At 46.4% G+C, this 144179-nt stretch overlaps 1 protein-coding gene across 1 annotated transcript; it reads right to left on the reverse strand.

Moving 5' to 3' along the window:
- Positions 1-15439: 15439 nt before the first annotated feature.
- On the reverse strand, positions 15440-120059 carry MOGAT2 (monoacylglycerol O-acyltransferase 2). The gene is made up of 6 exons (XM_068266658.1): positions 119911-120059; positions 85722-85900; positions 39769-39973; positions 37800-37974; positions 34271-34470; positions 15440-15974 (listed from the first exon to the last, which is right to left on the reverse strand). The coding sequence occupies exons 1-6, from the start codon at positions 120002-120004 to the stop codon at positions 15820-15822; spliced, it is 1008 nt and encodes a 335-aa protein (XP_068122759.1). The 5' UTR covers positions 120005-120059; the 3' UTR covers positions 15440-15819.
- Positions 120060-144179: the final 24120 nt, after the last annotated feature.

The following is a 144179-nucleotide window of genomic DNA, read 5'->3' on the forward strand; positions in this document are numbered from 1 at the left end:
TTGAAAAAAGGCTGAAAATGTGTGAATGAGCCCTTCAAGTTTCCTGTAACTGTAAAATTCTCTGGACTATCGATAATCCAATTTTGATCGCAATAACGTTGAGAAATGATCATTCAGGCTTACTAGCAAAAGAAAAGCTGCTATCTAGATTGATCAGATTAATAGAATCAATCTGTAAGTGGGCCTGAATGACCGTTTCCAATCGATATTACGATCAAATTGGATGATCTCGATCGTCTAGAGAATTCTATCGTTAATGGCCACCTTCAGGGCGCGTTGACACAACTAGAGCTTTTCATGCGCTTTGTGATTTTAAAAGCTCTTGCTAATGTTATCCTATGTCTGTGTTCACACTGGAGCGTTGTGATTTTGAAAAAATCCCCCATAGCATTGCATTAGCAAGAGCTTTTAAAATCTCTAGTGCTTAAAAAGCTCTTGTAGTGTGAATCAGTCCTCACTACAGGACAGAGATCACTGCTGCTTGTATCTGCTGTTACTTGTTGTCAGATGAGCCCTTCACAGCATTTTTAATTATCATTTTTGCTGTTATTTATGCAGTATTCAGGAGAGTTATCTAGTAATGGTTTTATTACTTTCATACCTCCCAACTTTTTGAGATGAGAAAAAGGGACACTTAAAGGATACCACAGCCCACAGGCTGTGGTAAAATAAATGCAGCATGTGTAGGGGAAAAAAAAGAACATACTCACCGCTCCCCTCGCTCCTAGCCGTCGGGTCCCGCTCGTCTGCTACAGCTCCCGGTACCGGCCGACTCATCTAACCCCTGACCCGGACATACTGCACTGCGCATGCGCAGTATGTCCAATCATCTTCCCTTCTGCCGTCGCATCATGACGGCAGAAGATCGGACACTCCCCCGCCTCCTCCCTGCCCAGCGTGTGCGCTCCACTAATAAAGCTAGCGTGACATGCTAGCTGGAGTCACACTGGGAGCGGCGATTTGGAGAGAGAGTGGAGGGGGAGTGAGTTGGGATGGACGGGAAGCACTTTCATAATAAGTGCCCGCTTCCCATACATCCCAACTCACTCCCGCTCCACTCTCTCTCCAAATCGCCGCTCCCAGCGTGACTCCAGCTAGCATGTCACGCTAGCTTTATTAGTGGAGCGCACACGCTGGGCAGGGAGGAGGCGGGGGAGTGTCCGATCTTCTGCCGTCATGATGCGACGGCAGAAGGGAAGATGATTGGACATACTGTGCATGCGCAGAGCAGTATGTCCGGGTCAGGGGTCAGATGAGTCGGCCGGTACCGGGAGCTGTAGCAGACGAGCGGGACCCGACGGCTAGGAGCGAGGGGAGCGGTGAGTATGTTCTTTTTTTTCCCCTACACATGCTGCATTTATTTTACCACAGCCTGTGGGCTGTGGTATCCTTTAAGCCATGCCCCGGCCACATCCCTGACTACGCTCTCACGCCTCTAGTCACGCATACCATAAAGATTTCATAAGAAAAATATATTGTTTTATAATTCAAACCACACTGGTCCTTTCTATCCTGGTTCATTTTCCTTCATATTAACATTTTAAAATTAGTAATATATCAATTTAAAGGTTGGGAATAAAAAGTTTAGAGTCAATCAAACACATTTTTAGTATAGAAATATATATATTTACATAGAAAGAGGGACAAAGTCCTGAAAGAGGGACAAATGAGGGTGACAGAGGGACAGGGCTCCCAAAGAGGGACTGTCACTCCGAAAAAGGGACAGTTGGGAGCTGTATAATACTTTTGTTGTTAGTATGCATATTGTTATTGTTATCATGATTGTGACTAATAAAGTTGTGACATTTTATTGGCAGTGCAGCTGTGTACAGCGTTTTCTCTGTTGCTGAGGTAGGTTGAGGTAAAGGTTCAGATTCAGGTTACCAGTGGCAGTTAGGCATTGTTCCCATTACAGAATGCAAGCACAAATGCAAAGTGAAATCTGTTTTTCTACATTTTGCACCATATCATTTCTTGTGTGCGTGGTTTTTCTTTTTTTTCTTTTCTTCTTTTTATTTGTTTCTGCATATTATACTTTTTTTTTTTTATCAGTGTGTTTGCACATTTCTTTCATGACCGTACTCTGTGTCAGGGAAATTCATCTGATTGGTAAAAGTGGAGCTGAACTCTTGCACAGGACAGAAAGAAAACACAGAGAGATGCACCCTGTGTGTATTTAGAGAGTTTAGCCTCTCTAATTCCCCCTCATCTGTGACTAATCATAAGTTGTAATTTGACCTCCCAGCTAGGTCAGCTGGCTGCCAGGCAAAGCAACTAATTAGTAAACACAGGATGTTAACACTATGTCTGCTTCCATGAAAGCAGGAAGCAGACGTGCTGCAGATAGATTGCAGGATTTGCATCAGCTGTAACAAAGGAATGTTTTTCTGTAAAGGTTATCATGCTGTTGCTTATCTTTTAGAGCAGAGAGGACGTTCTGAGTTGAAGTCCGTTTTAATATAGTAACATTTCACCACGAAATCTCATTATGCAGCTTTTATATGCGCTGTTTTTTATGCGCTAGTGCTTCTGGAAAATGTTTGCCATCATTTTCGATTTCAAAAATATTTTCACGACAATTCATTGTATTCTCATGATATGGTCACTGAAAATGAACACACAAAAGTAACGCAAAACGCAAACTTTCCTTCTTGAAAAAATATTGTGGGGGCCGTATTCCAAGTGTGTTGGTAATCCACAAATAAACAGAAGTTATTTAAACATGTGCGCATATATATTCACAATAGTTCAGCTTTTGCAAAAAAATGTTTGCGGATTCCCAATTTATTTATTTTTTTAATGATTTTCAAAGACATTTTCGAGCAGACATGAAATTTTCATTATTTTCGCAGTAATTCATGCAAAAAGAATATTGCCACTTTTGCTCATCGCTGTTGTGCGCTTTCATGGATTTTACCAGAACCACAAACACGCGAAGGCTAACCTAGGACAACCGCAGAGGTCCTAAAGAGAGTCTAGGGGCCTTGCGGATGCTAACCCCAACCAAATCTTACTTAAAGGGGCACTATGGCGAAAAATTGTAAAATTAACCACTTCACCACTGAGGGGTTTTACCCTTTGAGCACCAGAGCAATTTTCACCTTTCAACGCTCCTTCCATTCATTCGTCTATAACATAATTATTACTTATTGCAATGAAATGAACTATATCTTGTTTTTTCCGCCACCAATTAGGCTTTCTTTAGGTGGGACATTATGCCAAGAATTATTTTATTCTAAAAAGTTCAGTCCCTAAGGTAACTATTTATGTATTTTTTTTAATTGTAAGTTTAATTTTTTTTAATTACAAAAAAAAAAAAAAAATGGGGAGTGTGGGAGGTAATTAATTTTTTGTGTAAGTAATGTATTTGTATGTGAAAAATGCTTTAGGGTGTAGTTTTACTATTTGGCCACAAGATGGCAACAGTAACTTTTTGTTTAATGCGCTTGGAGGAAGTACTAGGAGGCTGGGAAAGTGTTTTTTGTTCACAATGATCGCGCTGCTTTAGTGGAGGAGCAGCTGATCATTTCGGGGCTTAGATAAACGAACGTTCATTGATCTCCGGGCGAGCGGCCGGCGGCGTGTTTACGAGCGGGAGAGCGCGCTAGAGCGAGCGGGAGCGCGGAAAGTACGGATTTCTCCGTCCCTGGGGGTGAAAGGATGGAAAAAGGGACGGAGAAATTCGTACGGGCGGGGGTAAAGTGGTTAAAAATATGTGCAAACATATACAAATAAGAAGTACGATTTTTCCACAGTAAAATGAGCCATAAATTACTTTTCTCCTATATTGCTGCCACAGTAGGTAGTAGAAATCTGACAGAAGCGACAGGTTTTGGACTAGTCCATCTTTTCATGGGGAATTCTCAGGGATTTATTTATTTTCAAGAGCACTTAGTGAATGGCAGTTGCTCTGTCCAACTGCCAAAAAAACTGTGTAGCGAGCAGGGAAGCTGGCCAGCATCATTGTTTAAATCCTTTTTAGGGAATATCTTTTGTAAAGAATAAAAGCCTTACTGAGAATCCCCCATGAAGAGATGGACTAGTCCAAAACCTGTCACTTCTGTCAGATTTCTACTACCTACTGTAAGTGACAGCAAAGTAATTTATGGCTCATTTTACTCTGGAAAAAATGTTCTTATTTGTATGTGTTTGCACATATTTTAAATTTTACAATTTTTCGCCATAGTGCCCCTTTTAAAAAAAAAAAAGGCAGGTAATCATCAGTTGCCAAACTGTACGCGTTAGGAGGGGGAGTCAGACTGCAAACACCAGCTCCTCTTACTAGTGATGAGCACAAATTTCGCATAGACGTAATTTCACATCAAAATTCGCAGTTGCGATGCAAAATTGTAATGGAAAATTTCGGGTAAAAATTGTAATCAATTTCGTCTGTAATTGAAATCATTCGTAATTTCGTAATTCCATGCAATTTTCCAGTAATCTTGTTCTGACTTTAGTGGTGAATAGCAGAAACTCCGCATATGCCGTCATCACATAAACAGCTACTCAGGAGAATAGCGGGTAGAATGCAAAAAAGGGATTGAGGGCTCGTTTCCACTATTGCGGTGCGGAATCGCCTGGATTCCACCGCTGATGAAATCGCATGCGGATGCGATTCCGCATGCGTTTTTTGCCGCAAATTCGCATAGGTGAGGGTATATGCGATTTTAACCATGTCACTGCCTGTGTGAATTTACATTGATACCTATGCGAATTCGCATGCGAATTCGCGGCAAAAAACGCATGGGGAAATAGCATGCTATTTCCCTATTAAATACATTGCATGCGATTCGCATGCATTCCACTCGCAGGCGAATTCTGCGGCTCTTTTGTGCGTTTTTTTTACCGCTGAAAAAAACGCACCACAACAACGCTACAGTGGAAATAGGCCCATCCATTTGCATTACATGTGCGAATCCGCATGCGTTGGACGCATGCGGATTCGCGATAGTGGAAACGAGCCCTAAAGAATTTTTCAAAAAGACCTTGTAGTTTTTGAGAAAATCGATTTTAAATATGCAAAGAAAACATTTTTCTTTGCATTTCTAAAATCAATTTTACTCAAAAACGAGTCTATTTGTTAAACACTGACTTGTACCCTCTATGCTTCTTAAAGAGGAACTTCAGCCTAAACAAACATACTGTCATTAAGTTACATTAGTTATGTTAATTAAAATAGATAGGTAATATAATCTCTTACCCACCTTGTTTTAAAAGAACAGACAAATGTTTGTGATTTCATGAGGGCAGCCATCTTTTTGGTTGAAAGGAGGTGACAGGGAGCATGAGACACAGTTCCATCTGTCCTGTGTCCTGAGCACCTCTCCCAGTTGCTAGGCAACGTGAACAACAACATAGGAAATCCCATCATGCTCTGCACAGCATCAGGGAAAAAAAGCCCGGGCAGTTTTCTTTGATGGGTGGAGCTTGGCTAAAAATGCAGCTACAAATGATGATTTGGTAAGAAAAAAAGTTCTGATGCTGTGAAACTGTTAAACACCAAACCTTTTCAGTGCTGATGAGTAGATTTTGTGTCTGGAGGTTCACTTTAACATATGTAGCTATTTTGGTGACGACAGCATGTAAGAAGGCTTTGCTATTAACCACCAAAGTCGGCACAAAATTACGCAAAAAATAAGATTATTTTTTCATAACCGTAATTAGCTGTTTACAATCATCACTGGCTCTTACTCACTCAGTGAGTCAGTAATCTGAAGCCCCAATATAAGAAAATGTCTTTATTTCTTTTCACTAGTGTGGAAAGTAGTTACATTTTTTTTTTTTGAGGGGGAAAGAGAAGTAAAGAGGACGTTTATTGCCATCTGTACTTCTATTGGGGTCTTTTACCCCCACTTCCTGCGCTATCCTAAACTACGCCATGATTTCCCTGGAAGGGACAATATACGGACAACGCAATCCACACTGAGGCCCGATGCACACCGAGCGGTTTTAGCAGCGATCCGCCAACCGCATCCACCTGTGAAACCGCTTGGCTAATGTATCTCAATGGGCTGGTGCACACCGGCGGTTTGAGGTTTTTAGCAAACCGCAAACGTGCCTCCTGCTGCACGTTTGCTGTTTGCAGAAGCCTCAATGTAAAGTATAGGAAAAACGCAAACCGCTCTGAAAAACGCCAGTTCAGAGCGGTTTTCCAGGCGTTTCTGTTACAGAAGCTGTTCAGTAACAGCTTTACTGTAACAATATATGAAATCTGCTACACAAAAACGCTCCAAAAACGCTAGGCATGTTTAGAAAACGTCTCTAAACATGCCTAGAATCGCTCTGAAATCTGCTCCAAAAACCTCTAGCGTTTTGAGGACCTGCTAGCGGTTTTGGTGAGCACTGGGCCTGACTGCATCTGTAATCCTCTGGAGTTAGGGCCCATTTACACTTAATCAGTTGGTATGCGTTAGTGTGTGTTAGTACGCGTTGGTACGCGTTTTTCCATAGCAGTGCATTGTGAAAAAGATTTCAATTTTTAAGCGGCCTAAAAACGCACACCAACTGATTTAAGTGTAAATAGGCCCTGCCCGTTTCCATTAGTGCGGTGCGAATCACCGGGATTCCACCGCTGACGAAATCGCATGCGGATGCGATTCCGCGTGCGTTTTTTGCCGCGATTTCGCATGCGATTTCGCATAGGCAGGGTATATGCGAATTTAACCATGTCACTGCCTGGTTCAATTTGCATTAGTTTTCGTGCGAATTCGCACGCGAAATCGCGGCAAAAAACGCATGTGAGTTTTCCCTATTAAATACATAGCCTGCTAATCGCCTGCATTCCTCACGCAGGCGAATTCTGCAGGCCCTACCCTGCAGAAAAATCCTGCACAGAAAAACGCACCAAAAACTGACAAGTGGAAACAGTCTCATCCACTTGTATTGGTTATGCGAATCCGCATGCAGACAACGCATGCGGATTCGCTCTAGTGGAAACGGGCCCTCTCTCCAATAACATGGGGAGTATTCCTGACTGCAGATAGGCATTGTGACATCCAGAATCTTCACACTGCCCTTCAGACTCACAGGACAGAGGTCGGCAGTGTTTACACACAGGACCTGCTGCGGGGACAGATCCGCCACTTACCTTATGTAATACTATGTCAGCTTGTTAGTCTTTTCTGCCTGATGCCACTAACACACTGCACATTACAATACCAGCTACTAAACACACACACAACTCAATGTGCACAGATTTTATACAGCGGCGTAATGATAGGGGTAGCCAGCGCACCAGGGCCCCTGGACAAGATGGGCCCAGTAGCGGCCCTCCTTCAACTGCTTTCAATATCGAGCCTCAAAACCTACCAAGGACAGCTGCAGTGTCAGAGAGGAGTAATCAGAGAAAGGGCCAGTGCACACCAAAAAGTGCTAGCATAATCGCAAATGCTCAGCGCTTTTTGAAGTGATTTTTCTAGGCGATTCTAGGCATGTGCAGAGCGATTCTCTAAGCATGCCTAGCGATTTGTGGAGCGTTTTGGTGTAGAGTTTTTTATTTTTTGTTACAGTAGAGCTGTAACTGAGCAGCTTATGTAACAAAAACACTTGGAAGATTGCTCTGTTCTAGCACTTTTTAGAGCGATGTTCCACTTTCCTTTACTTTAACATTGAGGCAGAATCGCCTCAGAAATCAGCAGAAATTCTGCAGGACCCAAGTTTGCATTTGGGAGATAATCACCGCTATGGTGTCCTTTATCACATTCAAATACATTAGCCAAGCGCCTTTTGAGGCACAAGCGTTTTAAAAAGCACTCAGAAGCGCTCTTGGTGTGCACCAGCCCTAAGAAAACAGCCTGTTAAAGAGAACCCGAGGAAGATATTTTTGACCATTAGTGGTCCTAAACAATCATTTCCGATTATTCATAAATGACAAAAAAGTAGGCTACCTGATCTGGGGGGGCTGAGCGGATCAGGTAGCCACAAAAACTGCCGCTTTCACTTTGGTGACCTCTAGGTCACAACGCTGCACTGAGTCCTGTGTGTCTCTCATAGGGCTGGTGGTTCTGAAGCGTTTCTTAAAACGCTTGCAGGGGAAAAACCGCTTGGCTAATTAAAGTGAATGGGATGGTGCACACCAGAGAGGTTCGTTTTTTTCCACAAACGCAAACTTTAGGGGCTGCAGCATTTTTTAGATTTCTGAGGCGTTTCTGCCTCAATGTTAAAGTATAGGAAAGTGGAAAACCGCTCATAAAAATGCTAGATCAGAGCAGTTTTCCAGACGTTTTTGTTACAGAAGCTTTTCAGTAACAGCTTTACTGTAGCAATATTTGAAATGTGCTACATAAAAATGCTCCAAAAACATTGTTCTGCACCTGTTGTCCTCCGTGAACGCCAGGAAAGCATCCGGCCCTGACGGTGTGTCACCTGCATGTCTGAAGTCCTGCTCACGTCAGCTGGCCCCCGTCCTGACCTCTATCTTTACCAGGTCCCTTTTCGAAGGGAAAGTCCCTACCTGCTTCAAGGACGACATCATCATTCCTGTCCCGAAAAAGCTTGGCGCTTCTGACTTAAATAACTTCAGGCCTGTGGCCTTAACATCAGTGGTCATGAAGACCTTTGAAAGAGCGGTCCTGCCGCTGCTCAAGTACGCTACCCTGGACCGACTGGATCCTCTCCAGTTCGCGTATAGGGCAAACAGGTCCACTGACGATGCCATTAACATCGGCCTGGAGTTTATCACTGACCACCTCGACAGGCCGAACTCATACGCTAGAATTCTCCTCCTGGACTTCAGCTCAGCCTTTAATACTATCTGTCCCCGGATTCTGCACGACAACCTCACAGAGCTAAATGTCCATCCAACCCTTGGTCTCTGGATCATAGACTTCCTCTCGAACAGGTCCCAGGTTGTTAAGCTAGGTGACATATCCTCCAGACCCAGAGTGACCAACACTGGAGCCCCTCAAGGCTGTGTCTTGTCACCATTCCTGTTCTCTCTATACACGAATAACTGTATATCCACAGAGGACTCTGTCAAAATCGTCAAATTTGCGGACGACACCACAATTATTGGCCTCGTCAGTGAGAACGACGAGCAGGCTTACCGCAAGGAGGTGGACAGAATCTGCAATTGGTGCCGCGAGAACGGGCTGGTTCTCAACACGGCCAAAACAGTGGAGATGGTCATTGATTTCAGGAAGCATGCCAGCATCCCTCCCCCGATATACATTGAGGGCACTGAGGTCGCTAGGGTTCCCAGTGTCCGCCTCCTGGGAACAACCATCTCTGATGACCTGACCTGGAGGGCAAACACTACAGCAACCCAGAGGAAAGCGCAACAAAGACTCTTCTTCCTTCGCCAACTAAAGAAGTTCGGCATGGCCCATGAACTTCTGAGGTCCTTCTACTCAGCTACAATCGAGTCGGTCCTCTGCTCATCCATTCTGGTCTGGTTTGCTAGCTGCACCGCCAGCGACAGATATAAACTCCAGAGGGTCATCAGCTCAGCGGAGAGGATTATCGGAAAACCCCTCCCCCCTCTAGATCTCATCTATAACACCAGACTGCGTAATAGAGCACTGAAAATTGTGGGCGACCCCTCTCATCCTGGTCACAGGTCTTTCAGCCGACTCAAACTGGGCCGGAGGTTTCGGTCCATCCCTGCTAAGACCACCAGGCGCATAAACACTTTTTTTCCCACAGCCGTTAGACTCTTGAACTCTTCCCACCCCTCCAACCCCCCCACCCTGCTGCCATCTACGGCCTAAGACCTGACTTTGGCTGCGGCCGCTCTTGCTTGCTTACTGCTGGCCTAGTTGTACTAGTTTCACTACCCTCTGCTACACACTGTAATTTCTGATGGAACTGTAACTGCGCCACTGCAAATGTTGTATTACTCCTGTTCTGTTGTATCGCTCGTGTTCTGTTGTACTTCTCTGCATTATTTTGCTGTTGTTGTATTATTACTATCTCTGTGTTATTTCTAACTCTGCGCTACTACTATCTCTGCGCCAATCAATGTGCCAAACCCAATTCCGGGCACGGTCCAACCGTGCTTGGCGAAATAAATTCTGATTCTGATTAGGCATGTTTAGAAAACCTATCTAAGGCCCAGTGCACACCGAGCGGTTTTTGGAGCGATCCGCCGGCCGCATCCGCCTGGAAAAATGCTTGGCTAATGTATTGCAATGGGATGGTGCACACCAGCGGTTTGAGGTTTTTGCCAAGCCGCAAACGCGCCTCCTGCTGCGCGTTTGCGGTTTGCTAAAAAACCTCAAACCGCCGGTGTGCACCACACATTGAAATACAATAGCCAAGCGTTTTCACTGGCTGATGCGGCTGGTGGATCGCATACAAAATCCGCTTGGTGTGCACCCGGCCAAATATCTGCTCTCTGCTCCCAAAACCGCTAGCGTTTTGACGATCTGCTAGCGGTTTTGGTGTACACTGGGCCTAACATGCCTAGGATCGCTCTGAGGCCCAGTGCACACCAAAACCGCTGGCAGATCCTCAAAACGCTAGCAGTTTTTGGAGCAGATTATAGAGCGATTCTAGGCATGTTTAGAGACGTTTTCTAAACATGCCTAGCGTTTTTGGGAGCATTTTTGTGATTACAAATATTGTTACAGTAAAAGCTGTTACTGAACAGCTTCTGTAACAAAAACACCTGGAAAACCACTCTGTATGTAGCATTTTCCAGAGCGGTTTGCGTTTTTCCTATACTTTACATTGAGGCAGAAACGCTTCTGCAAACTGAAACGTGCAGCAGGAGGCACATGTGCGGTTTGCTAAAACCTCAAACCGCTGGTGTGCACCATCTCATTGAAATACATTAGCCAAGCGTTTTCACTGGCGGAAGCGGTTTGCAGATCGCTGCAAAAACCGCTCGGTGTGCACCAGGCCTGAAATCTGCTTCAAAAACCTCTAGCCTTTCGCAGATCTGCTAGAGGTTTTAGGTGTGCACTGGGCCATAGCGTGCAGGGGGGAGGGAGAGCGGCAGGGGGTGCGGCCAGGGAAGAGAGCTGCCCAATGGCAGCTCTGGAAACCATGTAGGAACGCCCCTGGCGGGTATTTTGAACAGAGAATTACTCTCCCCTGTGTTTTCCTTCGAGTTAGCGACAAATCTTGGGGGGGAGGCAGAGAGGCATGTCATCAGGCAGAGAACATGGCTCTGCATCCCATTTGCCCTCCGAAGATCCACCTTGGGTTCTCGTTAAGATTTCCACACACTCTGAATGATTAGCATCTCACGGACCATCCCTAAAAATATAATTGGACTGGATCTTGCCAGCAGCCTCTACATTAAGGCCCCATTCACACTTACACAACGCCAGCGATTTTTGCCGGCGTTTTGCAGGAGTGATTTTTCCACGATTTGACGCGGAAAAATCACTGAACACTGTGACTATTTTGTCGTGATCGCGTTTAGCGCTTCGATAGCACTGAAACGCGATCGCCGGGAAATCGCCTGAAAATGGTGCAGGCTACATGTTTGCGTTTGGTGTTTTTGGGCGATTTGTGGCAATTAGCGTTAATCGCCCAAGTAAGAACGGGCCCATAAGGTTTCATTACACTAGCACTTTTAAAAAGCGCTAGCATTTGAGCGTTTTGCCGAAATCGTGGCAAAATGCTCTCGTGTGACTTACTGCACCCGACTCACTGACCTGTGGTTGCTTGTGCTATTCCATCTGTATTCAGCACTGATGCAAGTCTTCCAATCCCAGGCATCCCCGGGATGTGACATCACAGTCACATGACAGCATGCAGAGTGCTGGAGGAAGTGACCATACAGCACACTCTGCTGGCGAGCTCTGCAAGTCTGCATACAACATGCTTCCCTGCCAAACTCTGCAGGGATGGGTCAGTGGGGTGGGCTGCAGAAGCAGACAGACTGGAGGGCACCCTAGAACTGGACAGCAGTCTGAAGACCCTTCCAGTTCCAGACTAGATTAGTGACAACAACCTAATTTTGCCTTTTAAAGCAGACATGAACTCAGAACGTGATGTATAAGGAAGGGAGGAGGTTCCCAGTCCAGCCCCCCTCACCAAACAAACAACATTTATATCGCGCTTTTCTCCTGGCAGACTCAAAGCGCCAGAGCTGCAGCCACTAAGACGTGCTCTATAGGCAGTAGCAGTGTTAGGGAGACTTGCCCAAGGTCTCCTACTGAATAGGTGCTTGCTTACTGAACAGGCAGAGCCGAGATTCAAACCCAGGCAGTGTTCTCTCCAGAAATTTTTTTCCAGCCGGGTGGCATGAAATAGTAGCCGGGTGGCATGACAAAGTAGCTGGGTGGGGCAATATGAGAGAATGCAGGACCGATGCTTCTGTGCGCAACTCTGCTTACAGCATAGGAAGTGGTTCGCTGATGACAGCCGGGTGCTCACCAAAACTAGCCGGGTGGAGTACCCGGCTAAAAGACCTGCTGAGAACACTGTCAGGTCTCCTGTGTCAGAGGCAGAGCCCTTAAAGCGGTCCCAAACCAAACATTTTTTTATTTAAAATATGTAGTTGCACCACTCTGACGCATACAAAGATAAATAAACCTTTCTTCCAGCCTATGAGCATTTCAGTGCATGCTTTTCACCCTTCACTTTGCATAACTAGGGTTATACTGGGGGCAGCCATTAGCAATTCCTCCATTGCTGGACACCATCTACTCCACCAGTTTGCCTGATTTTGTCCCGGCAATTTGAAAGGAAGGGAGGGGTTCCCCCAAGAAATGTAAAATATTTTATATTTGTCATCATGCAGCTGAAAAAAGGCTGCTATTTATTATTATAATTTAGAAAATAGATTTTATTTCTGAAATCTTGTATTTTTAATTTGGGTCCACTTTAACCTACACTATCCAGCCAGTGCACTGCATTGATTGAAGTTGAAGCTGGGTGTGTCACCTAAGGGGAGCCGCATGTATCTAAAAGAAAAGGTTTAAATTAATGTATTTCTCCTGGCAGCGGATTGGTCATTAAGTCTCTTTTCCACGGACTGTTGAGCTGTGTGCTCAGCAAGCAGTTACCAGACAGCAGTGAGCAGTTGTGAGAGTTTGAGAGGCATTTCACTGTCTATCCACAGTCCGTGGAAAAGAGGCCTAAGAATGCTACGCCTTCGTTCTGGACAGGCAGTGGACTGTGCAATATATTGTACAGCGATTAAGGCCTCTTTTCCATGGACTGTTGATAGGCAGTGAAATGCTTCTCAAACTCTCACTGCTGCCTGGTAACTGCTTGCTGAACACACAGATCAACTGTCCATGGAAAAGAGGCCTAAGTCATACACATTAAAAAGGAAAAAGTAAGGTCCCATTCACACTAGAAGCGCTTTTCTGAGTGTTTTGCGATTGATCAGCGATTTAAAATCGCTCCCTTTCACTTTCATTAAAATCGCGGAAAAATCGCACTGATTTCCGAGAATGCGATTGCTTCGCGATTTTAATGAAAATGAATGGGAGCGATTTTAAAAACGCGAATCAATCGCAAAACGCTCAAAACTTAAAAAGTAGATTTAAACAAATAAAAAACTGTGGAATATCTTAAGAAGTCATTTTTTAGGAGAAGGAAGATAGATACAATTGTTTATTTCATTAGTTTATTTTCGCCTCGGGTGTCTTGAGGACCACAGGCTTACTCTGCAGCTACAGTTAATTCCTCAGCCATTTAATTTAGCAGCCAAATGAATATTATCTACTTTTCTTCACACCAACAGAGATTTCTGTTGGTGGGATCTGATTGCTTCTGCAATGTTTGTTTTTTCATTCATTATTTAAAAAAAATAACCTATTTTTCTTTAATTCCCTCCCTCCCCCATGAGATCCACCATTACAATCACCTCTCAGTCAGCCCATGAGAGGGATCATATTGCATGCCACTCCTGGGGACAACTGAGTGACAGGGCTGTCCCCTGTACAGCGCTGCGCTAGATGGGAGCGCTGTACAAATCAAAATACCTTTTGTTTCTTTCTCCAACAGCCTGGCAGCTCCAATCGCAGCTGGCAGGCTGTTCGCTGATGGCCACTGATGTCACTGCAGGGAACATGCACGCATGCGCACACGCGTCCCCATTAGGCAGTCCTGGTGGCGCCACCCTCCCACTGCCCATCATTGTTAGGCGGTCGGGAGGGGGTTAAAACAGCCTTATGGCTGGATACATACACATCAAGTCCCAGTTCAATCTCCCATTTTATAACTGCCAATTAAAGAGGAACTTTAACCAAGGATTGAACTTCATCCTAATCTGTAGCCGATACCCCCTTTCCCACGAGAAATCTTTGGCCTCTTTTCCACGGATTGTTGAGCTGTGTACTCAGCGAGCAGTTACCAGGCAGCAGCGAGCAGTTACCAGGCAGCAGCGAGCAGTTACCGGGCAGCAACGAGCAGTAACGAGCAGTTACTGGGCAGTAGCGAGCAGTTACCGGGCAGTAGCGAGCAGTTACCGGGCAGTAGCGAGCAGTTACCGGGCAGTAACGAGCAGTTACCGGGCAGTAACGAGCAGTTACCGGGCAGTAACGAGCAGTTACCGGGCAGTAACGAGCAGTTACCGGGCAGTAACGAGCAGTTACCGGGCAGCAGTGAGCAGTTACCGGGCAGCAGTGAGCAGTTACCGGGCAGCAGTAAGCAGTTACCAGGCAGCAGTAAGCAGTTACCAGGCAGCAGTGAGCAGTTGTAAGAGTCAGAGAGGCATTTCACTGCCTATCAACAGTTTGTGGAGACAGAGCTGGGACCAGGTCCTCCAGCACCCAAGGCTGAGACCAGGAGCGTTGCTAGCCCCAAGGATCAGTGGCACATGCCCCGTATCTATTCTGAGATACCCCGGATATCTTGCGGGCAGAGGCGGGAAGCATTATTCAACTCCACCCAGCACACCCTCCATTGAAGCACCACAGCACCCAGCATACACCCCACTGATGCACCTCATCTCCCACCATGCCCCCATTGAGGCACCACAGCTCCCAGGATATCGCCATAGGGACACCACAGCTCTTAGACAGCTGTTAAGTTCATGTGAATGTTGCTCCACCCATGACCACACCTACTTTCTAATGCATGGACACACCCGTTTTTCGACTGCAGTGCCCAAAGTGCCCCGAATGTCTTAGGATCCTAGCAACGCCCCTGGCTGAGACACCAAAGTGCGCCCCCCCATCCCTCCCACCCCAGCCGTCACACACTGATTGCTATTAGACAAAGAGGCGCCCCAGGGCCCCCAAACCCAGCAACACCTTAATCTCTAGTTATCTGGCTTGCAGTCACTGCCATGTGTCCCCTTTTCTTAGTTCTCTCTGCTTCAAACAGAACAGGGGAATGATAGCTGATTGAGTTGTGTGCCCCCCTCCTACACTGCGCCCTGAGGCTGGAGCCTCTCTATCCTCTGCCTCGGCCCAGCCCTACGTGGAAAAGAGGCCTAAAGATGTCACCACCAGTGATATATTTCACAATGTAAATCAGGGAGAGGAAAGATTTTACAATGGGGCAAACACTGACTAAATAATCTATAAATAAATACTGTAAACAATAAGCAATTTTATTAATTATATTATTTTCACTACATAATACAAATTATAATGCAAAAACAGGTTAAACTGATTTTTATACTGAAAAAACAAAAACATTAATTTCTTCCTGTACAATTGTAAATGTATCACTTTTATTGCATTGAATTTTAATAAAATGCAATGATATAAATGTGAGCTGGCGCTGTAAAAGCATGACTTCTGGAGGCGGGCACGCCGGGGTCATTGGAAAGAAGACATTTGCTACATCTGGCTGTCTCATTTTATACAATAGTGACCCTCCTGCAGTGACCGGTTTTGGCCAGAAATTATGACCAACCAGACAGAGGCGGTTGTAAACAAGAGAGGGGACGGGGGCTTCCTGCAGCGGTTATAGAAAGGTCAGATGTCGGTCGGCCGGGACGTTGTATTGGGTTTTGTGCGCCTCAAATAATTTGCTCAGCTTCTCCATATAGAGCTGATGCAGCTTGTCCACCTCCTCGTTGGATGGCGTGGAATTTTTCGGTACTTTGATTGGTTTCCCAACTGTGAAAAAAACAAAAACATTTAGTTATAGGTTCCAAAACATTACACAATTAAAAGTCAATTGCAATTCTGCAGATGCTGTTCGGGAAAATCTGGTTTAAGCCTGCTACACACATTCAATTTTGATTGGTCAATCATTGGCCAATATTACCGCTTCTATGTAGTATAAGAGCTTACCTGCACAATCTATTCATAGAATACACAATTTGTTGACCCTCCGACTACATGGAGGTGGCAAAATTGGTCAGTGATCAGCCAATCAAAGTTGCATGTGTGTATGCACATAAAGCTTCGTACACACTTTAGACTATACTTGTTTGAAATGATCGCTCCTCAGGTAATCATGCACAAAACTTTCACAAACGATCATTAAAACTAGCGATGTACAACTAACATCGGTGGAAAATGCGGATCCATCATATAGTTAGATAACGATCGTTTGCGCATGCACAAAATCCAATACCCAATAAACTCCTCAGAGCACAAAGCGGAGATTGGTATGGAGAGGGTGAGGGAGAGGCGGGGAGCAGGCAGAGGAGAGCCAGTGAAGAGGCTCTTAGAGGCGGGGAAGGGGCGTGATGTAGGAGTTCCTCTCCTGCAAGGGACGCCCCTTTCCCACTACTCTGCCGAGAAGCTCCTTGTCGCCAGACGCAGGGGTTGCGGGTGGGCTAGCATAGCGGGAGGGGGGCTGTCAGTGGAGGGAACACAGTGGCAGGCATGTCCTTCAGATGGGAATATGCCTCTGTGTCCCTTTTTTTTTAATACTAAAAACCGCCTCTGGTACACTTTAAGGCAGGGAACACACTTCATGCAATTGTGCGCGTTTGCGTTTTTTTCGGCGTTTTCTAAACGCACAGTTTTCTGCCTTTTCCCGCATGTTGCATGGCAGTACGTGCCATGCAAGCGCATAAACGCGGAAAAACGTTCACGTTAGATGCAAACGCAAAACCCGGCGGAAACCTGGGAAACTAAGGGGAAAACGAAGTGTGTGTTTTCCTGCCTGAGACTTGTTTCACACTGCAAACTGGCGGTAGCCATCACACATCCAAAAACAGGCCTAAGGGAACACCGGGTATTTACATGGTATTCCCTGTTTGTCCGCCAGCCAAGCAGGAAGTGGCATACTCTTGCAGTCACTTCCTGCTTCGGGTATGCGGAAGGGTATTGTAAAAATACGCTTCCACACATGCGCGCTGCGGCGTTGCAACGCCAATGTTTTAAAAACCCTGAGTCGCCATAGAGTAGCATGACTTCCTGGCTGACCCAGATGGCCGCAGGTCGCCACGAGTCGCGCACGGTAATGTAGGTATGCGCAGCGTACCGCAACGTGGGAAGTGTGAACTTTCCCCATAGGGGTTCATTAGGCTGTGGTAATTTGCTGCACTGTGCCAGTGTGAAAGCGCACTAAGGCAATTGGGTCACATCCACTAAGGAAACACTAAGGGTGCCTTCACACCAGTCCCTGTGGTTTTTTTTATGTCTTGCATGCTTTTTGTTGTATTAGTGATTCTGCGTTTTGTGGGGGTTTTATTCCATCCGATTCTTCATTTATTTTAATTAAGCCAATTAACTTATCTGTGTGTGTTTTTGGGATGTGATAGGAAACCGGAGTTCCCAGAGGAAACCCACATAGAAACGGGGAGAACATACAACATTACTTAACCTATTCCCAGGGCCGGTTCTAGAGATGCCGCCGCCCCCCACCCCCCTGTAAAATAACCCCTCCCCCACAAAGATAGGTAGCCTGGAGGGAGTAGCAGGCAGGAAGGGGTTATTGGGCACAGTGGCGGGAGGGGGGCCGGACCCCCCCCCTCACCTTGGTCCCCCGATCTGCGCTTCTTTTTTGGCTATTAAGTGCAGCAGCGTTTATTGTCAGGCATTGGGCGGGGATGACTCACCTCTTCCGCGTTCCAGTGGAATGCGGAAGAGGTGAGTCATCCCCGCCCACTGCCTGATCATAGTACGCTGCTGCACTTAATAGCTGGAGGGGGAGTGCAGATCGGGGGACCCAGTGGCCTCCCTGCCACTGTGCCCAATACCCCCTTCCTGCCTGCTACCCCCTCCAGTTCGGCGTCCCCCCCCCACCCACGGCCAGGCGGGTGCCGCCCCCTCGACCTTGCCACCTGAGGAACCCACCTCACCCGCCTTATGGGCGGCCCAGCCCTGCCTATTTGGATGGTGGCACGGATAGTGTTTCCTCCTGGGTCCCCTCCACTAGACTAACACCATTATCTAGACAAGCATCAAAGCAAAGCCCCTTGACCTCTGCGCTGACTGCAGGTGACACCAGCAGAGTGGACATTAGTGCGATGAGCTTCTGCCCATTAATAGAGTGGATGGAAGAAGCCAACACGTGAAACGTTATCTGTGAGAACACCGAGTACAATGCGCTGTTTGCTGGTCACATTAGTGCAGGTCACACAAGGTATTATTTATCCATCTCCTGGACATGCTGTCATCACATCAGCTGTGATCAGGATCCAACGTGTTCCCGAGACCGACAGGAGCTGCTGCCTCTCCTGCCACACTGCAGACACACTTCTGTCTGTCTCCTCCAGCATAGCTCCCAACTTTCTGAGATGAGAAAAAGGAAAACTCAAGCCACGCCCCTGATCATGCCCCCGTCACACCCCTACTCACACATACCTAAAGATTTCATAAGAAAAATATGTTGTTTTATAATTCAAACCACACTGGTCCTTTCTATCCTGGTTCATTTTCCTCCATATTAACACTTTAAAATTAGTAATATATCAATTTAAAGGATAAGGATAAAGTTTAGAGTCAATTAAACATATTCTTAGTAGAGAAATATATTTACATAGAAAGAGCGACAAAGTCCTGAAAGAGGGACAAATGAGGAGGACAGAGGGACAGGACTCCTGTCTCTGCAGTGTAATCATTGTGTATTAAATAGCCTTTCAGAAGATGTATATTTAAACCCCCTCATGTATTAGCCAAGCTACTTCTCCCAGCCTTACTATTGTCTTTAAAGATTCTCTATTCGGCTTAGAACCCACGAGGAATCGCTGCAGTGCTTTAAAATCGCAGCAGCACTTCCGATTAGCGATTTGCTTGTTTTTGTTTTTTATTGACCAAACTTTATTATACTCACCAGGTGTTCTCATTTCCTGCTTTTGTCTGTAGCCCCGCCCCCAAAGGAAGGGTTCATAGGTGCTTCTCTAGGACCATTCAGAGAAGCGCCTGTGACCTCTTCCTTTAGGGGGGCGGGGCTACGGACGGAAGCAGGAAATCCAGACACCTGGTGAGCATAATAACGTTTATTTAAGTCGTAATCGCTCAACCCCCCAAAGCGCTGCAAAATTGCTTTTTTTTACTTAGCATTGAGTGCAAATGCTCTCAAAATGCTACATGTCCTGAGATTCCGACTAACCCTAATTGCAATCGCCCTAGAGGATTCCCCTCCACTCACTTCCATTGGCAAAGTGTTTTTTGGGAATTGCCGGCGATCACAAAACACTGCCAAAAGTGCGCTAGTGGGTCCTAGCCCTAATACTTACAGCTGTAAATCCACTAATGGGGCAGCATGGTGGGTAATAAGGGGCCCGGGTTTTAATCTCTCTAGGACCCATTCTACATGGAGTTTGTATGTTTTCCCCTGTTTCTCTCCCACCCTAAAAACTGATTGGTCAATTTACGTTCCCAAAAGGTGATAGGCTTATGGTGAGGACAGGAAACTTTGACAATCTGATTAGATTGTAAGCTCTTCTGAGGTGCAGACTGCAAAAATAAATTGTTTAATGACTACAGATGATCAGATGAGACATTAATTGTTCTGAGTTGCATACAATTTGCATGCAGCTTGAAAATCGACCAATGAAAATTAGCTACAGCTGCATTTGATTGGCCATACTGGTCAAACTTTTTTTTTTGGTAGGAATTAAAAGTACTGTATTTTTAGGCATATAAGACAATAAGAATCTGGAGCAGAATATAAGACGCACAAAGAGACACTGAAGCGAAAAAACAAATATGATATAATGAATTGGTTGTGTACTATGAATAATTACTAGAAGATTAGCAGCAAAGAAAATATTCTCATATTTTTATTTTCAGGTATATAGTGTTTTTTCTAACATTGCATCATTCTCTAATATGTGCAGATTACACAACACTCAGCATTCAAAATGAGTCTTTCAGAGCAGTCTGTGAAGTAATGACCTCTCCTCTGGCAGAGAAAAAGACATTTGTTTACTTACAGTTGAGATAATAAAAGTCAGAAGACAGCCCTCTCCACCACTTTGAAAGTCGTAGAGCTTAATGGCTTTTTTGCATAGAGATAACAACTGGAGTTTCTTAACTCTTCCTGTACTGGAAACAATTAGTCTGATGTATCTGATCTTAATGTTTTATTTCTTAGCTGTACTACACATAAAAATTAGAATATCATAATTTTTTTTTCGCTTCAGTGTCTCTTTAAGTTTAGAGAGCAAAACCCAGGAAAAATATATACTAAATCTGGTGCAACCATGATCCAGGAGCGTCTTATAGATATTCTCCCTCAATTATTGTGTCCCCGTTGTACCTCGTGTCCCCCATGTAGCCTCTTCTGTTGCCCATGTCTCCCCCTGAATAAATGAAAGCAGCAGTTGCACGTCTCACCTAATCTATCGGAGCCCATGGCAATCAGAAACCTCTCCTCTCCCTCACTACTCCCCTAGCGCCGGCTTCTGCTGATCATGTCATCAGCAGATGCCAGCACTAGAGGAGCCGTGAGGGAGGACCAGGTGTATTCAGAGATGAAGCAGGAGGAGGCAGACTATGCATTCCTTCCGCTGAAAGGTTAACTTTAACTCTTTGTATCCAGCACTGCAGCTACAGCTCATAATGATAGGAATCTGCCGAGCTGCAGTGTTGGCCACAAATACTTACAGGACACCAGAAGTGAGCGGGATATGGAGGCTGCCATATCGATTTACTTTTAAACAATGCACATTGCCTGGTGGCCCTGCTGATCCTCTGCCCTAATACTTTTAGCCATAGACCCTCAACAAGCATGCAGATCAAGTGTCTCTGACAAGATTAGCTGCATGCTTGTTTCAGGTGTGGGATTCAAACACTACTGCAGCCAAAGAGATCAGCAGGACAGCCAGGCAACTGGTATTCTTTAAAAGGAAATAAATATGACAGCCCCCTTATCCCCTTATCCCTGTCACTCCAGGTGTGCTTTAATATCTCACCAGCAGGCAGAGGTGTGTGTGCGTGTGTGTGTGTGCACAGTGTGAGGCGTACAGTGTGAGGTGTACAGTGTGTGTGTGTGTGTACAGTGTGAGGTGTACAGTGTGTGTGTGTGTGTGTACAGTGTAAGGTGTACAGTGTGTGTGTGTGTGTGTCTGTGTGTGTGTGTGTGTGTATGTATGTGTGTGTCTGTGTGTGTGTGTGTGTGTGTGTGTGTCTCTGTGTGTGTGTGTGTGTGTGTATGTATGTGTGTGTCTGTGTGTGTGTGTATGTATGTGTGTGTATGTGTGTATGTGCGTTTGTGCATGTGTCTGTGTGTGTGTGTCTGTGCGTGTGTGGTGTGTGTGCGTGCGTGTGTGTGTGTCTGTGCGTGTGTGGTGTGTGTCTGTGCGTGTGTGTCTGTGCGTGTGTGTATGTGTGCGTGTGTGTGTGTGGTGTGTGTCTGTGTGTGTGTATGTATGTATGTGTGTGTCTGTGTGTGTGTGTATGTGTGCGTGTGTGTGTGTGGTGTGTGTCTGTGTGTGTGTGTGTGTGTGTGTGTGTGGTGTGTGTCTGTGCGTGTGTGTGTGTATGTATGTGTGTGCGTGTATGTATGTGTGTGCGTGTATGTATGTGTGTGTGTGTGTGTGTGTGTGTGTACACACACACACACACACACACACACACACACATACATACACATGTGTGTGTGTGTGTATGTATGTGTGTGTCTGTGTGTATGTATGTGTGTGTATGTATGTGTGTGTGTGGTGTGTATGTGTATGTGCGTTTGTGCATGTGTCTGTGTGTGTGTGTCTGTGCGTGTGTGGTGTGTGTGCGTGCGTGTGTGTGTGTGTCTGTGCGTGTGTGGTGTGTGTCTGTGCGTGTGTGGTGTGTGTCTGTGCGTGTGTGTGGTGTGTGTGTGTGTGTATGTATGTGTGTCTCTGTGTGTGTGTATGTATGTGTGTGTCTGTGTGTGTGTATGTATGTATGTGTGTGTCTGTGTGTGTGTGTGTGTGTGTGGTGTGTGTGTGTGTGTATGTATGTGTGTGTCTGTGTGTGTGTATGTATGTGTGTGTCTGTGTGTGTGTGTGTGTGGTGTGTGTCTGTGTGTGTGTGTGTGTGTGGTGTGTGTCTGTGCGTGTGTGCGTGTATGTATGTGTGTGCGTGTATGTATGTGTGTGCGTGTGTGTGTGTGTGAGTGTGTGTGTGTACACACACACACACACACACACACACACACACACACACACACACACACACACAACTGAGATTTTCACTGCATAAGCTGTAATCCACCATTGTCTTGTACTATTTGTTGTATTGTTAAATATCCTGTCTGCTGTTGTACAGCGCCATTGAAGGTGCTCGCTCTATATAAATTATTAATAATGATAATAACGTAGCTTCTCCCAATTGTCTCTTTTTTTGCCTCTTTGGGAACCCAGTCCCTCTGTCCCTCTTTCAGGACTCATGTACAGATCTTTGTAAATATATGTATTTTTCTACTAAAAAAATGTGTTTAATTGACTCCAATCTTCATTCCCGTAATTTAAATTGATATATTTCTTATTTTAAAATGTTGATATGAAAGATAATGAACCAGGATTGCAACAGGATCTGGATAGGATGGCTATATGGGCACATGCATGGCAGATGAAATTCAATGTTGACAAATGTAAAGTCATGCATTTTGGTCGTACCAATGGTCTAACACCATACAAAATAAATGGGATACAGTTGGGGACATCAAACTTGGAGAAGGACTTAGGAGTACTCATCGACAACAAGTTAAATAATCGTACTCAATGCCAAGCCGCTGCAGCTAAAGCTAACAAAATTTTGGGATGCATTAAAAGGGAAATAAAAACTCGAGATGCTAGCATAATATTGCCCCTGTTTAACTCTCTAGTAAGGCCACATCTGGAATATGGAATTCAGTTCTGGGCACCACATTACAAAAAAGATATTGCAGTTTTAGAGCAGGTGCAGAGACGAGCAACAAAATTGATACGTGGGATGGAAGGTCTCACTTACCAAGAAAGGTTAGATAAACTGGGTTTATTTAGTCTAGAGAAAAGACGCCTTAGAGGAGATCTAATTAACATGTATAAATACATCAGAGGGCAATATAATAGCTTGGCGGATGAGCTTTTTGTCCCTAGGCCTTCTCAAAGGACTAGAGGACATGATCTGCGCATGGAGGAAAAACGTTTTAGCCATTTATTTAGGAAAGGGTTCTTTACAGTAAGAGTGATTAAGATGTGGAATGCATTGCCACAGGAAGTCGTTATGGCAAACTCTATACCTGCATTTAAAGGGGGCTTAGATGCTTTCCTTGCGTTGAATGACATCCATGGCTACAATTACTAGGTAATGCCAATGATGTTGATCCAGGGATTTTATCTGATTGCCATCTGGAGTCGGGAAGGAATTTTTACCTTGTAAGGGTTTTTTCGCCTTCCTCTGGATCAACAGGGATATGTGAGGGAGCGGGCTGGAGTTGTACTTTGTACTGGTTGAACTCGATGGACGTATGTCTTTTTTCAACCAAAGTAACTATGTAACTATGTAACTATGTAAGGATAGAAAGGACCAGTGTGGTTTCAATTATAAAACAAAAAAATTCCTTATGAAATGTTTATGCTATGCATGACTAGGGGTGTGCTGGGGGTGTGCCAGGGGCGTGGTTAGAGGTGTGGTGGGGGCATGACTAGGGGTGTGGCAGGGTTTGTTAGTAGAGGTGTGGTGGTGGTGTGGCAGGGGTGTGATTGGGGGTGTGGCTTAAGTGTCTCTCTTTCTTATCTCAAAAAGTTGGGAGGTATGCTAATAATAAAGTGCCAGAATATGGGTGACATATCTTATATGTGCTTCCATGATGCTAAGCTGTCCACAGCAACAGCAAGTTTCCATTGCCCTGGAGCTTTGGATAATGACCGGCGTATCTATTTTGGCTTGTTATTCCCCTGTGCTGGCAGATGGGTCATTGTACATCTTTCTGCTTCAGTGCCAGAGAACAGGTGCTCCTCTGCGTTCCCTCTGACTACAGACAAGTGCCCGTGACTCATTCATTATGCAGATATATTCCTAGAATGCAGAACTTTCCGCTAACGTGACATCTTCCGTGACAAGGCATCGGGTCTAATGTGATCACCGCTCACAAATAAGTGTGTCAGTCTGTCCACTGTTTACTCCTCCAGAGACGAACTCCAGTGCCCTGTGTGCAGCTAGCAGTCCTGGCAAGGTCATAGGCAGCGACGTAGCTAAGGAGCTATGGGCCCCGGTGTGAGTTGTACATTGGGCCCCCTCAAGCACTCTATACATATCAATTGATATACCTCCCAACTTCCTCAAATGAGAAAGAGGGAAACTTAAAGGACCACTGTTATGAAAATCTTAAAATTTAAAAAATATATATAAACACATACAAAAAAAAAAAAAAAGTAAAATGAGCCATAAATGACTTTTCTCCCATGTTGCTGTCAGTTACAGTAAGCAGTAGAAATCTGACAGAACCAACAGGTTTTGGACTAGTCCATCTCTTCATGGGTGATTCTCAGCATGGCCTTTATTCTTTATAAATATACTCCCTAAAAGAATTCATACAAAGATGCTGGGCAGCCTCCCTGCTCGCTGCACACTTTTTAGCAGTTGGACGGAGCAACTGCCATTCACTAAGTACTTTTGAAAATAAAGAGATTCCTGAGAATCCCCCATGAGGAGCAAAACCTGCTCTAGCCCATCTGTGGACTCGCTAACTTTTACTTTTTAGGGACAGCCACACAGCCACAGGTCACAAGTAGATCTGCCTACTTACTAGTGACCAGCTTCTCATCCAGGAGGAAGCAGGAGAAAGCCGACTCCTCCATGGGCGCTGCGCACTGACAGCCTGCAGTACCGCTCCAGGACATCAGGTGTCATCACACGGTGGCGACGTGATGATGACGTGACGTCTGACGCAGGCAGCCTAGGAGGAGTCAAGGAAGGCAATCGAGCTGGTAATCTTCTTCAATTTGACTGCACCGTGCATCACAAGCTCCCTAGTAGGGATGGCCCTGAATAGCAGAACTCATGGAGAAGCATGTCATCAGTTTGATCAGCTGATAGATTTGTAAGGTTCTGATTTGCTATGTTAAACCAGGAGAGCATCACAGCAAATCAGGACCTTACAAATCTGTCAGCTGATCAAACTGATCACATGTTTTTCAATGAGTTCTAATCAGGGCCACCACTACTCCATAGTGGTTATGTCCTTCTGCCTGCACCCCCCTTCTTCTACTTGCCGGTCTGCACCCAGGGCGGTCGCCCTGCCCGCACTGCCCAAGAAACGGCCCTGGGTGTAACTAGGAAGAGTAGCCCCTACAACTGCAAGGGGGCCCGGAGGTATGGGAGGGCCCCAACTACTAACCTACCCTTCTTCTGATACTCCAGATCAGGTGTTTTTGTGGTTAGACTTGTTATGGGTGTGAAGATCCTGATGGTAACATGAGCCTTGTAAGATGGGCCCTTAGGCTGTGAGGGTCACCAAGGGGAGGAAAGGAAAGGGTCAAGAACATTAAGGGGGCCTCATCAAAGTCTTTTTTGGGGGGCCCCATGAATTGTAGTTACGCCACTGAATGGACTGCCTGGTCCTGGAAAGCCACAAACTATACATTGAATTACATACATAGCGTGATCACCAATGTGGCGAGACACAGGTGATTATCCAGGTCCCTATCAGCCTATTGTGTCTCTTCTCACATGGACTGACAGTGGTTTATCATTCATGCAGATGCTGTAACATTCATAGTATCTGTATACGTCACTCTCTACAGCAGGACGGATGATGGTAGAATATTATGTGTATGAACTGCTGTGACCTGCTATTGGGTGGATTGGATTATTGCCCGGCCTCTGCATACAAGTTTCATACTCAGTCCACCAAACGAAGTTGCGATCACAATCCTGCCCTCCCAATAGGAGCCTAGGATTTCCCTGTAATAGAAGCAGGAATAGTGCAATATTGCCTTTTGAAAAGCACCACGTGAGTCACTGCAATGATCTGTGCAAATAAGCACCTCCACCAGAGGTATAGGGAAACAAGGGGGGTCTGAATACCCCCTCTGTGAGTCTCACTCACCAGATTCCTTCTTGGGTTTTATGCAAACAAGCCCTCCTTCCTAGGCACCAACAACAGCAATAACCACCTTCACACACCTTCAAACACAGAGCGGAACTTGCATAGTGTAAAAAAGCTTTTAAAATTTATTAGTAAAACACATAAAAGATCTGCGTACCAGATAGAAGATCATACAAGCGCTTTCTATGTGTGCCAGCACCGCCGCGGTCGGATCTCTGCTGCACGCCACAGTCCCCGCTCTGATTACTTCCCCCTTCCGTCCTGCGTGACTCCTAGCTCCGGCGGAGCTAGAAGGGGGAAGTAATCAGAGCGGGGACTGTGGCGTGCAGCAGAGATCCGACCGCGGCGGTGCTGGCACACATAGAAAGCGCTTGTATGATCTTCTATCTGGTACGCAGATCTTTTATGTGTTTTACTAATAAATTTTAAAAGCTTTTTTACACTATGCAAGTTCCGCTCTGTGTTTGAAGGTGTGTGAAGGTGGTTATTGCTGTTGTTGGTGCCTAGGAAGGAGGGCTTGTTTGCATAAAACCCAAGAAGGAATCTGGTGAGTGAGACTCACAGAGGGGGTATTCAGACCACCCTTGTTTCCCTATACCTCTGGTGGAGGTGCTTATTTGCACAGATCATTGCAGTGACTCACGTGGTGCTTTTCAAAAGGCAATATTGCACTATTCCTGCTTCTATTACAGGGAAATCCTAGGCTCCTATTGGGAGGGCAGGATTGTGATCGCAACTTCGTTTGGTGGACTGAATCTGTTGAAGAGTGTGTGTGCTCGGTTGAAGTCTGCGGATCCCCAATATATAACTGGTGACATTGGTGCTAAAAATTTTTTATTGATAATTATATTGCTGTGGAGCGCTGTCCTTTTTCCCCTCTCCTGGGAGTGATCCTTGTCTCATACAAGTTTCATAGTTGTGGTATAGCTGGTGCTTTTACATGGTATTGTACCTGCTATGCAGTTAGATTCTTCCTTTTGGGGACATTTCTGTGTGATTATATGCTGTATGTCGGGCATGGGCAATCAGGGCCGGCCTTAGGTTTACAGCGCCCTGAGCGAAACCTGATTTTTGTGCCCCCGCCCTTCATCCTCTCTGTGAATGCACACACCCACAAGCCCATATGCAATCCACCTTTTCTCCTGAGTTACCTCCTAGGACAGCGGTTTCCAACCTTTTTGAAGTTGTGACACATCACGCCAAATGCTCAGATCTCTGTTATACATCACATATGTATAATAGAAAAAATACTATTAATAACCACAAAACGGATGGAAAGAGTGCGTCATCCTGAATAAACTAAAAAAATGAAGGCTAGAGTCTTTCAGGAATATTAATAAAAACAATCAGTGGGACAGTTAGGCCCCCCCCAGGCTCGTCCTGAGCCGCAAAGTACCGATTTTTCCATCGGGGGGCCCCGGTCGCCCCGCCTCCGTGGGGCCCCAGTGCTGAAAAGGAGGGGGGCACAGCGCAGGTAGGGGGGAAAGTTGGCAAAGAGCGTGAGGGAGGGTGGGAAACCTCCCCCCCCTCCCTCACCTAGGGCCCCCCTTCCACGCTCCCCCCGTCCAGAATTGCAGTCAGCCAGCCAGCGGAACGGCTTACCGAGAGCGATAGCTCTGCGTGCCGCTGGTCTGGTCTTCTGCACTGACACTGTACAATCACGCTCTAACAGTACTTCCTGTGAGAACGTGATTGGACAATGCAGTGCAGGAGATCAGACCAGTGGCGGCACGCAGAGCTCTCTGATTCTCCCGGTAAGTGATTCCTGCTCGCTGCCGCTACTGGCTGCAATTTTGGAGGGGGAGCTCGGAAGGGGGGGCCCTAGGTGAGGGAGGGGGAAGGCTTCCCCCCCCTCCCCTCCGCTCGGTGCCCACTGCCCCCCCTTCCAGCATGGGGGCCCCCACTAACTGGTGACCTGCCTACCTAAACTGGGGACACCTAGATCTGGGTATATCTATACTGGGGACACCTATATACCTGCCTATCTAAACTGGGAAATTTCCCGGCTGCCGCCAATCTGATTGCATTTTGTGGGGATATCTGCAGCCAATATGGTTGCATTTTGTGGGGATATCTGCAGCCAATATGGTTGCATTTTGTGGGGATATCGTCTGCAAAATCTGATTGCATTTCGTGGGGAAATCTACCGCCAATCTGATTTGCATTTTGTGGTTAAATCTGCCGCCAATCTTATTGCATTTTGTGGGGAAATCTGCCGCCAATCTTATTGCATTTTGTAGGGATATCTGCCGTCAATCTGATTGCTTGTTGGAAAATCTGCTGCCATTTGAATACTTGATGAATTATCATGAGGCATGTAACTACTTGATTATTTTATCTAAAATGTATCTGGTCGGACCTAATCTCTGTTTTTTCTTTTTTTAAGTCTGCCCATGACTCATCATGACCACCCCCATGCTCCAGTGCGTGGTGACACTCATTTATTTGCTCAGAAGGGGGAGGAGGATCTAAGGGGATCGGGAGGGGGGGGGGTAAAGGCTGAAACTCTCTTGGTGGGCCCTTAGTGTCCCAGTCCGACCCTGCCCCCCCCCCCCAATTTGGAATGATAGCGGAGCATCGACAATTTTCACCACGCTTTATACCTGCTGTGTGCCCCCCCCCCCAAAAAAAAAATGCCCTCAGACTCAGTATAGGTAGGTAGCCAGGTATGGGTGACCCAGCATAGGATCTCATGTGTAGGTACCCTCAATATAGGTAGCCAAGCATAGGTGCCCCCAGTATAGGAAGTCAGTTGTAAGTCTCCCCCCTAAGTAGCCAGGAGTAGGTGCCCCCCTGGAAGTCGCTATGTGTGCAATATATTGTGTGATGGTTCACAGAAGTTCAGGGTTTGGGGAGGGGGCTCTTTTAGGTTTGGGTTCTTTAAGGGTTTTGTATGAACATAGAAGACATGCTGTTTGCCCATTTATTTGTTGCATGCATATAAGAAAGGTTCTGGTTAAAAATGGCTCCAGATATAAACAATATTAACCGGGCAACTGTGCAAAGTTTGAGAACCCTGCTATTAACAGTGTAAGAAGGGCTGCAGTTTACATTTTCCCAGGGACAGTTGTTTTTGGCTCCACCCACTTTTTGTAACCTTGACACACAGTCACTCAATGACCAAGTTTGTGAGCCTGAATGGAAGCAGTTTATCCAGCAAAGACATCTGATTGGTTGTTTGTGGCTCTGTCTCTTTAGTGAATTTGAACCCCGTCACTTAATGACCGACTGTAGCAGGTTTGAGGCCTTTGCAGTGTAAGAATAGCAGTAGTTTCAATATTCCCTTTGAAAATCAGTAGGTGAATTTTGATTGGCTGCTGTAGGCTCCACCCACATTTCTTAATATTAATCCCAGTCACCCAGTAGCCAAGTTTCAGAACCCTGGCATTAACAGTGTAAGAATGACTGCAGTTTATATTTTCCTATGTAAAAAAAATGTAGTTGTTGGCACCACCTACTTTTTCTAACCTTGACATACAGTCACTCAATTACCAGGTTTATGAGCTTTGGGGTGCTTGGTATCAATAATTTGTATATTCCCATTGAAATTAAACAAATTATTATTATTTAGAATTTATATAGCGCCGACATCTTCCGCAGCGCTGTCCAGAGTATATATTGTGTTGTCACTTAACTTTCCCTCAGACAGGGCTGGCCCGCTCATGAGGCGGGGTGAAACTTTTGCCTCAGGCGGCAAACTTCTAGAGGCGGCACCCGCCCGTCCGTGTGTGCGGGGGGGGGGGGGGGGGGGGGCGGCCGCCGAGCCGGAGGGGTAGCGGGCAGGACGGGGGTATTGGGCCTAGCGGTGGGGAGGTATTGGGCCTCGCCTGGGTCCCCCGATCTGCGCTCCCCTCCAGCTGTAAATAGTTAGGAATCAGCCGATAGTAAGAGGCACGGGCGGGGAGGACTCACCTTTTCCGCGTTCCAGCGTGCGCTCCACTGACGTCCCTTCCTGCAACGTTGCAAATTTTTTCTAAATTTGCCTCAGGCGGCAAAAAGTCTAGGGCCGGCCCTGCCCTCAGAGGGGCTCACAGTCTAATCCCTACCATAGTCATATGTCTATGTATGTATCGTGTAGCGTAGTGTATATATTGTAAAAAGCCTGACAGATGTTTCCCTCCTTTGCACTCTATTCTAGAATCTGGATAAGAGGAAGTTTTGGCTGGAGTTTTCAGTAAGTTTGACCGTACTACGGATTTATTTTTGCAGCAAAGATAGATAAAACTTATCGGGCGTAACAAAGTCTTCAACTGTAAAGATGGAGCAATGGATCTAAATTTGGAAAGGTGACAGTTTATCAGGGGAACTTTGATTAGTGGTTTAATCTGTGAGCAGTCAGCAGTGCTCTTTGGTCTCCGGGCGCTGTGCGATGCCAACATGAGCAGAGATCACTGCCAGTGCCACAGGTACTCTTTACAAAAGGACTCAAGCATCATTGCCCTGCGGAGTGCTTTCCATCCCACTTATTATAAAGCTGCCAGGGCCGATTCCTCTAGTAAAGTCAGGGGTGTAACTAGAGGAGAGCATCCCTACGATAGCAAGGAGGCCCAGAGCTGTGGGAGACCCAACTACTAACAAGGGTTGCATCATCAAATGTTGAATAAAACAATTATTGCTTAATTCGTGCTTTAATAGTATCTGCTATATTATTGTTATGCTATTCAGACCTTTTTTGTCATGCTAATCAAACTGTGCCCATTTAGGTGTAAGTGTAGATGTAAGTGTACCAAAGATGATTAAAAAAAATGTCATACATACCTGAGGCTTCCTCCAGGCCCCTCCAGCCTGATCACTCCCTCAGTGCTGTCATCCGCCTCCACGATCATTCGTAAGGCGTCCCGGTACCTTTGGCCAGTTGGGGCTAGTCGGCGCAAGCGCACTGCGGCTGCATGCTCGCTCCCAAGGTCAGGAGAGTTCTGCACCTGTGCGGTAGTACTGCGCAGCAAAGGCAGGGCGCACACGGCTAGGCCGCGCATGCGCAGTAAGCTTCAACTTACCAAGATACAGGGACCCCTTACGGAAGATCGAGGAGGCGGAGGACGGCACTGAGGGAGTGATCAGGTCGGAGGAAGCCCCAAGTATGTATACATTTTTTGTTTTTTTTAAATCATCTCTGGTTTCCTTTAATATTTACATTCAACACTGTAATGGCACCAGCAGCTACGTATAAGAGTTCCATAAAAAATAGCTCTCTGGCTCCCCCTCCTTGTTGGTGCCACCACAGACACTTGCCTGGTTTGCCTATGCCTAAAAACAGCCCTGGCTACAGCAGTGGGAAGCATGCCCCCAAACTGTTGCCCAAGAGATATTCGAACACTACTCCCTCCTCTTCTTCATATGCTCAACACTAAGCTCCTCCTAACACTACACAGTTGTATTTGTATAAATCACAGGTGTCAAAAACACAAGGTCCACGGGCAGGGCTGGATTTACCATAATACACTGTAGGCATGTGCCTACGGGCGCCTGATGATGGAAAGCCATCTCACTCCCCTCCCAGAGCGCCCCCTCATTTCCTATGCACAAATTCCATTTCTCCATTCAGTCAGGGACAGCTGTAGCTACTTAACCACTTTAGGATCCAGGCTTTACCCCCCCTTTAAGGACCAGCGCTGATTTTGCTGATCTGTGCTGGGTGGGCTCTACAGCCCCCAGCACAGATCAAACACCAGGCAGAGCGACCAGATCGCCCCCCTTTTTCCCCACTAGGGGGATGATGTGCTGGGGGGGTCTGATCGCTCCTGCCTGCGTGTGGCTGGCGGGGGGGCACCTGAAAGCCCCCTCCACCGCAGGATTCCCCCCCTCCCTCTCCTCCCTCCCTTCTCCGGAGATCCGAGGCTGCACAGGAACGGATCTGTCCTGTGCAGCCTCTAACAGGCTCTCCGCTGTCATGTGACAGCGATCCCCGGCCGCTGATTGGCCGGGGATCGCTGATCTAGTACAACGCTGCTACTGTTAGCAGCGTTGTACAAATGTAAACAAAGCGGATTATTTCCGCTTGTGTTTACATTTAGCCTGCGAGCCGCGATCGGCGGCCCGCAGGCTATTCACGGAGCCCCCGGCCGTGAATTGACAGGAAGCTCGCGCGAGCGGCTGTTTCCTGATTAATTAGCCTGCAGCCGGCGACGCAGATCTGCGTCGCTGGTCCTGCAGCTGCCACTTTGCCGACGCGCGTTATGAGTGCGCGGTCGGCAAGTGGTTAATACTGAGGTTCTTCTAGCTACCTAATACATGGGGGCACCTCTAGCTACTTAATATTGAGGGTTCTTTTCTAGCTACGTTATTCTAATGGGTACCTGTAGCTATCTATGATGGGCAGGGGAGGTAAGGGAGAAGTGACAGCAGGGACAGCCAGCACACTTGCGGTGCCATTCGGTGGGGATTTGTAGGTTCATGAAGGGTGAAATCTAAGATGCCACAACACCTGTGCCTATAGGCTCCCGTGAGGTAAAACCGGGCCTGCCTGCAAGCCAAATGTGGCCCTCCTTGCCATTTTATGTCGCCCTCCAGAGCTTCAAATGTCCATCTTTGTAAGCTAGTGGTTAGGTGTAGCTAGTGGTTAGGTCTCTTCCGAGAGGGCGCATCGTCGTGGTGGAAGAGTCTAGTGTTGGGCGATCTGTGCACAGGCTGTCCTTGAAGCCAGCGTCCTCCTTTGCTGCATCTGTTTTGGGTGCGGGGTGTGTGGTCTACCCGTGTGTGGGCTCAGCTGGTCAACTCGGTTGCAGCCTGTGTTAGGAGGCGCTGCCAATATCTCCTCCTGTTGTAGGCAGCAAAACACAGTGAACTGCCTTCCCATCCAGAGGCGCACACCGGTAACAGTGTTTCTGATTAAAATTATTGTCAGTTTGAGCCATGGTGCAATAACTCAGGGGACCCCCCTCCCCCAACAAGATTAGTATGGATCCAAACCCTGCCCAACCCCCTCCCCCCTTCTATTTAAAGAGAAACTCCGACCAAGAATTCAACTTTATCCCAATCAGTAGCTGATACCCCCTTTTACATGAGAAATCTATTCCTTTTCACAAACAGACCATCAGGGGGCGCTGTATGGCTGATATTGTGGTGAAACCCCTCCCACAAGAAACTCTGAGGACCGTGGTACTCCTGGCAGTTTCCTGTCTGGGAACCTTGCTGCATTGTGGGAAATAGACATACAGCTGTTTCCAACTGCCAAAAAACCATGCCGCAGCTACATCACCTGCCAGCAGTAAAAATGTCACCATGTAATAAATGTCAGAATGTAAATCAGAGATTTAAAAGATTTTACGATGGGCAAACACTGACTAAATCATTTATACATAATTATTGTAAAAATGAAGCACTTTTTTATTACATTATTTTTACTGGAGTTCCTCTTTAACTGGTAAGGCATACATACTTTGCCCTCACACTATCTCCCCACATAGCAGCGGAGCGCAGCAGAGCAGTGTAATATTTCCCTGCTCCAGCGATGCGCGGCCTCTTCTGTACTTCCCAGCAGCTGAACGCTCTGTGCTTCCATACCTCCAGCTCCTGATCATGTGATGTGATATGTGATATACTACAAGAGCCAGAGGAATGCAGCATAGAGCGTGTGGCTGTCAGGAAGACCAGTGGAGACCTAAAGAAGCCCTGGAGCAGGCAAATACAGACTTGCTCCACTGCGCTACTCTGCAGAAGGGGGAGGAGCAGGCCTCTTACGGTTGCTATAGTTACACAACTTAGTTTGAGGCTGTTCAATGAATGTTAAATCTTAATAAGCAATTTGGCTCGTGACTTAGACTAGGTTTTAGATTTTGGCCCCTTACGCAGGGCCAGTTCTCTCATGAAGCAAGGTGAAACATTTGCATCAGGCGCAGAGACAGCATTTTTGTAACCGCATGCAGTCAGATTATGAGGAGGAGGAGCGAGCGGAGAGCGAGGGGATGAGGTGAACAGTCCTGCCCTTATGTGACTGATTCAGACACCCCTGGTATAAACTGTACACTCATCACTTGGGACCCCCATATGGATAACTCACCAACAGTGTGAACGGGCCTCCTATAAGGGATGAGCCCGAAGCTGTACTGGAAAACACCTCGCGCGAAGAACAACGGCAGAGCCACGCCCATCGCCTTCTGCAGCTTATCCTGCACCTTCCTCAGCAGGGAGCCCTTGGGATTGTCCACCTGGTCAAAGAGGTCATTTTCTCCAAAGGAATACATCGGCACCAGAGAGACCCTGGAGATGAATCAATAACACAATGAAGATGGGAGGGACAAAGGCTGGTATACATATTACATAGATATTTACATTTGCACCGCTGGACCATCAACAAAGTAACATTAATACAAAAAGAGAAACACTGAGAGCCCAATATAGTGTAGTATGTATTGGATTTGATGGATAGTGTAAGTAAGTAAATTGATACTCACAAACTAGGGTTACCGATTAGGCAACCACTGTATAGGCAGGTGGGGAGATTAAGGCTCCTTTTCCACCAAGACGTTGCGTTTTAGGGGACGTTATGGTCGCATAACTTGCCCCTAACGCAACGCATGGTGGTGTTGAAGTTGGACGTCAGTTTGAGTTGCGTTATGCAGCTCTCAAAGCAGCCGCTCCAGGTTAGTGATAGGAAGTCCAGATCTTTTTAAGGATTCGGATCATTTGAATCGGATCATTGAAAAGATTTGAATCATTTTACTAGGGAAGCAGACTGGGTGAAATTATTAGCAGGACAGGACTTTCCCTGCACTGTACATTCTGTATGTTCTTGTTTCTTCCAGACAGACATCCACTGTGAACCAAATCTTTCATTGTGATGATCCGGATGATTCGACTCACAAAAAAGATCCGGATCAAATGAACGATTCGTTCATGATCTGGACAACACTACAGTCCCACCACCAGTCACCACAGTGCAGTGAATATTAATTAGCCATGTGGCTGGCCCCGGAGGAGGAGGGGAAACCTCCTCCTCCAACATTACTGAGCATGTGTAAACAGTCGAACGTGGCTTAGCCCAGTATAATGTACAGCATGCAGCACTTTATTTAAACGTGTTGCGTTACTATGTAGCGCAACGTGTGCACTGTGAACAGCACATTGATTTTACAGTGCTGTGAGTTAGGATGCGTTACTGGCTGCTGTAACGTGGGACTTTAACGTCCCGCTGTGAAACCAGCCTAAGGCCTGACCTCACTCAGGATTAAGAAGTCGCTCTCTGTAGATCGGAAAGAAGGGGGTACAGCACCCCTCCGCCAGGGGTGGACACAGGTATCGCAGGAATTGAACAGAGGCGCCAACAGGATAAAATATGCTAAAAACTTTAAAGTTGCTGAGGAGACAGTGGTGGACTTACCTCCTCGAAGCAGACCTGAAACTGTCAATTTTCGAAGGTTTAGATGTATTAATATACTCCAAAATAACAGTTGCAACGCGTTTCGCAGGTGTGGTCCCGCTTCATCAGGCAATAGGGGATGGAGCATACAGCAACAAGTGTCTATGTCTCACAGTACAATCGTTCCCTCAGATGTGATCATTCGATCTGATTGTTATGATTATATTGTACAGAAAACCCCACAGTAAGTGGGGAAAATCTGCATGCGCCCTTATCGACCCGTTTATGGGAACATTCGATAATTACCCTCCCAATATTGACAGTCACGCAAATCTTGATGAAATGATCACATCTGAAGAAAATATTGTACCATTAATGGGCACTTTTACAATCTAAACAGGATAAAGGGATGTCTTTTCACTTGTTTTCCAGAAACTGGAAAATCAACAGGTGAATTTTGATCGGCTGTTGTAGGCTCCACCCATTTCCCTGATTATTAATACCAGTGACCAACTGTGCAAAGTTTGGCAACCCTGCCATTAACAGTGTAATGGCTGCAGTTTTTATTTTCCTATTGAAATTTGTTTTTGGCTCCGTTCACTTTTTGTAACCTTGACACACAGTCACTCAGTGGCCAAGCGTGTGAGCTTTCAGGTTCCTGGCGTCAAAAATGTGTGAATGGAAGCAGTTTATCCACCAAGGAAATCTGATTGGCTGTTTTTCGCCCCGCCCCTTTAGTGGATTTGGACCCCAGTCACCCAAATGACCGACTGTAGCAAGTTTGAAGACTCAGCCATTAACAGTGTAAGAATGGCAGCAGTTTAAATATTCCCCTTAAAATACAATAGGTGAAGGCTCCACCCACTTTCCTGAATCTTAATCCCAGTCACCCAGTGACCAAGTGTGCCAAGTTTGAGAACCCTGCGATTTAGGGCCCTTTTCCACCAGCGCGTTTGCGCTGGCTGAATCGCAAAGACGCAAACCGCTAGCGATTTTACAATCGCTACGGTTTGCTTTTTAACATAGGAATCGCGGTAGGTAATTTCCACTACCGCGATTCGTTTTTGACGGGAACGTGAACGCGCGGCGGAGCGATATTTGCCGCGATTTTGCTATGCAGTGCATAGCATAGCAAAATCGCGGCCGCGAACGTCGGGGAATCGCCGGTAATTGCGATTCAGCAATCACTAGCGTTCAGCGTGAACGCTAGCGACTGCTAGTGGAAAAGGGCCTTAACAGTGTAAGAATGGCTGCAGTTTACATTTTCCCATTAAAAATGAATGATTGAAATTTGATTGGCTGTTTTATGCTCCGTCCACTTTTCCTGGATTTCAGTCACCAAGTGACCAATTGTGCCAATTGTAAGGACTCTGGCTTGAATACTGTGAGAATGGCAGCCTTTTATATTTTTTTCCATTGACATGAATGTGTGAAATCTGATTGGGTGTTTGTAGCTCCGCTCAGGTGTGCAGGGGGGCCGTGAGACCCCCAGAACATATCATCCCAGGTAGTAAGGGATATGTATACCAAGTTTCGCTCAAATCGGTCAAGCCGTTTTCGAGTGATCGCGGCACATAAATACACACACACATAGGCCTAGTGCACACCAGAGCGGTTCCGCTGCGTTTTGCGATCCGCTTCCGGCTGCGGATACGCTTGGGTAATGTATTTCAATGGGCTGGTGCACACCAGAGCGGGAGGCGTTTTGCAGAAACGCATACTCCTGGGCTGCTGCAGATTTTGTATTGCGGATACGTTTCTGCCTCAATGTTAAGTATAGGAAAAACGCAAACCGCTCTGAAAAACGGCACTTCAGAGCGGTTTGCCAGGCGTTTTTTGTTACAGTAGCTGTTCAGTAACAGCTTTACTGTAACAATACATGAAATCTACTACACCAAAAACGCTTCACAAAACCGCAAAATGCTAGCTGAAACGCTACAGAAAAAGAAGAAAAAGCGTTTCAAAATCTGCTAGCATTTTGCGGATCTGCTAGCGGTTTTTGGTGTGCACCAGGCCAAACATCCGATTTTATATACGGTATATAGATTCTATAGAAAGTCATTGCAGCAGGCTGACACACCTATGTAGCATATTCTATAGGCAGTCATGGCAGCAGGCTGACACACCTATGTAGCATATTCTATAGGAAGTCATGGCAGCAAACTGACACACCTCTGTAGCATATTCTATAGGAAGACACTGCAGTAGTTCCAACATCCAATAGCATTACCCATGCTCCATGGCCATCCTGATGAACCCTTTCCTGTTCTTTAGCAGGACGTTGAAGGTCCCCGGTTGTGCGTACAGTGATTCTGCAGCTCCGCCCACTGCAATCACAATGGCCTGTCCTCCCTTGTACTTCTTCAGGATATAGCCGGCGCTCTCTTTATCTGACGGGATCAGTCCTGTGACAGAATAACATTTACAGGGTTATATGTATATACAGAGCCTCATCTAGATACATTAATGGGCTCGATTCATCCACTAAGACAAATAGCATGCCTTATTCGAGTTAACACGCCTTATCAGAGTTAACACACCTTATCAACGTTAGCATGCCTTATCAGAGTAGCATAGCGAGCGCTACGAACTTATGCCTGCTAATTGGCAATGACGAGAGCTCCACACGTCCTGCCCTGAGCCCCTGCAGATTTGTAGCGCTCGCTATGCTACTCTGATAAGACGCGTTAACTTTGATAAGGCGTGTTAACTCTGATAAGGTGTCTTAACTCGGATACGGCATGCTATTTGTCTTAGTGAATAAAGCCCATAGTGTTTCAGTTTGTAATAAAGCATTTCTTATAAATATGAACAAGAACAACTGTGAATATACAAAGTGTTGGGTGACAGAGGCTGCCATCACATGGCGGTGATACTATTTCTTCAGGTAAGGAACACAAATCAAATCAAAGATAGCTTTATTGGCATGACCAAGATTCATTACAGGTATTGCCAAAGCAAGGAGAAATAGGGGACATGGGAGGGGGTGGGGTAGGGGGACAATGGCTAAGCAGTCTGTGGACATTTTTAGGTTTACAGTTCCATAATGCTCCTCTGTCTGTGGCATGCTGTGACATAGTGTGCAGCGATTGTCACTGTGGATTCCTCTTCTCCCAGTAGGATATATGTTTTTCTCTCATCACTCGGCAGAAATGCTAGCGTTGCAAGTCAATGGGCTGCATGAAAAACTGCATATGTTCTCGTTCCGCAATTTGCGTTTTTAAAAACGCTGGTTTTTTGTTGCATATTTTTCAAAAATGCACATAATGAAAGTCAATGGTGACGCACTAAAACGCGTTTTAGTGCATTTTGCCTGCGTTTTTATATGCGTTTGTCTTAAGAAAACAAGTTTGGCGATGTATTTCCGCTTCCTGTTGACTTCCTAGTGATTTGGTAAAACGGATAAAAAAATGCATACAAAACGCATATGCGTTTTGTATATGCGAACCGCAAATGCATTATAACACATGCAAAAAGCAAGAAAAATGCATGCGCAGGGAAAAAAAATGCAGACGCACAGAAAAGGCACTAAATACGCACAAACGCATATGCATCAAAACGCTAGCCTCAAGTAGATGTGAACTAGTGCACAGGATATAAGGAAAACAAATCAGTGAGTATTGGGGAGTGTGGGAGGTCAGGGGTTAATTTAAAATGTAAATATAAATAAGGTAAAAATAGGTCTTTTATTTAAAAAAAAAAAAAGTAGATGTAATTTTACTATTTGGCCACAAGATGTCATCGCAGGTGACTTCCGTAGGCATAGTATTACTACGCAAACAGGAAGCACTGCGTGGCTGTGGTCATTCACACTGGGACTTAGGGCACACAGTGCCCATTCATTGATCTAGCGGCTAACGATCGGTGGAGGTAACGAGCACAGGGGGGTGTGGGGGGTCGAGCGGGAACGTGCGGCGGGGAGGGACGTAGTAGCTACATCCCTGCACATAGTTATGGCATTTTGCAGTGACATAGTTACTCATCCCGGGGGAGGGGAAGTAGGGGAAGTGGTCAACATAAAATGGGGCTCTTGGCAAGGTAGTAAATTTGGCTCCCCCTGCTGGCCACCTGGATTTTTTGGTATGGAAAGATGAGAAATGGGAATATGGAAAGGTGGCAGCCAGGCCCTTAGAAACCCACCAGGCCCTAGACACCTGTCTTTGTTGCCTTGTGGATGATCCGGCTCTGCTGGAACTTACCACCACTCATGGCGTAGTCTCTAAAGAACGGCGCCCGGAACCACAACGGCAGCAACATCAGATACGGCGTAATTCCGGGGAACAGCTCGGGAAAGCCGGTGGCCTCAGTACAGAAATTGGTGAAGCCTCCGGCCACCAGAACCCCATGAGGATGAAAGCCCATCAAATAGTTCTGACGGGGGTCCAGATCCACTGTCTTCACCAGCTGCAAGACACAAACACCAGAGTTATAGACTTATTCCATGGAAATGTGTGTGTGTGGCGTTTCCCCCCTCATTATGTGTCATGTGATCACATCCCCCCTCATTATGTGTCATGTGATCACATCCCCCCTCATTATGTGTGATGTGATCACATCCTGCTCCACTTGCTGGGCTTCTTTACTGGGCTGGTTTACTGGCTCCGCCTACATATTCCCCAACCACTTCCAGAGCTGTATGTACAGTATATATTATGCATACATCGAAAAAAGGCACATGGACATTTGCGCGTCTAGTAATCCCGATAGCAAAATATTGGTTTTCAACACCAATATTTTACTATGGCTAAACCTAACCCTACTCTCACACAGAACCCTCCTCCCAACACCTAATTCCCCCCCCCCCCCCCCCGACTCAGACTTCCTACCTGACGCCTAACCGCCCCCTAACTTCCCACCGACGCCTAACCACTCCCCCCTGCACAAACTCCCTTCCTGACGCCTAACCCTAAACCCCCCCCCCTTACAAACTTCCTACCTGACAGTGATACCTAACCCTAACCCCCTCACAGACGTCCTACCTGACACCTAACCCTAACCCCCTCCCCCCACAAACTTCCTACCTGACAGTGACACCTAAATCCCCCACAAACGTCCTACCTGACATCTAACCCCCTCCCCCCACAAACTTCCTACCTGACAGTGACACCTAACCCCCCCACAAACGTCCTACCTGACACCTAACCCTAACCCCCTCCCCCCATGAACGTCCTACCTGACCCCTAACCCTCTCCCCCCACAAACGTCCTACCTGACACCTAACCCTAACCCCCTCCCCCCACAAACTTCCTACCTGACAGTGACACCTAACCCCCCCACGAACGTCCTACCTGACACCTAACCCTAACCCCCTCCCCCCACAAACTTCCTACCTGACAGTGACACCTAACCCCCCCACAAACGTCCTACCTGACACCTAACCCTAACCCGCTCCCCGCACAAACTTCCTACCTGACAGTGACAGCTAACCCCCCCACAAACGTCCTACCTGACACCTAACTCCCTCCCCCCACAAACGTCCTACCTGACACCTAACCTTAACCCCCTCCCCCCACAAACGTCCTACCTGACACCTAACCCTAACCCCCTCCCCCCACAAACTTCCTACCTGACAGTGACACCTAACCCCCCCACAAACGTCCTACCTGACACCTAACCCTAACCCGCTCCCTGGACAAACTTCCTACCTGACAGTGACAGCTAACCCCCCCACAAACGTCCTACCTGACACCTAACCCCCTCCCCCCACAAACGTCCTACCTGACACCTAACCTTAACCCCCTCCCCCCACAAACGTCCTACCTGACACCTAACCCTAACCCCCTCCCCCCACAAACGTCCTACCTGACACCTAACCCTAACCCCCTCCCCCCACAAACGTCCTACCTGACACCTAACCCTAACCCCCTCCCCCCACAAACGACCTACCTGACCCCTAACCCCCTCCCCCCACAAACATCCTACCTGACACCTAACCTTAACCCCCTCCCCCCACAAACGTCCTACCTGACACCTAACCCTAACCCCCTCCCCCACAAACGTCCTACCTGACATCTAACCCTAAACACCCCCCCCCCCTCACAAACTCCCTTCCTGATGCCTAACCCTAAACTTCCCCCTCCCTCACAAATGTCCTACCTGACGCCTAACCCTAAACATCCCCCACCAACTTCTTTTCTGACTCCTAACTAGTGATAATCGTAATCTGCTAACTACGATTACGCAAATTACGTGTACATTTTCGCAATTATGCATACACGTAATTACAAATTCGTAATTCAATTGACTTTGTATAATCATTCATAAACATTCTTATAAATTTACGCGTAATTTACGTGTAATTTCTTGCCGACTTTAGCAGTGAATAGCAAATCCCCCATACAGGCTGTTGCTACCAAAATTGCTACATATGTTACAGAGAATATTGGGCACAAGTCAAGAATTTTTTTTTCAAAAAGACCTTGTAGTTTTTGAGAAAATGGATTTTAAAAATGTAAAGAAAAATGGTTTTTAAACCTAGAAAAATGACAGTTTAAAAACCATTTTTTTTGTATATTTAAAACATATGTAGCAATTTTCATAGCAATGGCAAGTACAGGGGCTTTGCTATTAAACGTCAGTCTGCACAATGGTTAATTTGCATATATTCAGCAGTGTTGCTCTGGGAGACATCTCAAGCTCACTCCAACCTGAATTATCGCAAATTCTTTCTGTTTTAGGAAAGCAAACTTTTGTTTTTCTTAACATCTTAGTAAGGGGGCTTTTAGGACCATTGTAGTCCCTTACACACTCCAATTAGTTCTGGGTCACCATGAGCTTGCTGGTTAGTCTGTGCCTGCACAAAATTACGTGTAAATTACGCGTAAATTCATGCGTAATTACAAATGGGAACAATTAACTACGAAATTGCTTACATTGTTCCCCCTGAAATGATGTATTATGATTACGATGCGTAATTGCGCATTACGATGTGTAATTATGCATGGGCGTAATCTCTGCTCATTACTACGCCTAACCCTAAACTTCCCTCCCTCACAAACTTCCTACCTGGCGCTGAACAGCAGTTTAACCTCCTTAGCGGTATGCCCGACACTGTGTCGGGCATACCGCTCTGTGGCCCAAGGAGTCCCCACAATAACATTTTTTTTAACCAAATGACTGTAAAGCCTTTAGCTAGCACTAGGCTAGCTAGTAAAGTTTTCGGGCACCGGCCGCTCCTCTGCGATCCCCCCGTTTATATGTTACCCCCCTGGATCCAGCGATCGCGCAGCCTCCCTGCACAGCTTCGGTCTCTCTATGGGGAGGATCAGGTGCGCGCATGATGTCATGTACGATCCTCCCCATAGTGAAGGCCTGAGCTGTCCGGGGAGGCTGCGCCGATTGCTGGATCCAGGCTGAGTAATGTATAAACGGGGAGCGGCGGAGATCGGGGGGGGGGGGGGGGGGGGGGTGACGGGCATTTGTACTAGCTAGCCTAGTGCTAGCTAGAGGGTTTTCAGCCGCGGGATCTCTGGGGGGGACTGGCGGGCAAAATATTGCAAAACCTCCTGAGCGGCGTAACGCTCAGGTGGTTAATTCCCAAAATAGTAAGATACCAGCCAGCCTCCCTACTCACTTGCACACTATTTTGTCAGTTAGACTTTGCAACTGCTGTTCAGGCCCCGTTTACACTTAATCAGTTGGTACGCATTTTTTTTTTCTTCTCCATAGCAGTGCATTGTGAAAAAGATTTCAGTTAAAACGCGTTAAGTGTGAAAGGTGCCATAGGATAATATGGGAATTACTTTGAAAATCAGTTGACCTTTCAGTTATAACTGAGAGATTAGGGAACACACTTGTCTTTCAGTTTTCTGCGCACGTTTTCCTGCATACTTTTTCTGCACACCAAGTGTGTTTCCATGCAGGAAAACGCGTGTGCGTTTTTTTCACAGCAGCTAATGTAATTGATAGAGGAAACTGACAAAATGTGCAGAATCAGGATGCAGAATGTCAGTTTTTTTTTCTGCGCGCGAACAACATATTAAGTGTGTACTAGCCCATTGATTAACACGAGTTCTCAGTTTTTCTGTGCAGAAAACGCGCACGAAAACAGTCAAGTGTGTTCCCTGCCTTAGTGTAAACGAGGTCTAAGAATCCCCCATGAAGAGATGGACTGGCCCAAAACCTGTCCGTTCTGTCAGATTTCAACTGCCTAGTTTTGTTTCGCAATAGTAGTCCTTTAAAGCAGTAGGATCAGCCATACTATGCCAGGGGAAAAAAACATATATATAAGTAGATAAATACTTGATCTACTTACAGAACACATGTATTATACTGTCCACGTTTTGATTTCAGTGAATGTTAGTAAGTAAATGACGAGAATTCTGTTCCTGGTGGAGACCATGTCTTTTGCCCACAGTTAAAGCGACTCTGTAACAAAATTTTCAGCCTTAGTTCTTCTATCCTATAAGTTTCTTTGCCTGTTCTAATGTGGTCTGGCTTACTGCAGCCTTTCCTAGTTGCACAGTAGCTGTGTTATCTCTGTTATATGATCTAATCTGTTTTCTTCTGTCGGCACAGTCCGGCTAAGGCTGGAATGTGTGGAATGTGCAGGGCTGCTTGTGATTGGATAGAAGCGATACACACCCTCTGCAGGCCCCCTTCAGGCTCTGTATGACACACACTCTGCTTATGTGAGCCTATCACAAGCTGGTTACTTTGTTTGTAAACACTGCCTAAAACTGTTAATTACAAGCCAGGATTGCAGCAGGGAGTGGCAGAAACAGCACAGAGGGGCCCAGGAGAACATAATGAATAGAATGGTATGCTTTTTGCTGTAAAAATTGTAGAGTACAGATTCTCTTTAAGACTAACTCATGATGTCATTTCTGCCCTTTTACTTTTTTTCTTGTCTCCTCCAATCGCTGAGTCGCCTCAGCCTTGCTTGTAAACACAAGTGATTAGGGGATTAGGTTTCAGATAAGCAGCTGGCAGGGAAATAAAGGGAAGAGGAGGAATAGATTATAGATAAGAACCCCCAGCATGCAATTCTTTGGCAACAACGACTAAAGGGCCAGTGCTCCTTAAGTATGTGATAACTCCAAATCATAACTCAGACCAGTTGCTGTTGAAATTTGATTTTTATGGTGACGATACCGCTTTAAGCAGTAGAGTTTATTAAGCCAATACCAGCAAGAATTGGTCCCGCCAGTATTGAAGTCATAAGCTAATTTGTATCTCGACCGTTACTAACAGAAAGGTTCTTACCATGTAATCTCTGTGCATTTTGGTTTGTCTTAGCCTGTACCTTGTTGTAGGACATTCGACCATGAGCTCCTCTGGGCAGAGGTGTAAGTACTGAGGTAACAGCCACTGCGCATACGCTGACCCAGCGGCGTGGATACCTGATTGCGCACCTGAGGCTGGGAGCATTCTGCACACATGCAGTTCATTAAGACTCGTAACCGTGTAACCGAATGCCTCTGGACATGGCAGCATGGTTAAGAAGGCACTCCACTGGGTCAGACATGCGCAATAGTGCGCAACTCAGCAGGGTCGCTGACTTTACCGAGGCTGAGAGCGGATCAACAACGACATCGATTGACCTACAAGACTAAGTAAAAGCTAACTTTTTCATTCTGCCTTGGATACCCTTTAAAGAAGTGAAAATAATGTAATAAAAAAGTGCTTTATTTTTACAGTAATTATGTATAAATGATTTAGTCAGTGTTTCCCATTGTAAAATCTTTCCTCTCCCTGATTTACATTCTGACACTAACCACATGGGGACATTTTTACTGCTGGCAGGTGATGTCAGTAGTCGAGATGCTGCTTGCTTTTTTTTGCAGTTGAACCCATCTGTAAACAGCTGTTATTTCCCACAATGCAATGAGGTTCACAGACAGGAAACTGTCACCACAATATCAGCCTAAATATTTCTCATGGGAAAGGAGGTATCAGCTACTGATTGGGATGAAGTTCAATTCTTGGTTGCGGTTTCTCTTTAAAGAGGAACTAACTTCAAAAAAAAAAAAAAAAAGCTTTGTACAAAATGCACACATATCATCATAAATACAACAACACTACCCAACAAAGCCACACCCACTGTTGTAACTCCTGAAATCTCTCAGAAATCGGCCTGCAGTGTATGGGCAGGTAATAGAGCTCTCTCTGATCATACAAGAATCTGTTTCATGGTCGTTTTGCCCATACACAGCTAGATGTAGGGGCATCTTCAAGTTTGACTGCATTCGCCATATGTTTTTTTCAGGTTTGTGATTCAGACACTACTGATGCCTGACAGATCTGCAGGACAGCCAGGGAACTGGCATTGTTTAAAAGGAAATCAATATGACGGCCTCCATATCCCTCTCAGGTCAGTTTTCCTGTTATTTGTATTCGGTGCCCCATCCAATGCCTCTTGGCGGAGTGCTTCCTCAAACTGTCCTCAGCGACTTGTGAACTTGGCCTCTCCTAAATCCCCGGCCAGTCCTCTGAACTCTCCCAAACAAGTTAAAATTAAACTAGGAACACTAACAGATGTTGGCTCGTATCTCTCAATAGGTGACATATACAAAACAAAGAGCGAGATTTCCTGATGAATAATCATTAATCTCATCCTTCTGTGCAGATTATCTCTCCTGACATCTACTAACAGCACAAACATAGGCCTAGTGCACACCAGAGCGTCTCGGCTGCAGTTTGCGATCCGCTTGCGGGAGCGGATCCGCTTGGGTAATGTATCTCAATGGGCTGGTGCACACCAGAGCAGGAGGCGTTTTGCAGAAACGCATACTCCCAGGCTGCTGCAGATTTTGGATTGCGGATGCGTTTCTGCCTCAATGTTAAGTATAGGAAAACCGCAAACCGCTCTGAAAAACGGAACTTCAGAGCGGTTTGCCAGGCGTTTTTTGTTACAGTAGCTGTTCAGTAACAGCTTTACTGTAACAATACATGAAATCTACTACACCAAAACCGCTACACAAAACCGCAAAACGCTAGCTGAAACGCTACAGAAAAAGAAGAAAAAGCGTTTCAAAATCTGCTAGCATTTTGCGGATCTGCTAGCGGTTTTTGGTGTGCACCAGGCCATAGTTCATATTCAATGCTGGGCAAAGGCAGAGCTATGTGAAAAGCCTGAATTGTAGCCAGTGGGTGGTGAACGTGTACATTTGAAATGGGAATATGTAATTAGGGCACCGGCTATTGGTTGTAAATGTTAAATTGAAAAGAAATATAGAAAAAAATTGTATGGTGTGTGGCCACCTTACAATCTTTTAAATATCTGTTCAATTTAGGCATTACAATCAATTTTTCTGACTGATTGTAACATTTCAAAAATATAACCAATGTACCGATCAGATTTTTCAGTCGAATGAAAAAAAAGCTTTCGATTTTTCCGGGAAATCCGATCATATTTATCGAATTGCCATAAAATTGGATCATTTTTTATTGTATCGTGTGTGGCCACCTTAACAGAGATCACAAAACATAATCACTGCCACTGAGTGGGGAAAAATGCCCTCTTACACTTAAAGAGAAACCATAGCTGAGAACTGAACTTCAACCCAATCAGTAGCTGATACCCCCTTTCCCATGAGAAATCTTTTCCTTTTCACAAACTGATCATCGGGGGGCTCTGTGTGGATGAAATTGTGGTGAAATCCCTCCCACAGTGTGATGTCAGGACCACCATGGTTCTGACATCACACTGTGGGTGCCTTGTTGCATTGTGGGAAATAACAGCTGTTTACAGCTGTTTCCAACTGTCAAAAAAAAAAAAAACAAGCAGCACCTCCTTCCACTGACATCACCTGCCAGTAGTAAAAATGTCACCATGTGATGAATTTCAGAATGTAAATCAGGGAGAGTAAAGATTTTACAATGAGCAAACACTGACATTTATACATAATTATTGTAAAAATGAACCACTTTTTTATTACATTATTTTCACTGGAGTTCCTCTTTAATGCGTTGCTCTCAGTTATAACTGAAAGAAAACTAATTTTCAAAGTAATGCCCATGTTTTCCTATGGCACAGTTTCCACTATACGCGTTTTAACTGAAAGCTTTTTTCACAATGCACTGCTATGGAAAAAACGCACACTAACACGTACTAACGCATAACAATGCTTTAAAGGAAACCAGAGACGAGTAAAGTTATACGTTTTATACATACCTGGGGCTTCCTCCAGCCCCATCCCCACGCATCGCTCCTACGCCGCTGTCCTCAGCCTTCTCCAGCTCCAGTACCGGGTCCCGTAAGTTCAACCAGCCGCGGCTAGTCTGAGCATGTGCAGTGTGCTCTCTCCGTCTGTCTCCGGTGAAGAATAGTACTCAGACTGGCCGCGACTGACCGAAGTTACGGGATGCGGTACTAGAGCTGGAGGAAGCGGAGGACGGCGGTGTGAGAGCGATCCCTGTGCGTGGGGCTGGAGTAAGCCCCAGGTATGTATAAAACTTTTAACTTTGAATGTCTCTGGTACACTTTAAGTGTAAAAGGACCCTAAGGATTCGTTTCTACTACAAACCTGCAAATTTGCATGCTTTTTTTCAACTTGCAAAACTGCATGCAAATTCACAAGCGTGGGCGTCCATTTTTTGCATGCGAATTTGCCTGCGTAAGCGCTAAATGTTTTTCTGAAATTTTTACATGTTTTACCTCTATTGACATACACGAAAACGCACGCAAAACTGAAAATGCCAAAAACACTCAAAAACAGGAATGGGAAAACGCCATGCGGCAATTAAAATGTTGTCTCATTGCTGTCCAGATTTTTTTTGCATGCAAATTCTGGATACAGTGGAAACAGGCCCATTGAAATTCAGTTATGAGAATCTGTGTGCAGAAAACGCAGACAAATTCGCATTTAGTGAAAAACGGGCCCTACAAGCAGTAAATTGGAGGAAAACAGATGAAAGAGTGGGGCAGTTTCTCAGAGTGACCAATCGGAATCCTTGATCTAAAGGCTCATACACACATCAGACTATAGTCTTTGGAAAATGAAAGATCACAGACCAATGTTACCACCTTCATGTAGTATGAGAGCCATACTCTACACAGTCTTTTCTATGGAGCTGAACTCCACATCAGAAAGAAATCTTTGCAAGATGCTGCACACACAGATGCTGTACAGACACAAAAGATCAGTATCTGCAAAAGATCTGTTCCTGCCAAAAATCCATTCCTGCAAATTGCAATGATAGTCTATGAGATCTGCAGATCATCACACACACACACGATTTAACTGACATTCATCTGCAGATCAAGCAATCATCTGCAGATCTGAAAATCCATCCTGGTGGATCTGATCTGCAGATGAATGTCAGTTAAATCATGTGTGTATGATGATCTGCAGATCCTATAGACTATCATTGCAATTTGCAGGAATGGATCTTTGGCAGGAACAGATCTTTTGCAGATACTGATCTTTTGTGTCTGTACAGCATCTGTGTGTGCAGCATCTTGCAAAGATTTTGTTTCTGATGTGGAGTTCAGCTCCATAGAAAAGACTGGGAAGGTGTGGCTCTCATACTACATGAAGGGTGGTAAGATTGGTCTGTGATCTTTCATTTTCCAAAGACTATAGTCTGATGTGTGTATGCACCTTAAACGTCTGCTACATTTATTTTTTTTTAACCCTGGGTTGGATACATTTATTACAGAGCTTCCAAAGGACTGGAGAGATGTCAGGAGGTGGAAATTAACGCCGATCTGAGTTTTTGCACAGGACAGAAGGAAAACAGATAAATTCTCCCTGTATGTATTTAGAGAGTTTAGCCTGTCCAATTCCCCCTCACCTGTGACTAATCACAAGAGTAATTTGATCTCTCAGCCGTGTTAGCTGGATGCCTCGGCAGAGCAGCTAATTTGTAACCACAGGATGTTAACCCCATGCCTGCTTCCATGAAAGCAGGAAGTGGACACACTGCAGATTTATTGCAGGATTTCTATCAGTTGTAACAAAGAAATGCTTTTCTTTAAAGGTTATTATGCTGTTGCTTATCTGTTAGCGCAGAGAGGAAGTTCTGAGTTCAGGTCCACTTTAAAGACAGAGGGCTCGTTCACATTGCGTTCTGGTCGCATTAGCTTTGGTGGGGTTTTTTTTATTTTTTTTTTTTATTCCCGACGCTTGGGTGGCCGTTCCGTTTTTGTGAAAAACGCTTTTCCAATCGCTTTTCCCTGAGCGTTTTTTTAATTCACTCCCTGACGCAATCCACGCTGATATGAACCTTCTCATGGATTATTCATTGCACAAGCGTTTTGTGGCGATTTAAAAAATCCTGCCTACCTAAAGGTGTCCATACATACTAAAAACACAGAAAGTTGTTGTCAGGTTACAACTTCTTAGGATAGATTTCTTGGAATTCTGTCTGGAGGATGGGACTGCGGCAGACAAGAGAGGTGCTGGGTAATCAGAGATCATTGTTCGTCTGGCAAACATCACACCATCAGGACCGCTAAGATAAGTGACAAAGGCAGACAAGGCGCTAATACCATCTATCGGCTTAGCTGGGTGCTTAAAGCATGGGGATCAGGATAATGCTCTAACGCCAGCAGTGCAGCCCAGCCAGCATCTTCTCAGGCATCCAGCACTTTTTCAAATTTTTAGATACACAAGAGATCAACTTTAAGTGAGCCTAAAACAAAAAATGACTTTGTTAAATGAGTCTACAGATGCAGTGACAAGAGGGACTTCCTGTCAGTAGCCATTACTGTGACTATGGTTTCTATTCATTCTAAGCATACCTGAAGTGAGAGTGCTGCAGTATACTGTATGTAGCCAGGTACATGTGGTGGCCTCAGTATAGGTAGCGAGCCATAGGTGCTGCAGTATAGGTAGCCAAGTACAGGTGGTGCCCCAATATAGGTAGCGAGCTATAGATGCTGCAGACAGTATAGGTAGTGAGCTATAGGTGCAGCAGTATATAGGTAACCAGGTACAGGTGGTGCCTCAGTATAGGTAGTGAGCTATAGGTGCTGCAGTATATAGGTAACCAGGTACAGGTGGTGCCTCAGTATAGGTAGTGAGCTATAGGTGCTGCAGTATATAGGTAACCAGGTACAGGTGGTGCCTCAGTATAGGTAGTGAGCCATAGGTGCAGCAGTATAAAGGTAACCAGGTACATGTGGTGCCTCAGTATAGGTAGTGAGCCATAGGTGCAGCAGTATATAGGGAGCCAAGTAAAGGTGGTGCCTCAGTATAGGTAGTGAGCTATAGGTGCTGCAGTATATAGGTAACCAGGTACAGGTGGTGCCTCAGTATAGGTAGTGAGCTATAGGTGCTGCAGTATAAAGGTAACCAGGTACAGGTGGTGCCTCAGTATAGGTAGTGAGCTATAGGTGCAGCAGTATATAGGTAACCAGGTACAGGTGGTGCCTCAGTATAGGTAGTGAGCTATAGGTGCTGCAGTATATAGGTAACCAGGTACAGGTGGTGCCTCAGTATAGGTAGTAAGCTATAGGTGCTGCAGTATATAGGTAACCAGTTACAGGTGGTGCCTCAGTATAGGTAGTGAGCCATAGGTGCAGCAGTATAAAGGTAACCAGGTACAGGTGGTGCCTCAGTATAGGTAGTGAGCTATAGGTGCTGCAGTATATAGGGAGCCAGGTACAGGTGGTGCCTCAGTATAGGTAGTGAGCTATAGGTGCTGCAGTATATAGGTAACCAGGTACAGGTGGTGCCTCAGTATAGGTAGTGAGCTATAGGTGCTGCAGTATATAGGTAACCAGGTACAGGTGGTGCCTCAGTATAGGTAGTGAGCTATAGGTGCTGCAGTATATAGGTAACCAGGTACAGGTGGTGCCTCAGTATAGGTAGTGAGCTATAGGTGCTGCAGTATATAGGTAACCAGGTACAGGTGGTGCCTCAGTATAGGTAGGGAGCTATAGGTGCTGCAGTATATAGGTAACCAGGTACAGGTGGTGCCTCAGTATAGGTAGTGAGCTATAGGTGCAGCAGTATAAAGGTAACCAGTTACAGGTGGTGCCTCAGTATAGGTAGTGAGCTATAGGTGCTGCAGTATATAGGTAACCAGGTACAGGTGGTGCCTCAGTATAGGTAGTGAGCCATAGGTGCAGCAGTATAAAGGTAACCAGGTAAAGGTGGTGCCTCAGTATAGGTAGTGAGCTATAGGTGCAGCAGTATAAAGGTAACCAGGTACAGGTGGTGCCTCAGTATAGGTAGTGAGCCATAGGTGCAGCAGTATAAAGGTAACCAGTTACAGGTGGTGCCTCAGTATAGGTAGTGAGCTATAGGTGCAGCAGTATATAGGTAACCAGGTACAGGTGGTGCCTCAGTATAGGTAGTGAGCTATAGGTGCAGCAGTATAAAGGTAACCAGGTACAGGTGGTGCCTCAGTATAGGTAGTGAGCCATAGGTGCAGCAGTATAAAGGTAACCAGGTAAAGGTGGTGCCTCAGTATAGGTAGTGAGCTATAGGTGCTGCAGTATATAGGTAACCAGGTAAAGGTGGTGCCTCAGTATAGGTAGTGAGCTATAGGTGCTGCAGTATATAGGTAACCAGGTACAGGTGGTGCCTCAGTATAGGTAGTGAGCTATAGGTGCAGCAGTATAAAGGTAACCAGGTACAGGTGGTGCCTCAGTATAGGTAGTGAGCCATAGGTGCAGCAGTATAAAGGTAACCAGGTAAAGGTGGTGCCTCAGTATAGGTAGTGAGCTATAGGTGCTGCAGTATATAGGTAACCAGTTACAGGTGGTGCCTCAGTATAGGTAGTGAGCCATAGGTGCAGCAGTATAAAGGTAACCAGTTACAGGTGGTGCCTCAGTATAGGTAGTGAGCTATAGGTGCAGCAGTATAAAGGTAACCAGGTACAGGTGGTGCCTCAGTATAGGTAGTGAGCTATAGGTGCTGCAGTATATAGGGAGCCAGGTACAGGTGGTGCCTCAGTATAGGTAGTGAGCTATAGGTGCTGCAGTATATAGGTAACCAGGTACAGGTGGTGCCTCAGTATAGGTAGTGAGCTATAGGTGCAGCAGTATATAGGTAACCAGGTACAGGTGGTGCCTCAGTATAGGTAGTGAGCTATAGGTGCTGCAGTATATAGGGATCCAGGTACAGGTGGTGCCTCAGTATAGGTAGTGAGCCATAGGTGCAGCAGTATAAAGGTAACCAGGTACAGGTGGTGCCTCAGTATAGGTAGTGAGCTATAGGTGCAGCAGTATATAGGTAACCAGGTACAGGTGGTGCCTCAGTATAGGTAGTGAGCTATAGGTGCAGCAGTATATAGGTAACCAGGTACAGGTGGTGCCTCAGTATAGGTAGTGAGCTATAGGTGCTGCAGTATATAGGTAACCAGGTACAGGTGGTGCCTCAGTATAGGTAGTGAGCCATAGGTGCAGCAGTATAAAGGTAACCAGGTACATGTGGTGCCTCAGTATAGGTAGTGAGCTATAGGTGCTGCAGTATATAGGTAACCAGGTACAGGTGGTGCCTCAGTATAGGTAGTGAGCCATAGGTGCAGCAGTATAAAGGTAACCAGGTAAAGGTGGTGCCTCAGTATAGGTAGTGAGCTATAGGTGCTGCAGTATATAGGTAACCAGGTAAAGGTGGTGCCTCAGTATAGGTAGTGAGCTATAGGTGCTGCAGTATATAGGTAACCAGGTACAGGTGGTGCCTCAGTATAGGTAGTGAGCTATAGGTGCAGCAGTATATAGGTAACCAGGTACAGGTGGTGCCTCAGTATAGGTAGTGAGCTATAGGTGCTGCAGTATATAGGGAGCCAGGTACAGGTGGTGCCTCAGTATAGGTAGTGAGCTATAGGTGCTGCAGTATATAGGGAGCCAAGTACAGGTGGTGCCTCAGTATAGGTAGTGAGCTATAGGTGCTGCAGTATATAGGTAACCAGGTACAGGTGGTGCCTCAGTATAGGTAGTGAGCTATAGGTGCAGCAGTATATAGGTAACCAGGTACAGGTGGTGCCTCAGTATAGGTAGTGAGCTATAGGTGCTGCAGTATATAGGGAGCCAGGTACAGGTGGTGCCTCAGTATAGGTAGTGAGCTATAGGTGCTGAAGTATATAGGGAGCCAAGTACAGGTGGTGCCTCAGCATAGGTAGTGAGCTATAGGTGCTGCAGTATATAGGTAACCAGGTACAGGTGGTGCCTCAGTATAGGTAGTGAGCTATAGGTGCTGCAGTATATAGGTAACCAGGTACAGGTGGTGCCTCAGTATAGGTAGGGAGCTATAGGTGCTGCAGTATATAGGTAACCAGGTACAGGTGGTGCCTCAGTATAGGTAGGGAGCTATAGGTGCTGCAGTATATAGGTAACCAGGTACAGGTGGTGCCTCAGTATAGGTAGGGAGCTATAGGTGCTGCAGTATATAGGGAGCCAGGTAAAGGTGGTGCCTCAGTATAGGTAGTGAGCTATAGGTGCTGCAGTATATAGGTAACCAGGTAAAGGTGGTGCCTCAGTATAGGTAGTGAGCTATAGGTGCTGCAGTATATAGGTAGCCAAGTACAGGTGGTGGCCTCAGTATAGGTAGCGAGCTATAGATGCTGCAGACAGTATAGGTAGTGAGCTATAGGTGCAGCAGTATATAGGTATCCAGGTACAGATGGGGCGTTTAGCAGCAGTAATTGTGCATGTGTATGTGGCTATAAATCCTAAGCAGAAATGAACTTCTGTGCATAACCTTGACTAGTCTTGATCTGGGCTTGTGCGTGTTCAGTGGGGTCTTGTTCGAAACTTTGTTTTCCTAAAGCAAGGCGTGATTTAAGCAGTGACCTTGCTTGAGCTCACGATCAGTGCCGATAACTGTGTGACTTTTATATAAGCACATATTTCATACAAAGACTTCTTTTGAAGGGCATGAAAATAATGTCCCGATTCGTAATTCAGGTTTTTGGCGTCGGAAGAGTCTGTGTGATGCGTGGCGGAGTCAATTTCACAGCCACGACTTTGATGCCAGGAACTTTGGTGGGCGCACCGGCAACGCATTATACACGTTATGCAACAACCAGCTGAGCTAATGATCACTTAAAGCGCACCCGAACTCAGAACTTCCTCTCAGCTCTAAAAGATCAGCAACAGCATAATCACCTTTAAAGAAAAACATTTCTTTTGTTACAGCTGATACAAATCCTGCAATAAATCTGCATTGTGTCTACTTCCTGCTTACATGGAAGCAGACATAGGGTTAACATCTTGTGTTTACAAATTAGCTGCTCTGCAGTGGCAGAGTAGATTCCTGGGCTGACACAGCTGAGAGATCAAATTACAACTTGTGATAAGTCACAGAGGAGGGGGAATTAGACAGGATAAACTCTCTAAATACATACAGGGTGAATTTCTATATGTTTTCCTCCTGTCCCGTGCAAGTGTTCATGTCCACTTTAAAGCACCCCTTTTAGGATGTGCAAATACTTATCTTGCCGGACAAGAGGTCTTATTTTATCTTCAGTGCAATACTTGATAAATATGGATTTGGGGAAGCAGGACATTTTGCACCAGCGGCTAATGTACGATTTGGGCGCCACCATAAGAGCTTAGGCTGGGTGCACAAATAACATAACATGAAAAGCTGCGTTTTATGCCATGTTTTAGGTTAAAGTTGTGTGCGTTTTTTGTGCCTTTTTGTGAGTTTTTACTGCGTTTTGTGCGTTTGGGTTAGCGTTTTTTTTTTTACAGCAGATGCGATCTTCATGCGTTTTGCATGCATTTTAATACATTGGCGGTTCACATGCATTTTTCATGCATTTTTATTTGGCGTTTTATGCAAATCCCTGGGAAGACAACAGGAAGCAGAGATACATCATAAAATTTTTTTCCCCAAAAACGCATATACAAACGCATGGAAAATGCATGAAAAACACATATCATGGCGTTCCCATTTACTTTCATTATGTGCCTTTTTGCTGCGTTTTTGAAGATTATGCAACAAAACCAGCGTTTTTGAAAACACATGCATCAAAAATGCATATTTTTTTTATATGCGTTTTTTTTCCCTGCGGCCCATAGACTTCCATTAGCGGCAAAATCTCAGCGTTTTCCGCAACGCTAGCGTTTCTGCTAAGTGTGCACCTAGCTTTAAGCAAATATCGTCTATCGGGCGCCGAAAGCTGAAATTTGGGCAACCCTATAAATATCTTTTTCAAAAAAATGAATAGATTTTAAAAACATTTTTTGAGAGCATTAGAAGGCCAGACCTCCCTCTCAGTTGCTATGAGAGGGAATAGTATTTAACGCCGCCCGGCATTTCAGCGGCAGCAGGGTAAGCCGTCATTTGGCTCACCCTGCGCCCAACTGACCGGCGGCATAACTATGCGTACACCCGTTGGTGGTCACGATACTGAACGCCATTACCGCAGCGCACCTGATCCAGCCCTTGCAACCGAGATTTTCCAGCATTCCCTCTCAAACCGATTTCAGCCGAAAAATCAATAGAAAGATCATTTTGGTGGCCATGTTGTGGCATTGAGTCTCATCCGATCCTATAAAATTATCATATTGACATTTTGATTGGCCAGTACAATCAAATGATATATATGGGCACCTTAAGGGCCCATTCACACTTGAGATTGCAAAACATTAGCCTAGTGATTTACGCTGGCAAACCCTATTCGTGCTTCTTTACATTGCAATCGGGATCACTCAAAAATTGGGGAAAAGCGATGCAACAGCGTATTTGAGTTTACCGCAAATCGGCATGATCGCCACAGTGAGATCACTGCAATATACTTAACATTACACTTGCACTTTTAAAATTGCTAGCGATCGCTGGTGATTCGGCGATTAGCGGTAAATGGCTGCTAATTGTCTTGCCTTAGGCAATGCATTAGGGATGGAACCCACTAGAGCGTTTTTATGAGTGTTTAGGGAGCGCTTTCAATCACTGGCGATTTCCCTAAACGCTCTGCCAATGTAAATGGATGTGACAAGTAGCGATTGCGATTAGCCAAATCCCAATGGCAGGACATGCAGCATTTTGGGAATGTTTGAGCTTCAATGTAAAGTATATAAGCGCTGGCAAATCGCTCATCAATCGCTACACATAGCGATTTGCGTCTAATTTGAAATTACTGCAAACTGTAAAAAAAGAAAAATTATAATAATTTTAAATGACCAATCAAAATTGAAATCGCTAATCGCAAATCACAATCCCAATCGCTGGCAAAAAGCTTACACTTTTTAAAATCGCTACCAAAACTGCCAGAAAATGCTCATGAAATCGCTTACAAATCGCTAATTCAAAACGCCAGCGATTGCAGTTGCCATTTGCGACTTGTAGTGGATTCCGGACGAAATCGATCGTTCTGTCAGCGGTGTGCGCGGCGATTTCACAGCCGATTCGCTCACTGTGATCGAATCGGCCATATATCGGCGGGAAAATCGTTAGGTGTATGGGCCCCTTTTATTGATAATGAGATAATCAGCTTGTTTGTTCTCTTCTCTGGCAGAGATATCTCATGTTTACGTAGAGTTTTCTAGGAATAGTAGATCCCGTGCAGAATGAAGGTTGTAAATTCTTGCTGATTAGCTGTCACTGAGGAGGCCGAGGATGATTGGCAATCGTTGTTATTGGTGAGCGTTATCTGTGTCGTGTTGTCCAATCCCAGAGCCCCATCTCCCGATTCACCCAATCCTCAGATCAGTTCATCACCGGTGACCTCCCATTACTCTCCGCTTAGCCTTGAACTTATTAGAACCGCCGATACTTCCAAACAAACATGTTTTTTCCCTGCCGCTCCGCAGAAGCCTGGAGGGGACTTTGTGTGATTTTAATGTTTAACCCAAGTTTGCTCCAAGGTGATTATTTACAGCCATGTTTTGATTTCTACTGTTTGACGTCTTCTAAGAAAAAAAGAACGCGTAAAACGAATGGAATGGCCAAGTTTGCAGCACGCCTCCGCAGCCCACCCACCGAGAGGAGAAGCGGCAGGAAGTCCAGCTCACAACACTGTCACGGGAGCAGCAATATTATAAATACACCTCGTTCCAGGAAAAAAAGCTCCCTAATAAGAGAATATCGGAAAAGTCCCATGGAAATTTTGGGCGTCCAGTAATGTGAATAGTAAAATATTGGTATTTAATACTGATATTGTACTATAAAATATTGGTATTCTCACACAGAACCCCCCCCCCCCCTGACACCTAACCCCTTCCCCGTACTAACTGAAACCCTGAAACTTCCTACTTGACACCTAACCCTAACCTCCTCCCCCCCACACAACACGCTGATGCCTAACCCTGTACCCCCCAGAAAAACTTCCTACCCAACACTTAACCCCCCCCCCCCCCCCCGCACAACACCTTAACTGACTGAAGCCTAACACTAAACACCCCCCATGCCAACACCCTCACTGACGCCTAACACTAACACCCCTCCCCCCCCCCCATACAAACACCCTGATGCCTAACCCAGAACACCTACCCCTGCACAAACTTCCCAACTTATGCCTAACCTTAAAGTGGAATATAACCCAGTATTTCTTCTTTGCTCTAAAAGATTATTTACAGCATATAATATATACTAACACAATTTTTTTTTTTTTTTTTTAGTAAAACAGCATTTAAAGGGTTACATCACAGGACTGACTTTTTTCTCCTGCAGGGGCTGCTGCATCCGAACTGGTGATTAGCTTATCTTCTGTATACATTCTTTACTTGATACAATTAAGTAAACATTCTCTGGCTGTGCAGAAACTTATGCTAATGAGTCCTGGAGTGAAACACAGGTCAGAAATCACTGCTGGGTGCATTTAAAACAGAATTACAACAGTTATGAATAAAATGCACCAGCAGCTTTCAAAGTAAATAAACTGAACTTTGCGAAGTTATAATTTATAAATGAATAATAATACTTGTGCACAAAAGCAAATATGATAATTGTATGGGTTATAAAAAGTAGGAAAACACATTTTGTTGAGTTTTAAACTGCTTTAACCCACCTCCCACAACACCGTCGCAAGAAAAAAATAAGGAATTTCTCGGGCATCGCTATAGGCGCCTTCTGAAACATCAGCATTAAAGCATAATTTGGGCACCCTGATATATAGCTGTGCAATGCGATGGGGGCAGGGCATCACACTGCACACACGCAAGCCAGTTGTAAAATCAGCAGGACACCTGATGTAAAAGGTATATTGAGGCTGAGATATTTATTTCCTCTTAGACAACACCAGTTGCCTGCCAGTCCTGCTGATCTCTTTGGCTGCAGTAGTGTCTGAATCATACACCTGAAACAAGCATGCAGCTAATCAAGTCAGACTTCAGTCAGAAACCTCTAATCTGCATGCTTGTTCAGGGTCTACAGCTAAAGGTATTAGAGGCACTGGATCATCAGGACAGCCAGGCAATCTGCATTGTTTAAAAGGAAATAAACATGTCAGCCTCCTGATCCCTCTCAGTTCAGGTGTGTTAGCTGGTTACAGCCAATGACACTACTGATCCCACAACATGTGACTGTAATCGGGCGGCATTGTGTGACAATTCTCCGCTCCTCAAGGCTTGCGGACTCCAACTATGACTTACGACCTCCAAGTGACACGTGAAGGAGAGGGTGGCATCTGTGCACGGCTAACTTTTACCGCACATATGTTTGATGGAGGGCTTTGGTGTAACACTCCTGGATTAGGCTTATGGATTACATAGAGTAAGCTAAATTCAGTTTTTGTGGGTCAAGAACCTGTACGGTTTCCATGACGATATCGGCTGCCTGACTAAAAATAGGGGGACAGACTTACACAGGTGTCTAAGATGCTTTGAGCGGGATTTTCACTGTAATGTGAGAGAGACCTAAGCTGTGTGCATTGTACGAAGAATGACAGACTAAACTGCCTGGGAGAGCCCAGAAGTATCAATGCATGAAAAAGAACCATTTACAGTCAATGGGAAGCAAAAAACAAAAAGATACTTACCTAAGGCAGGGGAAGGCTCTTGGTCCTATGGAGCCCGAGAGCTCCAGAAGACGGGCGGCTCCATACTGCGCGCTCTCTCGTGCGCTAGCGCAGTACAGAGCTGACGTCTGTGGGGGTGCTCGGGCTCCCGAAGACTTCCAAAGCCCACCGTAGTGGGGGATTCAAACGGGGGAGCCATCGCTGGAAGGAGGGGACTGTGAGAGGAGTGGGAAGGCTCAATAGGGCCCAGAGTCTTCTCTCTCCTTAGGTATCTGTTTTTTCCCCCTTCCCATTAGCTTTCAAGGGAACCAGAGACGATATAAAATAAAAGTTTTATACATACCTGGGGCTTCCTCCAGCCCCATGTGCAAGGATTGCTCCCACGCCGCCGTCCTCAGCCTTCTGTATCGCCAGAGAGATATGTAGAGAGCGCACTTCTCTTGTGCAGACTGGCTGCGACTGGCTGAAGTTACAGGACCCGGTACCGGCGATACAGAAGACGGGGGCGTGGGAGCGATCCGTGCGGATGGGTTTGGAGGAAGCCTCAGGTATGTATAAAACTTATTTTATATCGTCTCTGGTACACTTTAAAGGAGTGGTTCCAGCGAAAAAAGTAAGCAGTTATAATCTGACAGATAGAATTTTTCTGGTTGAGCTTTATGAACGTCTTTTCTTCAACCAGACAAACTATGTAGGTATGTAGCATGCACCTCAACCCTTCCTGCATGTCCACAGAGTCTTGTGCTGGTCATTATTATTTATATAGTACCGCCACCGGCATGTTCCAAAGCACTGTGCAGGGTATATTGTCTATTGTCTTGTCCCTTAAAGTATTGTAAAGGGGAGTGGCAGAAAAAAGACGTCCTGTGCCTGCGCAGCCACTCACCGATGCTCCGGTCCCCACCTCCGGTTCACTTTTCGCCGTTGTTACATCTCTAATTTATACTTACTTACTAGAGGCTTCCTCCAGCCTCCCCCTGCAGTCCTTGGTCTTCCTCAGTGTCCTGCTGGGCCGCTACGTTCACCCACTGTCAGCCCCGGTAGTTGCTGACTACTGCACATGCGCTGCCCTGGCCCGATTGGTTGCGCTCCTGTAGCTGGGAGCATTCTGCTTTTGCGCAGATAGTTAAGGGTTGTAACTGAGCAGTTGCAGAACGCTCCTGGCTGAGGGAGGGCGACCAAGACTGCGTATGCATAGTAATCAGCAGCTACCGGGGGTTAACAGCGGGTCAACACAGGGGTTCGGCAGGGAGCCCACAGATTGCAGGAGGCCGGAGGAAGCCCCAGGTAAGTATAAATCCTTGTGTTTGATTCATGACAGGTACACTTTAAGGTGGGCATACACTAGATGACCACAAGATTCGACCATCGGATCTGATCTGTGAGGAATCCATCGCCTGCCACACAATAGCCATAGATTTTGAATAGATTTCAGCATGAAATCTATTACAAATCTATTGAACTGCAACTCTGCACTGTTCAATGCAACTCAATTGGCCATCAATCTGCTGTCGCTAGTTGTTATATCTTCCTTCCGGTGCGATCAACCAATTCAAACAATTTTGGTTGAAAATTGATAGGATAATCTGGCCACTCCCGGCATTGATTTCTGTCAGATTCAATCACGGGGGCACCCAATTTATCTCTCAGTGCCGCAATGTCAACTGAATTGAAAGATTACAGTTTTTGTTTTATTTTTGGGATTTTTTTTCGTTTTATTTTTGCGGTGGGGAGGAAGAGATTGGTGGCAAGAAGGTTAAGGTTAGGAATGGGGGTGGTTTATGGTTAGGCATCTGGGTAGGGTGTCTGTGCGGGGGGGAGGGGGGGGATGGTGGTTAGGCATCAGGTAGAGTGTTAGTGTGTGGTGGTGGTTAGGTGTCAGGTAGGGTGTCTCTTGGTGGGGAGGGTAGTTAGTATTAGTCGTAAGGTAGGGTGTCTGTGCGGGGGAAGGGGGGGGGTGGTGGTGGTTAAGGTTAGGCATCAGAGGGTTTTTTGTGCTGAGGGGGGTAAGGTTTAGGCGTTTAGGCAGGGCAAGGGGGGGGGGGTGTTTAGAGTTAGGCGTCAGGTAGGGTATCTGTGCACGGGGGAAGGGTTAGGTATCAGCTAGGGTGTTTTGTGCGCGGGGGGGGCGGTGATTAGGGCTGGGCTTTAGTCAGGAAGGGTGTCTGTGAGGTGGGGGGTGGTTAGTTAGGGTTAGGCGTCGGGTGGTAGTGTTCTGTGTGAGAGTAGGGTAAGCACTCAAAACTCACTTCTTCAAGGAGGCCTACATCAACTCAACACTACCCTAATCATTTCTGCCAATAACTTCTTGATGCACCTCCTCCTTTTGTGTCACCAGCCCCTCCCTCTAGATTGTAAGCCTTTGGCAGGGCCCTCTCCCCTTGTGTATCATACTTGACTGTGTGCACTTTACCCAGAATTTGGAACTGGTAATTTTTTACCACTACCATTCCAGTGTATGATCTGGCATTGTACTATTATCTGCATTGTGTTGTGTATCTTATTGCTATTACCTGCATTGTTGTATCTATGGTCTGTTACCTGTATTGTTCTGTCACCCCTGTTATCATTGTCTGTAACCCTATTTATTGTACAGCGCTGCGTAATATGTTGGCGCTATACAAATCTAATAAATAATAATAGGTTTAGTTATAGTAAAATATCGGTACCAATATTTTACAATCCTACATTTACCGATGTTCTAAAATTGCCAAGAAGGGTGCCCAAATTTCCAGGTGCCCATTTATTACGTATGCCTTAAAGGGATACTGTAGGGGGGTCGGGGGAAAATGAGCTGAACTTACCCGGGGCTTCTAATGGTCCCCCGCAGACATCCTGTGTTGGCGCAGCCACTCCCCAATGCTCCGGCCCCGCCTCCAGTTCACTTCTGGAATTTCTGACTTTAAAGTCAGAAAACCACTGTGCCTGCGTTGCCGTGTCCTCGCTCCCGCTGATGTCACCAGGAGTGTACTGCGCAGACACAGACCATACTGGGCCTGCGCTGTGCGCTCTTGATGACATCAGCGGGATCGAGGACACGGCAACGCAGGCGCAGTGGTTTTCAGACTTTAAAGTCTGAAATTCCAGAAGTGAACCGGAGGCGGGGCCGGAGCATCGGTGAGTGGCTGCGCCAACACAGGATGTCTGCGGGGGACCGTTAGAAGCCCCGGGTAAGTTCAACTCATTTTCCCCTGACCCCCCTACACCCCAGCGGTATAGGTATTTGCTGATGGGTCTTTCTACTGTATACAAACAGATTGGTCCTCAATATGGCCAAAACTGTCGAGATGATCATTCGTTTTAGAAAGAATGCCCCCACACCACCTCCAATCCACACTGACGGCACTGAGGGGGCAAGAGTACCCTGTGTTCGCCCCTTGGGCACTACCATCTCTAATGACTTGAGCTGGAAGGACAACACCAGCTCCACCCTGGTAAAAGTCCAGAAAAGACTTCTTCTTCCTCCAGCTGAAGAAGTTTGGTATGGTCCAAGAAGTTCTGACAAGATTCTACACCGCCGCCACTGAATTGCTCCTCTGCTTGTCCATCCTGGTCTGGTATGGCTGGCTCCTCTGGCAGCGATTGATGTAAACTTCAGAGGGTTATCAGATCAGCAGAGAGAATCATTGGGAAACCTCTCCCACCACTCGACCTCCTCTACATAACGAGACTGCAAACGACCCTTCTCACCCAGGCCACTGCTACTTTAGTAGTCTCCCATCAGGCTGGAGGTTTCGGGTTATTGCCACGAAGACTATTAGGCACAGGGACTCCTTTTTCCCCTCCGCGGTCAACCTTTTAAACTCCAGCCATGTAGCCCTCCCTCCCCCGGGGTTCACCAGTTGCATCCAAGTTGTATCTATCCGTGAGGCACTGTAACTGCACTGCATCTTACTGTGTCACCGTCTCTTTTTGGTGTTTAGTGTCCACGGTCTGTTACTGTTATTGTCTTGCATGGTATTTTGTAACTATGATGTGCTGAGCTATGTAATTGTCAAACCCAATTTTGGGCATGACCCAGTCATGCTTGGCGAAATAAAGGATTCTGCTCCCAGTCACTCAGTCACACATCAGTGTCTGCCTTTCCCCAATGCTCTGTCAGTCGTGTGAAGATTCCTTATCGTTGGATATTTCGGGTTGCATCAGCCCGGCACAGAGCCAGAGCTGGTGTTGGAGGAACACAGGCGGCCATTCTGATCACAAGCTTGGCAAGATCTGAACCCGAATAAATGGTTTGGAGCCGCTGGTCTTATGGGCTCCTGCGACACGCTCCAACTGGTCCATCTCCAAATCCTGCTCGTTACATAACCTGCTCATACCCATGAGACCATTCCCGGGACATTAGAGGTCGCGATTACTAGGCTGAGGAAGCCACTGACATGTGTGGTAACCCTGTGGGACTTCCAGTCATGGACTAGTGAACGCTGAGGCCTCAGGAGCGACCAGAGATCAAAATATATAAAGAATCAATACATACCCGCCCCATAAACACGTCCGAGTGCCACGCTAACCTCCCGATGTCTGCCGTTCAGCCGCGATCAGCCCCAGTAACTGGCTCAGTTGTGTCCAGTCTGGGTCTTCTGCGCATGCATGTACAGTAGACCCAGATTGACGCAACTGAAGCAATTACCGGGGCTGATCGTGGCTGAAAGGCAGACCGGGGGAGGACGACGATGGACACACACGTGTTCATGGGGCGGGAGGAAGCCCCGGGTAAGTATCGATTCTTTATAAATTTTGATGTCTGTTTTACTTTAAAGCAAACCTGAAGCGAAAATAAACTTATCATGAATTGTATGTGTGGTACAGCTAAAATGCAGACATCAAACCAACAAACGTTGATTCCGGTGATACCTTTAACCACCCTGGCTTTCATTTAATTGCGGCCATGCTGCCGCAGGTGGCTTTTTTTTTTTTAAAAATGCGTTTAAGTTGATGTAGCTAGCACTAGGCTAGCTAAACTTTCCCCCCAAGTCCCCCAGCACAGCTCACTCCCCTCCGATCGCCGCCAGCGATATTTACCTGGCCGTGATCCCACGATGGTCGAGACTTCCACCATAGCTTCAGGCATTGCTATGGTGACGATCGGGCATGACGTCATCGACGTCACGTCATGCGCAGTTCCGTTAGCTGCCATAGCGACCCCTGGAGGCTATGGAGAGGCTGGGCCGGTGCGGTTTCCGGGGGGGGGGTAAGCATAAAAGAGGCGCGATCGGGGGGGACCAGAGCGGGCCGGCGGCGATCAGAGGGGTGATGTAGCTAGCCAAGTGCTAGCTACACCCCCTCTGAAAATTTGGTGAAAAAACACCCTCCAGGGCATGAGAAATCAACCGCGGTGGTGATGGACGAGCTGAGCTTGTCCATACCGCTCAGGTGGTTAACCATTTCGGGACCAGCCGCATAACCCCCCTTAAGGACCAGGCATTTTGCGGTGGGGGGGGGGGCGTGCGTTTGGGGGGGTCGGGCGGCCGGATCCCGTCTGTGGCTGGCTGGGCAGTGTCCACCATGATGGCAGGTGTCCCCCCTTTCATCGGCAGCCATCACTCACCTTCCAGGCTCCATCGATGAGCCGCAGTAGCCCCCTGTTCTACGGCCGGCATCTCTGCTCCTAATGCCGCTCAGTTCTGGGTCACGGCTTGATGACGTCATCAAGCCAGGACCCGGAACTGAGCAGCATTAGGAGCGGAGATGCCAGCCAGAGCAGAGGGGGCGCCGATCGTCGCTGGAACAGTAGGGAGGTTAGTGGATCCTCTTCTTTACCCCCTGCCGCCCCTGTCTAAGTGATCACTACAATCCGCCGGCGATCGTAGTGATCACGTGATCAGCAGCCATACGCGATGGCTGCTGATCACTGAGGGGAGATGTCAGCTGTCATATGACAGCTTAATCTCCCCCTCCGGGTGCTCACGGGAGCGGAAATGGCAGGCCGGCATAGATTCTATGCTGCATCAGGCTAGAACAGCCACAAGTGCGGCGTAGAATCTAATGCAGGCGGTCCGGAAAAGGTTAATGACTAACTGTACATGGTTTATTGCAAGATTTCGAAACTTTAGTTTCTTCTTCAGGCATTATACAGAACTGGATCAGAACCGTACAGCTAAGAAATAGAACATTAGTAGCAAAGAAGAGAGTCTCGCGTTGTTTTCCAGTACAGGAAGAGTTAAAAACAACTTCAGTTGTTATCTATGCAAAAGAGCTTCTCTGAGCTATTCCACCTCCAGTCATTTCCGCTTCAGAATTTTCGTCTGGCTCTAAATGTTTTCAAAAATATGACGGGATTTTTTTTCACAATATACACATTTTTTGCAATCGTGTTTCCTCATGCCTATAGACTTCAATGCATTTAACCGCGATTCAACCGTGATTGTGCTGCGCTTGTGATTCCACAAGTGCTGAATGCAGCATTCCCTGAACAAAGGTCAATAAAGTAAATCTGCCGTGATTTTCAGTGTGAAACAGCCCTTAGAATGACACCTGTGCACACTGGCTGTGCTGCGATGGGATTTTAGAATAGCATGCTCTGCCATGCGATTTCTCAATCGCAAAGTTTCCTAAAAATAATGCAAATTGTGAGGCACAGTACACAGTGGTGCGATGTGATTTTAAAAAATCGCAATCGCAGATCGTGCAGCGCTTTTTGAGCGTTTGTGTTTGGAAAGCGCAGGAAAAACGCAATGCATGCCATTTTCATTGTGTTTTTTAAGGTAAACGATCAGGAAAAAAAAAGGAAAAGATGGCCTCAGCACAATCACATTGCAAATGCACAAAAACTGTGAAAACACTGAACTGAACGGAATATTCCTTTTATTGGAGGTTATCCCCTACGGTGCAGGAAAAAAGGGCGCAGGAAAAAAGAGCCCAGCTGGATAACAAATTGGCGCAGCTGGATAACGAAATCTCATTAACAAAAAAGATTGTTAAAACAGACAGGACATCAAAACGAAAAGATATTTACTTTAAAAACCGTTACATAATTCAAGAAAACATCCAAGATAAAAAATGAAAAATAAAAAAAAAAGATCCACTTATCTGGGGCTTCCTCCAGCCCGTGGCAGCCGTCCAGCGCTCTTGCCGCATCTCCGGAGGCTCCCGGTCTCCTGTGCTGCTGAACCCGACCTCGCCAGAAGAGGGCACAGGACCGCTGCCACGGGCTGGAGGAAGCCCCAGATAAGTGGATTTTTTTTTTTTTTTTTTTTATAGCTTGGACCTTTACTTTAACCTATCCCTACTCTCACACAGAACAGTCCCCTGGTGGTGCCTAACTCCAAGACCCCCCCCCCCCCCCCGTGGTGCCTAACCCTAAACACCTCCCCCCCCCCCCCGGTGTTGCCTAATCTTAACCACTCCCCCTGGACAAGCACCCTTACAAACGTAGAGATGACAACATATTTGATAATGCAATATCTGTGCATATAAACAACATAATAGGACAAAAACTATAACGTTGCAAGTTTCTAAAACAATAACATATTTCGAAAACTTTAATTTTGTAATGTTTAAAACAATATTTATCGGGCGGCCTTTTTTCTGCTTTGGGCGCCATATTACCGTTAAATGCATTAGTCTATGGCGGCGCCCATATCGTCCACTAGCTTTCGGTGCCCTTTTTTCCTGCTACTGATCCCCTGTGATTGTCAGAGGAGTGTTTATCCTGTGCGGCGCAGATTGGCGCAGCCGCATCGATCTTTCTGTGCAGACTGGCGCTATTGAGGATAATGGCTGTTTGTTTAGCATGGGGTTGGGCAGTAATGATCTCCGCTCTGACTTGCTGCAGTTCAGCTGAAGGGCAGTACGTGGCCAGTTATCTTATTCACCCATAATTATGCTTACCTCATTAATGGTTATTATTTATAGATACCCTAATTATCTGCGACTGCCAGCAGAGTTCAGCACCCCCAGCCTGAGATATACTCAGCTCTGATCATAAAATACAGAACTAAAGATAAGCTTAGAGATAAAAACATCAAAAACATGACCCATTAATACAGAGAGCGCGAGCTCCACCTACTGGCCTATATAAAGAACTACACAAATTCAACTTGTAGCTGATTGTCAGAGATATTCATTACAGTATAATCTTGTTATCAGGGCCGTTTCTTGACCAGTGCAAGCAGGGCGGCCACCCTGGGCGCAGACCGGCAAGTAGAAGAAGGGGGCACAGGCAGAAGAACATAACCACTAGGTAGAAGGTGACGTGCGGTGTAGCCAAATGGAAGAAGAAAGAAGATTACCAACGCAATCACCTTCCTTGACTCCTCCTGGGCTGCCTGCGTCAGACATCACGTCATCATCACGTCACCACCGCGTGATGACACCTGATGTCCTGTAGCGGTGCTGCAGGCTGTCAGTGTGCGGTGCCCATGGAGGAGTCGGCTTTCCAGGCTCTCTTCGCCTGTGTGTTTTCCTGGTCCCTGCTTCCTCCTGGATGAGCGGCTGTCACTAGAAAGTAGGCAGATCTACTTGTGACCTGCGGCTGTGTGACTGTCCCTAAAGAGTAAGTGTTCGCGAGTCATTGGGGGTGGGGGGAGAAGGTGCAATTTTTACACCCTCGCCCTGGGTGCAATTTAGTCTAGAAACTGCCCTGCTCGTTATAGTAAACTCTGATATAGTAAAACTTCAGGTATAGTTAACTAAATGTCCAGGTTCCGTCCAGGCACCATTATAAGTATATGGGGTAACATTGGGTATAGTAAAGCTGGATATAATAGACCTTCTGTTATAGTAAACCTGTTTTTTGGCCCCGGCGGTATTCTGTATCTGGACCGGCTATAGTGGGAAGTGGGCAGGCTTATGAGTCATAAGTCAGTTGGAGACCCTTGACCCTGACCCGTGGTGGGTGGGCGGGACAGGAAATGTAATTGTTTGGACAAAATGCAAATTCTTAAAATCTCATTTTTAAACATCTCTAGTACTGTGCAATGCTCGGAGAGTCGCATGGTGATTGGCTGCACAGCGCAGCAATGAGCTCAAGTGAAGAGAATCTGTCTTGCCACAGGGAGCAGTTATTGTATAACGCTGCGCTGCCGCTTGTTAATTAGGTACAGGAGCGGGCACCCCATGATGGGGTTAGCTGAATACTGGGGGAGAGGTGGGGGGCATCTCTGCAGTGGTTTGTTGTGATGGAGGCAGGGCCGGGCCGATGCAGAGGCGAGAGAGGCTCCAGCCTCAGGGCGCAGTTTTGGGAGGGGATGCACAACTCACTTGGCTATCATTCCCCTATTGTGTTTAAGGGCTTGCTGCAGGGCCGTACAACTCAGCACACAAGTGATTCCCCCCCATTTGCTGCCCACCAACAGAGCTTTCTGTTGCTGGGCTGTGATCGCTGCTAAGATGTTTATTTTTCTATAAATATTTGTTTTTTGTTTTTTTTTTACTTCTTGCCGACCGCTCCACGACGTTGACGTGGCGACAGCCCCAGGACTGCTCAACGCCAATTGGCATGAAGTCCTGGGGGCGGAGATAGCAGGGGATTGTGCGTACCGATGCGCACGCATCCCTGCTTAAATGACGGAGCTCGGAGTTAGGCAGTCCTGGGGCTGCTGCCGCGCCGTGACGCGGTCGGCAAGTGGCTAAAGCTGCAGTGGCCTAGTTTGTAAAAAATAGCCTGGTCACTAGGGGGAGGGGGTTAAGCCTGTGGTTTTTATTAAAGTGGATCTGAGATAAACTTTTTCTCATTGCATAATTGTGTTCCTTTCATACAGTTTATAGGGCATTCCTCAAGCCATATACTTTTTTTTTTTTTTTTCGGTTTTAATACTCTAATTCCCTATAAACTAAACAAGCCTCGCCCACAGCTTTTCCAGTGCCTTGGCTCTGTAGCAAGGGCTTATGGGAGTTCATTCTGGGCAGGAGGCGGAAGAGGTTACTAGCCATTGATTTCAGAGGCAGAGGGGAGGAGGGGGGAGGAGAGGGGACTGAATTTACACACAGGCAAGATGATAGCATCTCCAGTCCTCAGCCTGTGACAAATTGACAATGTGACAAACAGAATATGGCTGCCCTCATTGTAACACAGGAATATATAATCATAAGCTGTTTGCAGCTAGATTTGCTGTGTAAACTATCTAAAGTTTAGATAAGATATATAGACAAGTTACTTGTCATAGTTAGTTTTTCATCTCGGATCCGCTTTAAGCAGTTAAAGCAGAGAGAAATAAGAAAAGGGGATAAATGGAGTGACTGTAAGCCAGATAACTAGAGATTGAGGTGTTTGTGGGGTTGGGGCCCCTGTGGCACCGAGGCGCACTTTGGTGTCTCAGCCTTGGGTGCTGGAGGACCTTGTCCCGGCTCTGGATGGAGGAGTGGCTGGAGGTGTGATAAAGCTATGGCTGGAGGTGTGATGAAGGCGTGCCTGGAGGAATGATTGAGGTGGGGCTGGAGGTGAGATGGAAATGTGGTAGAGGTGTGATGGAGGTGTGGCTAGCAGTATGATGGGGGTATGGCTGGAGGTGTGATGAAGGCGTGGCTGGAGGAATGATGGAGGTGTGATGGAGATGTGGTAGAGGCGTGACAGAGGTGTGGCTGGCAGTGTGATGGTGGTATGGCTGGAGGTGTGATGGAGGTGGGGCTGGAGGTATGATGGAGGTGGGATGCAGATGTGACAGAGGCGTGATGGAGGTGTGGCTAGTAGTGTGATGGGGATATGGCTGGAGGTGTGATAAAGGCGTCGCTGGAGGAATGATGGAGGTGTGATGGATATGTGGTAGAGGCGTGATGGAGGTGTGGCTGGCAGTGTGATGGAGGAGTGGCTGGCAGTGTGATGGAGTTGTGGCTGGAGGTTTGATGGAGGTGTGACAGAGGTGTGGCTGGCAGTGTGATGAAGGTGTGGCTGGAAGTATGATGGAGGTGTGGCTGGCAGTGTGATGGAGGTGTGGCTGGAAGTATGATGGAGGTGTGGCTGGAGGTGTGATGGAGGTGTGGCTGGAGGAGTGATGGAGGTGTGATGAAAGTATAATAAGGTTTTCCTTGGGGAACAACAAGAGCAGTGATCACATGATGAACGCTACCACAGACAGCAGAATTCAGGTGTTTACCAATATTGGAATGAAATATTGCATACGTAGTTTTGATTTTTGAGCGGAGGATGGGCTATCTGCTAAAATCCACAATTCTTGGAACCTACCATTCATTTTTTTGCCCTTAATGGCCTTTCTAAGAACTCAGAGCTCTGCTACAGAGTTACAGTAAAGTACATGTCTATTTAGCAAGTTAATAATTAATGAGAACCAGAGGGCTAAACTACTTTGGCCATACAGAGAACTGGCAACTTACAAAGACCCAGGCCAAGTAATTTTTTTTCTTATATCCTCTTAATTTAAAACAAAAACGAAAGTAAAGAAAGTAAAGTTAGATACTTGCCTCAGTAGAGGGAAGCCTCTGGATGATGCAGAGGTCTCTCCGATCCACCTGCACCCAACACAGAGCCGGATCATCCACAAGGCAATTCTAGGCAGCTGCCCAGGGCCTGGAGAGAGTCTAGGGGCCTGCTGGATGCTATGCCTACCCCCTCCAAATCTTACTAAAAAAGCCAGGCTACCATCAGTGCAAGGAAAATACTGCTATTTTGCCTAGGGCACCATTTCATCTTAACCTATTTCTGCCCTCACTGCAGCTCGGCAGGATTCTGTTTTTTTGTGGCCCTTTGCTCCCACCCGTGTACAAGCGTGGTCGCACTGCCCGAAGGCGCGGGGTGTACTTGCGCCTGCGCAGTAGCAGGCTTGTGACTCCACTGGCTGCATGCGTGTTCTAGGTGTGATCGAGACACTACTGAGGAGGCCAAAAGATCACCATGGCAGGCAGAGAACTGTTTTTTTGTTTTTTTTTTAAGAGGACCAAAGTCAGCAGCTCCACGTCACCAAACATCCCCGCAGCTTAGTACTTACTAGTGATGGGTCGTTCGCGAACGAGCCGGTTCTAAGAGCCGGCTCTTTGCTGTGTACGACAAGAGCCGGCTCTCAGTTTTGAAAGAGCCGATGCCTCAGCCGCCCCACACAGCTCTGGTTTGCTATGTAATAAAGGACGCTGAGGCATGCTGGGAGATGTAGTCCTCCTCGTGCTGCTTGTAGGAGTGTATGGGGCGGAACAGAGCAGTAGCAGGAGGGATTGCCCGAGCAAAAGAAGCAGTCCGGGGTTGTCATGGAGATCGGGGCGGGGCTTTTACTCCGATTCTGAGTGGCGTCTAGTGATATTTAATGAAGAGCCGATTGAGAGCCGTAAGAGCCGACTCTTTAATGGGAGCCGATTCAGAAGAGCCGATTCTCCAAGAAGAGCCGGAATTCCCATCACTAGTACTTACAAAGTAGCAGAGAACACACATCTTGCCAGCTCTCAGGTCAGGATTTGTAAAAAGATATTAGGCACTTTACTGCCATCCTGTGGCCGAATTTGGTACTGTAGCAATTGTACTACAAAAATCTTTGTAATTTATGGCTCACTCTGGAAGAAACACACTTATTTGCATGTGTTTACATGTATTGTAAATTTTACATATTTTTATGAAAGTGGTCCTTTAACTCCTCCCCCCCCCCTACCCCCAGTGACCAGGCTATTTTTTACAATTCAACGCTCTGCAGCTTTAAGAGCTCGCTGCAGGGCCATACAACTGAGCACACAAAATAATCCCCCCCTTTTCTGCCCACCAACTTCCTGTTGGTGGGCTCTGATCCCTGCTGCAGGGTTTAGTTTTTTTTAATGAATTTATTTGTAATTTTTTTTTTTTATTAAAAATGACTATTTTGTTTCTCCCCTCCTTCAATCCTCCCGACAGCCAATTATGGTGATCCTTTCTCATTGGCATCCCCCCCGACAGCCAATTACGGTGATCCCCTCTCATTGGCATCAGCCTATGAGAGGGGATCACGATCTGAGCCTCTCCAGGGGACAGCCAGGTCACAGGGCTGTCCCCAGTACAGTACTGCATTAGATCACAGCGCTGTACAAACAAAAGAAACAGGCATTTCTCTTTTTTTAAGTCACCGCTGGCAGACTATTGATGAAGCTCCGCTCTGTCACTCAAGTGGGGATCCCGCTAATCTCCACCCACCACTCTTGACGCCTTTCAGCACTACGCAGTCCTGGGGCTGCCAACTTCCCAGTTCCTATTAGTGTTAGGCGGTCGGGAAGCGGACCTGAAGATATCTTTAAAAAAAAGAAAAAAAAAGTTTCACTTACCTGGGGCATCTGCCAGCCCCTTGCAGCCAGCGTTTGCCTGCGCTGTCTTGGAACAATCCTCCAGTCTCTCTCCACAGCTGACTTTCTCTTTCGCCGACTGAGAAGTTAATGTCCACTGCACCTGCACGGCTCTGACCACATGCCCTCCATCGCACTCCTGTCGCCTGCAGCATCCTGCGCAGTACAAGAAAATCTCCACGGCGGGGGACCGGAGGATCGTTAAGGTCCGGCATGGGCACAGGACGGCGGCAGGGGACTGGCAGAAGCCCCAGGTAAGTGAAACTTTTTTTTTTAAGTTATCGTAAGGTCCGCTTTAACTAAGCTTTTTGTCAAACATAAGCAGTGCTGCTCAGATACCCTCCAATCACGGATTCGACTGTTTGGCCATGATTGAAAAAAAATCCGGAAATGCCAGGATTCATTTCCGGATTTGAAACGGACTTCTGAATTCGACTGATTTTTTTCTGTGAATGAGGCAATCACGGAAATTCACGGCCATGATAACGGAAAAGCGTTTACGCTATTATTAAAGCCCCCATACATTCTACCAGTGGCGTAACAATAGACCCTGCAAGGGATGCAGCTGCAGGGGGGACCAGGAGCCACAAGGGGCCTCATACTGAGAAAATGAGAAATAAGGGTACGGAGAGAAAAAACACTCTGCTCTCTGCACAATTGTTCTAAAGACTGCACCTGCTCTGTTCTAAAGACTGCAACTGATAATGAATCATACAAAGTTTTGTAGAGAAAGATTTGTAGACAGTCCCTATTCAGTGTGCAGAGGAAGGGGGCCCTATCCAAAGTTTTGCAGGGGGGCCCAGTGATTTCTAGTTACACCCCTGCATGCTACAATCTCCCAAATTGCTCCCGTTCCTCATTGTGGCTGCCGAGTCCTGCCACCCGATGCCCGCCTTCCCCGGGTCACATGCCGCGCTCTCAACAATTTAGCTGGGCTAAAATAGTTAACCCTCTCCTCCCCTGGACAGATGAGACTTGTGACAAATTTCCCGGTTGGCTGGAAGGTGACATTGGATCTCGCAGATACGTTTATGCACCAATCAATCAAAATGTTAACATTTCCTGGCGTTCTCCTTTTTTTGGAAAACATCACCATTTTACAGAGCCCCTCTTTAGGCCCTATTTACTCTTGATGCATTGCGTTGAGTTGCATTGCATCCCATTTACGCGGCGCAACTCAACGCAATGCATTAAAGGGCCACTATCGCAAACATCGTAAAATTTAAAATGCATTTAAACACATACAAATAAGAGGTACGTTTATTTCAGAGTAAAATGAGCCAAATTACTTTTCTCCTATGTTGCTGTCACATAAAGCAGGTAGTAGAAATCCGACAGAACCGACAGATTTTGAACTAGCCCATCTCCTCAAGGGGGATTCTCATGGTTTGTTTAGTTTCAAAAGCACTTAGCGAAAGGAAGTTGCTGTGTCCAACTGTCAAAAAATGTGTGCAGTGAACAGGGAGGCTGGCCAGCATCATTGTATAAATCCTTTTCAGGGAATAGAAGCCTTTATACAGAATAAAGGCCATGCTAAGAATCCCCTATGTAGAGATGGACTAGTTTAAAACCTGTCGGTAATGTCAGATTTCTACTTCTTACTGTAAGTGACAGCAACATGGGAGTAATTCATGGCTCATTTTACTCTGGAAGAAATGTACTGTTTATTCTAATTTTTGGGCCCAAAAGTGGGGGTCTCGGCTTATACTCGAGTCACTGCTCTTTGAGTAACCCCCACAGTGCCCCCACTATATGCGCAGTGGTGCACCATCTGAAGGAGACCACACACTTGACATTACCATGGGAGGTCCCAGCTAACCTCATCTCGAGTTGTAGCCTTGGAAGGCATACAGGGACAGTGTCTACTGAGTGGTGAGAATCCTTGCATTCCTTCCTATATCAAGTTTTAGATACATGACTATGTGGCTCTGCATTCCTTGCTTTATCTTTATGCCAGCTTAAACTTTGCAACAAGAGTTCTTTGCTTGTCCATCTCCATTGTAGGCCTATGTTCTGGCTTATTATTGCAATCTGCTGAATTTATGCTGCTTTTCTAATATATGGTTGTTGACATCCACTAGATGGTTGTGGCCGGCCATGGCTGTGAGTGGTGTTGTGGCTTATGCAACCCTCGGCTTATACTCAGGTCAAACATTTTTTCCATTTTTTTACAGCGAACCTGTAACAAAAAAAAGTTCCCCTGGGGGGTACTCAACATGGCAGGGGGACGACTCAATGGCTTCCCCCTCCCCTGTAGCTGCAGGCAGTCCAGCACTGGCTCCCCTGAAGTGGCCCGGAATCATCTCTCGACAAGTCTGAGAAGCGCTGATGAGCGCTGATTTATTTACCTTTCCTGGCTCCAGCGGGGGCGCTGTTGCGGCTCTTAGCACGGAGATAGGCGAAAATAGCCGATCTCTGTCGGGTCCGCTCTACTGCGCAGGCGCAGGAGACTTGCGCCTGCGCAGTAGAGCGGCATGACAGCGATTGACTATTTCCGCCTATCTCCGAGCGAAGAGCCGATACTGCGCCTGCGCTGGAGCCAGGAACGTAAATATTTACATCCCGCTGTTTGGGGAGCTATATCGCCGCCGCCGTGGGATCGAAGAGGACGGGGGAAGCCCCAATAGGATCCAGAGGCTTCCCCCACCCAAGGTGAGTACACCCAGGGGAGTTTTTTTCGGTACAGGTTTTCTGGTAAAAGTTGGGGTCGGCTTATACTCGGGTCGGCTTATACTCGAGTATGTACAGTGCTTCTTTTTTGTATATGTTTACAGGTAATTTAATTTTTACAGTTTTCGCAATAGTGTGGTCCTTTAAGTGTAAACAGGGACTGAGTCTCTCCAGTTTCCACATCCCCCATTGTGGAAAAAAATATTCTAACCTTTAAGTGACCCAGAGACGAAAGCTGCCGTTTTTTACTTACCCGGGGCCTCCTCCAGCCCCATAAGCATGGATGCATCCCTCGCCATCCTCCTACGATGTCCGGTTCAGCCGCGGTGAGCCCCAGTAAGCGGCTCAGTGACTTCAGCAGTGGACCTTCTGCCCATGCGCAGACCTTCTGCACCCCGGCTGACGTCACTCAGTCAGACTGATTCCAACTGAGCCGCTTGCCGGGAGATGACTGCGGCTGGACGAAGGATTTCGGGAGGACTGCGGAAGGGGGAAACCTCTGGATCCTATCGAGGCTTCCCCCGTCCTCCTGTGCCCCACGGTGGTCTCACTGCAGCCCACGGAAGGCACAGCCGACAATTTGTCAGGCTGTGTAATATTTACCTTTTCTGGCTCCAGCGGGGGCGCTGTTGCGGCTTTTCGCTAGGAAATAGACGGAATAGCCGATCTCTATCGGGTCCGCTCTACTACGCAGGCGCAGGAGAGCAGGCCGACAGCAATCAGCTATTTCCGCCTATCTCCGAGCGGAGAGCCGATACTGCGCCTGCGCTGGTGAGGTAAATATTTACATCCCCGCTGTTCAAAGGGGCAAAGCGAGACCGCCGTGGGACACAGGAGGACGGGGAAGCCTCGATAGGATCCGGAGGCTTCCCCCACCCGAGGTGAGTACCTCCCAGAGGAACTTTTTTTTTTGTTACAGAGTCTCTTTAAGGAAATTCATCTTTTACCATATATAACTTTTTCTCCAAATCTCACGGAGCACATCCACTTGCAAATCTATGCAGAAATAAACTACACTGTAGTTTGTTTTCTGCATAGATTGACAGATGGATGTGCTCAGTGAGATTTGGGGAACATTTTGTGTTTTCAAAACTTTTTTATTATGTGCAAAAAGTTGTATATTGCAGATTACAACATATTAATGGCCTCAATTCACTAAGCTTATTTCCTGTCTTTAATAACGTTTCTAGAGTTATCACCATGGTGATGAGGCATGTCTTATTCAGGAAATATTTTACCTCAGGCAAACCTAAAGTTATCTCTTCAATCCTAAAAATAACTCCAGAGTTAAAGACAGGCTGTTTATTAACTGTGTGTGAAAATAACTACAGAGGAGGTAAATTAACTACAGAGGAGGTAACTTAAGGAATGAAGAGATAAGATAACTCTCTCACTGTGTGGTGGTAAGTTTTCTCTTGCCTTATTACCTCCAGCATAATCTTAGTGAATTGAGGCCATTGGCCTCAATTCACTAAGCTTATCTCCTGTCTTTAATAACGTTTCTAGAGTGGTCACCATGGTGATGAGGCATGTTGTACTCAGGAAACATTTTACCTCAGGCAAACCTAAAGTTAACTCTTCTGTCTTTAAGTTAACTCTTCAATCCTTAAAATAACTCCACCGTTAAAGACAGGCTGTTTATTAACTGCGTGTGAAAATAACTACAGAGTGTAACGATTGGTGTCAGCACGCAGAGAGAATCTGATTATTGGTGATCTGCAGTATCACCAAGAATGCAGATATATACCCGATTATTGATGATCTGCAGAATCACCGATAATCAGATATATTGCTAACCTCTGGACACCTATAGGTATATGAGTGTTTGGTGTAACAGTAATACTTTGAGTGATGCACCTGCTGAGCAGGCGATATACAGTATAGAGACACTGCTCTGGGAGCACAGGAACCTTCCAGCAGCCTGAGGCTCTCCAAGGGGAGGAGTCAGGCTGGAGACAGGAATGGCCAGAGAGTGAGTGACACCTAAGGGTGGATGTCACCATGTGATCTGGAGACTATCTCTTAAGGAGAGAGATAGCTCTCGAGGTCGGCCAGGCCGGGTCGGCAACACACTGACAGATAAAGTACAAAGACAGAAGGCTGATTCGGTATCCAAGTCAAGCAGGGTCTAGCAACGGAATATCAGATATACGAGGTACCGAATCAGAAGACAGAGGAGTAGTCAGAAAAGCTATAAGTCATAACAGATATCAAACAATGCCTAGTCTGGGTGTGAGGTCCTTGGTCTCTACACCCCGGCACTAGTCTAAAGCATAACAGAAAGATTTGCACAAGTTCCCTAGACTTAGGTGCGAGGTCCGTGGTCTCAGCACCCTGGAACTAGTCTGGAGTATAACACAGATGACAATACAGTTCCTTAATCTTGGGTGCGAGGTCCTTGGTCTCAGCACCCTGGAACTAGCTTAAGCATAAACAGAATACAATTCAAATAATCTGGCTAAGTGTGAATTCCCAGGTCCACCTGGTTCAAACACACTGAAGGATCTGACTAGGTCTGAGTGCTTCCACGTAGTGATCGCAACGGCAGACAACTGCAAGTGTCCAGCAGGAACTATATATGGAGTAGTGCTCTCCAGCACCACCCCTAATTGCTCAACCAATAGTATCCTGCTCTGGAGTCAGCTGATCGGCGTGGTCAGCTGACTCTTCCTGCTTAGTATAAGAATTCTGCCTCTCAGCGCGCGCGCGCGTGTATTCCTAAGCCTGTGTGCACTAACAGACTCAGCCACACCAGACACACGCTGCCGCGTGCAAGCCGCCGCGCTGGACGCGGAACCAGCCGCCTTACTGTTGTTGCATGTGGCGGCTTTTCCGTGTTCCGCCTTGCTACCAAACACACGCTTCCGCGTGCAAACCGCCGCGCTGGACGCGGAACCAGCCGCCTTACTGTTGTTGCATGCGGCGGTTTTTCCGCGTTCCGCCTTGCTACCAAACACACGCTTCCGCGTGCAAAGTTGCAAACCGCCGCACTGGACACGTAATCAGCCGCCTGCTCAGTAGCACATGTGGCGGCTTTTCCTCGATCTCTCACACAGAGGAGGTAAATTAACTACAGAGGAGGTAAATTAAGTACAGAGGAGGTAAATTAAGGAGTAAAGAGATAAGATAACTCTCTTACTGTGTGGAGGTAAGTTTTCTCTTGCCTTATTATCTCCAGCATGATCTTAGTGAATTGAGGCCATGTATCATACCACTTATTTCAGTTATAACTATAAAAACAAGAGTGAAATACCAGTACAGAAGTAAATGAAATAAGGGAAGAGAAAGAATAAGAATGATTTTGCTTGCATAGCTTAACACTGCAAGCCAACCAAAACTACTAGTAACAAACAACAAATTAGAGTGCCCAATTATAGCAATTATGACTATGATATAATATTTAATCCTTCATATTCATTAGATAAGCATTCCAATTATTTTTAAGGTGCCCATACACACACCAGTTTTCCCATTCGACTCCCTGAAGATTTGAAACCGCTGATCAGAATTGGAACGAAATTAATACCTTTAAATGTTCGATCAAATTTTGAGCAAAATCAATCGAAAATATTGATCGTACAGAATTGGGGAACATTTTGGAAATATTGGACTGCCATTGCAGCGAACCCACAGCCCAGGAATAGGACTGGTGATACAAGTCTAGTGAACTAACGGGGGCACAGGAATAGTGAACCAATGGGGGCACAGCTTGGTTTGATTACAACGGTATAAACTGTTGTTGATGGAGCAGAGTGTTCTTTACACACAGATAGGCACCCAGTATAACAAGTTAGAACTCTTTACTGAAGAAAAACATGCAGAGATAAATCATACACTGTCACCAGGTAATGCAGAGAACAGAGAGGAACATCATCATCACATTTTACAGACAGTGACATCTTGTGGTTGCTTTACTGTAGTGCAGTTTCAGCTATTCTGTTTATACTGCCAACCCTTATTGAATAAAATTACTATTTTTTTTCTTTTCCCTTTTTTTTTCTATTCACTTTTAAAATGATTTAGTCAATGTTTTGTAAAATGTTTTTGTAAAATCAGTGCTATCTTTATTGACAGCAAGGCGAATCACTGCAAGATGTTTATTTTTTTCCCCTCCAGCTAAGTGAGCAGGAACAACACACAATCTCCCAGAGTGCTCTGGGGCATGAGGCTGCATAACTAAAAAGCCTAGGTTAAAGTGAACCCGATGTGTGCGTGATATGGAGGCTGCCATATTTGTTTCCTTTTAAACAATACCAGCTGCCTGGCAGCCCTGCTGATCTATTTGGCTGCAGTAGTGTCTGAAGCACACCAGAAACAAGCATGCAGCTAATCTTGTCAGATCTGACAACAATGTCAGAAACACCTGATCTGCTGCATGCTTGTTCAGGGGATATGGCTGAAAGCATTTGAGGCAGAGGACAGCCAGGCAACTGGTATTGCTTAAAAGGAAATACATATGGCAACTCTCACCACAGGTTCACTTTAACTTCTTGAGGACCACAGGCTTACACCCCCCTAGTGACCTGTCACGTTAAGGCTGGGGTCAGCCAACCTTTTTGACAGAGAGCCATAAACGCCATAAATTTGAAAATGTAATTCCGTGAGAGCCATACAATATGTTTCAAACTGGCACAGCGCGCATGCGCAGCAGAGGGCTCACGTCCCTGTTGCCATGGTGATGTGTATACAGTTGATCCTCCGGGTAGCGGAAGTGTCAGACACGTCTTCAGCTTCTCTTGGTTTTCAGCAACATCAGCAATTTCTCCGAGAGCCAGACAGGAGAAATACAGACTAACAGCTTGTACATCTAGCTAGCTGACTTGGGGGGTTGATTCACGTTGTAGGACGAGATCCCCACACTTTGGCCCAATAGGCTGCTTGTCAAGTGACAGGCAGCCTATTGGGCCAATGGAAGTGCGGGATCTCGTCCTACAAAGTCACTGGACCTGACAGGGTCCAGAGTGGGACAATTGGAACAGCTGTTAGTTTTAGGGGAGTACGAGTAAGTTAGTAGTGCATGCTACAGCAGTAGCGTGCCTACTCTGAAAATTTTACTTACGCTGCCACCAGTGGTGTAGCTAAGGAGCTGTGGGCCTCGATGAAAGTTTTACAATGGGGCCCCCCAAGCACTCTATACATAACAATTGATACAGCACCAGGGCCGGATTTACCATAAGGCACTGTAGACACTTGCCTATAGGCACCTAATGATGGAAAGGTGGCTCACTCCCCTTCCTGAGCGCTTCTCTCCCTCCTTCCCTATGCAGTCCTGTTGAGAGTGTAAATGAGAGGTTACTCACCCTATCAGCACTCCACTGACAAGATCTCTCTTCAGCTGGGGGGGGGGGGGGGGGGGGGGCATCTCTAGCTATATAATACTGAGGTTCCTCCAGCTACCTAACTTGGGAGCACCTATAGTTATTTAATATTGAGGGTACTTCTAGCTACCTAATAATACTAAAAGGCACCTGAAACTACCTCTGACGGGCAAGGGAAGTAAGCCAGTTGGGCCCCTGAACACTTGCTGTGCGGTTCGGCAGAGGTTTGTAGGCCCATGGTGAGTGAAGTCTAAGTTGCCAGGACATCTTTGCCTATAGGCTTCTGTGAGGTAAATCCGGGCCTGTACAGCACACCAAAACCTGCCAATGGCAACTACAGTGTCAGAGGTGCAAGAAGGGGATGGGGAGCAGTTTGTTAATGATTACCACTATTCAAAGTATCTGTAGAAGTGATTATTATGAGCACAGGAGCAATAGGAAGCTAATACTGTAGTTGAGGGAGGGCCCTTCGGGGCCCCTCTGGCCTAAGGGCCCCGATGCGGTCGCAACCTCTGCACCCCCTATTGTTACGCCCCTGGCTGCCACACTGAGCTGTGCTGCTTGAGCAGTGTAGCTTAGTAAATCAACCCCTACTGATTTGTCTGTGAACCAGATGTATCCATCAAAAGGGCCACATCTGGCTCCTGAGCCATAGGTCCCCCTACCCCTGATTTAAGGTAAGCCGCCTCTATTTTTCAATTTTAACTGTTTTAACCCAGTCTTATATACTTCTGGGCGTCTCTTAGCCCTTTTGAGATCTGCTGCATGCTTATTCAGGGTCTGTGGCTGAAAATATTAGAGGCAGAGGATCAACAGGACAGCCAGGCAATGTGCATTGTCCAAAAGGAAATATGGCAGCCTCCGTATCCCTCTCTATTCCGTAGCTCCCAACTGTCCCTCTTTTGGAGACCCTGTCCCTCTTTCCTCTTCATTTATCCCTCTTTCAGAGCTGATGTGCAGATCTATGTAAATATATGTTTAATTGACTCTAAACTTTATTCTCATCCTTTAAATTGATATATTTCTTATTTCCAAATGTCAATATGAAGGCTAATTACCCAGAAAAAAAGGTCAGTGTGGTTTACAAAACAACATATTTTTCTTATGAAATCTTCATGGTATGTGTGACCAGGTGTTTGATGGGGGTATGATCAGGGGTATGGCAGAGGCAGAGCTTAACCACTCTGGCGTTCTGATAAGATCGCCAGGGAGGCTGCGGGAGGGTTTTTTTTAAATTAAAAAAAAACTATTTCATGCAGCCAACTGAAAGTTGGCTGCATGAAAGCCCACTAGAGGGCGCTCCGGAGGCGTTCTTCCGATCGCCTCCGGCGCCCAGAATAAACAAGGAAGGCCGCAATGAGCGGCCTTCCTTGTTTTGCTTACACCGTCGCCATAGCGACGAGCGGAGTGACGTCATGGACGTCAGCCGACGTCCTGACGTCAGACGCCTCCGATCCAGCCCTTAGCGCTGGCCGGAACTTTTTGTTCCGGCTGCGCAGGGCTCAGGCGGCTGGGGGGACCCTCTTTCGCCGCTGCTCGCGGCGAATCGCCGCAGAGCGGCGGCGATCGGGCAGCACACGCGGCTGGCAAAGTGCCGGCTGCGTGTGCTGCACTTTATTTGGCGCCAATCGGCCCAGCAGGGCCTGAGCGGCAGGCTCCGGCGGTACTGGACGAGCTGAGCTCGTCCAGACCGCCCAGCTGGTTAAATAGGAACTCAAGTGAAAATAATGTAATAAAAAAAAGAGCTTTATTTTTACAATAATTATGTATAAAGGATTTAGTCAGTGTTTGCCCATTGTAAAGTCTTTCCTCTCCCTGATTTACATTCTGACATTTGCCACATGGTGACATTTTTACTGCTGGCAGGTGATGCCAGTGGAAGGAGATGCTGCTTGCTTTTTTTGGCAGTTGGAAACAGCTGTAAACAGCTGTTAGTCCCCACAATGCAACATGGCTCCCACAGTGTGATGTCAGGACCATGGTCCTCCTGACATCACACTGTGGGAGGGGTTTTCACCACAATATCAGCCATACAGAGGCCCCCTGATGATCCGTTTGAGAAAAGGAATAGATTTCTCATGGGAAAGGGGGTATCCGCTATCGATTGGGATGAAGTTCAATTCTTGGTTACGGTTTCTCTTTAAGTCTTCCTCTTTTTTATCTCAAAAAGTTGGAAGGTGTGTCCTTTATTGACATTTACTACAGATGCCAGGCTACAGAAATGGACAGCCCAGTGCCCGTGGGAAATGTAACTCCCTGGCATGTTCCACACTCTCTAACGTACTGCAGAGCACAGCAGCACCCTGGCAAGCTCTAAAAGCCCTGATTTATATGTCAAAGTGTGAAAGGAACTATTCTGCGCCATCACCAGTACTGCATCTTCTCAGGTTCAGCCAGTGTTGTGCTTTAAAAGTTAATTCAGTTTAACTTAAAGTGGACCTGAACTCAGTCAGAACTTCCTCTGTGCTCTGAAAGATACACAACAGCATAATCACCTTTAAAGAAAAACATTTCTTTGTTACAGCTGATACAATTCCTGCAATAAATCTGCTGTGTGTCTACTTCCTGCTTTCATGGAAGCAGACATGGGGTTAACATCCTGTGTTTACAAATTAGCTGCTCTGCCAAGGCTGCCAAGATTCCTGAGCTGACAGAGCTGAGAGATCGAATTACAGATGTGATTAGTTACAGAGGAGGGGGAATTAGACAGGCTAAACTCTCTAAATACATACAGGGTACATTCCTCTCTGTTTTCCTTCTGTCCTGTGAAGAGTTCAGGTCCACTTTATGCCAATAGATACTGTTCCACATAAAAGTGAATGAGGAGAGAAGCAGTGGAAGGTGCTAGCAGGAGACGGGTCTGAGCTCCGAGGCTGGCTGCGCACATAACAGAGCGGGAAAGGTCGCGTTTTCTGTCATGTGCGTTTTTTTGTGTGCGCGCTTTGACTTTTGTTTTTACTACATTTGCCTTAGCGTTTTTTTTTCAGCAGACGAGTTTTTCTAGCGTTTTGCGTGCATTTTTATGCATTTGCGTTTCGCATATACAAAACGCACATGTGTTTTGTATGCTTCTTTTGTGCATTTTTCAATTGCGTTTTATGCTAATCCCTAGGAAGACAACAGGAAGGGGAAATACATCTCAAAACAATAAAAAAAGCATATAAAAACGCATGGAAAAAGCATTAAAAAAACGCATACCATTGCGTTCCTATTGACTTTCATTATGTGCGTTTTTGATGCGTTTTTGCATATTAGGCAACAAAACCAGCGTTTTTAAAACTGCACGCATAAACGTATATGCGTTTTCTTAATATGCTTTTTTTTTCCTGCGGCCCATAGACTTCCATTAGCGACAAAAACGCAGCGTTTCCCGCAATGCTGGAGTTTCTGCTAAAAGTGCACCTAGCCTGAGAGTGCCAAATGTCAGTGACTCTTTATAGAGCACCAAATCTCAGAGACTTCATGTCAACCACCAAATCTCAGTAACTCTCCACTGAGTACCAGATCTCAGTGACTCTCCACAGAGTACCAAATCTCAGTGACTCACTGTAGAGCACCAAATCTCAGTGACTCTCTGTAGAGTACCAGATCTCAGTGACTCTCCACAGAGTACCAAATCTCAGTGACTCACTGTAGAGCACCAAATCTCAGTGACTCTCTGTAGAGCACCAAATCTCAGTGACTCTCTGTAGAGTACCAGATCTCAGTGACTCTCTGCAGAGTACCAAATCTCAGTGAATCTCTGCAGATCATCAACTATCAGATCTCGGTAGGACATCAAACCTCAGTGACTCCTCCATGTCAAGCACCAAATCTCAGTGGCTCACTATAGAACGTTAAATCTCAGTGACTCACTGTAGAGCACCAAATCTCAGTGGCTCACTATAGAACGTTAAATCCCAGTGGATCTCTGTAGAGCATTGAATCTCAGTGACTCTCTAAAGAGCACCAAATCTCAGTGAATCTCTATAGAGCACCAAATCTCAGTGATTCTCTATAAAGTGCCAAATCTCAGTGAATCTCTATAGAGCACCTAATCTCAGTGAATCTCTATGGAGCACCAAATCTCAGTGAATCTCTATAGAGCACCTAATCTCAGTGTATCTTTATGGAGCACCTAATCTCAGGGAATCCCTATAGAGCACCACATCTCAGTGAATCTCTATAGAGCACATAATCTCAGTGAATCTCTATAAAGCACCAAATCTCAGTGGATCTCTATAAATCACCAAATCTCAGTGAATCTCTATGGAGCACCTAATCTCAGTGAATCTCTATAAAGCACCAAATCTCAGTGAATCTCTATAAAGCACCAAATCTCAGTGAATCTCTATAAATCACCAAATCTCAGTGACTCTCTATGGAGCACCTAATCTCAGTGAATCTCTATAAAGCACCAAATCTCAGTGAATCTCTATACAGCACCAAATCTCAGTGAATCTCTGTAGAACATTGAATCTCAGTAACTCTCTAAAGAGCACCTAATCTCAGTGAATCTCTATAAAGCACCAAATTTCAGTGAATCTCTATAGAGCACCAAATCTCAGTTAATCTCTATAGAGCACCTAATCTCAGTGAATCTCTATAGAGGACCAAATCTCAGTGAATCTCTATAAAGCACCAAATCTCAGTGAATCTCTATGGAGCACCTAATCTCAGGGAATCTCTATAGAGCATCACATCTCAGTGAATCTCTATAGAGCACCTAATCTCAGTGAATCTCTATAAAGCACCTAATCTCAGTGAATCTTTATAGAGGACCAAATCTCAGTGAATCGCTATAGAGCACCTAAACTCAGGGAATCTCTATAAAGCACCAAATCTCAGTGAATCTCTGTAGAGCATTGAATCCCAGTGACTCTCTAAAGAGCACCTAATCTCAGTGAATCTCTATAGAGCACCTAATCTCAGTGAATCTCGATAAAGCACCAAATCTCAGTTAATCTCTATAGAGCACCAAATCTCAGTGAATCTCTGTAGAACACCAAATCTCAGTGAATCTCTATAGAGCACCTAATTTTAGTGAATCTCTGTAGAACACCAAATCTCAGTGAATCTCTATAAACCACCAAATCTCGGTGAATTTCTATAAAGCACCTAATTTCAGTGAATCTCTGTAGAGCACCAAAAGGTTTTTTGTACAGAAAAATCTTACAGTATATAAGGAGGAGCTGCTGTACCTTAATAGGGAAGTAGTCTCGCAGGTATCTCCACATCACGTGGCTCTGCAGGTATTTACTCCTCCGACCTCCCTTGCTGGGGGTGTCCCAGTCGATGAACCACCAGATCCCATAGACAACGCTGATTATCCAGAATCGGGTGAAGAGCAGAGCGAAGAAGAGGAAGATGCAGGTCAGCGCTGCAGGAGAGGAGGACAGCAGAGTCAGTCTAGGCATGTATGTAAATAAGGGGCCGGAGATTGCTGCTAGGCAGAATACCGGGTAAAGTTACCAATATTCTGCTACTTAACTACGATTCGAAAACATCAGTCATCTTTACCGATATTTTACTATGACCTAACCTAATGCTCACACAGAACCCTCCCTCTACCAATGCCTAACCCTTAACCCTCCCTCTACTGATGCCTAACCCTTAACCCCTACCTCCCAACTTTTTTAGATGAGAAAGAGGGACGCTTAAGTCACGCCCCTGTCACACCCCTGATCACGCCCCCATCACACCCCCAGTCACGCATACCATAAAGATTTCATAAGAAAAATACGTTGTTTTTATAATTCAAACCACACTGGTCCTTTCTATCCTGGTTCATTTTCCCTCATATTAACATTTTAAAATTAGTAATATGTCAAGGATGGGAATAAAGTTTAGAGTCAATCAAACACATTTTTCAGTAGAGAAACCTATATATATTTACATAGAAATAGGGACACAGTCCTGAAAGAGGGACAAATGAGGAGGAAAGAGGGACAGGGCTCCCAAAGAGGGACTGTCCCTCCGAAAGAGGGACAGTTGGGAACTATGCTTAACACTCCCTCTACCAATACCTATCTCTTTCCTAGACTGACTCAACTTTCCTCCTGAATTTTCTCGCATGCCCCTTATAAAAAAAACATGAAAAAAAAATACATCAAGCAAAAAAGTGTTCAAAATAGTCTGTACCGGATAAACTTAAACTTGACATTTGATATTACTTTTCTTAAAGCACACCTGGGCGGCAAAAAGATCGGTCTATAATCTCGATATGATCTGATCAGAGAAGAATTGTTTTCTTCCGTGCACAGCACATCAATAGTTAATATATTTCAACATGAAACCTACTGAAAATGGATCAAACTGCAGCGTTGCACTATTCAACGTCATCAATGCAACGTCATCAATGCAACGTCATCAATGCAACGTCATCAATGCAACGTCATCAATGTAACGTCATCAATGTAACGTCATCAATGCTCCTGCCCCGCCCCCAATCCATGGAAATGTTCTGTCTGATCAATTATTTGGATAGATTTTCAGTAAAAATCCATTGAAAGTTTGAAACTCCAACTGACATGTTGGGGCATGAATATCAAGCAGTGTGATTGAATCTGCCATGAATTAAACTGGGCCCACTGTGATTTGTGTGCATGTATGGCCAGGGCCGGATTTAGGCCCTGGCCTAGGGCAACACAAGAGGAAGGGCACCAGAGCAGCAGGCTAAACTGGTGCAGCATTTTGTAGCTTGCAAATGCTGCAATACAGGGAGATCAGGCGAGTGCCTGACCGCGGTACTCTGCTGCTAGCTGTGCACATTTGCATTGTGTCGGGCGGCTATGGACTTGGGCAGCATTGGAGACAGAGGGGAAGAGGAAGGTTCAGCACTGGAGACGAGCGGAGAAATGAGTGACACAGATGGCTGTGTGAAGGTGAGCTTGCTGCCTAAGGTGGGGGGGATTAAGGGAGTCATCAGGCTACCTATACGGGGGGGGGGGGGGTCATCAGGCTACCTATACTAGAGGGAAGGGGGGAGGGGTCATCTCGCTACCTATACTGAAGGGGGAGGCTGGTGACAGTGGTCTAGGGCGGTAAAGAGTACAAATCTGGCACTGAGTATGGCTCAATTGTATGTTGCGATGGGCGGGGGAGGGCCGGTTTAAGCAACAATGGGGCCCCAGGGCAAAATAAACCTGGGGGCCCCCCCAACAGATACCCCGGAGCAAAAAAATCGACATTAAGGGACCTTTTTTTTAGCTGGTATAGTCAGTCAGGGTTTGAAACCCCAATCGGTCGGAGCTCCACATTCTGGCTACCCCAGCCTGCATGGGGGACAAGGGGTTAAAAAGTTTCAGGAGGGGGGACCCCACATCATTAAAAAAATTCCCACACTCTAAACATACAAAAAAATTGGGAAAATAGGAAAAAATGCCAGGGATCTTCATACAGCCATATTGCGGCTGTATAGCGATCCCTGGCCAAAGCGCTGCGGCTGCGTATAGACCCCCTGGAAACCCCGTTAGGAAATGTATTGCTCTTTCTTTTGATGCATGTAAAATTACACTACCGTTAGGTACTAAAAGTGACATTTACCGCATTTAAAAGTATACTTTTTTACTTTGAAACTTTAAAATTGATTTTCTCAAAAACTATAATGTCTTTTTGAAAAATATTTTTTTCCTCTTATTCCCAATGATCTCCTTAACATATCCTGCAAATTTAGGGTTTCTAGCATTTAAGGTGGATTTGCTATTAACCGTTAAAGTCGGCGGGTTTTTAAATGTGTATTTTTTTTACTTTGAGACTTTAAAACCGATTTTCTCAAAAACTATAAGGTCTTTTTGAAAAAAAAAATGTCCTCTTGTAGCCACTGGGGGCCCCTACAGGCTCTGGGGCCGTGGGGCAATTGCCTCCTTTGCCTCTATAGTAGCGCCGGCCCTGTCCGGCTCTGCTACTTTAGGTTACATGTCCCCATATGTTCCATAAAGCAATGTGAATCACTGTGCTTCAGGGCGGCAACAATTAGGGGGCGGCAAGAGGCGACTCCCCTCCCCAAATGTCCCCCACCTCGCACTCCCGGTCTCCCTCTCCCTAGATGCACGGCACCGCTTCACTCACCTGCTCTCAGCATTCCAGCGATGGGATCTCCATCCACCTGTCCAGCATCCTGTATCCATGGCTACAGCGGTGCGTCATGTGACCTGTTACATGCTGCCGGGTCACATGAAGCGCTGCTGTAGTCAGAGAGGAAGCAAGACTTCACATGTGGCTGGTGATCCCTCCCTTCGCTAATCTACAATTTTCATTTAGATAGATCGCAGCGCTGTACAGGGGACAGCTTTGTCACTTAACTGTCCCTTGGAGTGGCACACAATCTAATCCTTCTCATTGGCTGATGCCTATGAGAGGTGATCATAGTGGTTGGATCTCGGGGGGAGGGAGGGAGGGAGGGAAGGTGGGATAAAAATGTTTTTAAAAAGCAGTTTTTATTTTAAAAAAAAAATTAATAAAAAAAATAAAACTTGCAGCAGCAATCAGATCCCACCAACAGAAAGCTCTGTTGGTGGGCAGAAAAGGAGGTAAGATTAATTTGTGTGCTAACTGCAAACTGTTAAAGCTGCAGAGTGCTGAATTGTAAAAAATCACCTGGCCACTAGGGGGGTGTAAACCTGCGTTTCTCAAGAGATGAAGCGCAAATGGAAACTTAGCTGGACACGCACACACACAAAAAAGAAAACATTTACTCTGATTCCTAAATGGTTTGATTATGGAGTATACTGTACTTCTAGTGCTGTGTGCTAGGACAGTGAAGCAATGACCCAGCTGCGGGGGTCAGGTGCGAGCTCAGTGAGTTAAGTGAGTCTGGGGCCATTAAGTGATGCAATATTTATGAGACAGACACGCCCCCTGCACTGCTAGCCTCACGGACACCACACACACTCCCTAATATTCAGTGTCTGGCTCCTGATGTCTGCAATGACACATGGCACAGACATTGTATAGAAGAGTAAATAACAGACTGATGCAACGTGGAGATTTTGTATTGAATCTAACCTTTTCCGAACGCACTCAAGTTGAAATCTACGCACCCTGGATAATTATTTTTTTTCACTACCTGACCAGGCTTGCTCAAATCCGATCCGAGAGATAGTTCTATCCGGATATCTCCCAGTCAAGCTGTGCGGGGAGGGGGTCGGTCAATCTTACCTGTCTGACGTCTTCTTAGCTCCGCCCTCGGTGCCTCCCACTATGCGCTCCACGCAACTCCAAACACTTCCTTCTTCCGGGTTGAAGAAGGAAGTGTTTGGAGTCACGTGACCGCCGCGTGGAGCGCATCGTGGGAGGCGACGAGGACGGAGTTAAGAAGACGTCAGACAGGTAAGATTGACACCCCCCCCCCTCCCCGCACAGCTTGACTGGGAGATATCCGGATAGAACTATCCGGGTATCTCCCGGATCGGATTTGAGCAAGTTTTTTCTAAGCAAAAATCGATCAGAAAGCGCGTGTAAAAGCGCTTCAAAAATAGCCCTATAAATCGTTCAGCGCCTGCAATTTAGAACAAGGCCTAATAGTCTCTCCCTCTGATACAGGGGTCAGTCCATAAAATCAGGATGGCCACCTTGGTTTTATCACTCTCACAAGATATATGGCTGCTATGACGCCTAGATACCCCAGATACATCTCCGTATGTATGGTCAGCTTTAGTCTGCAGACAGTAGGCCAGGGGAAGCAAGAGATTTGGGCGCATGAGACAAGTGGACAAAAAGGGCGCCCCATTCACTCCCATTATAAATATCGTTTAATGGGCGCCGAACAGGGAAAAAAAGGCGCCAGAGATTATTAACGTTTTACAAACGGCGCCCGGAGATTTTTAAGGTTTTATAACTGTGCTTGTGATGATTTAACTTTACAAAATGAGCCCGCGACGAATAATGTTTATAAAGATACTAAATCACTATTTCTAAAACATTTCTAAAACATTATTATCCACCCAAAAAAATTATTTACATTTTTTTATTTACATTTTTTATTTATTAATGTTTGTAAAACATTATTATCCATAGGGGGTCTTAGGTTTAGGCACCAACAGGGGGGTCTTAGGTTTAGGCACCAACAGGGGGGTCTTAGGTTTAGGCACCACCAGGGGGGTCTTAGGTTTAGGCACCACCAGGGGGGTCTAGGGGTTAGGGATAGGTACAGGGAGGGTTTTTAACAAACGTAAATACAAGTTTCAGTTTAGAAAAAGGGAAGATTAACATTTTAAGAATTGCCGATCTCATACACATTATTTAATGATTTATAAATTCTTAAAACACTATTTGTAAACGAAATTCTACACAATATTTCTATAAACGATAATAGTGCTTATCGTTTACACCACGCTGCCTTTTTTCCCCGACGCCCTTTTTTGATGTACGCAGGCCAGGCTGTAGGTACGTGCTGACCTGCTCAATAAAGTGGGCCTATACCCGAGCACATCAATTAGAGTGCAGGAGATTTGGGTGTAGCCCATGGACCGTAATAGGAATTACAGCTATAGCAGAGCTCAGTGAGTAACTCTGGGGCCATCAGAAGACGGAGCTGAAGTTACTTTAAAAACTATGTAATTTGGCTCCCACCGAAGCCAAAATAAGTAAATCCCTACTGTTCACGTGGACTTGGAGGGGGGATAGTAATTAACATATTATATACTTTATCCACTTTGTCCTCCTTGACGTATAAAAACGTCAAGGAGGACAGGCGCGCCCCAGCGCGCTCCTGTGGCCGATCGCGCGCGTGCACGCGCACTCCCGGCCGCGGATTCGGTAGCCCAGGAATGCGTGAATCGGGCTATGGTGCCCGATCACTGATTCCTCTCCCCCGCTGAAAAAGCAACGGCTTCGCTCGGAACTTAGCTACGCTTTTTCTGAAGCTATGTCCCTCTAAGCGTACATTGTACGCTTAGAGTGACGTCATGTAAACAAACTCGAGGTTGCCATCTTGTGGCCAAAGAGTAAAACTACATCTAAAAGTAAAAAAAATTACACTACACAAATTTTTCCCTAAATAAAACACTATTTCCTTCCCCCCCTCCCAAAAATACCCACATAAAATCTATATATATATAAAATCGGATGTATGTATGTATGTGTGTGTGTGTGTATGTGTGTGTGTGTGTGTATGTGTCGCGATCACGCGAAAACGGCTTGACCGATTTGAACGAAACTTGGTACACAGATCCCTTACTACCTGGGATGATATGTTCTGGGGGTCTCGCGGCCCCCCTGCACACCTGGGCGGAGCTTCAAACAGCAAATCAGATTCCACCCATTCAAGTCAATGGAAAAAATGTAAAAGGCTGCCATTCTCACAGTAATCAAGCCAGAGTCCCCACACAGGGCACAGTTGGTCACTTGGTGACCGAGGTTACAAATCCAGGAAAAGTGGGTGGATCATAAAACAGCCAATCAAATTTCAGCCGTTCATTTTAAATGGGAAAATGTAAACTGCAGCCATTCTTAGACGGTTAATCACAGAGTTCTCAAACTTGCCACAGTTGGTCACTGGGTGAATGCGATTACGATTCAAGAAAGTGGGTGGAGCCTACAACAGCCAATCAAAATTCACCTATTGATTTTCAAGGGGAATATTTAAACTGCTGCTATTCTTACACTTTTAATTGCAGAGGCTTCAAACTTGCTACAGCCGGTCATTGGGTGACTGGGGTCCAAATTCACTAAAGGGGCGGGGCCACATACAGCCAATCAGATTTCCTTGGTGGATAAACTGCTTCCATTCACACATTTTTGATGCCAGGAACCTGACAGCTCACACACTTGGTCATTGAGTGACTGTGTGTCAAGGTTACAAAAAGTGGGCGGAGCCAAAACAACTTTTACTGGGAAAATATAAACTGCAGCCATTCTTACACCGTTAATGGCAGGGTTCTCAAACTTTGCACAGTTGGTCATTGGGTGACAGATTAAGATTTTGGAAGGTGGGTGGAGCCTACAACAGCCAATAAAAATTCCCCATTTGATTTTCAAAGGGAATATTTCATCTGCTACCATTCTCTTATACTGGTAAAAGCAGATGCCTCAAACCTGGTACAGTTGGTCACTGGGTGACTGGGGCCCAAATTCAGGAAGGGGGCAGAGCCACAAACAGCCAGATTTGTTTATTTTTCAATGGGAATATACAAAGTATTGATACCAAGGAACCCAAAGCTGATAAACTTGATAATTGAGTGACTGTATGTCAAGGTTAGAAAAAGTGGGCGGTGCCAACAACTTCATTTTTTACATTGCAGGGTTCTCATACTTTACACAATTGGCCACTGGGTGACTGGGATGAACATTCAGAAATGTGGGTGGAGCCTACAACAGCCAATCAAAATGTACCTATTGATTTTCAAGGGGAATATTTACATTGCTACCATTCTTACACTGTTAGTGGCAGAGGCCTCAAACCTGATACAGTCAGTCATTGGGTGACTGGGGTCCAAATGCACTAAAGGGGTGGAGCCACAAACAGCCAATCAGATTTGTTAGATTGATTTCAGCCATTCTGTTATTGGCAGGGTTCTCAAACGTGACACAGTTGGCCACTGGGTGGCTGGGACTAATGTTCAGAAAAGTGGGTGGAGCCTACAGCAGCCAATCAAAATTCACCTTTTGATTTTCAAGGGGAATATTTACATTGCTGCCATTCATACACTCTTAATAGCAGAGGCCTAACATTTGCTACAGTCAGTCACTGAGAGACTGGGATTTAAATTCTGAAGGGAGCGGGCCAAAAACAGCCAATCAGATTTGTTTAATTTCAAAGGTAAAATGCAACTTATTGATGCCAAAGACCCCAAAGCTCATAAACTTGGTCATTAAGTGACTGTATGTCAAGATTAGAAGTAGTGGGCGGAGCCAAAAACAACTAACTTTTTACATGGGAAAATGTAAACTGCAGCTTTTCTTACACTGTTAATGGCCGGGTCCTCAAACTTCACACACTTGGTCACTGTGTGACTTGGATTAATATTTGGAAAAGTAGGTGGAGCCTACAAGAGCCAATCAAAATTCACCTATTGATTTTCAAGGGAAATATTGAAACTGCAGCCATTCTCACACTGTTAATAGCAGAGGCCTCAAACCTGCTACAGTCGGTTGTTAAGTGTTTGGGGTTCAAATTCAGTAAAGGGGCGGAGCCAAAAAGAAACAGATTTCTTTGCTGGATAAACTGCTTCCATTAGCACAATTTTCATGCCAGGAACCCAAAAGCTCACAAACTTGGTCATTGAGTAGTGACTGTGTCAAGGTTATAAAAAGTGGGTGGAGTTAAAAACAGATTTTTCTGGGAAATTGTAAACTGCAGCCCTTCTTCACTGTTAATGGCAGGGTTCTCAAACTTAGCATAGCTGGTTACTGGGTGACTGGGATTAATATTCAGAAAAGTGGGTGGAGCCTAAAAATGCCAATCAAAAATCACATGTCACTTTTCAAGGAGAATATTAAAATTGCTTCCATTCTTGCACTGTTAATGGCACAAGCCTCAAACCTGGTAGAGTTGGTCATTGGGTCACTGAGGTTCAAATTCAAAAAAGGGGACAGAGCCACAAACAGTGAATCAGATTTGTTTCATTTCATGGGAAAGTACAAATTATCGATGCCAAGGACCCCAAAGCTCACAAAATTGGTCATTGAGTGACTGTGTGTCTAGGTTACAAATAGTGGGCGGAACCAAAACCAAATTTCACTGGGAAAATATAAACTGCAGCCATTCTTACACTGTTAATGGCAGGGTTCTCAAACTTTGCCCAGATGGTCACTGGGTGACTGAGATTAATATTCAGGGAAGTGGGTGGAGCCTATAGTAGCCAATCAAAATTCACCTGTTGATTTTCAAGTGGAATATTTAAATTGCTGCCATTTTTACACTGTTAATAGCAGATGCCTCAAACCTGCTACAGTTGGTCATTGGGTGACTGGGGTTTGAATGCTGGAGAGGGGCGGAGCCACAAACAGCCTATCTGATTTGTTTCATTTCTATGGGAATATGCAAATTATTGATGACAAGGACCCCAAAGCTCACAAACTTGGTCATTGAGTGTTTGTGCATTAGGGTTAGAAAGTGGCCGGAGCCAACACCAGTCAAATACATTCCCGGGCAACGCCGGATCATCAGTGGGTGGAGACAAATACACATTTCACTGGGAAAATGTAAACTGCAGCCATTCTTACACTGTTAATGCCAGGGTTTTTAAACTTTGCACAGTTGGTTACTGGGATTAATATTCAGAAAAGTGGGTGGAGCCTACAAAAGTGAATCAAACTTCATCTGTTGCTTTTCAAGGGGAATATTTAATTGCTACCATTCTTGAACTGTTAATGGCACAGGCCTCAAACCTGGTACAGTTGGTTATTGTGTGACTGGGGTTCAAATTCAGAAAAGGGGTGGAGCCACACACAGCCAATCAGATTTGTTTCATTTCAAAGCAGATTATTGATACCAAAGACCGCAAAGCTCACAAAACTTGGTCAGTGAGTAATTATGTGTTAGGGTTAGAAAAAGTAGGCGGAGCCAACACCAGCCAAATACATACCCGGGCAACGCCGGGCAATCAGCTAGTGTTTAATAAAAAAAACAAAAACATTACAATTTAAAAAAAACACACATAAATATTTACCTAAGGGTCTAAACTATTTAAATATCTATGTAAAGATGAAATATTTCTATATATATTTTTTTTTATAAGCTTGTAAATAGTGATGGATGCAAAACGGGAAAAATGCTCTTTTATTTCTAAATAAAATATTGACACCATACATTGTGATAGGGACATAATTGAAACGGTGAAATAACCGTGACAAATGGGCAAATAAAATACATGGGTTTTAATTATGGTAGAATGTATTAAATTTCAAACTATAATGGCCGAAAACTGAGAAATAATGAATTGTTTCCGTTTTTTTCTTATTCTTACTGTCAAAATGCATTTACAGTAAGGTAGCTCTTAGCAAAATGTACCCCCCAAAGAAAGCCTAATTGGTGGCGGAAAAAACAAGATATAGATCAGTTCATTGTGATAAGTAGTGATAAAGTTATAGGCAAATGAATGGGAGGTGAATATTGCTTGGATGCATAAAGTGAAAACGACTGAGAGCTTAAGTGATTAATCTATACTCTTTGCTGCCTGAGGCAAGCTTGTGAGGATGAGGATGACAGACCTCCCCCCAATTTGGAATATTTGCACAGCACCAGACAATTTATTCTGCTTCATTTAATGTTCTCACATGACATGCTGCAGCTCAGCACAATAGCACACTGGCTGGCTGTGACAAACACACTGCTCACCCTCAGCCTCTCCATTCCTCCTCAGTCAGGACAGCAGTGCCACCTCCTCCCCTCTGCTGTACAAGGCAAATGACACCCTGATGCTCTCCTTCCTCCCTCCTCCCCAATCACTGTCAGACTCCTCACACAGCACAACAAGCTGCTTTTCCCCAATGATGACCTCATCACCTTGCTCAGGCACAAATTAAGATGTAATGGAGCCCTGGGCACGGTAGCAGATTTGGGGCCCCCTTGTGGTCTTTCTGGTAAGCTGAAGTGGAGAGAGGTCAGAGAAGGCGGCAAGGGGGACCCTTCAACACCCACTATGCCCCAAGCACCTGCTTAGGTTGCCTGGAGCATGATCCTGCTCTGACCTTGCTCTCCTCGTGCTTCTCCTCCTACTCTGCATGCTGTTAGTGTAAGCACAGGACAAATATGCTGCCACTGTAATCTCTGCACCTGATGCAAGTGTTTCACCTTGCTTCATGAGAGAACCAGCCCTGGTAATTAATGCCGCCGGGATTTCTGCAGGAGAAGCATTGGCGTAACTAGAAACTTTAAATGGGGCCCCTCCCTTCCTGCACCCCCCTCCCACTTTCTGCACAGGTAAACTGAGAACCAATGACCACTGAAGCCCACAGGGTTGTTTATTTTTTGCATCTGAGCAACTTTCACCTCCCATTCATTCCCATTCATTTGCCAATAACTTTATCACTACTCATCACAATGAATGGATCTATATCGTTTTTTCCGCCACCAATTAGGATTTCTTTGGGTGGTACATTTTACTGAGAATTAATTTATTCTAAATCTATTTTAACAGGAATATTAAGAAAGAAATGGAAAAAATCATTATTTCTCAGTTTTTGGCCATCATAGTTTGAAATTAATACATTCTACCACAATTAAAACCCATGTATTTTATTTGCCCATTTGTCCCGGTTATTACACCATTTAAATTATGTCCCTATCACAATGTATGGCGCCGATATTTTATTTGGAAATAAAGGTGCATTTTTTCATTTTGCGTCCATCACTATTTACAAGCCCATAATTTTAAAAATTGTTACCGTAATATATTGCTTTGACATGCATATTTAAAAAGTTCAGACCCTTAGGTAACTATTTATGTTTTATTGTAATTGTAATTTTTTTATTTTTTTTTATTAAAAATTTTATTTGGGCAATTTTTGGTGTGGGAGATAAACAGCTAATTTTAAATGTAAAAAATGTATTTGATTAAAAACATGGATGTGGGTGTAGTTTTACTGTTTGGCCACAAGATGGCCACAGACAGAAAGTCCTAGAAGCGTGATTGTACGCTTCCAGGAAGCATTAGGAGGACGGGAAACTTTTTGTTACTCAGAAAAACCGCAGCCTCTGATAAGAGGCTGGCGGTTTTTCTGCGGGGGGCTTCAATCAATGAATGGGATCTATAATCCCATTCATTGATCGCTGGGCTAACGGCTGGCGGCCGGAGCATGCGCAAGAGCGCGCATGGCCCGCCGGAGTATGCGCAGCCTATCTGGACAAGAATGTTTGTCCAGATAGGCTTAAGTGGTTAATTGGCTAGGGCACACTTAAAGCGGACCCAAACCAAACATTTTTTTTAATTAAAAATGTTTAGTTGCACCACTCTGACCCATACAAAGATAAATAAACACTCCTTCAAACCTATGAACAGTGCATGCTTTTCTCTCTTCTCTTTTCATAGCTAGGATTATACTGGGGGCAGCCATTAGCAATTCCTCCATTGCTGGACACTACCTACTCCACCAGTTTGCCGGAAAAATCCCAGCAATTTGAAAGGAAGAGAGGGGTTACTCCAATAAATGTAAAATATTTTATATTTGTCATCATGCAGCTGAAAAAAAGGCTGCTATTTATTATTATAATTTAGAAAATAGATTTTATTTCTGAAATCTTGTATTCTTAATTTGGGTCCACTTTAAATGTGGTTTCTCCATACAGCAGTGAAGCACTGCACGCATTTTCTCTGTCAGTTACATTAGCTTCTGTGATAAAACATGCATGCTTTCACACATACAGACACACATGGCATGCAAAAAATGCATACAGAAAACTAATAGACCAGTTTGCTCCCAGGCTCAGCTTATTCAGAGCAGAACTGGCCCTGCAGACTCCTCCAGCATCACTACAGTACACAGCACTTGGGGAGGGGTAGAGAGGGTGGGGAAGGGCACTGTACACAAGACCCTGCTGCACACTGAATAGGGACTGTCTACAAATCTGTCTACAAAACTTTGTATGATTCCTTGTGGCTGAGCAGATGCAGTCATTAGAACAACTGTACAGAGAGCAGAACGTTTTTTCTCTCCGTGCCCTTAGTCATCAGTCTCTCAGGACAAGGAAAATAAACTTCTTCTCCCCCCCACCCTCCCCCCGGTGGCTTCTAGGCCCCCCTGCGGCTGCATGCCTTGCAGGGTCTATTGTTACACCCCTGAGGAGAAGGGTAAGCTGCATATCGCCTGTCTCCTGCGCCCAAGTCTCCCGGAGGCGATATCTCTCATACGCGCCTATGCCAGCCTTACAGCAAGGATCTTTCCAGGAATAATAAGCACTAATACCAGGAACAAACAGCTATGCCAAAGTACAGATTTGTGGTGAGATTGCTCCTACCAGCTCAGTTTTATATCCCTGCTAGTAAATACAATGGAAAATGAAATGCTGTGGACATGAAAGGTCCCTTCCACATGAAGTTTCATCTAATACGCATTATGCTACAGCAATTATGTGTTTAATTTTTTTTTTTTTCCAAACTTTGTTTTTGCACAATTTCACATATCCTCGTAGACTGACTGCTGCCTGAAACCTGCCCTTATGGACATGTGGGAGAATGATTGCTCTGTTAGATAAAGGCAGGCCTTGCTACTGGCTGTCAGCTGGGAGTGCGCAGGCAGCATGAAATTATGGAGGATCTGAATAATAAAGTAAGGATCTACTGTATGCATGGGTGCTGTAGGTATTTATTTACTGCCCTATCTTAAAAACAAATCTACAACATGTTTTATAGGTAAATCCTAGTTACATACTGTAATTATTTAGGTTCAAAAAAGACATACTGTACATCCATGGAGTTCAATCAGATAATAAAATACACCAGCCTGCTCTCTCACATATCCCTGCTGATCCAGAGGAAGGTACAGCACCAGCCTGCTCCCTCACATATCCCTGCTGATCCAGAGGAAGGTACAACACCAGCCTGCTCCCTCACATATCCCTGCTGATCCAGAGGAAGGTACAACACCAGCCTGCTCCCTCACATATCCCTGCTGATCCAGAGGAAGGCACAACACCAGCCAGCTCCCTCACATATCCCTGCTGATCCAGAGGAAGATACAACACCAGCCTGCTCCCTCACATATCCCTGCTGATCCAGAGGAAGGTACAACACCAGCCTGCTCCCTCACATATCCCTGCTGATCCAGGGGAAGGCACAACACCAGCCTGCTCCCTCACATATCCCTGCTGATCCAGGGGAAGGCACAACACCAGCCTGCTCCCTCACATATCCCTGCTGATCCAGAGGAAGGCACAACACCAGTCAGCTCCCTCACATATCCCTGCTGATCCAGAGGAAGGCACAACACCAGCCAGCTCCCTCACATATCCCTGCTGATCCAGAGGAAGGTACAGCACCAGCCTGCTCCCTCACATATCCCTGCTGATCCAGAGGAAGGTACAACACCAGCCTGCTCCCTCACATATCAGAATCAGAATTCGTTTATTTCGCCAAGCATGACTGGGGCCATGCCTGGAATTGGATTTGGCACATTGAAATGGCATAGAAAGAGCAATACAACAGACAAGAGAATACAACAATACAGGAGTACTACAACAGAACTGGGATAATACAGCAATTGAAGTAGAGCATTGCAGGTCTGACAGGTGCAGCACTGTGAGACAGAAGATAAATTCTAGTACGAACAGAAGCAGACAAAAGCACGGCATTAAGCAGAGCGGACGCAGCCGATGTCATATATTAGTCCAGAGGTGACTACAGGGGGGGATTGGTGGAGCGGGCAGAGTTCAAGAGTCTGACGGCCGTGGGGAAAAAAGTGTTCGTACGCCTAGTAGTCTTAGCATGGATGGACCGGAACCTCCGGCCCAGTTTGAGTCGACTGAAGAGGCTGTGACCAGGGTGAGAGGGGTCGCCCACAATTTTCATTGCTCTGTTACGCAGTCTAGTGCTGTAGATGAGATCTAGAGGGGGAAGAGGTTTTCCAATAATCTTCTCCGCTGAGCTGACGACCCTCTGGAGTTTGTATTTGTCGCTGGCGGAGCAGCTAGAGAACCAGACCAGGATGGATGAGCAGAGGACTGACTCTATTGTGGCAGAGTAGAAGGACCTCAGGAGTTCTTGGGCCATACCAAACTTCTTTAGTTGGCGAAGAAAGAAGAGTCTTTGCTGTGCCTTCTTCTGAGTTGCGGTGGTGTTTGCCCTCCAGGTCAGGTCATCGGAGATGGTTGTGCCCAGGAGGCGGACGCTGGGGACCCTAGTGACTTCAGTACCCCCGATATGTAGCAAGGGGGGGGGGGGGTTACTGGCATACTTCCTGAAATCAATGACCATCTCCACGGTTTTGGCTGTGTTAAGAACTAGTTCATTCTCTTTGCACCAACTGCAGATTCTGTCTACCTCCTGGCGGTAAGCCCGCTCATCGTTCTCACTAACAAGGCCAACAATAGTTGTATCATCCGCAAATTTGATGATTTTGACAGAGTCGGCTGTGGATGTGCAATTGTTCGTGTATAGAGAGAACAGGAATGGTGACAGGACGCAGCCCTGGGGGGCTCCAGTGTTGGTCACTCTGGGTCTGGAGGATATGTCACCCAGCCTAACAACCTGGGACCTGTTCGAGAGAAAGTCTGAGATCCAAAGGCGAAGAATGGGATGGACTGTGAGCTCCGTGAGATTGTCATGCAGGATACGGGGGCAGATGGTATTGAAGGCCGAGCTGAAGTCCAGGAGAAGAATTCTAGCGTATGAGTCCGGCCTGTCTAGGTGGTCAGTGATGAACTCCAGGCAGATGTTGATAGCATCATCAGTGGACCTGTTTGCTCTGTACGCGAACTGGAGAGGGTCCAGTGGCGGCTCCAGGAAATTTTTTTAGGGGGTGCTATGCAGGTGCTGGACCAATTTCCGGGGGAGCTGACGACCTGCGGCGCGCGAGGCGCGCCGCGGCGAAGAATGGGCGTGGTCATGACCGGATGAGGGCGGGGCTAACTGTAATTTAAAGTGAACCCAGGGTGAGAGTGATATGGTGGCTGCCATATTTATTTCCTTTTAAACAATACTAGTTGCCTGGCAGCCCTGCTGAACTATTTGGCTGTAGTAGTGAACTGAATTACACCAGAAACAAGCCATGCAGCTAATCTTGTCAGTTCTGACAATATTGTCAGAAACCCCTGACCTGCTGCATGCTTGTTCAGGGTCTATGGTTGAAAGAATAAGAGGCAGAGGACCAGCACGGCAGCCAGGCAACTGGTATTGCTTAAAGGGAGATAAATATGGCAGCCTCAATATTATTCTCACCTCGGGTTCCCTTTAAAAGTGCAACGCAAAGACAGAGGGCCCAAGTTTTGGTGACCCTTTTCCCAGAAAATTCACATAATTGTGCAGGATTTCTCAAGAAAATACACGTAATGTGAGCAGATTTTAACAAAAAATACGTCCAATGACCCCAATATGCACAATCGTTATCAGATATGGCTCCAATATGCACAATCGTTATCAGATATGGCCCCAATATGCACAATCGTTATCAGATATGGCCCCAATATGCACAATCGTTATCAGATATGGCCCCAATATGCACAATCGTTATCAGATATGGCCCCAATATGCACAATCGTTATCAGATATGGCCCCAATATGCACAATCGTTATCAGATATGGCCCCAATATGCACAATCGTTATCAGATATGGCCCCAATATGCACAATCGTTATCAGATATGGTCCCAATATGCACAATCGGTAGCAGATATGGCCCCAATATGCACAATCGGTAGCAGATATGGTCCCAATATGCACAATCGGTAGCAGATATGGTCCCAATATGCACAATCGGTGGCAGATATGGTCCCAATATGCACAATCGGTAGCAGATATGGTCCCAATATGCACAATCGGTGGCAGATATGGTCCCAATATGCACAATCGGTGGCAGATATGGTCCCAATATGCACAATCGGTGGCAGATATGGCCCCAATATGCACAATCGGTAGCAGATATGGTCCCAATATGCACAATCGGTGGCAGATATGGTCCCAATATGCACAATCGGTGGCAGATATGGTCCCAATATGCACAATCGGTGGCAGATATGGTCCCAATATGCACAATTGGTAGCAGATATGACCCCAATATGCACAATCGGTAGCAGATATGACCCCAATATGCACAATCCGTAGCAGAAATGACCCCAATATGCACAATCGGTAGCAGATATGACCCCAATATGCACAATCGGTAGCAGATATGACCCCAATATGCACAATCGGTAGCAGATATGACCCCAATATGCACAATCGGTAGCAGATATGACCCCAATATGCACAATCGGTAGCAGATATGACCCCAATATGCACAATCGGTAGCAGATATGACCCCAATATGCACAATCGGTAGCAGATATGACTCCAATATGCACAATCCGTAGCAGATATGACCCCAATATGCACAATCGGTAGCAGAAATGACCCCAATATGCACAATCGGTAGCAGAAATGACCCCAATATGCACAATCGGTAGCAGAAATGACCCCAATATGCACAATCCGTAGCAGATATGACCCCAATATGCACAATCCGTAGCAGATATGACCCCAATATGCACAATCAGCATCACCTGAAAAAGAAAAGAAAAACCCATTACTCACCTACAGCCAGAAGACCTTCTTTCCCGACCTCCTGTCCCGAGTCCCGACCTCATTGTGGCGCGCAGCGCCCGCGCGCCCACGATCCTCTTCCTTCCCGACGTCACGACGAGACTTCCTGCCTGCATGCAGAGAGCAGGGCTACGGGAAAATGGCCGCCCGAAGCCCTGCAGAACAGGGCTCCGGGCGGCCATCTTACCGTAGCCCTGCCTGCTGCTCCGTGCTGCCGCTGTGTGAACTGACTTGGCGTCTTTTAGACGCCTGAAGTCAGTTCACTCCAGGGGGTGCTTTGGGGGTGCTTGGACAATTCTAGGGGGTGCTCGAGCACCCCCAAGCACCCCCCTGGCGCCGCCCCTGAGAGGGTCCAGTCGGTCCAGAGTAGCGTTCTTGAGCAGAGGCAGGACCGCTCTTTCAAAGGTCTTCATGATCGCTGATGTTAGGGCCACGGGCCTGAAGTTATTTAGGTCAGAGACGCCTTGCTTTTTTGGGATGGGAATGATTATGGATTCCTTGAAGCATGTGGGGACCTTCCCTTCGCTGAGTGATCTGGCAAAGATAGAGGTGAGTACAGGGGCCAGCTGACGTGAGCAGGACTTCAGACATGCAGGTGACACGCCATCAGGGCCAGATGCTTTCCTGGCATTCAAGGCAGACAGGAGGTGCAGAACATCGGCCTCGGGTACTATAGGGGCAGGGCATGTGCTTGAGCTAGATTCAGTGCTCTTAGGAGTAGAGGAGGGGGCAGACGGAGTTGACTGCCCCCCAGAGGTAGCCGGAGCCTCAAACCTGCAATAAAAGTTACTGAGTTCCTCTGCTAGCTCGGAGCAAGGAGTAGCCTGTTGGGCAGGAGACTTATAGCTGGTGGCAGCCTTCAGACCCTTCCAGACCGCTCGAGGGTCGTTTGAGCGGAGATTATTCTGAATCCTTTCAGCATATGCCCGTTTTGCAACACGCAGTTCCCTGTTGAGGGAGTTCCTTGCCGTCCTGAAGTCCTCCAGGGAGCCGGACTTATGCGCGGCTTCCTTGCGCTTCCGCAGTTGCCGCAACTTGTTCGAGAACCACGGTTTGTCGTTAGGGTAAATCTTAAAGGACTTGGTGGGCACACAGGATTCCTCACAGAAGCTGATATAGGATGAGACAATATCGGCCCACTCATCAAGGTTGGGTGATTCCAGCGCCTTCCAGTCCGTGCAGTCAAAGCATGCCTGGAGTTGGAGCTTGGCTTCGTTAGACCACACTTTGGTGGACTTCAGGACAGGTTTCGCTGACTCCAAGCGCCTTCTGTAGGTAGGAACCAGATGGATGAGGCAGTGGTCAGAGGAACCGAGAGCAGCCCATGAGACGGCCTTGTAAGCGTCCTTTAGAGGTGTATAACAGTGGTCCAAAGTGCTAGCATTCCTGGTGGGGCAGGCCACGTGCTGGTGGTAGCGTGGGAGCTCACGACGGAGGTTGGCTTTGTTGAAGTCACCCATAATGATAAACAGAGAGTCTGGAAGGGACGTCTCCCACTGCATGATGGTGTCACTGAGGTCGCGCTGAGCAGTTTTGACGTCGGCGTCAGGTGGAATGTACACGCCTGCAAGGACGTAGGAGGTGAACTCTCTGGGCGAGTATGAGGGCTTGCAATTGAGGAGTAGTAGTTCGAGGTTGGGGGTGCACTTTTTGGCTAGTAGTGATGTGCTTGGGCTCCATGCGGAGCTGACATAGAAACAGATTCCCCCACCTCTCTTTTTCCCTGAGAGGGTGGGATCGCAGTCTGCACGTGTAATGTTGAAGCCCGGGAGGAGAAGGGCATTGTCTGGGGTGTCCTCTTGCAGCCACGTTTCTGTGAAGCAGATGACAGGGGTGTTATTGCCGAGCTCCCTCTTGTTAGTGAGAAGGCGAAGTTCGTCCATCTTGTTAGGAAGGGAGCGTACATTTGCCAGAAGGGCCGAAGGAATGGGTGAGCGCAGGCCCCTTTTCCTCAACCTCACAAGGGCCCCCGCACGGCAGCCCCTCCGCCGCTGGCCTGAATGTACCGGTGAGTCGCAGCTAGTGATTTTTTGGATGTGGCTCCAGACAGAGCTGTAGAGGAGACCACTATCAGGGAGGGAAGAGCTGCAGGCTTCCCAGAGGGTAAGCTGCATCCTGGTGTAGGTAGTACGGGGCATGAGAAGTGGTGAAAGGGGGTAGTGGGCAGCCATACTGATGGGGGGGGGGGGGGGGGGGCAACCTCCAGTGGTACACAGTGTAGCAACAGCGTGGGCTCAGACAAGGGCAGTGGGCAGGCAGTGGTCACCCTCGCAGAGGCAAGGTGGCAGGGAGGGCAGCAGGCAGGCAAGGTGACAGAGAGGGCAGTGGTAGGCAATGGTCACCATATGCAAGGTGGAGAAGTGAAGCAGAGAGTACCTTAGAGGTCCTGAGGGGAGAGCAGCCAGCAGCACAACAGGCAGGTTCCGGGAGTCCCCATGATGTGAAGAAAGGAGTCGGCAAACAGTCCTGTCCAGATGAGATGAGGGCCCTTTAACTCAGGAACCCAGTCCCAGTCGTGATGGCTGGAGGACGGTCATTTAAGCCCACGATGTGTTAAGCCCCCATGTGTTAAGCTCACAATGCGGCAGGCGGCGGTGAGGGCCCTTTAAGTCCTTGGTGCGGGTGTGGGCCCCTCCTTGTAGCAGAAGGGGACGGCAGTGTGGGCCTGGTCGAGGCCACAGGAGGAAGCAGGTCGCTCAGCGTGGGAGCCGGCAGAGCGGGGGCACATAGCGGGAAGGATCCGCCAAGTGCGATCTTCCGTGGTGGTGAGGAGCGCTCAGCTGGGCCTGTTAATTGCCAGCGGATGATTCTCTGGGGCGGCGGCAGCCACCGGGGAAGGAGCCGACTTCAGATGGCAGGGACCACCCACGTGGTGAGCTCGCTGTGGCATACGGCAGTGGAGGCCGGAGAAGGGGCGGTCAGTGTTCCTCTCCTAGCAGTGCTGGATGTCCCAATCCCCCTGGCGACAGAAGCGGCGGGCGGAGGGAGCCGACATCAGATGGCCGGGGCCTCCCACATGGTGCGCACGTGGGAGCTATCGGCAGTGGAGAGCCGTGGAAGGGACCTGCGGTAATGCTCGCCTGGCGATGAAGGGTCCGGCAACAGCTCCCGCAACCCAGCGGAAGATTGGATCTGGAGGAGAAGTGAGGACTGCAACAGGAGCCGGCAGCCGGTGTGAATCCCCTCGGAGGGGATGTGGCACAGCTGGGAGCGCTGGACCCCGCTCTGCTGTAGGGTCCAGATACCGGAGGAGGGAGGTCACGGAGAGCAGTAAGTCAGTCCCTGGGTTAGCACAGCTACTTACACTACTAGTTAAGCTAATTTAACAGCTACAAAATAACAAAAAGTAACAAAAAAAGAGAAAAATTTCAAGAGCCATGTGCCGAGGCAGCCGTTGGTGGCGCCATCTTGTGTTGTCAGGCTGGGTACAGGCTGGTGCTGTACCTTCCTCTGGATCCCTACTGATCCAGAGGAAGGTACAGCACCAGCCTGCTCCCTCACATATCCCTGCTGATCCAGAGGAAGGCACAACACCAGCCAGCTCCCTCACATATCCCTGCTGATCCAGAGGAAGGTACAACACCAAAAACAAAAAACTTACTACTAATGCAGGGGCATCCCTGTTTGCAGAACATGTCCCAGTTTGCAGAACATGTCCCAGTGAACGTTCTGGACATGGAATATACAGCATAATTTGATAAGTATACGCTTCACCCTTACTGAATTGGATATTGGCTGATGTGGAGGTCCCTGTTGCGACTGGACAGGGAGATATTGAATTGTTGCTGTGCAGATATCAAGTATTGCAGCTACGGAATATTGGCTGTGGAACTATTGCATATGCCCTATTGATAGACTGTGTTATCAGGAACATGTTTTTTACAGCAAGTCATTTTTGAAATTGACCTCCTCTTTACCGCTATATGGATCTGGAGTGCTAATACCTTATGTGGTGGAACGTTTTTTGAATAGCATGCTATCAACAAGCTTTTTTCTCAAACACTATATCTTATACAAAAAAAGCTTTTTTCACTAGGTACCTCTGATTGGTTCATTGTAAACTTATGCCGGTATACGATATCATCCAACTGTTTGCTGTATGGGCCCTGATGCGAGAATGATTTGAGTAGCATGCGGTATGGTTATGGTTTGCCTGGCGGCTCTGGGTGTATGACCATATTGGTTTCCTCTTTTTTTGACCTCTGTGAGAGTTTTTTCTATATTTTGTTGGGTTTTACACCTACTTAGGTGGACCAGATATACCTCACATGAATTGTTAGAGGTCGTTTGGGATACCGATGTGCACTGCACCCGGGGCTCGGATTTTGGGACGGGTGATGGGGGCGGTTCCCACGTGTGGATTGACTTTCACCAATGCATATTTATGGAAGGTTCTATAATAGCCAATTTTTATATATTCAATAAAGAATTTTTGTATTTTTGCAAATTATAGTGTGGTCTATACTGTTGATCTTTTTAAATTATAGTGTGCGACATTACTGGCTTGGGAGTAGGTGGTTTTTTCGCAGTTGTTGTAGTTTGCCAGTGTCTGCACCTACTAATAAGCATATTAATTAACACTAATTCTGCAAACAGGGATGCCCCTGCATTAGTAGTAAGTTTTTTGTTTTTGAGTAATTCCCTTAGGGACCCCATCGTATTTGAGGGGGTTTTTATTGGTGAGAGTTTGTCTGATCGTGGGTGGCGCCGTTGTTGCCTGGCCTTGGGAGAGTCTGGGGTCCCTTTATTGAAAAATATTACTTGATATATATTCTCATAGATGCTGGATAATAATTAGGAGAACATAATGACTGATATTGATCATACTTTGGCATATATTCCTATGCTAAACATAGTTCATGAAGTGGAGGAGGCATTTAAAGGATGTGAGAATGTTGTAAAAAATCGTGATAGTACCCCTATACAGGAAGATAAACAACCAAATACATTAAGTCAATTATTTAAAAATTATGAAGATCTATCCCTTAAAATATTGAGGCGGAAGTGGAATATAATTTAATTGAGAAAATATATAAAGGTCAAAATCATTCCTCGAGGGTTGAGGGAAAGGATTGTACCTGCAGAACACCTGAGAAATGAACGTTTTTTACCACAATGGCAAGAACACAGTATTAATAACGGGGTCTATGTTATGACTATGATGGTAGAGGAGGAGACTATTCAGCTAATTGAGATGGAAAAGGCGCAGCTTAGATTACAGAACGATTTGGAAAAATTTAAATCTTTTGATGACTTTGGAATGTATAATGCTAGAATCAAAAAATCATTGGACCTTGAAAATGAAAAAATTAAGGCCAATAAATTAAAGAAGTACCAGCGAGATGTTGATGATTTTTCTACAGGTAATGTGTTTACAGTTTTCCCACAAGCCCAACGGGGTAGAAGCCGCTCTCGTAGGCGCAAGATTAGCTGGGCGTCATCAGGTGAATCGCAGGACGAGGGGTCTCTGGGGGGTCCATCTCCCCGCGGCCACAGCAAAAATCGAGTATATCAACAGAAGGGTATTTTGAGAAAAACTGAGGGCGTGGTTACACGCCAAAGCGCTTTTTTAGAGAAAAATCTCCCCATAAGACAAGAAGGGGAAAGAGGAAGCAAGCACAAATAGATCAAAGCACCAACCACGATTCCCCTAATAACAATGGGAATATAATCAATCTGTCCCAAATAGCGCTAGATAATAATGATATATCTTTATTGAATAAGGGCCTTACTTTTTGTCCGACAAACATGGTACATCAGTTTGAGATTTATAAAGATATACAGTTGTATTTAAGAAAGGTACTATTAAGAGAAAAGTATTATCGTGATGATGAGGTGGGGTTGGATTATGATCTGATGGGACAAACAGATATCGATGATTTTGATTTGATTGAGGGGATGGAGGAAGAGGAGATGGGTTTACCTGAATTACCACTGCATACTGGTATGCGTCCCAAATCAGTTTTTATGCCCTCTATACAACAAAATAAATATATATCAACCTTTAACGAATGTTTAATGAGTGAAATTACTTCCTGGGGAGAAATGGCCCTGGAATATGATAATCTAACATATGGAGAAAGACAGTCCCTAAAAAAACTGCAGAAATTGGAGGACATTTTGATTAAGCGTAGCGATAAGGGGGGTAATATTGTGCTGTGGCCGCGGGAGATGTACCTGGAAGAGGCCCTTCGTCAGCTTAATGATAGGGAATGCTATGAGCGCGTTCTAGTCAATCCTTTCCCTAATCTTAAAGAAAGGCTCAATGAAAAATTGCAATGGGGCTATCTGGATAATGTCCTTACAGAACGAGAACTTAGAGCATTGACAGTTGATCAATTTGTAGTCCCTGTACTATATATGCAACCAAAAATCCATAAAAACATTTTGCGACCTCCGGGTCGTCCCATAATTGCAGCGATCAATGCACCAACTGAAAGGGCAGCTCAATATGTTGATCAAAAATTGAAGCCTATGGTAGAAAGATTGCCTTCATTTGTGCTTGATACCATGCAATTGTTGGAAAAGTTACACAAAGTTCAGGTTCCTGAGTCAGCGTTCCTGGTAGGCCTTGATGTGGAATCACTATTTACTTCTATTCCTAATGAGGTGGGGTTAAGAGCAGTAGAAAAATATCTATATAAATACTATCCTTACGAAGATGCCCACAATGGTTTTGTGGGTCAATTGTTGAAATTCATTTTGGAAAATAATTTTTTTACGTTTGATGGTAAATACTACAGACAGAGGAGGGGCGTGGCTATGGGGGCGGCGTGCTCTCCGGCATACGCGTGTCTCCATTTGGGCGCGTGGGAGGAGGAGGTCGTCTATGGTGACCCGCGTTTCCGGGAGCACGTCCCCCTGTGGCTCCGTTATGTGGATGATGTCTTTTTGTTGTGGACAGGGAGTCAAGAGCAATTGGAACAATTTATACAGAGTTTAAATGTCAATAAATATAATATCTACTTGACATATAAAATGCACCAACAGACCATAGAATTCCTGGATGTAGTCATCAACAAGGAAGGAAGTAGATTGACAACTTCTACCCATAGAAAACCGACGGCAGGTAATCTACTGCTCCACTACGATAGCGCCCACCTAGAATCCCAAAAGAGAGCTGTCCCTATTGGACAGTTCTTGAGATTACGTAGGAACTGTACCGATATACGAAAATTTAGGGCTGAGGCCTATGACTTAAAAGAAAGACTCAGAGCTAGGGGCTATCCTCACAAACTGTTAAAAACTGCCCTATACAGAGCTCTAAAAACGGACCGGAATATGCTGTTGACAAAGAAGAATAGAGAGGATGTTAGTCCCACACCACGACTCATTACCACCTTTGGACCACATTGGGGGAGATTGAAAGATACTCTGTATAGATTTTGGCCCATTTTGGAAAGAGACAAGCGACTGGCAAAAATAGTGGGACCTAGACCTACACTGACAGCTAGACGCAATAGAAATCTGTCTGATCTATTAACTGCCTCTGAGTTTAAACATGCCTCTTACCACACTTTTCTTAGACGCAAAAATGGTATGTATAGGTGTAATGATTGTTCTATATGTCCCTTGATAGATGTTACTGATACATTTGAAAACTCATCAAGAACAAAAAAGTATGACATTAGACATCCTATGACGTGTAAAACCAAAAATGTAATATATCAATTAACCTGCCCATGCGGAAAATTCTACATTGGGAAAACAAAGCGAGAAATGAGATCACGTATACAGGAACATGTTAGAAACATTGTGGATGCAGGTAAAGAAGAAAATGCTGAAAAAGAAAAAACCCCAGTTGCGTTGCATTTTTTGAAGTATCACAATGCTGATCCCTCAAAGCTAAAGGCAAAGGCTATCTATCACCTAAATCCTGGTATTAGATATGCCAATACTGATGTTCAATTATATAAAAAGGAGAGCTATTGGATCTATGTGTTGGATACTCTGAGCCCTAATGGCCTTAATACAGATCTAAATCTAAAAGTATTCTTGCAATAGAGACTTTGTGTATGCTGGGAGGTTTATGCAATATTGATGTTAATGTCTATGGTTTGGAGGGACCTCGGGCTTTCCCAGGGTGGGGTTTATGGCCATGATGAAAGTACGCGTGTGAAAATGAAAGAATTATACTTTCAGTAATGGGTTACTGTAATAAGCCTAATAGGTAATACTCCCATCTAGGGTATAGAAGTAATGAGTAATATTGCCACAAGATGGAGTTCTATTTCTATTTTTTTGAAAGATTGTGATGTATTAAATTGTTTGACCACTAGATGGAGATATATACAGAAGATTGAACAATGTTCATGCGGAAATACGTAATGACTATACGCATGACTATATGGAATCAATGCGTATATACGTAATAATTATACGGAACCCATGCGGAAGTACGTCACACGCTATGGCTATAAATACGGAATCCATGCGTAATTACGTAACTCACGCTCTGACGAAGCTCCGGGGGCGGGGCGAAATGCATTAGCGCTGTTTACTACTACACCAGCACGCCAGGCCGCCATGCCAGCATGGAAAGAAGTACTATTTACTAAAGCAAGCTACCTGGGCCCAGTGAACGTTCTGGACATGGAATATACAGCATAATTTGATAAGTATACGCTTCACCCTTACTGAATTGGATATTGGCTGATGTGGAGGTCCCTGTTGCGACTGGACAGGGAGATATTGAATTGTTGCTGTGCAGATATCAAGTATTGCAGCTACGGAATATTGGCTGTGGAACTATTGCATATGCCCTATTGATAGACTGTGTTATCAGGAACATGTTTTTTACAGCAAGTCATTTTTGAAATTGACCTCCTCTTTACCGCTATATGGATCTGGAGTGCTAATACCTTATGTGGTGGAACGTTTTTTGAATAGCATGCTATCAACAAGCTTTTTTCTCAAACACTATATCTTATACAAAAAAAGCTTTTTTCACTAGGTACCTCTGATTGGTTCATTGTAAACTTATGCCGGTATACGATATCATCCAACTGTTTGCTGTATGGGCCCTGATGCGAGAATGATTTGAGTAGCATGCGGTATGGTTATGGTTTGCCTGGCGGCTCTGGGTGTATGACCATATTGGTTTCCTCTTTTTTTGACCTCTGTGAGAGTTTTTTCTATATTTTGTTGGGTTTTACACCTACTTAGGTGGACCAGATATACCTCACATGAATTGTTAGAGGTCGTTTGGGATACCGATGTGCACTGCACCCGGGGCTCGGATTTTGGGACGGGTGATGGGGGCGGTTCCCACGTGTGGATTGACTTTCACCAATGCATATTTATGGAAGGTTCTATAATAGCCAATTTTTATATATTCAATAAAGAATTTTTGTATTTTTGCAAATTATAGTGTGGTCTATACTGTTGATCTTTTTAAATTATAGTGTGCGACATTACTGGCTTGGGAGTAGGTGGTTTTTTCGCAGAAGGTACAACACCAGCCTGCTCCCTCACATATCCCTGCTGATCCAGGGGAAGGTACAGCACCAGCCTGCTCCCTCACATATCCCTACTGATCCAGGGGAAGGTACAGCACCAGCCTGCTCCCTCACATATCCCTGCTGATCCAGAGGAAGGCACAACACCAGCCAGCTCCCTCACATATCCCTGCTGATCCAGAGGAAGGCACAACACCAGCCTGCTCCCTCACATATCCCTGCTGATCCAGAGGAAGGCACAACACCAGCCTGCTCCCTCACATATCCCTGCTGATCCAGAGGAAGGTACAACACCAGCCTGCTCCCTCACATATCCCTGCTGATCCAGAGGAAGGCATAACACCAGCCAGCTCCCTCACATATCCCTGCTGATCCAGAGGAAGGTACAACACCAGCCTGCATCCTCACATATCCCTGCTGATCCAGAGGAAGGCACAACACCAGCCTGCACCCTCACATATCCCTGCTGATCCAGAGGAAGGTACAACACCAGCCTGCTCCCTCACATATCCCTGCTGATCCAGAGGAAGGCACAACACCAGCCTGCTCCCTCATATATCCCTGCTGATCCAGAGGAAAGTACAACACCAGCCTGCTCCCTCACATATCCCTGCTGATCCAGAGGAAGGCACAACACCAGCCTGCTCCCTCACATATCCCTGCTGATCCAGAGGAAGGTACAACACCAGGCTGCTCCCTCACATATCCCTGCTGATCCAGAGGAAGGCACAACACCAGCCTGCTCCCTCACATATCCCTGCTGATCCAGAGGAAGGCACAACACCAGCCTGCACCCTCACATATCCCTGCTGATACAGAGGAAGGCACAACACCAGCCTGCTCCCTCACATATCCCTGCTGATACAGAGGAAGCCACAACACCAGCCTGCTCCCTCACATATCCCTGCTGATCCAGAGGAAGGCACAACACCAGCCTGCTCCCTCACATATCCCTGCTGATCCAGAGGAAGGCACAACACCAGCCTGCACCCTCACATATCCCTGCTGATACAGAGGAAGGTACAACACCAGCCTGCTCCCTCACATATCCCTGCTGATACAGAGGAAGGTACAACACCAGCCTGCTCCCTCACATATCCCTGCTGATCCAGAGGAAGGTACAGCACCAGCCTGCTCCCTCACATATCCCTGCTGATCCAGAGGAAGGCACAACACCAGCCTGCTCCCTCACATATCCCTGCTGATCCAGAGGAAGGTACAACACCAGCCTGCTCCCTCACGAATCCCTGCTGATCCAGAGGAAGGCACAACACCAGCCTGCTCCCTCACATATCCCTGCTGATCCAGAGGAAGGTACAACACCAGCCTGCTCCCTCACATATCCCTGCTGATCCAGAGGAAGGTACAGCACCAACATGCTCCCTCACATATCCCTACTGATCCAGAGGAAGGCACAACACCAGCCTGCTCCCTCACATATCCCTGCTGATCCAGAGGAAGGTACAACACCAGCCTGCTCCCTCACATATCCCTGCTGATCCAGAGGAAGGTACAACACCAGCCTGCACCCTCACATACCCCTGCTGATCCAGAGGAAGGTACAAGACCAGCCTGCACCCTCACATATCCCTGCTGATCCAGAGGAAGGTACAACACCAGCCTGCTCCCTCACATATCCCCGCTGATCCAGAGGAAGGTACAGCCCCAGCCTGCTCCCTCACATATCCCTACTGATCCAGAGGAAGGCACAACACCAGCCTGCTCCCTCACATATACCTGCTGATGCAGAGGAAGGTACAAGACCAGCCTGCACCCTCACATATCCCTGCTGATCCAGAGGAAGGTACAACACCAGCCTGCTCCCTCACATATCCCTGCTGATCCAGAGGAAGGTACAGCACCAGCCTGCTCCCTCACATATCCCTGCTGATCCAGAGGAAGGTACAGCACCAGCCTGCTCCCTCACATATCCCTGCTGATCCAGAGGAAGGTACAACACAAGCCTGCTCCCTCACATATACTTGCTGATCCAGAGGAAGGTACAGCACCAGCCTGCTCCCTCACATATCCCTGCTGATCCAGAGGAAGGTACAGCACCAGCCTGCTCCCTCACATATCCCTGCTGATCCAGAGGAAGGTACAACACCAGCCTGCTCCCTCACATATCCTTGCTGATCGAGAGGAAGGTACAACACCAGCCTGCTCCCTCACATATCCCTGCTGATCCAGAGGAAGGTACAACACCAGCCTGCTCCCTCACATATCCCTACTGATCCAGAGGAAGGCACAACACCAGCCTTCTTCCTCACATATCCCTGCTGATCCAGAGGAAGGTACAACACCAGCCTGCTCCCTCACATATCCCTGCCGATCCAGAGGAAGGTACAACACCAGCCTGCTCCCTCACATATGCCTGCTGATCCAGAGGAAGGTACAACACCAGCCTGCACCCTCACATACCCCTGCTGATCCAGAGGAAGGTACAAGACCAGCCTGCACCCTCACATATCCCTGCTGATCCAGAGGAAGGTACAACACCAGCCTGCTCCCTCGCATATCCCTGCTGATCCAGAGGAAGGTACAGCACCAGCCTGCTCCCTCACATATCCCTATTGATCCAGAGGAAGGCACAACACCAGCCTGCTCCCTCACATATCCCTGCTGATCCAGAGGCCAGCCTGCTCCCTCACATATCCCTGCTGATCCAGAGGAAGGTACAGCACCAGCCTGCTCCCTCACATATCCCTACTGATCCAGAGGAAGGCACAACACCAGCCTGCTCCCTCACATATCCCTGCTGATCCAGAGGAAGGCACAACACCAGCCTGCTCCCTCACATATCCCTGCTGATCCAGAGGAAGGCACAACACCAGCCTGCACCCTCACATATTCCTGCTGATCCAGAGGAAGGCACAACACCAGCCTGCTCCCTCACATATCCCTGCTGATCCAGAGGAAGGTACAACACCAGCCTGCTCCCTCACATATCCCTGCTGATCCAGAGGAAGGCACAACACCAGCCTGCTCCCTCACATATCCCTGCTGATGCAGAGGAAGGTACAACACCAGCCTGCTCCCTCACATATCCTTGCTGATCCAGAGGAAGGTACAACACCAGCCTGCTCCCTCACATATCCCTGCTAATCCAGAGGAAGGCACAACACCAGCCTGCTCCCTCACATATCCCTGCTGATCCAGAGGAAGGTACAACACCAGCCTGCACCCTCACATATCCCTGCTGATCCAGAGGAAGGCACAACACCAGCCTGCTCCCTCACATATCCCTGCTGATCCAGAGGAAGGTACAACACCAGCCTGCACCCTCACATATCCCTACTGATCCAGAGGAAGGTACAACACCAGCCTGCATCCTCACATATCCCTGCTGATCCAGAGGAAGGCACAACACCATCCTGCACCCTCACATATCCCTGCTGATCCAGAGGAAGGCACAACACCAGCCTGCTCCCTCACATATCCCTGCTGATCCAGAGGAAGGGACAACACCAGCCTGCTCCCTCACATATCCCTGCTGATCCAGAGGAAGGCACAACACCAGCCTGCTCCCTCACATATCCCTGCTGATCCAGAGGAAGGCACAACACCAGCCTGCTCCCTCACATATCCCTGCTGATCCAGAGGAAGGCACAACACCAGCCTGCACCCTCACATATCCCTGCTGATCCAGAGGAAGGTACAACACCAGCCTGCTCCCTCACATACCCCTGCTGATCCAGAGGAAGGCACAACACCAGCCTGCTCCCTCACATATCCCTGCTGATCCAGAGGAAGGCACAACACCAGCCTGCTCCCTCACATATCCCTGCTGATCCAGAGGAAGGTACAACACCAGCCTGCACCCTCACATATCCCTGCTGATCCAGAGGAAGGCACAACACCAGCCTGCTCCCTCACATATCCCAGCTGATCCAGAGGAAGGTACAACACCAGCCTGCACCCTCACATATCCCTGCTGATCCAGAGGAAGGCACAACACCAGCCTGCACCCTCACATATCCCTGCTGATCCAGAGGAAGGTACAACACCAGCCTGCTCCCTCACATATCCCTGCTGATCCAGAGGAAGGTACAACACCAGCCTGCTCCCTCACATATCCCTGCTGATCCAGAGGAAGGCACAACACCAGCCTGCTCCCTCACATATCCCTGCTGATCCAGAGGAAGGCAAAAAAAACCCCTTAGGCTATGTTCACATTATAACTCGCCAGCGCTATTTCAAACGCTGAGCAATTTTTTGCTATTTTAAAAATCGCCCTGCCCTACGCTTTATAAGCGCTTTTGCAGAGCAATTTTTTTTTTACTTCCTGGCATCAGTCAGGAAGTGAATTCTTGTACCTGCAAATTAATAAATACAATGGGCTTGATTCACAAAGCGGTGCTAACCTACTTAGCACGTCTAAAGTCTTTAGACGTGCTAACCAGGGTGCTAAGTAGGTTAGCACCGGATTTCTCAATCAGATCGCGCGCTAAGTACCGCACACAAAGTTTGTGCCATGCGCTCTGTGCAGTGTGCGCGTAAAGTTTTACACGCATAAAGTTTTGCAGGCGAAAAGCTCGTTTAGACATGCTAAGGGGGTTTTCACAAGTGTGCTAACAGTTAGCACTGCTTTGTGAATCAAGCCCAATGTATTTATTCATTAAAGCGCTGGGGAAATTGCTATACAAATCGCTTTTTCAAGCTCTTTGCAATTTCCCTATACCTTCCGCTGGCTTCCTATCCAGTCAAGAATCAGATTCAAGATACTGTGTCTGACCTACAAATCCGTCCACAAAACCTGTCCAACCTACATTTCCGATCTTACTCAGAGATACACACCTAGCCGCTCACTCCGCTCCTCCAATGAACTTCGCCTGACCGCCCCCCGCATCACCCAGTCCCATGCACGCATCCAGGACTTCTCAAGAGCTGCTCCAATACTTTGGAACATCTTCAAGAAGGCCTTCAAAACTCACCTTTTCACTCTGGCCTACTACCTCTCACAAGTGCTCTAAACCCACAGCTGAACTCTGGTCCCCTACCTTTCGTGTCCTTACCTCTCCCTCTAGATTGTAAGCCTTTGGGCAGGGTCCTCCTCCTTTGTGTCCTACCTGATCACCCACCTCCATTACCGTACCCCCATGCTATGCATCTGAGTGAACCTAACTTGCCTAATCTCCATGCTCCCCTCCAGTGACTGACTAAGCATTACCTAGTACTCATACTGTGCTGTGTGATCTGGTCTTTCTTGTATTCCTGTATTGTCATATTGCTGTATGTCACCCCTAAATAAAGTCTGTAACCTAAACTAATGTCCAGAGCTGCGTAATATGCTGGCGCTTTATAAATACAATAAATAATAATAATAATTATAAGCAAATCGGCCAGAAAATGGTGCAGGCAGCGCTTTGGGGAGCGGATTGGAAACGAACCGCTCAGATGTGAACTCTCTCATAGGGAATCATTGCACAAGTGCTTGCAGGGCGATTTTAAAAATCGACGGCGCTTGAAAAAAAAAACTAAAATGCTCTGTGATCAAGCCCCTAGGGTAGGAACACACTAGGCAGAACCGCATATGCGATTCTGCCAAATGTGTTCCCAGCCTTACAAGGCATGACCCAATTAGACCCAAAAGGGAAAAACGTTCCCTCCCGACTCCGGATGGCAATCAGATAAAATCCCTGGATCAACATCATTAGGCATAACCTAGTAATTGTAGCCATGGATGTCTTTCAACGTAAGTAGGATTATACCAAGTCAAAAAATAAGTTAAAGCCTTAGCGTTATGTAGAATTACAATTATAAAACATAGTGCATTTAATCCTATTTATATTTAAAAATGGTTTCCCTTCCCTTGAGTAAATGGACCACTCTGTAATGTGCCCCTAGCAGTGATGTGGTGCATGTTATTATGTGCAGCCAGCCACACCTCCCATGTGACTGACAGCCAATGGACAGGCTGCTATTTACTAGGGAGGCTGAATGTGCTGATGATGTCAATCCCACCCCCTACAATACAAGGACCTGCACCCCGACACAGGCAAAAATGGTGCAGGAAATTTGGGCACAGCAGGACTATAATGTGAATTACGGCTACAGTGGGGCTCAGACAGTAATTTGGGCAATGTCAAAAGATGGAGCCCGTATAGCTTACTATAAAATTACTATAAAAGCAGTGCAGTCCTCATTCCCTATGCAGCCCACCCTTTGAGGATGTAGCAGCAGTGACTGCGTATGCACCTCCCCCGAGCCCCCCATATGCAGCCCCCCTTGGGCAGCAGCTCGCTTTCACCATATGCAGGTTCTACATACAGCAGCTCCCCACTTTCATACCCAGACGTCTCATAGATACCAGTGCTCTGATCCTATATGTAGCCCCCATGTGCAGCAGCCCCTGATTTGTGTAGGTTTCCTATTCCATTTGCAGCATGTGCTCACTGTTCAGTAGCCCCGCCCCCTGATGTGTGACCTTCCTGTTGCGCAGCATTTACACTTTACTGCATCGCCCATTGACTTCCATTACCCCAAGCAACGTGCGTTTAGTGCGGTGCTTACAGTAACGTGTTGCAGCCCTTACGTCAGATCAGATATTTCTGGCACACCGAAACAGACCGCAATAAGTGTGAAAGTCTCCATAGACTTTCATTGCTTATGAGGCCCCCTGCGGTAAAATAGGCAATGCAGGTTTACCCTGCAAGTATAAAAGGGTTCTGAGTGTTCTATAGTGTTTTTGTTGCCAGCAGGTTCAATTTAAAGGACAACTGAAGCAAGAGAGATAGGGAGGCTGCCATGTGTATTTCCTTTTAAGCTATACCAGTTGCCTGGCTGTCCTGCTGATCCACTGCCTCTAATACATGTAGACCCTGAACAAGCATGCAGCAGATCAGGTGTTTCTGACATTGTGAGTTCTGACAATATTAGCTGCATGCTTGTTTCTGGTGTGATTCAGGCATTGCTGCAACCAAATAGACAAGCAGGGCTGCCAGGCAACTGGTATTGTTTAAAAGGAAATACATATGGCAGCCTCCATATCCTTCGACAACTGAAGCCAGAAGGATATGGAGGCTTCCATATTTATTTCCTTTTAAACAATGCCAGTTGCCTGGCAGCCTTGCTGATCTATTTGGCTGCAGTAGTGTCTGAATCACACCAGAAACAAGCATGCAGCTATTCTTGTCAGATCTGACAATAATGTCAGAAACACCTGATCTGCAGCATGCTTGTTCAGGGTCTATGGCTAAAAGCATTCGAGGCAGAGGATCAGCAGGACAGCCAGGCAAGATTACATGCGGAAAAATCACTGGACACTGCAGCGATTTTTCCATGATCGCGTTTAGCGCTTCTATAGCACTGAAACGCGAACGCCGGCAAATCACCTGAAAATGGTGCAGGCTACGCGTTTGCGGTTGGCCATTTGCGTTAATAGACGAGGATTAACGCAAATCGCCCAAGTAAGAACAGGCCCATAGGGTATTATTGACCTAGCACTTTAAAAAGCGCTAGCGTTTGAGCGTTTTGCTGAAATCGCCGGCAAAACGCTCTAGTGTGAATGGGCCCTTAGGAGGTTGTGAAGGATGCAGTCATTTGTAGCAGAACATACAGCGATAGGTGAGACTGTCATGCTGATCCTCTGACTCCAATATGTTCTGAACCACTCGCTGTCAGAACAGAAATGACAGAAAGGTTTGGTTTGCATTCTTGTGCAGAGATTCAGAAAGTAGTGAAGGCAGAACAGAAGATGAGGACACAGCAAGATCAGCACTGGCAGGCTCCCTGTTTCTCTCACAATGCAAGGCTTACCCAGACCCAGGAAGGAGTAGACCCATTGCAGCACGGCCAGAGTCTGCAGCCTCCTCTCCAAAGGCAGAGAGCGGGGCGCAAACTCAATCGCCATGTTCCCAGCGCAGAGAAGGAGAGACAGAACAGCTTCCGACCGGTCCAAAGTCTCCCTGCTGATAGACAGCGTGTTGCAATCTACGGATAGAGGCTTGCCTGCTTACCTACTACCTAGATAGATGGGTAAACTCCATCCAGATCAGTGAGAGCTGCGTACACTTATCTTCCGCAGATAGGGCGGCATTGCTCAATCACTGCAAATCTGCCGCTTAGGCACAAAGTTATCAGAGTAATCAGATCCACTTTAAATGGGAACTGAAGAGAGAGGTATATGGAGGCTGCTATGTTTATTTCCTTTTAAGCAATACAAGTTGCCTGGCAGCCCTGCTGATCCTCTGCCTCTAATACTATTAGCCATTGCCCCTGAACAAGCATGCAGCAGATCAGATGTTTCAGACTTTAAAGCCAGATCTGACAAGACTAGCTGCATGCTTACTTCTGGTGTTATTCAGATACTACTGCAGAGAAATAGACCAGCAGGGCTGCCAGGCAACTGGTATTGATTAAAAGGAAATAAATATGGCAGTCAGCCTCCGTATACCTCTTACTTCAGTTCCCCTTTAATCACCGAGCCATAACCTTGCCATCGGGCAGCTTAGCAAATTCCGTACCCTAAGGGCCCTTTCACACTGGGATGTTTTCATTGCGTTGTTTTGCCGTTCTTTTTACCACAGGGTGACACTATGGCACTGAAAGTCTATGGGGCCTTTCACACTGGATGCGATGTGCAGGACGTATCGAATCTGATGCGAAAGCATCAGCATGTTACCATTCAACATGTGCGGTGATGTGCGGCAAGACGGCATAGCTCCCAACTGTCCCTCTTTTGGAGGGACAGTCCCTCTTAGGTAGCCCTGCTCCTCTGTCCTCCTCATTTGTCCCTCTTTCAGTCAAATGTTTTTGACTCTAAACTTTATTCCCATCCTTTAAAATGATAGATATATTACTAATTGTAAAATGTTAATATGAAGGAAAATGAACCAGGATATAAAGGACCAGTGTGGTTTGAATTATAAAACAACATATTTTTCTTAGGAAATCTTTATGGTATGCGTGACTAGGGGTGTGTCGGGGCGTGAGCAGGGGTGTGGCTTAAGTGTCCCTCAATCTCATCTCAAAGTTGGGAGGTATGATATTTTTCTTAGGAAATCTTTATGGTGTGTGTGACTAGGGGTGTGCCGGGGGTGTGAACAGGGGTGTGACTAGGGGTGTGTCAGGGGTGTGGCTTAAGTGTCCCTCTTTCTCATCCCAAAAAGTTGGGAGGTATGAGATGGAAGTCATGTAAGCCTATGGCGACGCAGAGATTTTAAAATGTTTGGTGTTTGTGTTGCCGTGCGCACTGCAGCAGCGGAAACATGGCTATATATCAGGCACCGCAGGTGCCCAAGTGCCAGTATTTTTAGGAGCCTATAGCGGCGCCCAAGAATTTTAGTTAATTCCGCGGATGCGGTTCGATGATCGCATTGCACTGCATCTCCGCTGGAAGAAACGGGGCCCTTAGGTAGTTAGTGTGCAGGGGTACCGTATAGGCAGGTAGTGTGTGTGTGGGAAGGGGGGGGGAGGGTTAAGGGGCCCATACACTGGTCGATTTCGACTGTTCTGATTGAATCGGCTAGAAGTGTGTGTGTGTGTGTGTTGTTTAACAGTTAGGTAGCTAGTTTGTGCTGTGGGGGAGGGGGTTAAATGGTAAGCAGCTAGTGTGTATGTGTGTGTAGGGGAAGGGGGGGGCTATATGGCAACTGCTCCTAGGGCAGATGCCATGCCTGTAATACGCTATATACAGATCTTCTGGCCAGATCACTGTATTATACCTAAAGCCAGCTGTACAGCAAGGAGCACTATCCAACCACTTTCCAAGAACTACAGAAGACAATGATAACAGCTCCAGGAAAAAACAATTGGGGCGCCGTGAAAAAAGGGCCCGGCTGGATAACGAAATCTGATAACGATAAACATTGTTGTCAAACTTGGTTAACGATAAATACCGTTGTAAAAACAAACGGGAAATAATAACAAAAAGATATTAGCGTTAAAAATACATAATTCAACAAAACAGCTTAACCCAACCCTACTCTCACACAGAACCCTCCCCTGGTGGTGCCTAACCCTTCCCCCCCCAGTGGTGCCTAACCCTCCCCCCCCAGTGGTGCCTAACCCTCCCCCCCCCCAGTGGTGCCTAACCCTAACCACCCCCCCCCCCCCGTGTTGCCTAACCATCCCCCCCGGTGGTGCCTAACCCTAATCACTCCCTCTGCAGAAACACCCTTTTAGGCCCCATTCACACTTGAAAGCGCGATTACCGCCGGCGTTTTGCAGGAGTGATTTTTTCCGCTATCTCACGCGGAGAAATCACTGGGTACTGCAGCGATTTTTTTTCCACGATCGCGTTTAGCACTGAAATGCGTTCCCCGGGAAATCGCCTGAAAATGGTGCAGGCTACGTGTTTGTGTTTGGGGCCTAACACATAGAAATGACAATCTTTGATAATGTAAAATCTGTACATACAAACGAAATAATAATTAAAACTATAACGCTAAATTATACAATAATAGGGAGTGCGCTGGTCATAATTTACTATAAAACTTTATTCAAGTCTGTATCTCAACTGACAGTGCCTAAAAGAGTACTATATCACACACATCCACACATACAGTCATACACAAGGAGCGTGCTGGTTCCCCTTTTAAAAAAAGTTACGTGAAAAAAATGTTTTTCCTAGATACAAATAGATTCTGGAAAGCGGGGTCAGGCTTAAAAAATATATATATATATCTATTGATTGGTCATATATTCGAAATTTCCTCACACTTCCATACGTGGGTATGATGTTTAGTCCCCAAATGCTGAGTCCTTATATCCTCGGCATACGCGTTAAAACAGTTGTGAGGGGCGCCCCGCTTTAACTGTGGAACAGCAACTTCCCTTCCCTTCTCCACGAAGTAAAAATACTAACAGCCTGAGAGCAAGCACGGCTGATTGTGGAAGGTGGAACGCAAGGAAGTAGCCTGAGACACCTGAGCGAGACGCACAGGGAAGTGACGTCTAGTCTCTGGTGTGAAGGACCGGAAGTCGCGACGGAGATCGGCGAGACTGGGCAACCTAGGCCTAGAGCGAGCCACCAGGAGCGGCATAACCGGGAGGGACCTGTGAGGAAGGTTGCCTGCGGGACTGCATCCGCCCTAGGTCGGTGAGGCCACTGGATCCGGGTACCATAACGGGAAGTGGTGAGAACTTGAGACACATGATTTTTTGTGACATCTGCTGTGGAAAATAGAAACTGGCAGGCTAACTTCAGCCATACATGATCCATAATAAGAGCGTGCAAACGCGTGTGCCGAGGATATAAGGACTCAGCATTTGGGGACTAAACATCATACCCACGTATGGAAGTGTGAGGAAATTTCGAATATATGACCAATCAATAGATATATATATATATATATATATTTTAAGCCTGACCCCGCTTTCCAGAATCTATTTGTATCTAGGAAAAACATTTTTTTCACGTAACTTTTTTTAAAAGGGGAACCAGCACGCTCCTTGTGTATGACTGTATGTGTGGATGTGTGTGATATAGTACTCTTTTAGGCACTGTCAGTTGAGATACAGACTTGAATAAAGTTTTATAGTAAATTATGACCAGCGCACTCCCTATTATTGTATAATTTAACTCCTTTCAGAGATAGGGATTAGGGGGTAACCCTATCTTGGGTAGTTGCAGCAGGAGGCAGATATTTTTATGGTGAACTCAATTAGAGTAAGTGTTTAAAAGTAGAATACTAGGCAGCGCCCTCCAGCCCCTTCTCCCTTGTGATAAAACTATAACGCTGCAAGCTTCTAAAACGATAACATTCTTCAAAAACTATAATGTTTTATTGTTGTTAATGATATTTTTTCAGCTTTTAACGATAATCCCACTAAAGTCCATGGCGGCGCCCTTTCCGTCCACCCTTAGCCGGCGTCCTTTTTTCCAGCTACCAACAATTATGCCAAAGTGCAGCTGTGTGGTGAGATTGCTCCTACCAGCTCAGTTTTATATCTCTACAAATAAATACAATGGAGAAGTAGAGGCTGTTGGTGTAGAATGTGACTGGTACAACCTGTACAAATAAGAAAAAAGCCGCACCTAGGACCTTGAATCATGCCTACGTATGTGTACACTACACAGACATTTCATTTTCATACACACACTAGATGGTTTTTGGCCGTTAGTCCTCCTCTGCTGGGAGTCCAGCAGGTGTACAGTGCCCCCCGGAGAACCGTTCTTATAGCCTCAGTTCCCTGCCATTAAAAGGGTCCCGACATACTTTTACAGAACAACTGTAATAAAAGGATATGGAGGCTGTCACATTTATTTCCTCTTAAACAATGCCAGTTGCCTGGCTATCCTGCTGATCCCTTGCCTTTAATTCCTTTAGCCACAGACCCTGAACAAGCATGCAGCATAACAGGTGTTTCTAACATTACTGTCAGATCTGGCAAGATTAGTTGCATGCTTATTTCTGGTGTTATTCAGACACTACTACAGCCAAAGAGATCAGCAGGGCTTACAGGCAACTGGTATTGTTTAAAAGGAAATAAATATGGCAAACTCCATATTCGTCTCACCTCAGTTGTCGTTTAAGCTTGCAGAAGGTAGAGGTGCCAAGCTTTGATTGGACCCCGTGCTGTGTGATACTCCGGTTGTTTATTGCCTGAAGAAGCAAGGTTTGACCTGCGAAACGCGTTGTCACTTGTTTTAGGAGCATGTGAATAAATTGTGTATTACCTCAATCAGCAGCATTCGTGTCTGTTTTGGGGCTGGCTGGTCCACCACCGTCTCCCTAAAGTTTTAAACGCTTTTAGTGATTTTACCCTTCTGGCACCTCTGTACATCTCCACATATCAAAAACTATAATGTTCTAATGTTATTACGGAAATTTTTCGCGGCGCACTTTTTTCTGCCTTTTTCGCCATATTAATGATAATTGCATTAAAGTCTATGGTGGCGTCCTTTTCGTCCACCCTCAATTGGCGCCCTTTTTTCCTGCTTCCATTACTATTTATCACAACAAAACAATCTACATCTTGTTTTTTTTTGCCAATTAGGCTTTTTTTGGGGGGGGGGGGGGGGGGGGTACTTTTGGCTAAGAATTATTTTATTCTAAAAGTGTTTGAACAAGAAAAATAGGACAAAAATGGAAAAAAAATATTATTTCTTAGTTTTCGGCCATTATAGTTTTAAAATAATACATACCACCGTAATTAAAACCCACCTATTTTATTTGCCCATTTGTCCCGGTTGCAACATTTAGAATTTTTCTCTAGTACAACATATGGTGCCAATATTTTATTTGGAAATAAAGGTGCATTTTTTTCAGTTTTGAGTTCATCCCTAATTACAGCCCAAAATCTATAAACTAATGTTAATATTCCCTCTTGACATACAAATTAAAAAGTTCAGTCCCTAAGGTAGCTTATGTATTTTTTTTTTATTTGTAAATTTTTTTTTCATTAATACATATGATGCAGCAGAGGCGGGACAAGGTCCTCCAGCACCCAAGGCTGAGACACCAAAGTGCGCCCCTCTATCCTTCCCAGCCCAGCCATCACACACTGATTGCTATTAGACTAAAAGGCACCCCAGGGCCCCCAACACCTTAATATCTAGTTATCTGTCCTGCAGTCACTGCCATGTATCCCCTTTTCTTATTTCTCTCTGCTTCAAACACAATTAGGAATGACAGCTGAATGAATTGTGCGCCCCCTCCTACACTGCGCCCTGAGGCTGGAGCCTCTCCAGCCTGTGCCTCGGCCCGGCCCTGTGATGCAGGACAGGCAATGTGCATTTGTAGAAACAGAGGCGCCAGTAAAGTATATTAAAGACAGTTTAAAAAGGTTAGATGGGGGGTAGAGGTGAACTTACCTCCCTACACTCACCAGATTAGAGTCAGTTTTAGGAACAGTCGGTTATTTCTTACTCCAAAAATTGTTGCAACGTGTTTCGTAGGTCCAATGCCCGCTTCCTCAGGCAAATACAAAAGGAGAAATTTTAATTTTGTCAAGATGAGAACAGCACCTCTGCTGCACATCTGCACACTCAGTGGCTGACACGGACACAGCCGGCCCACGGGCGCAGATCCCAGGGCTTGTGCCCACCAGCACACCACTACTTCACCTTGATGCACATCTCTGATGCATAGGATGTGATGTACCACTAAACATTCAATAAAACTAAAAGGTACAGTGCTGGATATGGTAGAAAGAGGGGTGAAACTACAGGGGGGCCCAGAGCTGTTTTGGGGCCCCTTCTTCCAGTAAAGGGACCCATCCTTCACATCAGGTGTTTTGTGGCTACACGTTATGGGTGTGAAGGTAATGGTGGCCACACTTGTTTTATGACCCTTGTAAGATGGGCCCCCAGGCCGTGAGGGTCACCAAGGGTAGGCAAGGCATGCGGGGGGTGGGGTGGTTTGTAGTTATGCCCCTGGGTAGAAAGCTGGCGTGCCCAGAGGAAATCTATGCAAACACAGGAGAACATACAAACTCTATGCAGATAGTGTCCTGGCTGTGACTCTGACTCCAGCAAGGCAACCCCATTGCTCCCAACTGTCCATCTTTCGGAGGGACAGTCCCTCTTTGGGAGCCCTGTCCCTCTGTCCCTCTTTCCTCCTCATTTGTCCCTCTTTCAGGACTTTGCCCCTCTTTCTATGTAAATATAAACATTTATCTACTAAAAATGTGTTTGAATGACTCTAAACTTTGTTCATATCCATTAAATTGATATATTACTCATTTTAAAATGTTAATATGATGGAAAATGAACTAGGAGAGAAAGGATCAGTGTGGTTTGAATTATAAAACAACATAGTTTTCTTATGAAATCTTTAAGGTATGCGTGACTAGGGGTGTGACGGGGGTGTGATCAGGGGTGAGGGAGAGGCGTGGCTTAAGTGTCCCTCTTTCTCATCTCAAAAAGTTGGGAGGTATGCGACCCTGCTGACCACCATGCCGCCGTGCAGCCTCAGATGCAGATTGGAGCCCCTCGGAGGATATTTCACCTCCCTTGAGCGAGTTTGAAGCTAGGATTGTCACATCTGACCAGATGCCATTGCAGTAAACATTTAGTATAATTGGCTGTTTGATTTAGTGACCTACAATAAAAAGCAGTATTCATTAGGGTGTTATATGCCATGTAGGGTAATTAGTATGCACTGCCTCCTCCGCCTGTCACTCCACATACAGTGTGTGCAGCCAGGGGAGGGCAAAGCCAGATGGCGGGGGACACAGCACTGCTGCTGAGCCCACAACAGACACAGCAGGGTCCGCAGCACAGATCTGTATGTCACATGCAGGATCACCATCACTGCAGAGTCTCCCTGCTCAGCCCTGCCCAAGTCACATCACTAGCGGCTTAAAGAGGATCTGTATTTCAAAAAAAATCCCTCTGGGGGGTACTCACCTCGGGAAGGGGAAGCCTCTGGATCCTAACGAGGCTTCCCCCATCCTCCGTCCCTCCGTTGCTTTGCTGGGACCCCCCGAATTGCGGCGAGGTAAATATTTACCCACATTTTTTTCTTATTCTTCCTGTTAAAATACATTTACAGTAAAGTGGCTCTTAGCAAAATGTACCCCCCAAAGAAAGCCTAATTGGTCGTGGAAAGACCAAGATATAGATCAGTCCATTGTGATAAGTACTGATAAAGTTATAGGTGAATGATTGGGAGGTGAAAATTGCTCGGATGAATAAAGTGAAACACAACTTAGGGCTGAAGTGGTTAAATAGTGATGGATGCAAAACTGGAAAATGCACCTTTATTAGCAAATATTGGCTCCATATATTGTGATAGGGACATCATTTAAATGGTGTAATAACCGGGAGAAATGGGCAAATAAAATATGTGGATTTTAATTATGGTAGTGTGTATTATTTTAAAACTATAATGGCCAAAGATTGAGAAATAATGATTTTTTTCTATTTTGTTCTTATTATATCTGTTAAAATGCATTTAGAATAAAATACTTCTTAGTCTAATGTACCACCCAAAGAAAATCTAATTGGTGACGGAAAAAACAAGATATAGATCATTTCTATGTGATAAGTAGTGATTAAGTTATTGGCGAATGAATGGGAGGAGCACTGAAATGTGAAAATTGCTCTGGTCCATAAGCGGAAAATACACTGAAGGCAGAAGTGGTTAAAGCAGACCCAAACCAAACATTTATTTTAATTCAAAATATTTAGTTGCACCACTCTGACACATACAAAGATAAATAAACACTCCTTCAAGCCTATGAGCATTTCAGTGCATGCTTTTCACCCTTCACTTTCCATAACTAGGGTTATACAGGTGGCAGCCATTAGCAATTCCTCCTTTGCCGGACAGCTCCTACTCCACCAGTTTCCCGGATTCTGTCCCGGCAATATGAAAGGAAGGCAGGGGTTCCTCCAATAAATGTAAAATATTTTATATTTGTCATCATGCAGCTGAAAAAAGGCTGCTATTTAATATTATAATTTAGAAAACAGATTTTATTTCTGAAATCTTGTATTTTTAATTTGGGTCCAGTTTAAAGAACAAGCGACACCCATGCTAACCTAGAAATAAAAAAACACATCTATAAGTAGATAAATACTACTTCTACTTACATAACAGATGTATTGTGCTATCCACGTAATGATTCCTGTGAATTTTATAAAGGAAAAGCAGAGAATCCTATTCTAGACAGTTTCCATCTTGGTTACCTTTGAGCTCCTGACATCATTTCCTCCCTCACTCTTTTTTTCTCCTCTTGCTAATTGTGTATTCGTTACCCGCCCTCCTCCCAGAGTCTTCAGACACTCCCACTGAGGTCTATACTAGGAAGTGCACAGTCTTATGTCATTAGAGGAAGGGGGAAATAAAGGGAAGAGGAGGAATATATTATAGATAAAAAGACCCCCCCCCCCCAGCATGCAACTGTTTGGCAACAATGGCAATTAAAGGGCCAGTGCTCCTAAGGTAAGTGATAACTCCAAACCATAACAGCAGAAAAAGTTTTGAATGCAGGATTAGCATCTTTAGCACTTAATACATTCAGACCAGTTGCTGTTGAAATTTGAATTTTATGGTGACAATCCTGCTTTAAAGTGGATCCGAGATAAACTTTCACTCATTGCATAATTGTGTTCCTTTCATATAGGTTATAGGGCATTCCTCAAGCCAAATACTTTTTTTGTTTTAATACTTTAATTTCCTATAAACTAAACAAGCCTCGCCCACAGCTTTTCAGAGAGCCTTGGCACTCAGTCCCAGGTAGCAAGGGCTCATGGAAGCTCAGTCTGGGCAGGAGGAGGGGGAGGTGTTACTAGCCAGAGATTTCAGAGGCAAAGGGGAGGAGGAAGGAGAGGGAAGTGAAGTTTTCACAGGCTGAGGGATGGAGATGCTATCAGCTTGCCTCAGTGTAGTGTGACAAACAGAACATGGCTGCCCTCATTGTATCACAGGAATAAATAATCATATACTGTTGAAGCTGCTTGCAGTCAGGTTTGCTGTGTAAACCATCTAAACTTTAGATAAGATATAGACAAGTTACTTGTTATAGTTACTTTTTCATTTCAGACACAGTTAAGCTGCTGATCAGGCCTCTTCCCTGAACCTGTACAGATACCTCTGACAGGGGGACATGGCATTTCCAGCTCAGCTGTTGTAAAGGAATAAGTCACTGGCCCATGTAATGTCTCATCATTAATTTATGTGAGGCACTCCGCTGTCCAGAATGTCACCTTATCTGCCGGGGACAGCCTGGGAGGAGAGAGACAGAGCTAGCGTAACACCTATATCATGCTGCTGCCACAGCTAGCTGAGGTTTATCTCACTATTCAGCTCAGTGCGGCTTGTATAATGTAAACAATGGCAGTGATAAGTTTTGTTTAGAACTGAAACACAATCATTGATACTGGCATATAGCATTATTGATCAGAGGATACGTTTAATTCATGTTCGGCACAATTAATGTAGCCATGCATGAGACGATATATGGACAGATCGACCAAGAGACAAATCTCTGTCTTAACGAATCTGATAAGAGAGATCTTTCGACTGCCCGTACACCACAGGCCGATTCTGGGTTTATTTAGTCTGGAGAAAAGACGCCTTAGAGGGGATCTAATTAATATGTATAAATACGTCAGAGGGCAATATAAAAGCTTGGCAGATGAGCTTTTTGCCCCTAGGCTTTTACAAAGGACTAAGGGGACATGATCTGCGCATGGAGGAAAAACGTTTTAGCCAATTATTTATGAAAGGGATCTTTACAGTAAGAGTGATTAAGATGGGGAATGCATTTCCACAGGAAGTACCGTAGTTATGGCAAATTCTATATCTGTGTTTAAAGGGGGCTTAGATGCTTTCCTTGCATTGAAAGACATCCATGGCTATAATTACTAGGTAATGCCCAGTGGTGTTGATCCAGGGATTTTATCTGATTGCCATCTGGAGTCCGGAAGGAAATTTTTCACTTTTGAGGCTAATTGGACCATGCCTTGTAAGGGTTTTTCACCTACCTCTGGATCGACAGTAATATGGCTGGTGTTGTACTTTTTCTGGTTGAACTCGATGGACTTTTTTTACAACCCAAATAACTATGTAACTATGTTTCCCAATCAATTTCATGCTGAATTCGATCCTGAAATAGGCTTCTGATGCCCCTTCCGCCACCTCGCCGGCCCAACGCTGTTTCCCCTAATGACCCACGTGCCCCCCAGTACCCAGTACATTACCTGTCCCTGACCCCTGCTGGTGTCGGACACACGCAGTGTCATTAAATCGGGCAGGAAATTCAAGTTTTTTGTATTGGATACAAAACAAAGATCTGTATTGGATCCAATATGAAACATTCTAAGGCCTCCTTCACAGTGCGACGTTAAAGTCGCACGTTAAAACAACATTTAACGCAGAATAATTCACTGCAATGAAAAATCAATGCCCTGTTCACAGTGCGCACGTTGCGTTGGAGACTAACGCTGCACGTTAAGTGAATGTACTGAATGCAGTGCGCTATACATGTTATTAGCTGCGTTAGACTGTTTGCACATGCTCAGTAATGACTTAGAAGCATACTTTTCATTGCCTGTATGCTCTACTGTATGCGACCATAACGGAGCATAGAGTTGCGTTGTGACTTTTTTTGGGCGTTGCGTTGTAATTTGCGTTGCGACTTTAAAGTCGCATCAAACCGCAACGTCCTACTGTGAAAGAGGCCTAAGTGTAAAGAAAACCCAAAACATTATAAGTAAAAATAATTTTTTTAACAAGATATATATATATATATATATATATATATATATATATATATATATATATATATATATATATATATATGCTTTTTTTTTAAAAAAAAATATTGTATGTATGCTTGTGGACAGCTTGCCAGAGCGCATCTTTCAAGCAGTCTGCAAAAATGCTTACAATATAAAAAAATGCTTTAAAAATTCTACCGCTTTTGATACATAAATTGCACGTCAATGAAACGCCAGGGAGGTTAATGTCCAGAAAGCATCCTTCAAACTAATGTTGCTTCTCCAAAGCTGAATGCCGTTTATGACTGCTATGCACATTGAGGGGCTCAGATGTGCCATCTGGTCGTGTAGATCCGCTAAGTGCTGACCGCATTAATCGTGCTCCAGACACAGCGAGTCCTGGGCGGCCACCAGGGAGCGGGGGACAGACAGTCAGGGGAGACAGTCGGCACGGGCGTCTGGGGGAGATGTGTGTGTGTGTGTGTCGGGGTATGTAGCTGTGTGTGTGTGTGCGTGTGTGTATGTGTGTGTGTGTGTGTGTGTGTGTGTGTGTGCCTGGGTATGTTGCTGTGTGTGTGTGTGTGCCTGGGTATGTTGCTGTGTGTGTGCCTGGGTAAGTAGCTGTGCATGCATGTGTGTGTGTGTGTGTGTGTGTGTGTGTGTGTGTGCCTGGGTAAGTAGCTGTGCATGCATGTGTGTGTGTGTGTGTGTGTGTGTGTGTGTGTGTGTGCCTGGGTATGTTGCTGTGTATGTGTGTGTGTGTCGGGGTATGTAGCTGTGTGTGTGTGTGCGTGTGTGTATGTGTGTGTGTGTGTGTGTGTGTGTGCCTGGGTATGTTGCTGTGTATGTGTGTGTGTGTGTGTGTCGGGGTATGTAGCTGTGTGTGTGTGTGCGTGTGTGTATGTATGTGTGTGTGTGTGTGTGTGTGTGTGTGTGTGTGTGTGTGCCTGGGTATGTTGCTGTGTATGTGTGTGTGTGTCGGGGTATGTAGCTGTGTGTGTGTGTGCGTGTGTGTATGTATGTGTGTGTGTGTGTGTGTGTGTGTGTGTGTGTGTGTGTGTGTGTGTGTGTGTGTGTGTGCCTGGGTATGTTGCTGTGTATGTGTGTGTGTGTGTGTGTGTGTGTCGGGGTATGTAGCTGTGTGTGTGTGTGCGTGTGTGTATGTGTGTGTGTGTGTGTGTGTGTGCCTGGGTATGTTGCTGTGTATGTGTGTGTGTGTCGGGGTATGTAGCTGTGTGTGTGTGTGCGTGTGTGTATGTGTGTGTGTGTGTGTGTGTGTGTGTGCCTGGGTATGTTGCTGTGTGTGTGCCCAGGTAAGTAGCTGTGCATGCATGTGTGTGTGTGTGCCTGGGTATGTTGCTGTGTGTATGTGTGCCTGGGTAAGTAGCTGTGCATGCATGTGTGTGTGCCCAGGTAAGTAGCTGTGCATGCATGTGTGTGTGCCTGGGTATGTTGCTGTGTGTATGTGTGCCTGGGTAAGTAGCTGTGCATGCATGTGTGTGTGCCCAGGTAAGTAGCTGTGCATGCATGTGTGTGTGTGTGCCTGGGTATGTTGTGTGTGGGTGTGTGTGCCTGGCTAAGTAGCTGTGCATGCATGTGTGTGTGTGCCTGGGTATGGTGTGTGTGTGTGTGTGTGTGTGTGCCTGGGTAAGTAGCTGTGCATGCATGTGTGTGTGCCTGGGTATGTTGTTGTGTGTGTGTGTGTGCCTGGGTAAGTAGCTGTGCATGCATGTGTGTGTGCCCAGGTAAGTAGCTGTGCATGTATGTGTGTGTGTGTGTGCCTGGGTATGTTGCTGTGTGTGTGTGTGTGCCTGGGTATGTTGCTGTGTGTGTGCCTGGGTAAGTAGCTGTGCATGCATGTGTGTGTGTGTGTGTGTGTGTGTGTGTGTGTGCCTGGGTATGTTGCTGTGTGTGTGTGTGTGCCTGGGTAAGTAGCTGTGCATGCATGTGTGTGTGTGTGTGTGCCTGGGTATGTTGCTGTGTATGTGTGTGTGTGCGTGTGTCTGGGTAAGTAGCTGTGCATGCATGTGTGTATGTGTGTGTGTGCCTGGGTATGATGCTGTGTGTGTGTGTGTGTGCGTGTGTGTGTCCGGGTAAGTAGCTGTGCATGCATGTGTGTGTGTGCCCAGGTAAGTAGCTGAGCATGCACGTGTGTTTGTGTTCCCAGGTAAGTAGCTGTGCATCTACATGTGTGTGTTCCCAGGTAAGTAGCTGTGCATGCATGTGTGTGTGCCCAGGTAAGTAGCTGTGCATGTGTGTGTGGGCCCTACCAGCAGTCAGTGCACATGGTATTGGCTACTAATGACAGGCAACTTTTAAAGCACTAAACACATCCTGCCACCTCTCCCTGCTAATGTCCGAGCTGCAGCACAGAAATCATTCTCTCTACTCACCCTGCTGCCCTGCACATGCACTCACTGCAGGCTGTGTGTAGAGAGCAAGGATACATTGCCCACAGGACAGGAAGGGGAGGGTGCTACATCTAGTGCAGGAAGTAGTACAGTCCCCTGCACTGCCTGCTGCTATTTGCACGAATATTGTCCAAACTATGAGAAAAGTTCCCAGGTGGAAGAACACAGTGACTGAGCACCACAGCGGCCCCCCTAGCCATGGCTGCACCCGGTTCTGTGAGCACCTGCAGGCTTATGGTAGGTACGCTACTGGTGTAAAGCTGGCTAAAAAGTGTACCTGTAAGAAAAAAAACAAAAAGATAATTATCTCAGTAGAGGAAAGTCTCTGGATAATCTTCCCCCATCCTCCTCACCCCCACCGAGCCAGCACTGGGACCCTCTGAACATATTCCACAAAGGTTTGCCAAGTATGTTTGCACGGTCATGCTCCCATCTGTGCAGCCGCACAGTACATTTCCCTCCATGCTACTGCGCAAGCGCGGGAAAACTATGCACCGCACTCTTACACAGATGGGAGCGCGGCAGTGAAGAAGGTGAGGGTCCCGGCATGAAGCGGTGGGCTGCAGGAGGATTTTTCAAATAGAGGATCGTATAGCAAATCACAAAGCACCGGGCTTGCTATGCGATTTTCATACGCTCCCATTCATGTAACCCAATTGCAAACACGGCAAATTGCAGCTACGTTTGTGACTGGAATAAAAGTGAATAGCACCACTCTGTACAGGGCACCATATTCACTATGTTAGTCCTGGTGCCCTTCCAATCGACAAAACGCATGCAGTGTGGAAGGGCCCTTATTGTTCTTATATTTACAGGTGAACCAAGCACTACTTTTTTCCCCTGGTTCCTAATAGCTATAGGAGCGGTCACATTCCCCTCTTCCGTTCTAGCTGCCCATTATTTATCCAGGGGAGGTTGTGAAGTTAGCATCTGTGACTTCTCTAAACTCTTTGAAGCACAGTGTCCTATATTCCATCCTCTGTTGATGAAAGCTTTTGTTTGCTCTCTGCTAATGTGTGCAGTAAAATAATTACATCAATCCTTATCTACCTGAAAAGTCTGCGGTCAGGCAGTCCTAGGAAGTGGGTAATAAAACCCTCTGCTAAACATTTGAATGTAAAAAGAAGAGGTAAAATTTAAGTTGTTTTCTTTTAAATTCATGAGCCACATTGTTAGGATGCATTTTTAACGTGCTATTGATATGCCTTGTGTGCTAAAAATGGTGCTTGGCTCAGTTTAATGTGGGCTTGTAAGTCCCAGCAGCAAAGCTGCAGTGACAGTATGGCGGCATCTGAGCAGACTGCACAGGAGAACTTACAGGTCTATTGTTATTCTGCTAAATATAGCCGAATGAGGGGAGGATCAATGCAGCAATTTTTAGCTCTGTGTTGAAATATAACCATGTCACTGATATTGTTTGCATTGCGAAATTACTCTGCATGAGCCCGTACTCCCATATAAAGGGTTTGTGGAATGTAAGCCGGACTGGGCGGGGCCTCACTACTCTTCAGTGTAGCCTTGCATCTGGCAACCAATCACCATGCGGCTCTGAATGCCTGCCACATGACAAGAGCCGCATGGTGATTGGCTGAACAGTGCCACAGAAGAGGGGGAACGAAGAAAACCTGTCTCGCCACTGGAAGCAGGTTACGTATAACCATCTGCTGACGCCGCTCTGTATTTCACTGTGCTGTTGCTCACAGGAGTGGGACCCCTTAGTCCATAGGCCCCCTGAAGGTGTACGTAATAAGAGGGTGCCAGGAAATCTGGCCGCCCAGGAAAGCTGACACTAGAATATAGGTAAATGTACTGATTTCGCAATCTTCCACAAGAGTCCAGAGAGCCACCTATTAATGATTGTGCAACTAACAATAGGAGCCAGCAACAGACCACCGCATAGACTATTTACAAACCATTCAATTGCTGTCTCATGCACATATACAAATTTTATTGCCGCCTTAGCTGCTTGATGCTTGATCACAACACATTAAAAATACAATTACAGACACTTAAAATCACTACCTGGACAGGAGCGCCCGCTATTTACCAGAGAGGGACCTGACCCATGGTTACATGCAGCGTAGTCGCCCAGCCTCAGCCTATGCAAAAAACGCTCTGCACCACATGGATCAATTTGGTCCTCAGCCCACCACCACAACACCCTGCACGCTGTGCGCTGTTAGTTTGAACTACACACTCTCAGCACGGGATGTGAATCCTCATGATTGTGGCTCAATGCGGAAGTCCGCTAGGAGGAATCCGGTTTTTGGTTAACATGTAATCATCTGCCTTTCATGACGCACATTGGTTTTGCTTGTAAGCTGACTTGGCATGGCATGTAATGTCACGACGTGACTTGAAATACTTGCGCATTTAGGTGGCGGGCTCCAGTCCGCTTCAGCTTTCAGACCTACAGTGCACTGGGTCGCTTGATGGCGCAGACGTTTCTGGTACCACCGTCCTCCAAGGCGGATCTCCGGCTGAGGCCTCCTTACTGTTGTGGATACAACTAGGGATCCCGGCGGTGTGGAGTATCGCTCAGCGTGCCGGCGTTTGTACGTGGGGGGCCAGCGCAAGCACTCCTGCGGTAGCCACGCCTACCGACGCATTTCGCCCCGCCCACGGGGCTTTCTCAAGGTAGCGAATGACGATAGGTCTACCCACCACTCCTCTTATGCTCAATCACTTATGCTCCGCCTCTAGCTTGTATTCACCATAACAACGAATGCCTCCATTCTTTACATTTCCTGGTAACGGAATGTGTTCAATTTTCTCTTAGGATTATCCAACAAAAAGTAGCACAGATCAGTGTGATTTCATTCAGCAGTTGTAAAGATCTTTACAAGATTGAACAGACCTGGATCTATCGTCTGGGGACATTAGCCTCCAGAGGCTTGAATACAGACTTAAACCTGGTCTCCTTCTCTAACAATCATAACCGTTTGTTTCAGTGTGGAAATATCTATGGACAACTGCTGAATGAAATCACACTGATCTGTGCTACTTTTTGTTGGATAATCCTAAGAGAAAATTGAACACAATGAATGAGTATTAAACGTAATACATCCCTCCCTGCTATCAGTCACCTCCACCGTTACCAGGAAATGTAAAGAATGGAGGCATTCGTTGTTATGGTGCAATAAAATTTGTATATGTGCATGAGACAGCAATTGAATGGTTTGTAAATAAGGTAAATGTACTGATATTCTACTATTGAAGTGTAAAGAAGGATCTTAAAATAATATTTTACTATAGTTTATCCTAACCCTACTCTCACACAGAACCCTCCTAACCCTAATTGTCTCCCCCCCCCACACCCTACCTGACCACCTAACCACCCAACACACCCAAATACCCTACCTGACGCCTAACCCTAACCACCTCCACACACACAAATACCCTACCTGACGCCTAACCCTAATTGTCTCCCCCACCCCACATCCTACCTGACGCCTAACCCTAATTGTCTCCTCCCCCCCACATCCTACCTGACGCCTAACCCTAACCGCCCCACACACACAAACGCCCTACCTGACGCCTAACCCTAACCGCCCCACACACACACAAATACCCTACCTGACGCCTAACCCTAACCGACCCACACACACACAAATACCCTACCTGACGCCTAACCCTAACCGCCCCACACACACACAAATACCCTACCTGACGCCTAACCCTAACTGACCCACAAACACACAAATACCCTACCTGACACCTAACCCTAACCGACCCACACACACACAAATACCCTACCTGACTCCTAACCCTAACCGCACTATACACACACACACACACAATACCCTACCTGACCCTAACCCTAACCACTCCTACACACACAAATACCCTACCTGACGCCTAACCCTAGCCGCCCCACACACACAAATACCCTACCTGACGCTTAACCCTAACCACTCCCACAAACACAAATACCCTACCTGACGCCTAACCCTAACCGCCCCACACACACACACAAATACCGTACCTGACACCTAACCCTAACCGCCCCACACACACAAATAACCTACCTGACCCTAACCCTAACCACTCCCACACACACAAATACCCTACCTGACGCCTAACCCTAACCACTCCCACACACACAAATACCCTACCTGACGCCTAACCCTAACCACTCCCACAAACACAAATACCCTACCTGACGCCTAACCCTAACCACTCCCACACACACACACACAAATACCGTACCTGACACCTAACCCTAACCGACCCACACACACAAATACCCTACCTGACGCCTAACCCTAACCACTCCCACACACACAAATACCCTACCTGACACCTAACCCTAACCACTCCCACACACACAAATACCCTACCTGACGCCTAACCCTAACCACTCCCACACACACAAATACCCTACCTGACGCCTAACCCTAACCACTCCCACAAACACAAATACCCTACCTGACGCCTAACCCTAACCACTCCCACACACACACACACACAAATACCCTACCTGACACCTAACCCTAACCGACCCACACACACAAATACCCTACCTGACACCTAACCCTAACCACTCCCACACACACAAATACCCTACCTGACGCCTAACCCTAACCACTCCTACACACACAAATACCGTACCTGACCACCTAACCCTAACCGCCCTACACACACACACACAAATACCCTACCTGAAGCCTAACCCTAACCACTCCCACACACACAAATACCAACCCTACCTAACGCCTAACCCTAACCACTCCCACACACACAAATACCCTACCTGACGCCTAACCCTAACCGCCCCACACACACAAATACCCTACCTGACGCCTAACCCTAACCGCCCTACACACACACACACACACACACACACACAAATACCCTACCTGACCACCTAACCCTAACCGCCCTACACACACACACAAATACCCTACCTGACGCCTAACCCTAACCGCCCCACACACACACACACAAATACCGTACCTGACACCTAACCCTAACCACTCTTACACACACACACACACAAATACCCTACCTGACACCTAACCCTAACCGCCCCCCCCCCCCCCACACACACACACACACAAATACCGTACCTGACACCTAACCCTAACCACTCCTACACACACACACACAAATACCGTACCTGACACCTAAGCCTAACCGCCCTACACACACAAATACCGTACCTGACGCCTAACCCTAACCACTCCTACACACACAAATACCGTACCTGACCCCTAACCGCCCCACACACACAAATACCCTACCTGACACCTAACCCTAACCGCCCCCACACACACAAATACCCTACCTGACGCCTAACACTAACCACCCACACACACACAAATACCCTACCTGACACCTAACCCTAACCGCCCCCACACACACAAATACCCTACCTGACGCCTAACCGCCCCATACACACAAATACCCTACCTGATGTCTAACCCTAACCACCACACACACACAAATACCCTACCTGATGCCTAACACTAACCGCCCCCCACACACAAATACCCTACCTGACACCTAACCCTAACCGCCCCCCACACACAAATACCCTACCTGACGCCTAACCCTAACCGCCCCCACACAATCACCCTTCCTGACGCCTAACCCTAACCGCCCCCACACACACAAATACCCTACCTGACGCCTAACCCTAACCACCCCCATACAAGTACCCTTCCTGAGGCCTAACCTTAACTGCCCCCCCCCCCACACACACACACCCTACCTGACACCTAACCCTAACAGCCCCCCCCCAGCACAGACTCCATACCTGATGCCTAACTTGCCCCCCCCCCCACACACATCCTTCCTGACGCCTAACCCTAACCACCCCTTCACGCCTTAAGCTACGTACACACGTCTGCTTTTTTACAAACTACTGGTCGTCAGACCCACCCGCGGGGCGGGTGTTCTGACGACAGTTTGCTGGTCTGTACAGTCTGTCATCAGGCTGATGAGTCTGGTTTTAACTCTCCCCCCCCCCCCCCACTGCCAAATTGCCATCCCAAAAAATTAAAACCTGTTATTTTTCAGGAACCATCATAGGCGCCCATTGAAATAGCGGCATTGAAGGCTAATTTGAGCACCCGCGATAGACCCAGCGTCCGCTATTTATCCAGCGCCGCAGGCACCCAATTTCTCCTCATTACCGATATTTCAATAGGTGCCTATGGCTGTGCCAAAACTTTCGTGCTCAAATTGCCTGCATTTCCCCTGAAGAAGGGGGGCTGGGAAATGAAGGCCAAGGGCCCGGACAGCAGATCTTTGTTGGGGGGCCGTTACATTGTAGTTACGCCCCCAGGCAAGAGACCTTGCTCTCTCGCTAGTCATGGAATTGGCCGTGAGATTAACCAGATGCAACCGCAGAAGATGAATCTGCTGCTGCTAATAGGGAAATAATCTGCTCTGCACATCCTGCAGCACAGACTGAGCATAACAAGCTGTCATACCAGCACAGGCCTGTTACCTGCAAGACCCCTTCCTCGCTGCTCGCACTGCATGTGGCCATAGCAATCATGCCAGCACAGGCCTTACCTGCAAGACCCCTTCCTCACTGCTCGCACTGCATGTGGTCATAGCAATCATGCCAGCACAATCCTGTTACCTGCAAGACCCCTTCCTCATTGCTTGCAGTGCAGGTGGCTATCGCAATCATGCCAGCATGGGCCTGTTACCTGCGAGACCCCTTCCTCGCTGCTCGCAGCGCAGGTGGACATAGCAATCATGCTAGCACAGGCCTGATACCTACAAGACCCCTTCCTCGCTGCTCACAGTGTAGGTGGCCATAGCCATCATGCCAGCACAGGCCTGTTACCTGCAAGACCCCTTCCTCGCTGCTTGCAGTGTGGGTGGCCATGGCCATCATGCCAGCACAGGCCTGATACCTGCGAGACCTCTTCTTCGCTGCTGGCACTGCAGTTGGCCGTAGCAATCATGCCAGGCCTGTTACCTGCAAGACCCCTTCCTCGCTGCTTGCAGAGTGGGTGGCCATAGCAATCATGCCAGCACAGGCCTGTTACCTGCAAAACCCCTTCCTCGCTGCTTGCAGTGTGGGTGGCCATGGCCATCTTGCCAGCACAGGCCTGATACCTGCAAGACCCCTTCCTCGCTGCTCACAGTGCAGGTGGACATAGCAATCATGCCAGCACAGGTCTGTTACCTGCAAGACCCCTTCCTCGCTGCTTGCAAAGTGGGTGGCCATAACAATCATGCCAGCACAGGCCTGTTACCTGAAAAACCCCTTCCTCGCTGCTTGCAGTGTGGGTGGCCATGGCCATCTTGCCAGCACAGGCCTGATACCTGCAAGACCCCTTCCTCGCTGCTCACAGTGCAGGTGGACATAGGAATCATGCCAGCACAGGCCTGTTACCTGCGAGACCCCTTCCTCGCTGCTGGCACTGCAGTTGGCCATAGCAATCATGCCAGTACAGGCCTGTTACCTGCGAGGCCTCTTCCTTGCTGCTTGCAGTGTGGGTGGCCATGGCCATCATGCCAGCACAGGCCTGTTACCTGCAAGACCTCTCTTCCTTGCTGCTTGCATGAAGGTGGCCATAGCAATGATGCCAGCACAGGCCTGTTACCTGCGAGACCCCTTCCTCACTGCTTGCATGCAGGTGGCCATGGCCATCATGCCAGCACAGGCCTGATACTTGCAAGGCCCCTTCCTCGCTGCTTGCAGTGTGGGTGGCCATGGCCATCATGCCAGCACAGGCCTGTTACCCACGAGACCTCTTCCTCGCTGCTTGCAGAGTGGGTGGCCATGGCCATCATGCCAGCACAGGCCTGTTACCTGCAAGGCCCCTTCCTCGCTGCTCACAGTGCAGGTGGACATAGCATTCATACCAGCACAGGCCTGTTACCTGCAAGGCACCTTCCTCGCTGCTTGCAGTGTGTGTGGCCATGGCCATCATGCCAGTACAGGCCTGTTACCTGCGAGACCTCTTCCTTGCTGCTTGCAATGTAGGTGGTCATAGCAACGCACGGCATCTGCGTTGCTCTACAATGTGGTGCGGACCTCATTCTTCTACAATTAAGGGGATCTCACAGCTTTTGCGCAAAATTGCATGCAACAGCGCTTTAGGCTACAGCATCGAATCGCAAAGCATAATTGTTTACCCCTTAGGCTACATTCATACTAGTGACTGAAAAAGGGAAAACTGAACGCCAGTGAACCCGTGTTGACTTTTACCAGGTGTTTGTACTCGATTTCAGGTTATGTTTGTTCAGATTAACCTGTTTGGCACAAGGAAATGCCCAGTTCCAATAACAGGTGCAGGTGTGTTCTGGGCCAGAAAACGTTGCCTAAATGTTGTTACCTCATTTGCTCGGTCTTTTCCCATTGCAACCCGGCCTCAGTGTCTACGGCCAGAGGAGTAGCAGGGCAGCCAGGCAATGTGCATTGTTTAAAAGGAAATAAATAAGGCAAACCTCCATACCCCTTTTAGACTTAGCTCACATAATAAATGCAAGCGCTGAGCGCTTTTGTTAGTGATTTTTGAGGCGATTTTTGTGCGATTTTCATTTTTGCCAAGCGATTTTGTAAGTGCTTTTGGCGTGCGATTTGCGATTTTCTGTGTGAAGACAATAGGAAGTGCACTCTTTAACCTGGAAATGAACGTATTTTAACCAGCTTAGCGGTATGGACAAGCTCAGCTCGTCCATTACCGCCGCGCTGGATTTCTCAGGCCCTGGTGGGACGATTTTCATAATTTTTTTATTTTAAACACGCAGCTAGCACTTTGCTATCTGGGTGTTGGGGACGATCGCCGCCGATGCGCCGCTATCCGCCGTGTAACAGGCCCCCCCCCCCCCCCCCCCCAAGACCCCGTGCGCAGCCTGGCCAATGAGTGCCAGGCAGTGCTAAGAGGGTGGATCGGGACTCCCTCTGACGTCACAACGTCGATGACATCATCACGGTTGTCGCCATGGCGACGGGGGAAGCCAACCAGGAAATCCCGTTCTGAACGGGATTTCCTGTTTGCTCTGATCACCAGAGGCGATCGGAAGGGGTGGTTAAAAAAATATTGCTGCGCAGTCACCCTGGCGCAATCAATAGAATGCTAGGGTGTTTAAAGTAATTGAAAAAGCACTTACGAAATAGCTTTACCAAGCGCTTTTTTAAGCGATTTGCCATTTTCCTATACTTTCCATTGAAGCGCGAACGCGCAGGAAATGGTGCAGGAGCCGTGTTTGCGATTGGAAAGAAAGCTCATCACTCACGTGAGAACACTTACATTGGAATGCATTACACAAGCGCTTTTAGTGCTCATTCACAAGGGCATTTTTGCCCTTTTTTCAAGCGCAGGCGATTTTCAAAATCGCCCTAAAAACACTTGTGCACCAGGTGAGTTCATCTCATTTTTTTTGTTGCCTTTAGGTTCACTTTAAGTATGTGATAACTCCAAATCATAACAGCAGAAAAAGTTTTGAATGCAGGAATAGCATCTTTATCACTTAATACATTCAGACCAGTTGCTGTTGAAATAAATTGATTTTTATGGTGACAATCCAGCTTTGGTGAATAATTTTTCAGCTTGCTTACTTTGATACCTTGCTCACTGTTTCTGACAAAATCTGTCTCCCAGTTTGCTGCCAGTCACTGGATCCATTCATATGTTGTTGAAAATAAGTAGCAGTGGCTCCTGACTCCTGCAGCAAGTTGGAAGTTTCTGGGCAGTATGTTCTGCAGAGTACTGTTGGCATGGTTACAAAAAAAAGTGTGAAGTGTGTTTTTCTACTGACAGTATTAGAATTCCTTTGCTGGCTCCAGGCTGATTAGACTGTAAAGCGCCTTGAGCAGCGTTCCTCTGTGGATTAATAAATGCAGGTCAGGCTTATGGGACTATCTCTGTGGATCTCCATGGTGGGAGGAGTGTAGAGAATCAGGCCTATCTCCCAGCATGCACTTCACCTACCAGGAGTGGCAGTGACTCAGCAACGGGCGGAGGAGGGCTCCAGGACCGCCTGAGATCAGCAGATGGGCCATTAAGCCTAACTTAATTGAAGGAGCTTTGTTAAGGAAAAAAGCACAGATCCAATAGCCGGAGATAAATCAATTACACGCTATTACAGTATTTACCGCTGCGGCTTTGCAGCGCTGAGACGGCGGATCGCTTCCTGCTGGGAACGCTGTGCGGGCAGATCTCTCTCTGTAGGGCAGATTTATCACAACCAGTGCAAGGAACACCTGGAGCAGAGGCCCAGAGCGAGGATCCTGATTGGTTGCTCTGAGCAACTGCTGCCAACGTTTCTATATCATCTGATCAGTGTGCATTCTCCTTCATGCACCCATTCATGCATAGCTTATTACATGCAGCCCATTATAGCCCGATACATGTGCTCCATATCTCTGACAGGCAGATTCACTAATGACAGGCAGATGTCTCAGTGACGGATGGATTTTCCATCTGTAAATGGATTCCGCTCTTGCAGAAATATTCCCCATCAATGGAATAGATTAGCCAGCAACAGAAAGCATTGCAAATGACAGGCAGATTCCCAGTGACAGATTCCCT

This window comes from Hyperolius riggenbachi, chromosome 2 (assembly GCF_040937935.1).
Source record: "Hyperolius riggenbachi isolate aHypRig1 chromosome 2, aHypRig1.pri, whole genome shotgun sequence".
NCBI classification, from domain to species: domain Eukaryota; kingdom Metazoa; phylum Chordata; class Amphibia; order Anura; family Hyperoliidae; genus Hyperolius; species Hyperolius riggenbachi.

What these genes read in the sequence shown, in the direction of transcription:
- MOGAT2 (XM_068266658.1), bottom strand. Translation starts at nt 120,004, where the DNA reads ATGGCGATTGAGTTTGCGCCCCGCTCTCTGCCTTTGGAGAGGAGGCTG. An exon ending in CTACTCCTTCCTGGGTCTGG is followed by an intron (nt 85,901 to 119,910) that starts GTAAGCCTTGCA and finishes CCTCTCCTGCAG; the next exon opens with CGCTGACCTGCATCTTCCTC. An exon ending in GAGACTACTTCCCTATTAAG is followed by an intron (nt 39,974 to 85,721) that starts GTACAGCAGCTC and finishes TGTGTCTTGCAG; the next exon opens with CTGGTGAAGACAGTGGATCT.